Raw genomic sequence first — 127,216 nt, forward strand, 5'->3', positions numbered from 1 at the left:
AGGTCAAGGGGGAATGCTTTGAAGCTGAGGGAGAGCAGGGTTAGGCTGGGTATTAGGAAGAAGTTCTTCAGTAGCGTGGTGGTGAGGCTCTGGAATAGGCTGCCCAGGGAGGCTGTGGATGTCTCCGTCCTGGGGGTGTTCAAGGCCAGGCTGGATGAGGCTTTGAGCAGCAGAGTCTAGCTGAGAGGTGTCCCTGCCCATGGTGGGGAGGTAGGAGTAGAAGATCTTCTAAGGTCCCTTCCAACCTAAGCCATTCTATGATTCTCTTAACACACAGGCACTTGTGACCACACATACTCATTGGGTTGCTACCAGCTGGAAAATCAGTGCATAGAGCAGAACTTTGACCTTTCTCCTTCAAAATCAGACAGAATGACTCATCTGAAAGACATAAAGGAGAACCCTCATTAAAGTGACACATGGCAAAAAGAACCAGATTTACTTGTGCAAAGATATGCTTTGCCAACTGGCCCATGAAGGACAAAGACCTCTATTTACTTAGCCAGCAAGATGGCCCCTGTACTCAGCACTGGTTAGGCCACACCTTGAGTCCTGTGTCCAATTCTGGGCCCCACAGTTTAAGAAGGACATTGAGAGACTTGAATGTGTCCAGAGAAGGGCAACAAGGCTGGGGAGAGGCCTTGAGCACAGCCCTGTGAGGAGAGGCTGAGGGAGCTGGGGTTGCTTAGCCTGGAGAAGAGGAGGCTCAGGGGAGACCTTCTTGCTCTCTGCAACTACCTGAAGGGAGGTTGTAGCTAGGGGGGGTTGGTCTCTTCTCCCAGGCAACCAGCACCAGAACAAGAGGACACAGTCTCAAGCTGTGCCAGGGGTGGTTTAGGCTGGAGGTGAGGAGAAAGTTCTTCCCAGAGAGAGTTGTTAGCCATTGGAATGTGCTGCCCAGGGAGGTGGTGGAGTCCCCATCCCTGGAGGTGTTCAAGAGGGGATTGGATGTGGCACTTGGAGCCATGGTTTACTGTCTTGATGTGTTAGGTATTAGGGAAGGGAAGGGAAGGGAAGGGAAGGGAAGGGAAGGGAAGGGAAGGGAAGGGAAGGGAAGGGAAGGGAAGGGAAGGGAAGGGAAGGGAAGGGAAGGGAAGGGAAGGGAAGGGAAGGGAAGGGAAGGGAAGGGAAGGGAAGGGAAGGGAAGGGAAGGGAAGGGAAGGGAAGGGAAGGGAAGGGAAGGGAAGGGAAGGGAAGGGAAGGGAAGGGAAGGGAAGGGAAGGGAAGGGAAGGGAAGGGAAGGGAAGGGAAGGGAAGGGAGGTTGAATTAACCAGGTTGGAAAACACCTTTGAGATCATTGAGTCCAACCTATCATCCAACACCATCTAAGCAATTAAACCATGGCACCAAGTGCCTCATCCAGTCTCTTCCTAAACACTTCCCGTAGGTCAGACTTGATGATCTCTGAGGTCTTTTCCAACCTGGAGAATCTGTGAATTTTAACTTGGGACATTAAATTAGTCAGAATAGTCTAATGTGTTATTCCAGCAGTGGTTGGAGTGCTCACTTGGGTTTGGAATCCATTGTTACCAAAGCACTGTACAAGCAGACCAGGCTGCTGTTTTATCCTAGCCACAGGAACAACAACAACACCCAGTGAGTTTCACACCAAGTAAATCAAAGCCCAATCAAAGCAGCTATTTCTTCACATAATATGAAAGTCACTACTGTATTTAGGACAAGCACAAGTCGTATGTTCCTCTTAAGTCCTACTTAATCCCTGCTTTGAGGATTTAAAGGACATTCAAGTGATTCATAAACCCTGTGCATGTTCTCGGCACAAGAATGGTTTTCACCTACCATAGAGTCAGCTGAGCCATGGGAAACGGCAGTGGGGCACATCAGGGGAGCAATGCTGCCGTGCTCAAGGTCTGATTGATGAGCGAGCCTCATGGCTCACGGTGTGTACTGATTCTCCAGGGAGTTCTGGAAGTAACACATGTCTCTTACTGGCATCATTACATACCTGGCTGGGAAAATTAGTCAAGGAGAAGCTTTTACCAAAGCATCAGGCACAAGAGAGGAATAAAAGCAGCAGGTGTCTTCCGAGAGCCCACATGGAGAACTGTGTCCAGCTCTGGAGCCTCTATTTCAGGAAGGATCTGGAGGTGCTGGAATGTGCCCAGAGAAGGACCACGAGGATGATCAGAGGGCTGCAGCTCCTCTTCTGTGAGGACAGACTGAGAGAGTTGGGGCTGTTCAGTCTGGAGAAGAGAAGGCTCCAAGAAGATACTATTGTGGCCTTCCAGTATGTGAAAGGGGCTACAAGAAAGCTGTGGAGGGACTTCTAGGCTGTCAGGGAGTGATAGGACTGGGAGGAATGGAACAAAACCAGAAATGGGTATCACAGTATAAACAAGGTTGGAAGAGACCTCAAGGATCATCGAGTCCAACCTGTCACCTCAGATCTCATGACTAGACCATGGCACCAAGTGCCACGTCCAGTCCCCTCTTGAACACCTCCAGGGATGGTGACTCCACCACCTCCCTGGGCAGCACATTCCAGTGACGAATGACTCTCTCAGTGAAGAACTTTCTCCTCACCTCGAGTCTAAACCTCCCCTGGCACAGCTTGAGACTGTGTCCTCTTTTTCTGGTGTTGGTTGCCTGGGAGAAGAGACCAACCCCTTCCTGGATACAACCTCCCTTCAGGGAGTTGTAGACAGCAAGGTCACCCCTGAGCCTTCTCTTCTCCAGGCTAAGCAACCCCAGCTCCCTCAGCCTCTCCTCACAGGGCTGTGCTCAAGGCCTCTCCCCAGCCTCATTGCCCTTCTCTGGACATATTCAAGTGTCTTGGGTAGATTCAGATTGGATGTTAGGAAGAAGTTCTTCCCCATGAGAGTGGTGCGACACTGGCACAGGTTGCCCAGGGAGGTGGTGGAAGCCTCATCCCTGGAGGTTTTGAAGGCCAGGCTGGCTGTGGCTGTGAGCAACCTGCTGTAGTGTGAGGTGTCCCTGCCCATGGCAGGGGGGTTGGAACTGGCTGATCCTTGAGGTCCTTTCCAATCCTCACAATTCTGTGATTCTGTGATTCACTGAGCTGATGCAGCAGGACAATCTTTGTCTTTGGGTTTTTTTGTGGGGTTTTTTTGTGTTTTGGTCAGGGGTTTTTTGGCCTTTTGTTGCTGTTGTTTGCTTAGGTTTTGTTGGTCTTGTTTTTTATTACAAAAAGAATAAATGTTTGAATAGAGGAAATCAGGAGGTGAGCCCAAGTTTAGTGAGAGTGCCTCAGTCTTGCTGCTTTTGAAGGTAACAACAACACTGTGAACCATGGCTCCTGCATAAAATAATAACAAGAGTAATAGTAATAATAGTAGTAATAATAATAAAGAATTAAGGTGAATTTCTTTTGCTTGGTTTGCTGGTTTAGGCATTATTGTGCTAATCTGCTATTGTTCTTCCTGCATATCTTGGAACAGCAGTGTGCCCTTGTGGCCAAGGACAATGAGATCCTGGAGTGCATCAAGAAGGATGTGTCCAGCAGACCAAGAGAGGTTCTCCTCACAGTATCACAGTTTCACCAAGGTTGGAAGGGACCTCAAAGATTATCAAGTCCAACCTGTCACCACAGACCTCATGACTAGACCATGGCACCAAGTGCCACGTCCAGTCCCCTCTTGAACACCTCCAGGGATGGTGACTCCACCACCTCCCTGGGCAGCACATTCCAGTGATGAATTCCTCCACCTCTACTCTGCCCTAGTGAGAACTCTTCTGGAACACTGCATCCAGTTCTGTGCTCACCAGTTCAAGAAGACAGGGATCTACTTGAGAGAGTCCAGTGGAGGGCTATAAGGATGATGAAGGGACTGGAGCACTGCCCTATGAAGAAAAGCTGAGAGCCCTGGGGCTGTTTAGTCTGGAGAGGAGAAGACTAAGAGGGGGTTTAATCAATGTCTATAACTATCTGAGGACTGAGGGTCAGGAAGGAAGTGACAGGAACAGCCTCTGCTCACTTGTGCCCTGGGATAGGCCAAGGGGCAATGGATGGAAACTACAGCACACCTCAACATGAGGAAGAATTTCTTCATTGTGAGGCTCCCAGAGCACTGGAAGACGCTCCCCAGGGAGGCTGTGGAGTCTCCTCTAGAGACTTTCCAGCCCTGTCTGGATGTGTTCCTGTGCATCCTGTGCTGGATTCTATGGTCCTGCTCTGGCAGGGGGGGTGGACTGGATGATATTCAGAGGTCCCTTCCAAGCCCTAACATCTTGTGAGCCTGTGAGTAATGTTTTTTTCCCCAGGTCCTTTGGCAGTGGCCCTTGCATCTATCACAGCAGAGTTTTTCAGTGTGCAGCAGAAAGGAGATTATTCTGATCTATAACTCCTTCTAATGACACTCCTTAAGATATTGTCTCAACTTATAAAGGAGAAATTATGCTTCTGGCTTTTACTTCTCCTTGTGTCTGAGCCACTTTCATGCAGAAGAATCTTTCAATACACACCACAAACACCACCCCCCAACACTCGCTAGGGCCTTGAGCTCTCAGAGTGTCGTAAGGGGACTGATACCTTCATTTCTCCTTTCTTAAAATGCAATAGCAACAACAAAAAAAGAGGAGAATAGACCAGAAGAATGTACAACTGACTTGAAAATTGCATCCTGGTTTTGCTAAGAGCTTAACAGGCAGAGGAACAGAGACTCAAATGCCTAGAGAGATGCAGAGAAAAACTGGCAACAGAAGAACATCAGAAACAAAGTCTGGGCAGAGCAAAGTGTTCCTTTTTTATTGGTCCACAGAATAAACCCCAAAGTGAGTGAAGAAGTGCATGGTCTCAGAGATATTCAAACCCTTTGAGAGATGCAGAGAAAAAATGGTAATGGAAAAAACCAACTCTGGGAAGAACTAAGTGCTGGGTTCTACACTTTGGCCACAACCACCCCAGGCAGGGCTACAGGCTGGGGTCAGAGTGGCTGGAGAGCAGCCAGGTAGAGAGGGTCCTGGGGGTACTGGTTGAGAGTAGGCTGAACATGAGCCTGCAGTGTGCCCAGGTGGCCAAGAAAGCCAATGGCATCCTGGCCTGCATCAGGAAGAGTGTGGCCAGCAGGAGCAGGGAGGTCATTCTGCCCTGTGCTCAGCACTGGTTAGGCCACACCTTGAGTCCTGTGTCCAGTTCTGGGCCCCTCAGTTTAGGAAAGATGTTGAGATGCTGGAAGGTGTCCAGAGAAGGGCAACAAAGCTGGGGAGGGGTTTGGAGCACAGCCCTATGAGGAGAGGCTGAGGGAGCTGGGGTTGCTTAGCCTGGGGAAGAGGAGGCTCAGGGGAGACCTTCTTGCTCTCTGCAACTCCCTGAAGGGACGCTGTAGCCAGGTGGGGGTTGGTCTCTTCTCCCAGGCAACCAGCACCAGAACAAGAGGACACAGTCTCAGGCTGCACCAGGGGCGGTTTAGGCTGGAGGTTAGGAAGTTCTTCCCAGCAAGAGAGATTGGCCATTGGAATGTGCTGCCCAGGGAGGTGGTGGAGTCACCATCCCTGGAGGTGTTTAGGAAGAGACTGGCTGGGGTGCTTGGTGCCATGGTTTAGTTGATTAGATGGTGTTGGGTGACAGGTTGGACTTGATGATCTCAAAGGTCTTTTCCAACTTGGTTAATTCTATTCTATTCTATTCTAGTCTAGTGTGGCCGGTTGACGTTGCCCCCTTAAGAAAGGGAATATGGTGGACGGAAATTGGTAAACGGAAGGAATAGTCTAAACTAATTTCATTGGACGAGTGGGAGGAAGCACCTTATGAAGTGGGAGTGAAGTGGACATTTCCAGCACTTCTCAGTCAGTCTTGCTTCCGCCTCTTCTTCAGGCAACAGCTTTCTGTCCTGGGCTTTCTGCCAAGGCTCCGGCCTTGAGAGAAAAACAGATAACAGGCCTGTATTAACTCTTTTCCAATTAACACAAACTGCTTCTAACATTTTTTTTTCTTTCCTCTCTTTTCTCTCTCTTCCTATCCCACTCTGGGGAAAGGGGGGAGAGAGGGGAGAGTGGAGGTGGGGAACCCCCTCTGTCCAGAGGGGGGTCACTCTCATTTCTGTGTTACTCTGTTGTATATCTTTGTATATATTGTAGATATTGTAAATTTGTAAATAATCCCCTGCAAACCCTACATCGCTTTGTAAATATAGCTCCACTGCTTTGCTAATTCAGCTTGCGAGTTTTTTTTCCTTTCCCGTCAATTTTTTTTTTTTCCTTTTACTTTACAAGGGGGAAGGGAGGAGGCTTCTCGGCCTTACCTTCCATCCCACCACATTTTTTTTTATTGGCGCCCAACGTGGGGCAGATAATTAGTTTAATTTATTATTTGATTGATTTAGTGTTTTCTAGCTGAATTAGCAAACATGAAGGTATTGTGGTTTGTGGAGCGATTATTCTTTTCAATTTTTGGGGCTCTGGTTTATAGGTATTGTTTGGGTTTGATTCTGGATTACCTGGGTAAATATTTGGTGCGGACAATTTATATGTGGGTTATGTATAAAGTTAAATTATGGTATGGAAAATGTATTAATTTATTATGGCCAGTGAGATACAGGAATGTTACCTCCACCACTCTCCCAATTGAGATAAAGGGTTTTAAGATTCCGCCTGAGGAGACAGTAACTTTAGGTGAGGCCTGGGATCCAAAGGTGATTTATTTCATATGTATAATCCTGCTCTCAGTGATAATTAACGTGTATCTGCTGGTTTCTTTGCGGCGAGAGAGAAAGGTGTCCAGAGCTTGTTTTGTTATTAAAACTAGATCAAAAAGAAAACGCCGTGGCTCTCGATCAGTCCCAGAGTCATCTAGTGACGAGGACTGTGGAGAACCCGTGTCAGTCAAAAAGAAGGCTAAAAAGTTAATTGGTAAAGCAGCTCTAAATGACTTTGCTGATTCTAGCAAGCAGCCAAGGGCATCGGCTGGTATCAACATGGCACCTACTCCTTCTCCCACTCCTTCTCCTTCTTCTTCTTCTCCATCGGCCATTAACGGAGCAACGTCACTTCCACCCACTCCCTCAGTGGGACCGGAAGTCACTGCCCCAGCAGCTGATTTATCTCAGGACCTGTCAGCTTCCATTAAGGTGGCTGTAAATTCAAACACAGCTCCAGTTAAGGTGGCTCCTTTAAAGACTAGAGCTGCAAAGGCCCAAGATGGAGAAGAAGAGGTGGAGACTGATCCTGGTGAGGGGCCCTCTACTCTAAAAGATCCTGCTCAGGAGGAAGAGAAGGTTTGTTTTAAAGATCTAGCTAACCTAGTGAGATCAAAGCAGGATAGAGATGAAGCTAGGAAGGCAGCTGGCAAAGGTGGTTCTCAGCTTAAAGAGATCCTTAGGAGAATGACAGCAGGATTTTATGGACAAAGAATTCAGGGAGATGAAGATGAAGATGATATTACGGACTGTTCTTCTCCACGGGAGGAATTGCGAAATGTCCGTAAAGATTTCACCAGGGCAGATAAGGAGCCAGTTCTAGCTTGGCTTAGTAGGTGTTATGATACAGGTGCTTCAGCTCTAACAGTTGGAGACAAGTCAGCAGCTCAGTTAGGAACTCTCTCAAGGGACAATGGAATAGATAGACATCTAGGCGAAGCTCTCGGTAAGGTTAATCTGTGGATACGCCTTTTAATAGCGGTTGCCCTGAGATACCCTTCCCGAGATGATCTTCCCTGGAATCCTAAACCCTGGACTACCATAGATGAGGGAATTAAGCGCTTGAGAGAATTTGCTGTTAGAGAGCTACTCTATGGTGAACATGAAACTCTGAATCCTGATGACATTCCTGTGGGTATTGGTCTTGCTAAAAAGATCATCAAACTTGCTCCTTCTAATTATGCAAACATTCTGGCAAGCAGAATTGTGTCAAGAAGTTATGGTGGAGCTTCTCCTACGGTTGGCCAATTCAGTGATCAAATGAGACAATTGGAGGATAGCATGACACGTGGTTCTTTGGTTTCAGCCATTGAAACTTTGTCTGGAAAAATTGAGAATTGCATGAAGGATCTGAAAAATGAATTTAGAAATTCCATATCCCAATTGGCACAAAGGGATAATTTCAATTCTTCCTCCAGGTGGATACAAGTCTCATCTGTGAGGAATACACGTCCTCCAAGGAGGTCATTCCAAAACAGGTCATTCCAAAACAGGTCATTCCAAAACAGACCACCAAGGCAATCACGTAGAACTATTTGGATAACTCTGCGTGATCAGTTTGGTGAGAACATGAACCGCTGGGATGGCCAACCAACTTCTAATCTTTTCAGGAGACTGAGGGAATTGCAAAGTGGCAGAACCCGAGGTAGCAATACCAGAAGGGTAGCTGTTACTTCCACAGTTCCCCAGAACGACTCTTATGGCTCCAACAGTGGCTCCAGTTATAACACGCAAAGTTATAACCCTGCACAATATGTGCAATGCACATGTGCGCATGTTCCCCATAACTAGGGGTGCCCTGCCTCCCGCCAGGGGGAGGAGAGGGATAACAGAGATAATAGAATCTATTGGGATGTGTACATCCAGTGGCCTGGCACTTCACAATTTCGGAAGTACAGGGCCTTGGTTGACACAGGAGCTCAGTGCACCATAATACCATCAAATTATCAGGGATCAGAGTCTATAACTATTCTGGGAGTCACTGGTGGATCTCAAGAGTTAAGTAAGGTAGAGGTTAATATAAGTTTAACTGGTAAACAATGGAGGAAGCATACAGTTGTGACCGGACCTGACGCACCTTGTATTTTGGGAATTGATTTTTTGAGAGAAGGGCGTTTCAAAGACCCTAGAGGTTACAAATGGGCTTTTGGAGTAGCTTCAATAGAAATTGATGGACAAAAGTTGAAGCTATCTGCCAGACCTGAACTTTCTGATGAATCTGCAGTTGTGGGACAACATAAGATACAGGACATTAAATTGCCGGTTGCTTCTCAGACTGTGCATCACAGACAATACAGAACCAACCGTGACTCTTTGTTGCCCATTCAGAATCTGATTCGTCAGTTGGAGAGTCAGAAAGTCATCAGCAAAACTCATTCACCTTTCAACAGTCCAGTGTGGCCTGTGCGGAAGCAGAATGGAGACTGGCGTCTGACGGTTGACTACCGAGCCCTAAATGAAGTGACACCACCTATGAGTGCAGCAGTACCAGACATGATGGAACTACAGTATGAGCTGGAATCCAAAGAGGCCAAATGGTATGCTACCATAGACATTGCTAATGCATTTTTCTCTATTCCCATAGCAGAGGAATGCAGGCCTCAGTTTGCTTTCACCTGGAGAGGAATCCAGTACACTTTCAACAGGCTGCCAATGGGCTGGATCCACAGCTCAAGCATCTGTCATGCAGTGATCCACGATGCTCTGGAGAAAGGCGGTGCTCCAGAACACATCCAGTTCATCGATGATATCATCGTCTGGGGTAAAACTGCTGAGGAAGTTTTCAAGAAAGGTAACAAAATCATTGACATTCTTCTGAATGCAGGTTTTGCCATCAAGCGAGACAAAGTGAAAGGACCTACCACAGAGATTCAGTTTCTGGGAGTGCGGTGGCAGGATGGACGCCGACACATTCCAGTGGATGTGGTAAATAGAGTCTCTACCATGGCAAGTCCCACCAACAAGCAAGAGACCCTACGTTTCTTGGGGATAGTGGGATTTTGGAGACTGCACATTCCTGGATACAGTCAGATTGTGAAACCTCTGTATGATGTAACTCGAAAGAGAAACCATTTCCACTGGGGACCCGAACAACAAGCAGCCTTTGACCAGATAAAGCAAGAAGTGATTCAAGCAATGGGTCTGGGACCTGTCCGAGATGGTCCAGACATTAAGAACATTTTGTACACGGCTGCAAGTGACAATGGTCCAACCTGGTGCTTGTGGCAAAAAGCTCCAGGTGAGACACGTGGACGACCTCTTGGTTTCTGGAGTCGAGGTTACAGAGGTTCAGAGGCTAATTATACTCCAACAGAGAAAGAAATTTTAGCTGCCTATGAAGGAGTAAAAGCATCTTCTGAAGTGATTGGAACTGAATCACAACTTCTTCTAGCTCCCAGATTACCAGTTTTGAATTGGATGTTCAAAGGCAAAGGCTCCACACCACATCATGCCACAGACTCAACCTGGTCTAAGTGGATGGCTCTGATAACACAGAGAGCTCGAATGGGAAATCTTGAAAGACCTGGTCTAGTGGAGGTGATCTCAAGTTGGCCTGAAGGTATCAACTGTGCTAAACCTCCAGAGGAGAAAGTGACTCGTGCTGAGGAAGCTCCTCCTTACAATGACCTTTCTGATGATGAAAAGAAATATGCTTTGTTCACAGACGGTTCCTGTCGTCTTGTTGGAAACAAGCGAAGGTGGAAGTCTGCAGTGTGGAGTCCAACACGCCGAGTTGCAGAGGCGAAAGATGGAGAAGGAGAATCCAGTCAATTCGCAGAGGTAAAAGCTGTCCAGCTAGCTCTCGACGTGGCTGAACGTGAGAGATGGCCAAAGCTTTATCTCTACACCGACTCATGGATGGTAGCCAATGCTCTATGGGGTTGGCTAAAGAACTGGAAAAAGAGTGGTTGGCAGAGAAAAGGAAAACCCATTTGGGCAGCCAACCTGTGGCAGGACATTGCTGATCGAATCGAGAGAATTCCAGTGAAAGTGAGACACATCGATGCTCACATTCCTAAGAGCAAAGCTACTGAGGAACAACAACACAACCATCAGGCAGATCTAGCTGCAAGAGTTTCTCAAGCAGACATGGACTCTAATCTTGATCTCGACTGGAAACACCGAGGTGAGATATTCTTAGCTCGGTGGGCTCACGATTCATCAGGACATCAAGGCAGAGATGCAACATACCAATGGGCTCGTGACAGATCCATAGACATTTCCATGGATGCTATCACACAAGTCATCCATGACTGTGACATTTGTGCTGCTATTAAGCAGGCAAAACGACTTAAGCCCTTGTGGTATGGTGACAGATGGTCCAAGTACAAGTATGGTGAAGCTTGGCAGATTGACTACATCACTCTACCACGTTCTCGTTCTGGTAAGCAATACGTGCTTACTATGGTAGAGGCAAACACTGGGTGGTTGGAAACTTATCCAGTTCCACATGCAACTGCACGCAACACCATTCTTGGTCTGGAGAGACAGATCCTGTGGAGACATGGAACTCCGGAGAGGATCGAGTCAGACAACGGAACTCATTTCAAGAACAACCTTGTAAAGAACTGGGCAAAAGAGCACGGTATTGAGTGGATATTCCACATTCCCTACTATGCACCAGCTTCAGGGAAGATTGAACGCTACAACGGTTTGTTGAAGACCACTCTCAAAGCCATGGGAGGTGGATCTTTGAAAAACTGGGAAAAACATTTAGCACAAGCAACCTGGCTGGTAAATAGTAGAGGTTCAGTGAACCGAGCTGGACCTGCACATTCAGATCTGCTACGGAAAGTAGAAGGTGATAGAGTTCCTGTTGTTAGAGAAAAGAATCTGTTAGGTAAAACTGTTTGGGTATTTTCACCCTCAGGAGAGGCTAAGCCTGTCCGAGGGGTGGTTTCAGCTGAAGGTCCGGGTCACACTTATTGGGTAATGCAAGAGAATGGTGAAATTCAGTGTATTCCACAAAGAAATTTAACTTTAGCTGAAAGAGGTTAACTTTGAACTGTTGTACAGCTACATCGCGTCCAAAGGAAGAATCAACGAAGACATCTACGGTGCACGAACCCCGAGATCCCTGAGAGCCCTGAGTCAACTAAGAGACCCTGAGATTTCCCTGTTTCCCTTTTCTTCGCTTCATCGGTGAAGAAATGAACTGTTTTCCATTTTTCTCATTTTCTGATTTTCTTGGACTTTTGAATCATCTTCATCTGAGCATAGCCGGAATGGACTATGAACTTTACTCACGAACTGTAAATATCGTTTTGGATTGGATGGACAGTATGAACAGCCAATGAAATTGTTTAGAAGGGGTGGATTGTGGCCGGTTGACGTTGCCCCCTTAAGAAAGGGAATATGGTGGACGGAAATTGGTAAACGGAAGGAATAGTCTAAACTAATTTCATTGGACGAGTGGGAGGAAGCACCTTATGAAGTGGGAGTGAAGTGGACATTTCCAGCACTTCTCAGTCAGTCTTGCTTCCGCCTCTTCTTCAGGCAACAGCTTTCTGTCCTGGGCTTTCTGCCAAGGCCTCGGCCTCGAAAACCAGATAACAGGCCTGTATACTAACTCCCTTCCAATTAACACAAACTGCTTCTAACTTTTTTTTCCTCTCTTCTCTTTCTCTTTCTATCCCATTCTGGGGAAAGGGGGGGAGAGAGGGGAGAGCGGAGGTGGGGGACCCCTCTCTGCCGAGGGGGGCACTCTCATTTCTGTGTTACTCTGTTGTATATCTTTGTATATATTGTAGATATTGTAAATTTGTAAATAATCCCCTGCAAACCCTACATCGCTTTGTAAATATAGCTCCACTGCTTTGCTAATTCAGCTTGCGAGTTTTTTTTTCCTTTCCCTTCAATTTTTTTTCCCTTTTACTTTACAAAGGGGGAAGGGAGGAGGCTTCTCGGCCTTACCTTCCATCCCACCACATCTAGTCTAGTCTAGTCTAGTCTAGTCTATGTTTTTACTTTGTATGTGGAGCTTTTCATGCAGCCCAAAGTAGATCGGTTGGATGTGATGATCTTGAAGGTCTCTTCCAAACTGGTCTGGTCTATTCTATTCTATTCTATTCTATTCTATTCTATTCTATTCTATTCTATTCTACTCTATTCTACTTTATTCACAATCTTTTACTTCCTCTTTTTTTTCTTTTTTTTTGATCTCAAAAAAAAAATAAATCCCAGAGTGGGTGAAGAAGTCCATGGTCTCAGAGATATTCAAACCCTTTGGGAGATGCAGAGGAAAAATTGGTAGTGGAAGAATATCAGAAACCAACTCTGGGCAGAAAAAGCTTTGAATTTTTTAATCATTTTTTTTCTTTTCTTTTTTTGATCCCCAGAAAAAAATAATCTCAAAGTGGGGGAAGAAAGGCATGGTCTCAGAGTCTCTGCTCTTCTGCTAAGGACAAAGGGTGGTCCTTGAAAAGATGGAGCAATGGCAAAGTGTCTGACAGCATGAAGTGCTCGATGCTGAAATCTAGATAGAATCATAGAATTGTCAGGGTTGGAAGGGACCTCAAGGATCAGCCAGTTCCAACCCCCCTGCCATGGGCAGGGACACTTCACACTACAGCAGGTAGCTCACAGCCACATCCAGCCTGGATAAAATTGTAGCTGCTTGATGGTAGTCCTAAACCCCTGGTTCCCACTTCTAGCCCTCAGCAACTTGGTCCAGACACTTTTCTTTCCCTTCCCATCTTTCATCTAATATTGTCTATGCAGACTGCAGTGTCTCTGGGAAAAGAGTTTACTGCATGTCCATGCCATATCTGAGGCAGTTGTCCCTGGTCCTATGCCAGTAGAAGAATAAAAGAACATTCATCCTGACACTCAGCAACACAGCTGGAAAGCTGGAGGGCAGCTCAGAGCACCATTTGTTCCTGTTGCAGCTTGACCTCTAGCTCTATCCAACTATGATCACTTAAGGAAAGGAAACAACACTTTCCCAGATCTTTATTCTTTGCTACTTTCCCTACTGTGGTGTTCTCTTTTGTTACTGGATAGCTCTCCAGCTGTGGCAGAAACTCCCAGCACTCTGTCCCTGCTGAGAGGAAATCTTCCTCCCCTGCCTGTAGAGGTGTTCTTAAAGCAATTATTAAGCAAAGGCATCTCCCGTGCCATCAGGCATATTGCATTTAGAATCACAGAATGATCCTGGATGGAAAGGACCTCCAAAGGTCATCCAGTCCAACCTCTCCACACTCAGCAGGGACATCTCCAGCTAGATCAAGCTGCCTGGGGCCTCATGGAGCCTCACCTTGAATATCTCCAGGGAAGGAGCCTCAACCACCTTCCTGGGCAACTTGTTCCAGTGTTCCACCACTCTCATGGTAAAGAACTTGTTTCTAACATCCAATCTAAATCTGCCCTTCTCTAGTTTGAAGCCATTGCTCCTTGTCCTGTCACTGCAGGCCTTTGTAAACAGTCTCTCCCCATCCTTCTTGTACACCATTCAGGTACTGGCAGGTTGCTATTAGGTCTCTCTGGATCCTCCTTCTCTCCAGGCTGAACACCCCCAGCTCCCTCAGCCTGTCCTCATAGCAGAGCTGCTCCAACCCCCTGATCATTTTCATGGCCCTCCTCTGGACTCTCTCCATCAGCTCCATGCCCTTCCTATACTGAGGGCTCCAGACCTGGACGCAGCACTCCAGGTGAGGTCTCACCAGAGCAGAGTGGCAGAATCAGCTCTCTGGATCTGCTGGCAACACAGCTTTTGATGTAGCTCAGGATGTGATTGGCCTTCCTCTGGTTATTCGCCAAGAAATTATGATCTAAAGCCAGCAGTCCCTCTGCAGGCCTCCTTTAGAATAGAATAGAATAGAAAGAATAGAATAGAATAGAATAGAATAGAATAGAATAGAATAGAATAGAATAGAATAGAATAGAATAGAATAGACCACAGCAAACCAGACCAGGTTGGAAAAGACCTTTGAGATCATTGAGTCCAACCTATCACCCAACACCATCTCATCAACTAAACCATGGCACCAAGCACCCCATCCAGTCTCTTCCTAAACACCTCCAGTGATGGTGACTCCACCACCCCCCTGTTTCCAGTAGCAGTAGAGAAGTGGAAATGGCCCTGCATGCAGCAATGGTGAGGCAGCACCTCAAATATTGTGTTCAGATCTGGGCCCCTCACTACAAGGACACTGAGTTGTTGGAGTATGTCCAGAGCAGGGCAGCAGTATGAGGTTTAACAAGGCAAAGGGCAGGGTCCTACACTTTGGCCACAACAACCCCATGCAGTGCTACAGTCTGGGGAATGAGTGGCTGGAGAGCAGCCTGGCAGAGAGGGACCTGGCAGTGCTGGGTGACAACGGCTGAATGTGAGCCAGCAGTGTGCCCAGGGGCACAGAAGGCCAATGGCATCTTGGTTTGGATCAGGAATAGTGTGGTCAGCAGGACTAGGGATGGAATTCTGCCCTGTGCTGGGCACTGGTGAGGTCTCACCTGGAGCACGGTGTGCAGCTCTGGACTCTTCACTGCAGGAGAGATCTTGAGGTGCTGGAGCAGGTCCAGAGGAGAGCAATGAGACTGAGGAAGGGGCTGGAGGGAAAGTGATGAGGAGAGGCTGAGGGAGCTGGGAGTGTTCAGCCTGGAGAAGACTCAGGGGGGACCTCATCACTCTCTACAGCTACCTTCAGGGAAGTTGTAGTCAGGTGTGGGTCAGGCTCTTTTCCCAGGTAACTTGTGACAGGACAAGAGGGCATGGCCTGAAGCTGTGCTTGGGGAGATTTAGGTTGGATGTTAGGAAGCACTTCCTGATGGAAAGGGGAATAAGACACTGGAATGGACTGCCCAGGGAGGTGGTGGAGTTGCCAACCCTACAGGTGTTGAAGGCAAGATTGGATGTGGCACTTAGTGCCATGGTCTGGTCGATGTGGTGGTGCTAGGTCACAGGCTGGACTTGATGATCTCAGAGGTCTGTTCCAGCCTCAATAATTCTGTGAATCTATTTTTTCTGTGGTTCTGTGAAGGCTGATGAAGAGCCTGGAGAACAGAAGCCACTGAGGGAACTGGGATTGTTTAGTTTGGAGAAGAGGAAGCTGAGGGAAATCATAGAATCATAGAATTGTTAGGGTCGGAAGGCACCTCAAGGATCATCTATTTCCACCCCCTCCTACCATTAGCAGGGCCCCCTCACACTAGACCAGGTTGCTCAGAAGCTCATTGGTCTCTAGAGCTACCTAAAAGGAGGTTGTAGTGAGGTTGCTCAGAAGCTCATTGGTCTCTAGAGCTACCTAAAAGGAGGTTGTAGTGAGGTGGGGTTGGTCTCTTCTTTGTGGTGTCAAGTGACAGAAGAGGAAATGGCCTTAAGTTGCAGCAGGAGAGGATTGAATTGGATATTGTGGGAAAATCATTTACCAAAAGGGTGGTGAGGCATTGGAACAGGCTGCCCAGGGAGGCTGTGGAGTCACCATCCTTAGAAATGTTCCAAACCCATGCAGCAGTGGCACTGCAAGACACGGTTTAGTGGCCATGGTGGCGTTGGGTCGACGGTTCAACTCAATGGTCTTTCCCAACCAAAACAATTCTATGACTCTGTGATTCTGGAAGTCATTTTGGTAACAGCTCGTCCTCCAACTTGCTAAGCCATCCACAGCCATGCTGGAACAGCTTTTGTGTTGCAGCAGATGGCAATGCAGTACTGCCTGCTGCCAAGATGAGCCAGTTCACTTTTTCCATCATCTGCATCTTACTATGAAGCAGCACAAAAAGAGAAGGGGGGGTAGCAGAAGGAGGAACAAAAACACTTGGCAGATTATCTGTGGCAGATATCTCCTGTTTTGGGGCTCTCAGCAATCTCAGCACACTGATTCAAGTAACTAAGAAACAAGCAACTGAAGAAGTCTAGAGACAGCAAGCACTTGGCCCTTATTGACATGGTAGATATAATGCTAAAGAGAAACTACAGCATTCACTGAAATCAGGCAGCAGTGCAGGTTAGGGGCTGCCCTGCTGGAAAGCAGCTCCAAGGACAAAGAGCTTGGAGACCTGGTGGACAGCAAGTTCTGCATGGGACAGCAATGAGCCCTTGTGGCCAAGAGAGCCAATGGGATCCTGGGGTGCAGCAAGAAAAGTGTGGGCAGCAGGGCTGGGGAGGTTCTTCTCCCCTTCTACTCTGCCCTGCTGAGACCACACCTGCAATACTCTGACCAGTTTCGGGCTCCCCAGTTCAAGAGAGACAGAGACCTGCTGGAGAGAGTCCAATGGTGAGTCACAAGGAGGATTAGGGGACTTGAGCATCTCCCTTGTGAAGAGAGACTGAGAGCCCTGGGGCTGTTTAGTCTGGAGAAGAGAAGGCTGAGAGGGGATCTGATCAGTGTTTATCAATAGCTGAGGGGTGGGTGTCAAGTGAAGGGAGCCAAGCTCTTTTTGGTGGTGAACAGTAATAGGACAAGGAACAATGGATACCAACTTGAACACAGAAAGTTTCACCTGACCATGTAGAAAAACTTCTTTACAGTGAGGGTGCCAGAGCCCTGGAACAGGCTGCCCAGAGAGGCTGTGGAGTCTCCTTCTCTGGAGACTTCCAAAACTGGTGAAGGCTCCAGAGCTTGAGGGCTCCAGTGCTCATGTCACTCCTAAAGGATCTACAGAACGATTGTTCATGTTTCTGCTACTTGACCAGCAGTGTGCCCAGGTGGCCAAGGTGGCCAATGGCATCCTGTCCTGGATCAGGAACAGTGTGGCCAGCAGGAGCAGGGAGGTCATTCTGCCCCTGGACTCAGCACTGGTTAGGCCACACCTTGAGTCCTGTGTCCAGTTCTGGGCTCCTCAGTTTAGGAAAGATGTTGAGTTACTGGAAGGTGTCCAGAGAAGGGCAACAAAGCTGGGGAGGGGTTTGGAGCACAGCCCTGTGAGGAGAGGCTGAGGGAGCTGGGGTTGCTTAGCCTGCAGAAGAGGAGGCTCAGGGGAGACCTCATTGCTCTCTACAACTCCCTGAAGGGAGGTTGTAGGCAGGTGGGGTTTGGTCTCTTCTCCCAGGCAACCAGCACCAGAACAAGAAGACACAGTCTCAGGTTGTGCCAGGGGAGGTTTAGGCTGGAGGTGAGGAAGAAGTTCTTCCCAGCAAGAGAGATTGGCCATTGGAATGTGCTGCCCAGGGAGGTGGTGGAGTCACCATCACTGGAGGTGTTTAGGAAGAGACTGGCTGAGGCACTTGGTGCCATGGTTTAGTTGATGAGACGGTGTTGGGTGATAGGTTGGACTTGATGATTTCAAAGGTCTTTTCCAACCTGGTTAATTCTATTGTATTCTACTCTGAAGCACCATAGAGTGTTCAGCCCCTGTTTGTGGGTTGGTTTGTAAGCCTGTTCACTACCACAGCCACTGAGTATCTTTAGAAGTATTTGTCTTTATAAAGATACATTTCAGCATCTCCCACTGTGGCAGGCACAGCCACTTCCAGAGCAGACCATGGCAGCTGTTTAGCAGCATGCCACACTGCTGTGCATCACTTCAGGCTACAAAGGTTTAGCAGATTCCCATATCTAATTGCCATTGCAAGATGAAAGCTTAGATACTTAGGCCATAATTAACCACGTTGAATTTGAGCGGTAAGCTAAGGTTAATGGGCCTACAACACTTGAGGAAAGTGTAATTGATCTCTCAGAGCATAAGTGATTAGGATATCAGTTTGTGTCACTGCAAAGATAGCGCTATCCACACCACAGTCTCCATAACAGTGCACACAGTGCAGCAGTTCAGTACCAGCCTAATGAAATGAATGTGCTTCATACCACATTTTCCAGCACCTTGCAAGCATAGGCATTGACTGGCTCCATGAACTGTTGTGTTTGTCCCAACCAGATGGGCTGCTCAAACAGGCACTCATTCAGCTCTCAATAAGCCCTTCCTTTCTTCCATGGTCAGGCAATTGCTACTCTCCTCATTTCACAGGATTGCAGTGCCACAGTATATTAGAGGTGGGAAGGGACCTCCAGAGGTCACCGAGTCCAGCCCAGCCTACCAAAGGAGGATCACCCAGGGCACTCTGCACAGGATTGCATCCAGGCAGGTCTGGAAAGTCTCCAGAGAAGGAGACTCCACAACCTCTCTGGGCAGCCTGCTCCAGGGCTCTGTCACCCTCACTGGAAAGAAGTTTCTCTGGGGTGAAATCTTCTATGTTCAAGTTTGAACTTATTGTTTCTTGTCTTATTGCTGTGCACCACCCAAAAGAGCTTGGACCCCTCCCCTTGACACCCACCCCTCAGCTATTGATAGACATTGATCAGATCCCCTCTCAGCCTTCTCTTCTCCAGGCTAAACAGCCCTAGGGCTCTCAGTCTCTCTTCACAAGGGAGATGCTCAAGTCCCCTAATCCTCCTTGTGACTCATCATTGGACTCTCTCCAGCTGGTCTCTGTCTCTCTCAAACAGGGGAGCCCAAAACTAGGCAGTGTTGCAGGTGGGGTCTGAGCAGGGCAGAGCAGAGGGGGAGAAGAATCTTCCTATCCCTCCTGCCCACACTTTTCTTGATGCAGCCTAGGATCCCATTGGCTCTCTTGGCCTCAAGGTGTGGTGGGTTGAAGTCCCCCATTCCTCCCCCCAATATTAACTTTTTCCAGACTAATTCAGTTAGAAGCAATGGAAGCTTTATTTACAAGCAAAAACTACACTCTACAGTGGAATGCAATGGATATATGTCAAATACACAGGATTTACAGTATGACAGATATTTACAATTAGCAAGCAACACAAATTCCCCTGGTCAAACAGACTGCCACCCAAGGGCACGTTGCTGTCCCATGGAGAACTGAACCATTTCATTGGTTATGACATTAAGCAAAGAAACTTTGAGAGCTAAGTGTGAGACAAAGCTCCAGTGTGTTGCCTAAACCAGGAGGCATTAGCCTGGTGCTGCATCCAAGATGGTAAAGTCTGAGGCACAGAGGATATGGCAAACAGATGAGAGTGGTGAAGCCCTGGAGTGGGTTGTGCAGGGAGGTGGTTGAGGCCCTGTCCCTGGAGGTGTTTAAGTCCAGGCTGGCTGAGGCTCTGGCCAGCCTGATCTAGTGTGGGGTGTCCCTGCCCATGGCAGGGGGGTTGGAACTGGACAGTCCTTGAGGTCCCTTCCAACCCTGACTGATATTATGATCTCTATGTTAACATGGACTTGCACTTATGAGCATACCCTAAAACCACAAAGGTGGTAAGTTGTCTGAGGAAGGGAACTAAAGACAGCTCAGATGAACTCCAGAGTAGAATTCCAGCACAAACTAGTCCATCCCTGGAAATATGAGGGGGGAAAAACCCCACCAAATGTTTGTTTTGTTAGCAGATTCACCTGAGTAAACCTGACAGTAACTGTGCTTCCAGAACACTGCAGAGTTTTGGGGAAGAACTGTTCAGCTGAAAATCTTTTCTTCTCAACATATCTGAGGGCTGGGGGTCAGGAAGGAAGGGACAGGCTCTGCTCACTTGCACCCTGTGACAGGACAAGGAGCAATGGATGTAAGCTGCAGCACAGGAGGCTCCACCTCAACACGAGGGAGAACTCCTTTACTGTAAGGCTCACAGCCACTGGAACAGGCTGCCCAGAGAGGTTGTGGAGTCACCTTCTCTGGAGACTTTCAAGGCCCATCTGGATGGGTTCCTCAGTGACCTGAGCTGGATTGCATGGTCCTGCTCTGGCAGGAGGTTGGACTTCAGGATCTCTTTGGGTCCCTTCCAAACCCTGACAGCCTGTGAACAAAACAAAACCAATACAAAACAAAGCAAAACCAAACAATGCAAATATTTATGGGAGCATGGAAAGCTTTCCCATTTCTTCATAGGTCCATTTCACAGAATCATAGAATCAATACAGTTGGAAAAGACCTCAAAGATTCACCAAGTCCAACCTATCACCCAGCACCTACTAAACCATGGCACCAACTGCCACATCCAATCCCCTCTTGAACACCTCCAGGGACAGTGACTCCACCACCTCCCTGGGCAGCACATCCCAATGGCCAATTACTCTTTCTGGGAAGAGCTTTCTCCTCACCTCCAGCCTAAACCTCCCCTGGTGCAGCTTGAGACTGTGTCCTCTTGTTCTGGTGCTGGGTGCCTGGGAGAAGAGACCAACCCCCACCTGGCTACAACCTCCCTTCAGGTAGTTGTAGAGAGCAAGGTCTCCCCTGAGCCTCCTCTTGTTCAATTCATTTCCTCAGCTACTCCATCACACAAGCTGATTATTCCAAAGCAACCAAGGCTCTTTGGTAATCACATGGCCTTTCTTAATATGGATGTGTGCCTGAATTTCCTTCTCAACAATTAGCTGTGTTGCTCTTTGAGCTTTTCATAAAGTCACAGAATTGTTATGGTGGGAAGGGACCTGAAGGATCATCCAGTTGCAACCCCTCTGCCATGGGCAGGAACACCTCACACTGGATCAGGTTGCTCAGAGCCACATCCAGCCTGGCCTTAAAAACTTCCACTGCCAAACAGAAATAGATCTTATGTGACTCCAAGTGGATTGTTAGCAAAGAGCGGATTAGGTAGGAAACAGATGTTGGGGTGGAGAAAAAGATGTAGCTCCTGCTTGTGTTTTTAATCAGAACAAGTGGCTGCCCCCAACCTGAGAAACACTGCAGGCAGCCAACGGGAACCTACCAAAGGCTGAATCTGTATCTCAACTGCTGCTGCTGTAGCTTTGACAAGATTACTGATTCTGCCCAAAGGACAACCTCAAAATGCCTTCTTTTGAACCACTCAACACCTGCCTGACACTTTCTCAGATCCCAACAGTGAAGAGTGGACAACTCAACCTCTAGAACCATAAAATCAACCAGGTTGGAAAAGACCTCAGAGATCATCAAGGCCAACCTGTCACCCAACACCTCATGACTACTAAACCATGGCACCAAGTGCCACATCCAATCCCCTCTTGAACACCTCCAGGGATGGGGACTCCACCACCTCCCTGGGCAGCACATTCCAATGGCTAACAACTCTCTCTGGGAAGAACTTTCTCCTCACCTCAAAACTAAACCTCCCCTGGCACAGCTTGAGACTGTGTCCTCTTGTTCTGGTGCTGGTTGCCTGGGAGAAGAGACCAACCCCCACCTGGCTACAACCTCCCTTCAGGGAGTTGTAGAGAGCCGTACCCAAAGAGTGGCTGTCAATGGCTCCATGTCCCAGGGGAGGCCAGTGACAAGCAGAGTCCCTCAGGGATCAGTCCTGGGACCTGTCTTGTTCAACATCTTTGTCAGTGCCATGGACAGTGGCATTGAGTGCACCCTCAGCAAGTTTGCTGATGACACCAAGCTGTGTGGTGCAGCAGACAGGCTGGAGGGAAGGGAGGCCATCCAGAGGGACCTTGACAGGCTGGAGAGGTGGGCACAAGCCAACCTCATGAAGTTCAATAAGAGCAAGTGCAGGGTCCTGCATCTGGGTCGAGGCAATCCCAGGCACAAATCCAGGCTGGGCAGTGACTGGCTGGAGGATAGCCCTGAGGAGAGAGACTTGGGGGTGCTGGTGGACAAAAAGCTCAACATGAGCTCTCAGTGTGCACTTGCAGCCCGCAAAGCCAATCAGATCCTGGGCTGCATCAGGAGAAGTGTGGCTAGCAGGTCGAGGGAGGTGATCCTCCCCCTCTACTCAGCCCTGGTGAGACCCCACCTGGAGTACTGTGTCCAGTTCTGGAGCCCCTATTACAAGAGGGATGTGGAGGTGCTGGAAGGTGTCCAGAGAAGGGCCACGAGGATGATCAGAGGGCTGGAGCTGCTCTGCTATGAGGGCAGACTGAAGGAGTTGAGGCTGTTCAGTCTGGAGAAGAGAAGGCTCGGAGGTGACCTAATGGTGGCCTTCCAGTATTTGAAGGGGGCCACAAGAAGGCTGGGGAGGGACTTCTCAGGATCTCAGGTAGTGATAGGACTAGGGGGAATGGAATGAAGCTGGAGGTGGGGAGATTCAGGCTAGATGTGAGGAGGAAGTTCTTCACCATGAGAGTGGTGAGACCCTGGAATGGGTTGTCCAGGGAGGTGGTCAAGGCCCCGTCCCTGGAGGTGTTTAAGCCCAGGCTGGATGAGGCTCTGGCCAGCCTGATCTAGTGTGGGGTGTCCCTGCCCATGGCAGGGGGGTTGGAACTAGATGATCCTTGTGGTCCCTTCCAACCCTAAATGAAACTATGAAAACTATGAAACTATAAGGTCTCCCCTGAGCCTCCTGTTCTTCAGACTAAACCACCCCCAGCTCCCTCAGCCTCTCCTCACAGGGCTGTGCTCCAGACCCCTCCCCAGCCTCATTGTCCTTCTCTGGACACTTTCAAGAGTCTCAATGACCTTCTTAATTTAAAGGGGCTCAAACTGGAGAGAGTAGTCAAGGTGTGGCCTAACCAGTGCTGAGTCTAGAGGACTAAAACTTGCACTCTGATGTCATAAACCCCACTGAAGTCAGTTCAGCACATCAGCCAGAGCCTAACACTGAGGCCTACTTCATTGATAGGTTTAAACCTGGAAGCAATCCCATTTGACTCTGTTCCTCCTCTTTCCTCCATAAAAGATCTTATTTTGGACAAACAAAAGCATTTCCTGGCTGTTTAGGGCTTTGCTCATTCTTCTCTAGAGAAAAGAAGGCTCTGAGAAGACCTTCTTGTGGTCCTCCAGTACCTGAAGGGGGCTACAGGAAGCTGGGGAGGGACTTTTTAGGGTGTCAGGGAGTGCTAGGACTGGGGGGAATGGAGAAAAACTGGAAATGGGTAGATTCAGATTGGATGTGAGGAAGAAGTTCTTCACCATTAGGGTGGTGAGACACTGGCACAGGTTGCCCAGGGAGTGGTGGAAGCTCCTGCTCCAGCACCACCGTTTTTGCACCCATCCCAGAGCCAGGGGCAAGGCCTTCACCAGTCAAGACACCACACAGAGGAGCTGATACCCAATAAGTGGACCCAGCCAGCACCAGTGGATGATATTGGAGAGGTCATCAACAATGTCCCTAGCTAACCGGGGGGCCAGCAGGCCCCCCGGCCTTTGTTGTCACCACCACCACCCAGTGTGCACCAGGGGCACTCACCTGTGATGAGAGGAGGATCCTCAGCCCAGATGGGCTCAGCTTAGGGCTGCTGCCCCTCCTGGAGGCGATTAAATAGGGGAGTGGGTGGGGAGGGCAAAACAGCCTCACCTGGGGTGGGAGGAGACTCCAACAGAGCCCAGGTGCTGTGGGATTTGAGGGGAAAAAGGGGGGAAATGGGGTGGAAAAGGGTCAGATATGGAGGGAAAGGGGAGGGGGTGGTGAAAGAAGGGGATTTAAATAACTTCTATTTTCCATGAACCTTTCCTAATGCAGAACTGCAGCTGATGGTTTGCTTTGCCTCCATGCAGCAAGAACAAACCCGTCAATAGTTCATCAAATCAAGCACAGCAGTGCCTGACACAATGAAATCCTTCCATAACTGTCATTCTGTTTGGTGGGACAATCTGTGCTTTTCAGATCAAAACAACACATTTTAGCAATAATAAAAAGGTTCTCCAAGAGTGAACTTCCTCCCTGGATACCAGCAGACAACTCCAAATGCTTACAGCCCATCCCAGGAGGAAGAGCTGAGGTTGCATTAGCATGAACCTTGCTGCCTCACTCTGGTCTCCAACCTGGTGCAGTGTGGGTTCCATGGATGGACCTTTAAGTGCTTAAAGAACTGGCTTGATGGCTGCACCCAAAGGGTGGCTGTCAATGGTTCCATGTCCCAATGGAGGCCAGTGACAAGTGGATCCCTCAGGGATCAGTCCTGGGACCTGTCTTGTTTAACATCTTTGTTGGCAACATGGACACTGGCATTGAGTGCACCCTCAGCAAGTTTGCTGATGACACCAAGCTGTGTGGTGCAGCAGACAGCTGGAAGGAAGGGATCCATCCAGAGGGACCTGGACAGGCTGGAGAGGTGAGCCCATGACAACTTCATGAGGCTCAACAAGACCAAGTGCAAGGTCCTGCATCTGGGTCAGGGCAATCCCAAGCACTGATATAGGCTGGACAGGGACTGGCTTGAGAGCAGCCCTGAAGAAAAGGACCTGGGGGTGCTGGTGGATGAGAAGCTCAACAGGAGCCAGCAGTGTGCACTTGCAGCACAGCCAATCTCCTCCTGGTCATCCCATCAAGAGAAGCAGAGCCAGCAGGGCCAGGGAGGTGATTCTCCCCCTCTACTCCGCTCTCGTGAGACCCCACCTGGAGTAGTGCATCCAGTTCTGGGGCCCCTAGTACAGGAAGGGCCTGGAGGTGCTGGAGGGTGTCCAGAGAAGGGCCATGAGGATGAGCAGAGGGCTGGAGCTGCTCTCCTGTGAGGACAGACTGAGGAAGAGTTGGGGCTGTTCAGTCTGGAGAAGAGAAGGCTCCAAGGAGACCTAATTGTGGCCTTCCAGTATCTGAAGGGGGCTACAAGAATGCTGAGGAGGGACTTTTGAGGGTGTCAGGGAATGATAGGACTGGGGGGAATGGAACAAAATCCAGAAATGGGTCGATTCAGCTTGGATGTTAGGAAGAGTTTCTCCATGAGGGTGGTGAGACACTGGCACAGGTTGCCCAAGGAGGTGGTGGAAGCCTCATCCCTGAAGGTTTTTGCAGCCAGGCTGGATGTGACTCTGAGCAACCTGCTGTAGTGTGAGGTGTCCCTGCCCATGGCAGGGGGTTGGAACTGGCTGATCCTTGAGGTGCCTTCCAACCCTAACAATTCTGTGATTCTATCATTCTACATAGCAGCACAGCAACAGGGAAAGTTTCAGGATGGTATTGTGCCAGTTTAGGAGCAGTTTCACACAACTTCCACCCCAGGTATGTCAGCACAGATTGTGCTGGGCTGGGAAAATCTCTTTAATATGTTTTCCACTGTTTTCCCAACACCACTTGAAATTTCACTGAGGCAACATTTGGGTTCTTTTTACAGTTCATTTCTCTGCTACAAATACTTTTAACAGGCAGTCAAGCAGCACAAGACCACATATGGACACCTCTGCTCTTTACAGCAACAAGCAAAACTCCCTTGTTTTTCATCAGTGCTGCAACCACACCAAATGGCACGGCCCTATCTGTCTGAACAGATCAGCACAAGCTCAGTGTTCACAGTAGTGTGCTCATGGTTTGGGTTTTTCTTCATCAGTCAGCCATCCATTAGAAAGGGTACAGCTGGGTTTGATATTCCCTCTGGAACAACCTATAAGGACCACAAAGATGATCCAAGGGCTGGAACATCTCTGCTATGAGGATAGGCAGAGGGAGCTGGGGTTGTTCAGATTAGAGAAGAGAAGACTCTGAGGGAATCGTATAGCTGCCTTCCAATGCCTTACAGGAATACTGGAGAGGGACTTTTCATGAGGGTGTCTAGAGATAGGACAAGGAGGGATGGTTTGAAGTAGGTTTAGACTGGATCTGAGGAAGAAGTTCTTCAGTGTCCAGTTCTGGGCACCTCAGTTTAGGAAAGATGTTGAGTTGCTGGAAGGTGTCCAGAGAAGGGCAACAAAGCTGGGGAGGGGTCTGGAGCACAGCCCTGTGAGGAGAGGCTGAGGGAGCTGGGGTTGCTTAGCCTGCAGAAGAGGAGGCTCAGGGGAGACCTCATTGCTCTCTACAACTCCCTGAAGGGAGGTTGTAGTCAGGTGGGGGTTGGTCTCTTCTCCCAGCAACCAGCACCAGAACAAGAGGACACAGTCTCAGGCTGTGCCAGGGGAGGTTTAGGCTGGATGTTAGGAAAAAGTGTCAAGTGTCTCAATGTCCTTCTTAAATTGAGGGGCCCAGAACTGGACACAGGACTCAAGGTGTGGCCTAAACAGTGCTGAGTACAGGGCAGAATGACCTCCCTGCTCCTGCTGGCCACACTGTTCCTGATGCCGGCCAGGATGCCATTGGCCTTCTTGGCCACCTGGGCACACTGCTGGCTGATGTTCAGCCTACTATCAACCACTACCCACAAGTCCCTTCCTGCCTGGCTGCTCTCCAGCCACTCTAACTCCAGCCTGTAGCACTGCATGGGGTTGCTGTGGCCAATGTGTAGAACCCTGCACTTGCTGTCACCCCAAGCGTGAGGCAGCAAGCCTGGAAATCCAAGGCTTTTCACATGGTCACAGTCTCTAGTGTCAAACCCTGCCAAAATTCACTTAGCCCTTGAAATCAGACAAGACCAAGCTTATGAAATGTGGGAAGCTCCTCCAGCGTTCATTCAGCAGCAATTTACTGTAATGCCAGTAATGAGTTCCTCCTGTGAGGCACTTGCACATCTCAAATACTATTTCCTGAGGCTCTCATGTCATTAGTTTCCAGTGTTTAGAGGCTACTGGAGCTCTTGAATTTGCGGGGTGTAAAGGATTTTGAGGTCCCACTGCATCTACTGCAGTGCATGTCAGGCATGCACAGCCTGCAGGTCCTCCTCAGAGGGCGTTGTGGCGGCCAGTCACCAGTGGAGTCCCCCAGGGATCAGTGCTGGGCCCCGTCCCCTTTAACATCTTCATTGATGATCTGGATGAGGGCATTGAGTCAGTCATCAGCAAGTTTGCAGATGACACCAAGTTAGGGGCAGATGTTAGTCAGTTAGAGGGTAGAAAGGCTCTGCAGAGGGACCTCGACCGACTGGACAGATGGGCAGAGTCCAACAGGATGGCATTCAACAAGTCCAAGTGCCGAGTGCTGCACTTTGGCTACGGCAACCCCATGCAGAGCTACAGGCTGGGGTCGGAGTGGCTGAGAGCTGCCAAACAGAGAGGGACCTGGGGGTGCTGATTGACAGCCACCTGAACATGAGCCAGCAGTGTGCCCAGGTGGCCAGGAGGACCAATTGGCATCCTGGCCTGCATTAGGAATAGTGTGGCCAGCAGGAGCAGGGAAGTCATTGTGCCCCTGTACTCTGCATTGGTTAGGCCACACCTTGAGTCCTGTGTCCAGTTCTGGGCACCTCAGTTTAAGAAGGACATTGAGACACTTGAATGTGTCCAGAGAAGGGCAACAAGGCTGGGGAGAGGCCTTGAGCACAGCCCTGTGAGGAGAGGCTGAGGGAGCTGGGGTTGTTTAGCCTGGAGAAGAGGAGGCTCAGGGGTGACCTCATTGCTCTCTACAACTCCCTGAAGGGAGGTTGTAGCCGGGTGGGGGTTGGTCTCTTCTCCCAGGCAACCAGCACCAGAACAAGGGGACACAGTCTCAAGCTGCACCAGAGGAGGTTTAGACTCGAGGTGAGGAGAAAGTTCTTCACTGAGAGAGTCATTGGTCATTGGAATGTGCTGCCCAGGAAGGTGGTGGAGTCACCATCCCTGGAGGTGCTCAAGAGGGGATTGGATGTGGCACTTGGTGCCATGGTTTAGTCATGAGGTCTGTGGTGACAGGTTGGACTCGATGATCTTTGAGGTCTCTTCGAACCTTGGTGATTCTATGAGACTGTGGGTTGAAAACTGCCCCCAGAATTAAATTGCCAGCCCAGCCCAGCTGGAAGAAAATGAAGCTGCTTTCACAAGGGGAACTACAATCTACAATGGAATGCAACAAGTATGTGTGCAATATACAGGACTGACAATATTCACAGGTATTTACAATGAATAAACAGCACAAGAACCTCCCTGGCCTAAAGCACATGCTGATGATCATGTAAACACTGTGTGATAGATTTGTTACAGTTTTTCCCCAGAATTCCTGCCTTTCTGAACCACGTTTTCAGTTGTTGAAGATGATAATTTTTTCTCTTGGAAAGAATTGTTATTTTATTTATCAATGTTATTTTATTTTGTTTCTTGCAAACCCAAGAAATGTTGTGCCTACATCTCATCTTGTGCAGTTTTGTCTTTTATAGCCTAGAATATTTGGAATCACAGAATTGTCAGGGTTGGAAGGGACCTGAAGGATCAGCCAGTTCCAACCCCCCTGCCATGGGCAGGGACACCTCACACTACAGCAGGTTGCTCAAAGCCACATCCAGCCTGGCCTTAAAAACCCCCAGGGATGAGGCTTCCACCAACCTCCCTGGGCAACCTGTGCCAGTCTCTCACCACCCTCATGGGGAAGAACTTCTTCCTAACATCCAGTCTGAATCGACCCATTTCTGGATTTTGTTCCATTCCCCCCAGTCTTATCACTCCCTGACACCCTCAAAAGTCCCTCCCCAGCTTTCTTGTAGCCCCCTTCAGATACTGGAAGGCCACAATTAGGTCTCCTCAGAGCCTTCTCTTCTCCAGACTGACCAGCCCCAACTCTCTCAGTCTGTCCTCATAGGAGAGCAGCTCCAGCCCTCTGCTCATCCTCCTGGCCCTTCTCTGGACACCTTCCAGCACCTCCAGATCCCTCTTGTCATAGGGGCTCCAGAACTGGAGGCAGTACTCCAGGTGGGGTCTCAGCAGAGCTGAGTGGAGGGGGAGGATCACCTCCCTTGCCCTGCTGGCCACACTTCTCCTGATGCAGCCCAGGATCTGATTGGCTTTGTGGGCTGCAAGTGCACACTGAGAGCTCCTGTTGAGCTTCTCCTCCCCCAGCACCCCCAAGTCTCTCTCCTCAGGGCTGCTTTCCAGCCAGTCCCTGCCCAGCCTGTAAAAATGGGATGTGTGTGCATCTTGCCTATCATGTGAAACACGTCCAAATATTAGACACAACAGCCTGCACCTGATTTCTCTATAAGCACACAGCATCTGTGGCAGAAGTGGGAAATGATCTTGGCTTGATCTGATCACCTCAGGAAGAGAGGCCAAAACTGGGATCCCCTAGCTGTTGTAAAATAATTTCCCATTATTTAAACTAAATAAATAAATGAATAAATAAAACCCAAATTGAAGTTCTCCAAGTCTTAGTAATTCCTGGCTTTCATGGAGACTGGAGAACTCACAACTTCATTTCACACAGTCACAGCATCACCGTACATTAGAGGTTGGAAGCAACCTCCAGAGATTATGGAGTCCAACCCCCCTGCCAGAGCAGGATCACCCAGGGTAGTCCGCACAGGAATGCATCCAGGTGGAGATGGAAAGTCTCCAGGGAAGGAGACTCCACAACCTCTCTGGGCAGCCTGCTCCAGGGCTCTGTCACCCTCACTATAAAGAACTTTCTCCTCATTGTGAGGTGAAATCTTCTATGTTCAAGTTCATATCCACTGTTCCTTGTCTTATTACTGTGCACCACTGAGAAGAGCTTGGCCCCCTCCACTTGACACCCACCCCTCAGCTATTGATAGACATTGATCAGATCCCCTCTCAGCCTTCTCTTCTCCAGACTAAACAGCCCCAGGGCTCTCAGTGTCTCTTCACAGGGGAGATGCTCAAGCCCCCTAATCATCCTCGTGGCTCTCCCTTGGACTCTGTCCAGCAGGTCTCTGTCTCTCTTGAACTGGGGAGCCCAAAACTGGACAGAGTATTGCAGGTGTGGCCTCAGCAGGGCAGAGTAGAGGGGGAGAAGAATCTCCCTAGCCCTGCTGGCCACACTTTTCTTGCTGCACCCCAGGATCCCAATGTCTCCCTTGGCCACAAGGGCACATTGCTGTCCCATGCAGATCTTGCTGTCCACCAGCACTCCAACATCTTTCTCTGTGGAGCTCCATTCCAGCAGGGCAGCCCCTAACCTGTCCTGACGCCTGCTGTTATTCCTCCCCAATTGTACGTTTTGCTGTCTCACATGGACACTATGCCAAACAAATGAAAGTAATTAGCCTCCTTTTTAGTCATGTTCACTTGGAGGCTGAGCTCCAGCACCTACCTACTCACAAGCCCTTGTCAGCATGTGACTCTTCACCTTCTTTTTTTCCCTTGCACCCTGCCATTTTCAGCCTTTCATTAAGCTCTGCCTCTATGGCTGCTGCCTTTTGTTTGCCCAAGAACATACAGGACTGCAAGCCTCGATAAGGGGATTTAACCTTCAGCCTGAATATCAGGCCTCATATGATTCAGGCACACAGCTAAGCTCTGCAAGATAAGGGGCTAATTAATTGAATTGCCAAGTGACAAGAGTGAACTCCCACTCGAGTTGCTCTGAATCAGCTGTTTATTTATTTCTTTATTTACCCTTTTGGTTGGACACCAGGAAGGAATAGAATGGAATGGAATGGAATGGAATGGAATGGAATGGAATGGAATGGAATAGAATAGAATAGAATAGAATAGAATAGAATAGAATAGAATAGAATAGAATAGAATAGAATAGAATAGAATAAACCAGGTTGGAAGAGACCTTCAAGATCATCGCGTCCAACCTATCACCCAACACCACCCAATCAACTAACCCATGTAACCAAGCACCCTGTCAAGTCTCCTCCTGAACACCTCCAGTGACGGCGACTCCACCACCTCCCCGGGCAGCCCATTCCAATGGGCACTCACTCTCTCTGTGTAAAACTTCCTCCTGACCTCCAGCCTGAACTTCCCCTGGCGCAGCCTGAGACTGTGTCCTCTTGTTCTGGTGCTGGCTGCCTGGGAGAAGAGACCAACCTCTGCCTGTTTACAACCTCCCTTCAGGTAGTTGTAGAGAGCAATAAGGTCACCCCTGAGTCTCCTCCTCTCCAGGCTAAGCAGCCCCAGCTCCCTCAGTCTCTCCTCATAGGGCTTGTGTTCCAAGCCCCTCACTAACTTCGTTGCCCTTCTCTGGACTCGCTCCAGCAAGTCAACCTCCTTCCTAAACTGAGGGGCCCAGAACTGGACACAGTACTCGAGGTGTGGCCTAACCAGTGCAGTGTACAGGGGCAGAATGACCTCCCTGCTCCTGCTGGCCACACTGTTCTTAATGCAGGCCAGGATGCCATTGGCCCTCTTGGCTGCCTGGGCACACTGCAGGCTCATGTTCATCCTACCATCAACCAGCACCCCCAGGTCCCTTTCTGCCTGGCTGCTCTCCAGCCACTCTGACCCCAGCCTGTAGCACTGCATGGGGTTGTTGTGGCCAATGTGCAGAACCCGGCACTTGGATGTGTTAAATCTCATGCCGTTGGACTCTGCCCATCTGTCCAGCCTGTCGAGGTCTCTCTGCAGAGCCTCTCTACCCTCTAGCAGATCAACACCTGCCCCCAGCTTGGTGTCATCAGCAAATTTACTGATGATAGACTCAATGCCCTCATCCAGATCATCAATAAAGATGTTAAAGAGGATGGGGCCCAGCACTGATCCCTGGGGGACTCCGCTACTGACTGGCTGCCAGCTGGATGTGACACCATTCACCACCACTCTCTGGGCTCGGCCATCCAGCCAGTTCCTAACCCAGCTCAGAGTGCTGCTGTCCAAGCCATGGGCTGACAGCTTGGCCAGGAGTTTGCTATGGGGGACGGTGTCAAAGGCCTTGCTGAGGTCCAGGTAGACTACATCCACAGGCCTCCCCACATCCACCAGGCGAGTCACCTGATCATAGAAGGAGATCAGGTTGGTCAGGCAGGACCTGCCCTTCCTAAATCCATGTTGGCTGAGCCTGATCCCTTGGCCATCCTGTAAGTGTTGTGTTATTGCACTCAGGATGACCTGTTCCATGATCTTGCCTGGCACTGAGGTCAGGCTGACAGGCCTGCAATTCCCTGGCTCATCCAACCGGCCCTTCTTATGGATGGGCACCACGTTGGCCAGCTTCCAGTCCTCTGGGACCTCGCCAGTGAGCCAGGACTGCTGAAAAATGATGGAGAGTGGCTTGGCCAGCTCCTCTGACAGCTCCCTCAGCACCCTAGGATGGATCCCATCTGGTCCCATGGACTTGTGGGGATCCAGGCGGCTGAGCAGATCACCAACTACCCCATTTTGGAACAGTGGAAAACTATGCTGCTCCCTGGCTCCTTCTGCCAGCTCTGCAGGCCAGCTGTCTGGAAGACATTCTGTCCTGCTGGTAAAAATTGAGGCAAAGAAGGTGTTAAGTATCTCTGCCTTTTCCTCATCCCTTATCACAACGTTCCCCTCCGTGTCCACCAAGGAGTGGAGGTTGTCTCTGCCCTTCCTCTTGCTATTAATGTATTTATAGAAGGACTTTTTGTTGTCCTTCACAGCAGAGGCCAGACTCTAAGAACCTCCTAGAATGGAATGGAATGGAATGGAATGGAATATAATGGAATTAACCAGGTTGGAAGAGACCTTGGAGATCATCAAGTCCAACCTAGCACCCAACACCATCTAATCAACTAAACCATGGCACCAAGCACCCCATCCAGTCTCTTCCTAAACACCTCCAGTGATGGTGACTCCACCACCTCCCTGGGCAGCCCATTCCCAATGCCAATCTCTCTTTCTATGAAGAACTTCTTCCTAACATCCAGCCTAAACTTCCCCTCAAGATGCAGCTTGAGACTGTGTCCTCTTGTTCTGGTGCTGGGTGCCTGGGAGAAGAGACCAACCCCCACCTGGCTGCAACCTCCCTTCAGGCCTGCAGTGATAAGATAAGGGACAATGGCTTCAAACTAGAGAAGAACAGATTTAGATTGGATATGAGGAACAAGTTCTTCACTATGAGGGTGGTGGAACACTGGAAGAGGTTGCCCAGGGAGGTCATTGGAGCCCCATCCCTGGAGAGATTCAAGGGGAGGCTCAACAGGGCTCTGGGCAACCTGATCTGGTTTAGCATGTCCCTGCTGACTGTGAAGGGGTTGGACTTGATGGCCTTTGGAGGTCCCTTCCAATCCAGACCATTCTATGGTTCTGAGCTGGTTTTCTCCAGTAGGGGAACCTGTGCTCTCCCCCTGTCCAAGCCCTGTCCTGGTCTGGGAAGGACTGAACACACACACACGTGTGCCACGTTTCTCTGGGAGATGGAGCAGCACTTAAGGTTCTGAGCAGCAATTTGGTACAAGGCTCTGTGGTGAGATACAGGACAGGGAGAAGTTAGTCATGAGCAGAGATGAAGACTAATCTTGCATTAGTCACGCACATAATAAGAGCTGGGAAATGATGACATGTGAGGCTCATGTTAAACCCACTTAGGCTTAATTTTCTGCACTGAATAGAAATTGTTCTAAGGAACAACTCATTCCTACAGAACAGTTCTTCACATAATGCCACTAGCATCCCTGTCACCTTGATTTAGGCCATTTAAATGTCAGGAAGACAAGTTAAAGCTGCCTAAGGGCAGCTTTGTCCTATGCACTGAAAATCTTGTCCTATCTGAGAGTGAATCTTATGAATTTTTTAACAAATATATGAAGGGTGGATGGCAAGAAGAAGGGGACAGCCTCCTTTCAGTGGTGCCCTGTGATAGGATGAGGGCCAATGGACACAAACTGGAGCACAAGAAGTTCCACCTCAACAGGAGGAAAAACCTCTACTGTAAGGGAGCTGGAGCCCTGGGACAGGCTGCCCAGAGAGGTTGTGGAGTCTCCTTCTCCAGAGACTTTCAAAACCTGCTTGGAGGTGCTCCTGTGTAGCCTGCCCTAGGTGATTCTGCTTTGGCAGAGGTGCTGGGCTGGATCTCCATAGGTCCTTTCCAATGCCTACTATTCTATGATTCTCTCATATTCTGGTTTTCTGCAGTGCCTCATGAAAAGGTCTGACTTTCTCATGCAGGGACAGATGTACCAGGAGCTGGGGACAGAGGCTAGAAATGGTGCTTCCTCTTTCTCTCCCCAGTGTTCCTACCCAGTGCAGTTTGTATTGCAATGCAGAGAATTGAGATGTAATGTGACTAGACACCTGATGTAGTGTGAGGTGTCCCTGCCCATGGCAGGGGGGTTGGAACTGGATGACCTTTGAGGTCCCTTCCAACCCTAACACTTCTATGATTCTAGATGCATCTCTGCCTCTGCTGCATCCAGGCTGCCATGGGCAAATCCTCTCCTTTCATAACTTCCATTCCTAAATCCTTTGATTCTTCAGAGATGTGTTTTTATGACCCAACACAACTGATCAGCCATGGATGACAGCCTCTGCTCTGTCCTGGTGAGACCTCACCTGGAGTATTGCATCCAGTTCTGGGCTCCCCAGTTCAAGAGGGACAGGGATCTACTTGAGAGTGTCCAACAGAGGGCTGCAAGGATGATGAAGGGACTGGAGCACTGCCTGATGAGGAAAGACTGAGAGAGCTGGGGCTGTTTAGTCTGGAGAGCAGAAGACTGAGAGGGGATATAATAAATGTCTGTAAATATCTGAGGGCTGGATGTCAAGAAGAAAGGGACAGCCTCTGCTCACTTGCTCCCTGTGATAGGACAAGGGGCAATGGATGCAAACTACAGCACAGGATGTTCCACCTCAACATGAGGAGGAACTTCTTGACTGTGAGGGTGACAGAGCACTGGAACAGAGAGGTTGTGGAGTCTCCTTCTCTAGAGACTTTCAAGCCCCATCTGGATGTGTTCCTGTGTGACCTGTGCTAGATTCTATGGTCCTGCTCTGGCAGGGGTGGGTGTTGGACTCAATGATCTTCGAAGGTCCCTTCCAACCCCTGACATCCTGTGAGCCAGAGAGGGAGCACAAGCCAAGTCTTCCACAAGAACACACAGTGCTCACCTGAAGCATATGTCCTGAAGCATATCTGGAAGCCAGAAGACCCACAATTTCTACCATCAGACAGAATTACTAGAAGCTGAACACAAACACACACACACACACACACAAACACTCTAAATCCACGCTGATCTGGCAAGCTCTGTCACGGGGAGGCTGGATTTTGAAGGGCACAGAACTCCTGGGGGAAGGGAAGAGTTGGCGTGTTGATTTCTGAGCAGGCAAGTTCACGGGGGAAAAAAAAACCCTGGAATGAATTTTTCTGTTGGCAAAGAGTGGGTGTAGATCCTGACAGTCTTGAAACCTCAGAGGTAGAAGTTTCAAATGTTAGCAGACGATTAGCAGCATAAAAAACTAATGTGCCGAAAGCATCGCTGTTGAATTAATTGTTGCCACCCCTCCCCCCCCAACAGCTTGCAGAGGAGGTTTAGATTGGATATTAGGAACAGCATCTTTAGCATGAGGGTGGTGGAGCACTGGAACAGCTTGCCCAGGGAGGTGGTTGGGGCCCAATCCCAGGAGATATTCAAAGGGAGGCTCAAGAGGGCTCTGGGCAGCCTGACCTAGAAGCAGAGAATCATGGAATCATAGAATCAACCAGGCTGGAAAAGACTTCAGAGATTGGGTGGTGGAGTCACCATCACTAGAGGTGTTTAGGAGGAGACTGGATGAGGCACTTGGTGCATTGGTTTAGTTGATGAGGTGGTGTTGGGTGATAGGTTGGACTTGATGATCTCAAAGGTCTTTTCCAACCTGGTTAATTCTATCCTATCCTACCCTATCCTATCCTATCCTATCCTATCCTATCCTATCCTATCCTATCCTATCCTATCCTATCCTATCCTATCCTATCCTATCCTACCCTATCCTGTCCTATCCTGTCCTGTCCTGTCCTGTCCTGTCCTGTCCTGTCCTGTCCTATCCTAATCATCAAGTACAACTTATTAGCTAATACCTAACACCTCAGGACAACTAAACCATGGCTTCAAGTGCCACCTCCAATCCCTTTTTGAACATCTCCAGGGACAGTGACTTCACCATCTCCCTGGGCAGCACATTCCAATGGCCAATAACTCTCTCTGGGAAGAACTTTCTCCTCATCTCAAGTTTAAACTTCCTGTGGTGCAGCCTGAGACTGTGTCCTCTTGTTCTGGTTCTGGTTGCCTGGCAGAAGAGACCAACCCCCACCTGGCTACAACCCAGAACTGGGCACAGGACTCAAGGTGTGGCCTAACCAGTGCAGTGTGTACAGGAGCAGAATGACCTCCCTGCTCCTGCTGGCCACACTGCTCCTGATGCAGGCCAGGATGCCATTGGCCTTCTTGGCCACCTGGGCACACTGCTGGCTCATCTAGTTGAGGATTCCCCTGCTGACTGCAGAGGGGTTTGGTCTGGATGACCTTTGGAGGTGCCTTCCAACCCAGACCATTCTATGCTTCAGCAGAGGCTCTGAACTACCTGACACATGGTCTTCCAATCTTCACCTGCAGGGATCTGTGGTCTGCACACCCCTAGACCATGTGCTTTCTGCCTGCTGAGGGTATGAGTCTGTCCCATCTGCAGAATTTCAGAGCAGGCACTCAAAAGACACTTTTGAAGTTCAAAGCTCCGTGGACAGTTAAAAAGTATCCTATAAACCAACTGCAGTCAGGTCCTGGGAGAGCCATTCCCATTTCAGCAGCTTTCTTTAAAGGTAATGCACTGCCTGAGACTCAAAGGAAATATCTTTTACTCACTCTTCTGGAAAGTGAACTTCTGAAGCACTGTTACAGCATCTTTGTTGTGGTTTTTTTTCTTTCCTAATGACCTTGTGCATTTGTCCTTCAAGAACCACAAGAGCTTCGTGGCTGAGGAGAAGAAAAAAAGAAGATGTTCAGAATACAGAAATACAGAATACAGAATTAACCAGGGTGGAGATAGAGTAGAGTAGAGTAGAGTAGAGTAGAGTAGAGTAGAGTAGAGTAGAGTAGAGTAGAGTAGAGTAGAGTAGAGTGGAATGGAATGGAATGGAATGGAATGGAATGGAATGGAATGGAATGGAATGGAATGGAATGGAATGGAATAGAATTTACCAGGTTGGAAAAGACCTTTGAGGTCATCAAGCCCAACCTATCACCCAACACCATCTAATCAACTAAACCATGGCACCAAGCACCCCATCCAGTCTCTTCCTAAACACCTCCAGTGATGGTGACTCCACCACATAACAAGTAGCTTTGTTTCTCAACATCTGAATTAGGCAGGGAACTTCAGCCTGTCTGGTCTCTCTCACGCATGAGCCAAGCCCCATCCAAAGAGTACTTCCTAGCCCAGGGCAGGGTTTTCACAGTTTTGCCAGCTAGGGTGTCTCTATCTAACCTGCATAAATACTTAAACACTTGCTGAGAGAGGCAGTGAGGCTGGGGAGGGGTCTGGAGCACAGCCCTGTGAGGAGAGGCTGAGGGAGCTGGGGTTGCTTAGCCTGGAGAAGAGGAGGCTCAGGGGAGACCTTCTTGCTGTCTACAACTCCCTGAAGGGAGGTTGTAGCCAGGTGGGGGTTGGTCTCTTCTCCCAGGAAATAAGCACCAGAACAAGAGGACACAATCTCAAGCTGTGCCAGGGGAAGTTTAGTTTCGAGGTGAGGAGAAAGTTCTTCCCAGAGAGAGTTGTTAGCCTTTGGAATGTGCTGCCCAGGGAAGTGGTGGAGTCATCATCCCTGGAGGTGTTCAAGAGGGGATTGGATGTGGCACTTGGTGCCATGGTTTAGTAGTCCTGAGGTGTTGGGTGACAGGTTGGCCTTGATGATCTCTGAGGTCTTTTCCAGCCCTATTGATTCCATGATTCTGTATCCACGAAGCAGCCAAGCAGCAGCATGGCTCTCAATGGGTTTGTTCAGCCCCAGCACTGGCCCTGCTGAGGGGAACAACAGAACTGGCTGTGGTAGTTTTAAGGACTTTTGTCGAGGGGGGTAAGGTGGAGGCAAGGAGGGAGAAGCTTGTATCTTCCCCTGGTCTTTGGCCAGGGGGTCCTTGTGCTGTTTATTAATTGCAAGTATCTGTTAATATTGTCAATCCTGTGCATTTTGTGCATATTCATTGCCTTTCATTGGAGATTGCAGTTTTGGCTTGTAAATACAGCTTTCCTTTGCTTCCAGTTGAGCTGGTCTGACAAAGTTAATGTTGGGGAGGATGAAATTTCAACCCACCCCTTACTAGGGCATGCCCTGTGCTGCTGCACAAGGTGTGGGTTTCATCCCCAGTGCCTTTCCTAGGGAAGAGCTCCATTTGCTGCCAGGTTTTTGTTACTTTCTGCCATCTTCCATGAAATTCCTTTCACCCTAAGTGTCCTCTTCATCCCTGGTGTATCCTTCACTAGTATCTCCTCTCACTGATGTCTTTTACTCGCCTGTCTCTTCCTCCTAGTCAATTTGCATACCTAGTGGCCTTGGCAGAGCCCAGGAGTATCTCACTTTATATATGACAGACACACAGCTGCAGTCAGACAGAAGCCATAGATGAAACACTGGTTGCCTTTAGACAGAGGCGAAAAATTTTGCTTCCTCTTTCATCCAAGTAACTTCTTCAGCTAAAGAGCTTTAATCCCCTGCTTCAATTCACTGCCTTTATTACAGCTCAGAACCTCTGCCCTCACTTGAAGGGGTCAGGGAGCCAGAATCCTACTTGGAAGATGAGGTCACTGCAAGCAAAGCTGGAAATGTAACGCAGTCACAGACACAACTGAGCTGACTCTTACCTATTTTACTTCTCAAGTGTGGTAGCTTCAGGCTATGCCTGGAAAATTTCCCACAGATCTTGACCAGAAAGTAGCAGAATCTAAGTGACTCACTATTGGATGTGAAAAGGAAAAGAGTGATAAGGTCTAACTTCCTTCCTTTGTCCTGCATGTACAAGGCAGGTAGGGAAGCAAGCAGGGAGGGGGAGGCTATTAGCAGCCCCCTGGTTTGTCCAGGGGGGTTACTGTGCTGTTCATATATAGTACATGCATGTAATGCTTGTATATTTTGTACATATTCATTGCATTTCATTTCTAGATTGTAGTCTTGCTTGTACAACACAGCTTCATTTGCTTCCAGCTGAGCTGGTCTGGCAATTTTGTACTGGGGGGAATTTTCAACCCACCACATCAGGATATGCCTAGCCTGTGTTTAGCCATTCTGTCTGCAGCCACAGCTCTAACCCTGAAAGTGCTCTTTCCTTCCATGAACTCCAGGAGACACAAGCTGAGATCTGATGCCTTCCTCAAGAAAGGATGGCATTTCTGTTCCCTGCAGCAGGCTTAAGCAGAGGACAGCTAGCTCGTGTTTGTGCTTGCTGTTCATTCAGCTGGTGGGCCAGGATGCAGCAAGTCCCAGTTTGCATTGCTGGTTAAGGAGTGCTCAGCAAAAGGCTTGCCCTTAGAAAATGAGACTGTGACAGAAAGAAACCTTGCATTCCATTAAATCTCTGGGGAAACAGAGCTCTTGGCTCCAGGAGGAAAACCCTGCTAAAAGGGAGGTGTAAGAGCACATCTTCCTAGACTAACCACATCCAGAATACCCAGAATGAACCAGGTTGGAAAAGACCTTTGAGATCACCAAGTCCAACCTATCACCCAACACCATCTCATCAACTAAACCATGGCACCAAGTGCCTCATCCAGTCTCTTCTTAAACACCTCCAGGGATGGTGACTCCACCACCTCCCTGCGCAGCACATTCCAATGGCCAATTACAGAATAGAATACAGAATGAACCAGGTTGGAAAAGACCTATGATCATCAAGTTCAACTTACAACCCAACACCATCTAATCAACTAAACCATGGCATCAAGTAGCCCATCCAGACTCTTCTTAAACACCTCCAGTGATGGTGACTCCACCACATAACAAGTGGCTTTGTTTCTCAACATCTGAATTAGGCAGGGAACTTCAGCCTGAGTCTTGTCTCTCTCATGCATGAGCCAAGCCCCATCCAAAGAGTACTTCCTAGCCCAGGGCAGGGTTTTCACAGTTTTCCCTGCTAGAGTGTCTCTATCTAACCTGCATAAATACTTAAACACTTGCTGAGAGAGGAGAGTGTTTTGCAAGAGATTGATTTGACAGTGCTGTCGTTTAGGCGTTCACACAGGATGTGGGAAACTGAGGTTCAGATCCCTGCCTCAATGAAGTCTTAATTATTTATGGAAAGTGGAGCAGCTGCAGGAGGAAGGAGTGAGAGACAGTAATGGTTCTGGGCCCAGGCCACTTAACAGAGTATGCTGGAGAAGGAAGAGGAAGACCCCATCCCCAGGTATCATAGAATCATAGCATTGTTAGGGTTGGAAGGGACCTCAAGGATCATCCAGTTCCAACCCCCCTGTCATGGGCAGGGACACCCCACACTGCAGCAGGTTGCTCAGAGCCACATCCAGCCTGGCCTTACAAACCTCCAGGCATGAGGCTTCCACCACCTCCCTGGGAAACCTGTGCCAATCTCTCACCATCCTCATGGGGAAGAACTTCTTCCTAACATCCAATCTGAATCTATCCATTTCTACTTTTATCCACTCCCCCCAGTCCTATCACTCCCTGACACACTAAAAAGTCCTTCCCCAGCTTTCTTGTGGCCCCCTTCAGATACTGGAAGGCCACAATGAGGTCTCCTTGAAGTCTTCTCTTCTCCAGACTGAACAGCCCCAACTCCTTCAGTCTGTCTCCACAGGAAAGGAGCTCCAGCCCTCTGATCATCCTCATGGCCCTTCTCTGGACACCTTCCAGCACCTCCAGATCCTTCCTGTACTAGGCGCTCCAGAACTGGACACAGTACTTCAGGTAAGGTCTCACCAGAGTGGAGCAGAGGGGGAGAATCACCTCCCTTGCCCTGCTGTCCACACTTCTCTGGATGCAGCCCAGGATGGGATTGGCTTTCTGGGCTGCAAGTGCTCACTGCTGGCTCATGTTGAGCTTCTCATCCACCAGCACCCCCAAGGCCTTTTTTCCAAGGCTCCTCTCAAGAGATCCACATTCCTGTGACTGTCCCAACCACTGCTGCCTCACACAATGTGGGACTTCAGAGGAAATCTTCAGCTCTTGCTTCTATCCCATTGAAAAGGTTTTGAAACCTCTGTGTGGCACAAATTACTCCAGCGCTGCCATTTCTCAACATGTCAGACCCCCCTTTTTCTTTTTCAGTGTTAATATTCTTTTAATTCTTACACTGCAAGAAAGATTTAAAAGATCCCTGCCTTCCCTGTGACCTGTCAAGGAAGAAGTCTGAATAAGTTGCTGTATTTTCAGCTTGAGTTCCAGTGTTTACTGATCTGGGTTCCTGAGTGCTATTAAGGCTGGGGGGGGGGGGGGCAAGGGGGAAATAGTTTGGCCGGGCTTGAAATCAGGCTTGCAGGACCAATTTCTGTAGACTAACACTCCCAAGATAGAATAGAACAGAACAGAACAGAACAGAACAGAACAGAACAGAACAGAACAGAACAGAACAGAACAGAACAGAACGGAACAAAATAGAACAGAACAGAACAGAACAGAACAGAATAGAATAGAATATTCTATTGACCAGGTTGGAAAAGACCTTCAAGATCATTGTGTCCAACCTATCACCCAACACCACCCAACCAACTAAACCATGGCACCAAGCACCCCATCAAGTCTCCTCCTGGACACCTCCAGTGATGGTGACTCCACCACCTCCCCGAGCAGCCCATTCCAATGGGCAATCACTCTCTCTGTGTAAAACTTCCTCCTGACCTCCAGCCTAAACCTCCCCTGGCACAGCCTGAGACTGTGTCCTCTTGTTCTGGTATGTCTTGTTCTGGTGATGAATTTTCTAATGCATTTAAGGATCACAAAAGGAAGTTGTGAAAGTAAAATACCCACTAGGAAGAAGCTTGAATGTGTGCTCTCATATCTCACCACAGAGATGCAAACTTACTACCTATGGGCACTATTCACAGAGTCCAGGAGCTCAGTGTGCAACAAGGAGGAGTGGAGCATTGAGCAATGAGGCTCAGGGGAGACCTTCTTGCTCTCTCCAACTCCCTGAAGGGAGGTTGTAGCCAGGTGGGGGTTGGTCTCTTCTCCCAGGCAGCCAGCACCAGAACAAGAGGACACAGTCTCAAGCTGTGCCAGGGGAGGTTTAGGTTGGATGTTAGGAAGAAATTCTTCCCAGCAAGAGAGATTGGCCATTGGAATGTGCTGCCCAGGGAGGTGGTGGAGTCACCATCCCTGGAGGTGTTTAGGAAGAGACTGGCTGGGGTGCTTGGTGCCATGGTTTAGTTGATGAGATGGTATTGGGTGATAGGTTGGACTCAATGATCTCTGAGGTCTTTTCCAGCCCAGTTAATTCTATTCTATTCTAACAGACACAGCCTTTTGGTCAAGTCCAGAAGGTCGGGGACCTTGTTTGTCATTTTCACTCAATTGAGAGAAGCTCTAGCTTGTGTGAAAGGATAAGAAATGCCCTGTGTTTGTCTTTTGTGAAAGGTCTTTTAGAAACAGACAGCAAAGGAGGTAGAATTTGATGCACAATCCATCACCCTGACCATTGCAGGAAATAAAGCTCTGCTTGAGAGCTCATCGACCACAGGAGCTCATGGCCCTGATTGACTGCTGAGGTGTCCTAATGTTGTGTTAATGTAACTCCATTGATTTCTGTGGATTTACAGTAGTCTTACACTGGAGCAACACGATAACAAACATAGAACTCACTTTGCTGAAGGAACTGTGGGTCAGAAAGCTTACCTGGGCTCTGCAGTTTTACCAGCAGGCCTAGTCAAAGCCACTCCTTCTCCATGCAGTCCTTGACATGACTACTAAACCATGGCACCAAGTGCCACATCCAATCCCCTCTTGAACACCTCCAGGGAGGGTTACTCCACCACCTCCCTGGGCAGCACATTCCAAAGGCTAACAACTCTTTCTGGGAAGAACTTTCTCTTCACCTCCAGCCTAAACCTCCCCTGGCACAGCTTGAGACTGTGTCCTCTTGTTCTGGGGCTGGTTGCCTGGGAGAAGAGACCAACCCCCACCTGTCTACAACCTCCCTTCAGGTAGTTGTAGATAATGATCTACAGCAATAATGATCTTTGAGGTCTCTTCCAACCTTACTGATTCCATGATTCTATGGGCTCAGTGTTGGGACCACTTCTGTTTAACATCTTCATTGATGGCCTTGATGAAGACACAGAGTGTGTCATCAGGAAGTTCACAGATGACACCAAGTTAGGTGGCAGTGTTGATCTGCATGAGGGTAGGGAGGCTCTACAGAGGGACTTGGATAGATTGGATCCACAGCCAACATTAACAGGATGAGCTTCAACACGGCCAAATGCCAGGTCCTGCACTTGGGTGGCAACAACCACAAGCAATGTTATAAGCTTGGGGCTGCTTTGGCAGGGGGGTTGGACTCAATGATCTCTGGAGGTCCCTTCCAAACCCTAACATTCCGTGATTCTGTGATTCTGTGATTCAGTGTGGCTGGAAAGCTCTCTGGCAGAAAGGAACCTGGGGGTTCTAATGGGTAAACAACTGAATATGAGCCAGCAGTGTGCCCTGGTGGCCAAGAAAGCCAATGGCAACCTGGCTGGCATTAGAAATGCTGTGTTCAGCAGGAGTAGGGAGGGGATTGTCCCCTTGTACTCAGCTCTGCTGAGGCCACACCTTGAGTATTGTGTCCAGTTTTGGGCACCTAAATACAAGAGAGTAGTGGAGGTGCTGGAGCCAGGGCAGAGGAGGGCAAGGAAGCTGGGGAAGGGCCTGGAGAATAAATCTGATGAAGAGCAACTGAAGGAGCTGGGGATGGTTAGTTTGGCAAAGAGGAGGCTGAGGGGAGACCTCATTGCTCTCTACAGCTACCTGAAAGGGCATTGTGGAGAGGCTGCTGCTGGTCTCTTCTCCCAGGTAATTAGTGATAGAACAAGAGGGAATGGCCTCAAGGTAGGTTTAGACTGGACATTAGGACAAATTTTCCCAGTAAGAGTGGTCAGGCTTTGGAATGTGCTGCCCAGGGATTTGGTTGAGTCCCCAAGCCTGGATGTGTTTGAAGGTGCTTTGCATGTGGTGCTTGGGGCTATGGTTCAGGGGTGAATTACTGCTGGTAGGGTTTTAAGGAGAAAATAAAAAAAAAGAAGAAAGGAAAATCAGCTCCCCAAATCCCCCTTAAACAGGGTCAGTGAAGGAACATTTGTAAATGCCTGGTCCAACACTCAGCATGTCTGTCACCAGGAAGGACACTCTGTGTGACAATGTTTGCCTGTATTTTTCCAGTTGGTTTGTAACAGCCCTGGAGCGCAGTGGAAGCTGGCTGAAATTCTTGCACTGCCAATTATTTCTCTGTTGGCTTGGTTTGGTTTTGTTTATGTACCAAACACAAAGGTTCTCCTCTGGGCTTCTTGTTCTCTGGATGCAGAGGAGAAAACATTAACCCCTTGACAGCTGCTATACTTGCTAATCATTAATCTGCTTAAAAGACATCAGAGTGAAGGAAAGGCTGAGATGCAGAATCATAGAATGGTCTGGGTTGAAAGGAACCTCCAAAGGTCATTTAGTCCAACCCCCTCTGCAGTCAGCAGAGGCATCCTCAGCTAGATCAGGCTGCCCAGAGTCCTGTCAAGTCTCACCTTGAATATCTCCAGGGAGGGGACCCCAACCACCTCCCTGGGTAACCTTTTCCAGTGTTCCACCACCCTCATGCTAAAGAACCTATTCCTAGCATCCAATCTAAAGCTCCTCTTCTCTTGTTTGAAGTCATAGAATCAGAGAATCAGAGAATCAATAAGGTTGGAAGAGACCTCAAAGACCATCAAGTCCAACCTGTCACCCAACACCTCATGACTACTAAACCATGGCACCAAGTGCCACATCCAATCCCCTCTTGAACACCTCCAGGGATGGTGACTCCACCACCTCCCTGGGCAGCACTTCCCAATGGCTAACAACTCTCTCTGGGAAGAACTTTCTCCTCACCTCGAGCCCAAATTTCCCCTGGCACAGCTTGAGACTGTGTCCTCTTGTTCTGGTGCTGGTTGCCTGCCATTGCCCTTTGTCCTATCACTCCAGGCCATTGCAAACAATCTCTCTCCATCCTTCTTTTAGACCCCCTTCAGGTACTGGATGGCCACTATTGGGTCTCCTGGTAGCCTTCCCTTCTCCAGGCTGAACACCCCCAGCTCCCTCAGCCTGTCTTCATAGCAGAGGAAAACAGACAGAGAACCTCTGTGAGTGGAAAGATGTAGTCACAACACCTTTGCCAAGCAAAGTTTGGAAAGCAGAGTTCAGTGTGAAGCAGCAAAACACACAGCCATGAATTTGCCCATATGACTGAGAATAAGAGGATGTCCTCAGCTGGAAGAGCATAGTCATGAAATTTCTGTCAGAGGAGCTCAGTGGAATGAAGAAGTGGGCAGAGGACAAAGACTCTTTCAGTTCTGGCAACACAAGCAGAAAAATTTCCAGCGAGGCCAACCCCTGGCACTGCTGGCAAGGGGATATCTGGCAGTCTGGAATTGTGCTGCTTGCTCAGTATGTTCTCAAATCCTGACAAAACCCAGAGGTAGCTGATTCCCAAAGGAAATTGAATTGCCCTGATTTCTCTAGCTTGCCCTGAAGTCTGATTCTCAAATGGAAGGAAAACACATCCAGCTGGTTCTTTGCTCCATATCCTTTTTCCAGAAGCCTACTTGTGTCTGGCTCTGGCATCTGAGACCTGCAGTGATTAATTTCCACCAGACCTTCTGTCGGGATGGTGCTTGTCAAAACAAAGCCACGAATTCAGCCACTAACAAACAAGCTCACAACACCCAGTTGTGCTGCAGAGGCAGTCAAAAGTCAGAGCACAAGACAGGGGGCAGAGGATTCAGCAAGGGACTGCAGAGGTCAAACAGTCTAACTCTACCAGAGGCAAGCTTTACTTAGGTTCCTATCCTAGCTCCCAGTTAATCTTAGGGCCTGTTGGAAAGGAGCTTGTCCCTTTGCCTTTCATCCAAGGAGTTCATAGAATCATAGAATTGACAGGGTTGGAAGGTATCCCAAGGATCATCCAGGGCCAACTCCCCTGCCATGGGCAGGGACACCTCACACTACAGCAGGTTGCTCACAGCCACAGCCAGCCTGGCCTTAAAAACCTCCAGGGATAAGGCTGCCACCACCTCCCTGGGCAACCTGTGCCAGGGTCTCACCACCCTCATGGGGAAAAATTCCTTCCTAACATCCAATCTGAATCTACCCATTTCTATTTTTGTTCCATTCCCCCCAGTCCTATCACTCCCTGACACCCTCAAAAGTCCCTCCCCAGCTGTCTTGTAGCCCCCTTCAGATACTGGAAGGCCACAATTAGGTCTCCTAGGAGCCTTCCCTTCAACAAACTGAATAGCTCCAGCTCCCTCAGTCTGTCCTCACAGGAGAGGAGCTCCAGCCCTCTGCTCATCCTTGTGGCCCACGTGTGCCTGTGGAATATTTAGGACCAGCAGAAGAAGATGTATTAGTCCTTTAATGCATAGAAGACCTCTTGGTGCACTCCCAAACAATTTTTGGTCTGCCAAACCACGAAGAGGAAGTAAATAACACAGAGAGGCTTCCCGTTGCAAGCACCCTCTGCAGAGTGTATAAGCCTAGAACAGCAGAGTGTTTTCAGTCCCTGGCAGACAAATGTGATCCCCTCCACCAAGCTAGGCCCATTGTTTGCTGCTTTCCTGGAGGGAGCTCCAGCATTGTCAGCCACTTACATCAGCCCCCTCAAATCTATACCTTCAAGTCCCACTGCAAAATTTGGCAGATGGTAAGATGGAAGGTTGTCACCTCCAAAGTAATGTGAACCCCATAGCTGTGGTTTTTGAGGGCCGTGGCAAGACTAGGAACATGGGGAATCCCTGTGGAACTACTCACATCCTCATTTCTCAGGCTGAAAGGGAGGAGCTGATTAGAATCATAGAATTGTTAGGGTTGGAAAGGACCTCAAGGATCAGCCAGTTCCAACCCCCCTGCCATGGGCAGGGACACCTCACACTACAGCAGGTCACTCACAGACACATCCAGCCTGGCCTTAAAAACCCCCAGGGATGAGGCTTCCACCACCTCCCTGGGCAACCTGTGCCAGTGTCTCACCACCCTCATGGGGAAGAACTTCTTCCTAACATCCAAGCTGAATCTCCCCATTTCTAGTTTTGCTCCTTCCCCCCCAGTCCTATCACTCCCTGACACCCTCAAAAGTCCCTCCCCTGCATTCTTGTAGCCCCCTTCAGATACTGGAAGGTCACTAGAAGGTTTCCTTGGAGCCTTCTCTTCTCCAGACTGAACAGCCCCAACTCTCTCAGCCTGTCCTCATAGCAGAGCAGCTCCAAGCCTCTGATCATCCTCATGGTCCTTCTCTGGACACCTTGCGGCACCATCAGATCCTTCCTGTAAAAGGGGCTCCAGAATTGGATGCAGTCAATCTCAGGCTGAGCTTCCCATATCTTATTTCACCCAGGGAGTCAGGAGATGGCCTGGCATGAGCCTCAGGGTAGGGGGAGCAGAAGGATTAGGGATAAGAGGCTTTCAGTGTGGGTGTAGGAAGCACAAGTGCTGCACAGCCAGGAATCTATTGCTGACAGCTAGCACGGCAGGCCTGGCACCCTCATCACCCTGCCTTTAATTATCTCACTACCAGGAGACGTTCTACAAAAGCTCTTTCACAACTCCTGCAAATGTGTAACAGTAAACAAACTCCCACCAGTGTAAGAAACCTCGAGCAGGTTTTGTTAAGCTGAGGAGAAGTGCAAACCAGATTGTGCTGTCTCAAAGGTCCACTTTATGCACAGCGGGAAGCTGTGAGCACCAGGACTTGGTGACCTACTCCCGCCTTGGAACAGAGACTGCGGCAGACTGGAGAGATGGCCAAAGGGGAACCTGATGAGGTTCAGCAAGGATGAGTACAGAGCCCTGCATCTGAGGAGGACTAATGAACTGCACCAGTACAAGACCAAGTGCAGGGTCCTGCATCTGGGTGGAGGCAATCCCAGGCACAAATCCAGGCTGGGCAGTGACTGGCTGGAAAGCAGCCCTGAGGAGAGAGACTTGGGGGTGCTGGGGGAGAAGAAGCTCAACAGGAGCTTGTAGCCCTCTTCAGATACTGGAAGGCCACAATTAGGTCTCCTCAGAGCCTTCTCCTCTCCAGACTGAACAGCCCCAACTCCTTCAGTCTGTCCTCATAGGAGAGAGCTCCAGCCCTCTGATCATCCTCGTTGCCCTTCTCTGGACACATTCCAGCACCTTCAGATCCTTCCTGTAATAGTGGCTCCAGAACTGGACATAGTACTCCAGGTGCAGTGCTGTCACTCCCACAAGTGGCATTTGTACTGTCAGTGAAGGGCTTGTAGGCTCTCCTAATGAGCTTCTCAGACCTGCAGTGACAGGATGAGGGGCAATGTCTTCAAACTAGGGAAGGGCAGATTTAGATTGGATATCAGGAAGAAGTTCTTCACTATGAGGGTGGTGGAACACTGGAAGAGGTTGCCCAGGGAGGTGGTTGAGGCTCCTTCCCTGGAGATAATCAAGGTGAGGCTCAAAGAGGCCCTGGGCAGCCTGATCTAGTTGGGGATGTCCCTGCTGACTGCGAGGGGGTTGGACTGGATGACGTTTGGAGGTCCCTTCTGGATTGGACCATTCTCTGATTCTATGAAAGAGTTGAAGAAGAAACACTCTTTACAGCATTTAAGGGGAGTGAGGAACACTGGAGCTGTGGCATTGTTTCAGGACTTGAAAAGCAGGTGTCAGGGAAAAAGGAGAGAGCAATTATTCCAGTCAGACATGGAGTGCTGAATAATTATCTATTTTCTCAAGGATTAAGAGGAATTACTAAAAACAAGTGAGAAATGGTGAAGAGCAAAGACTTCTTTGGCAGGCCCAAATCCACAAAAGAGCAGAGACATTAATGGATGAGTCATGAGGAGAGGAAAAGGATCTGGAAAGTCCCATCTGGGCAAAGGCTAAGCCTGAGGTACTTCAGACAGCTACAACTGGATAATCTAACAGACATCCACCAACATGTCATAGAATCATAGAATCAATATGGTTGGAAAAGACCTCAAAGATCATCAAGTCCAACCTGTCACCCAACACCTCATGACTACTAAACCATGGCACCAAGTGCCACATCCAATCCCCTCTTGAACACCTCCAGGGATGGTGACTCCACCACCTCCCTGGGTAGCACATTCCAATGGTTAACAACTCTCTCTGGGAAGAACTTTCTCCTCACCTTAGACCTAAACTTCCCCTGGTGCAGCTTGAGACTGTGTCCTCTTGTTCTGGGGCTGGTTGCCTGGGAGAAGATGGGCAGAGTCCAAGGGCAGGAGATTGAACACTTCTAAGTGCCAAGTTCCATACATTGCACACAGCAACCCCATGCAGTGTACAGGCTGGGGTCAGAGTGGCTGAAGAGCAGCCAGGGACCTGGGGGTGCTGGTTGACAGCAGCTGAATGTGAGCCAGCAGTGTGCCCAGGTGGCCAAGAAGGCCACTGGCATCCTGGCCTGCATCAGGAACAGTGTGGCCAGCAGGAGCAGGGAAGTCATTCTGCCCCTGTACACTGCACTGGTTAGGCCACACCTTGAGTCCTGTGTCCAGTTCTGGGCCCCTCAGTTTAGGAAAGATGTTGAGCTGCTGGAAGGTGTCCAGAGAAGGGCAACAAAGCTGGGGAGGGGTCTGGAGCACAGCCCTGTGAGGAGAGGCTGAGGGAGCTGGGGTTGCTTAGCCTGGAGAAGAGGAGGCTCAGGGGAGACCTTCTTGCTCTCTACAAACACCTGAAGGGAGGTTGTAGCCAGGTGGGGATTGGTCTCTTCTCCCAGGCACCCAGCACCGGAACAAGAGGACACAGTTCAAGCTGTGCCAGGGGAGGTTTAGGCTGGATGTTAGGAAGAAATTCTTCCCATCAAGAGAGATTGGCCATTGGGATGTGCTGCCCAGGGAGGTGGTGGAGTCACCATCACTGGAGGTGTTTAGGAAGAGACTGGATGGGGTGCTTGGTGCCATGGTTTGGTTGATGAGATGGTGTTGGATGATAGCTTGGACTTGATGATCTCTGAGGTCTTTTCCAATCTGGTTAATTCTGTATTCTGTATTTGCAACCCACACTGGCACTGAAGGCCTGAAAAAAAACCCAAATGAGCAGCTTCTGGTCTTCCTCTGCTGTCTCAGTCTTTTCCATCCTGTAGCTCAGGCTTTATTCTGAAATCTCTAGAGGATCATGTCAGCCTTTGCTAGAAAAAAAATGCAAATTTAGCACATTACCTGCTGAAGATATCTCCACCAAACAATTACAGTCATCAGTTTTTGTAGCTGCAGAGGGGGATGAGCCACGGTGAATATGGCACCTGGCTGTGATTAGGTCCTTGGAGGCTGTAGTGTTTAACTGAGCCCTGGAACTGATGGCCTTGCCATCATCAGTAGCACAATTTAATCCTCCAGTGATTGCATACTTGACTACAACAACTGACTATGACTCACTGCTGCCTTAACTACCTTCCAGACCAGCAGGAGTCTGAGACATTACACAGAATCACAGACTGTTAGGGGTTGGAAGGGACCTAGAAAGCTTAGCCAGTCCAACTCCCCTGCCAGAGCAGGATCACCTAGAGCAGGTCACACAGGAACACATCCAGGCAGGCTTTGAATGTCTCCACAGCCTATCTGGGCAGCCCCTTCTCTGTCACATTCACAGTGAAAAGTTCACATGGAACCTCCTCTGCTCCAGCTTGCCCTTGTTGCCCTTTGTTCTATCATTGGATGTCACTGAGCAGAGCCTGGCTCCATCCTCCCAACACTGCCCTGCACATCTTTTCCAGCACGAATGAGGTCACACTTTAGGCTCTTCTGCTCCAATTTAAAGAGCCCCAGCTCCCTCAGCCTGTCCTCAGCAGGGAGATGTTCCACTGCAGCATTGTGGCTCTGATTTGGACTCTTTCAAGCAGTTCCCTGAGGTTCTTCCTGAACTGAGGGGCCCAGGACTGAGCACAGTATTCCAGATGTGGCCTCATCAGGGCAGAGTAGAAGGGCAGGAGTACCTCTTTCGACCTACTAACCACAGCCCTTCTGATACACCCCAGGATGCCCTTGGCCTTCTTGGCCACAAGGACACATTGCTGGCTCACAGGCATCCTGTTGTTCACCAGGACTTCCAGGTCCTTTTCCCCAGAGCTATTCTCCAGCAGCTCATGCCCCAACCTCTACTGGTCCATGAGGTTCTTCTTCCCCACATAAAAGACTTATGCTTGTGCTTGTTGTATTTCATTAAACCTCTCCCTGCCCAACTCTCCAACAGCAAATTGGAAGCAGAGTAGACTATGAATTCTGTTTATCTGATCTATGCAAGCTAGCAAAACTAGGGTTTTAAATAGCAATTTATTGATAAACACCTCATGGAGGCCCTTGTGACTGTGGTGTCTTTATTCAGACAAAAGAAGTCAAGACAATGACTTAACTCAGGCATTGGAACAGGCTGCCCAGGGAGGTGGTGGAGTCCTCAAGCCTGGCTGTGTTTCAAGGTGGTTTGGATGTGGCGCTTGGGGCTATGGTTTAGGGGTGAACCTTGTAGAGCAGGGTTCTGGATTGGCCTTGGTGATCCTGAGAGTCTTTTCCAACCTGAATGTTTCTGCGCAGACAGTTAAGACAACCTGACAGAAGAGGGGGCACAGACAAGTTTCTTTCACACTCTTTTTGCAAAGCAATGTAGAAGCCTGAATGAACACCGAGATCACCGCTGCTGTACACGCTGCAGCCACTGTCCAAGGTCCTGCTCTTAGAATCATGGCGTTCATAGGGTTGGAAGGGACCTCAAGGGTCATCTAGTTCCAACCCCCCTGCCATGGGCAGGGACACCTCACACTAGAGGTTGGTGCAACACCTCTTGGTTTCATGCTTGCCCTCTAAAAAGCAATTTGATTTGCTGTACCTCCCTTTCTCCAGTGGGAAATGGCCACCTCGATGCTATAAACAAAGGACCCTCTGTGCCTGGAAAGACCGTGGAGCAGCTGTGGCTCTGGGTAACCTGATCTAGTGTGAGGAGATTTAGACTGGCTGTTAGGAAGAAATTCTTCCCCATGAGGGTGGTGAGAGACTGGCACAGGTTGCCCAGGGAGGTGGTGGAAGCCTCATGCCTGGAGGTTTTGAAGGCCAGGCTGGATGTGGCTGTGAGCAACCTGCTGTAGTGTGAGGTGTCCCTGCCCATGGCAGGGGGGTTGGAACTGGATGATCACAGAACTATAGAATCAATAAGGTTGGAAAAGACCTCAAAGATCATCAAGTCCAAGCTGTCACCCAACACCTCATGACCATTAAACCATGGCACCAAGTGCCACATCCAATCCCCTCTTGAACACCTCCAGGGATGGTGACTCCACCACCTCCCTGGGCAGCACATTCCAATGGCTAACATCTCTCTCTGTGATGAACTTTCTCCTCACCTCCAGCCTAAACTTTCCCTGGCACAGCTTGAGACTGTGTCCTCTTGTTCTGGTGCTGGTTGCCTGGGAGAAGAGACCACCTCCCACCTGGCTACAACCTCCCTTCAGGTAGTTGTAGAGAGCAAGAAGGTCTCCCCTGAGCCTCCTCTTCTCCAGGCTAAGCAACCCCAGCTCCCTCAGCCTCTCCTCACAGGGCTGTGCTCAAGGCCTCTCCCCAGCCTCCCTCTGGACAGGTTCAAGAGTCTCAATGTCCTTCTTAAACTGCGGTCCCTTCCAAACTCAATTCTGTGAGTCTGTGACACGATGTGAATGCAGCTAATCCTCTCTTATCTAATTCTGCTTACATGGCAGACTCGTGTGGGTCAGGCAGGCCTTCTGTTTTCCCACACACTTCTGGAATGCTGCTTTGCAGGGGTGGGGACGTGGGCTTGCAGTTATGGTGCTGTTGACTCGAATCTGTCCCAAAGAAGACAGCATGATTTGTACAGAGCTCTGAAAAGAGTCCTTGTCAGGCTTGTTACCATCTGGGTGGAGAGTCAGATGGAACACTAACCAGAATAAGGAAATGTTATGAGAATGAAGCATAAATTACTAGTTTCAGGACAAGGGGGCTGGCTGTGTAAGCTGAAAAGCCCACTGATCACAGGCTCATGGGATGTTAGGGGCTGGAAGGGAGCTTCGAAGGGCATTGAGTCCAACCCTCCCTGACAGAGCAGGATCATAGAATCCAGCACAGGTCACACAGGAACACATCCAGACAGGACTGGGAAGTCTCCAGAGAAGGAGACTCCACAACCTCTCTGGGCAGCCTGCTCCAGTGCTCTGTCACCCTTACGATAAAGAACTGTAAGGACAGTAAGGAACTTCCTGTGCTGTAGTGTCCATCTGTTGCCCCTTGGCCTATCACAGAGCACAAGTGAGCAGAGCCTGTGCCTTCCTTCCTGACACCCAGCCCTCAGATATTTATAGACATTTATTAGACCCTTTCTAAGTCATCTTCTCTCCAGATTAAAACCCCAGGGCTCTCAGCCTCTCCTCATCAGGCAGTGCTGCAGTCCCTTCATCATCCTGGTAGCCCTCTGTTGGACTCTCTCCAGCAGATCCCTGTCCCTCTTGAACTGGGGAGATCATAACTGGATGCAATATTCCAGATGGGGCCCCACTAGGACAGAGTAGAGGGGGAGGAGAACCTCCCTCAGTCCATTGGATACTCTTCTTAATGCAGCCCAGGATCTTATTGGCCTTCTTGTCCACAAGGGCACATTGCTGTCCCAAGGAGAACTTCTTGTCCATAAGGACTCCCAGGTCCTTCTCCACAGGGCTGCTCTCTAGCAGCTCACCTCCTAACCTGTACTCGTGCAGTTTATTATTCCTTCCCAGGTGATGCTATGCAAGGAGATAGCTGGGTGTTCCACTCCCTGGCCAAGGTGAAGACAGGTAGAAAGGTGGACACCTCCTTATGTGAAACTAAATCCCAGGTAAAACTGATATCTGCTTAGATTTGATTCCAATCATGGATCTCAGATTAGGTTCATCAAAGTTCCTGGACATAAGCCAAGTATTGCATAAAATGACTGCTCAGATTTCCATGGGTTCCAAGTTACATTTAGAGTAAGCCTAGGCTCTAGGGCTGTCTGTGCTTGCAGAAAGGAAGGTTATGAACTCAGATGGTTTTAATCAGGAACCAGTTCAAACTAAGAGCTAGGAAAATGCTTACAAGGTAGGGAAGTGCAGGATTTTCCTCTGCCTTGCCACAGATTTTCCATCTATGTCCAAGCCCCTGTTGGAATGCACTGCCTCTTAGGGAGAAAGAATACAGAATCAACCAGGTTGGAAAAGACCTTTGAGATCATCCAGTCCAACCTATCACCTAACACCATCTAAGCAACTAAACCATGGCACCAAGTGCCTCATCCAGGCTCTTCTTAAACACCTCCAGTGATGGTGACTCCACCACCTCCCTGAGCAGCACATTCCAATGGCCAATCTCTCTTTCTGGGGAGAACTTCTTCCTTACATCCAGCCTAAACCTCCCCTGGCACAGCTTGAGACTGTATCCTCTTGTTCTGGTGTAAGTTTGCAGATGACACCAAGCTGGGGACAGGAGTTGATATGTTAGAGGGTAGAAGGGCTCTGCAGAGGGACTTGAACAGGCTGGACAGATGGGCAGAGTCCAAGGGCAGGAGGTAGAACACATCCAAGTGCCAGGTTCTACATACTGGCCACAGCAACCCCAGGCAGTGCTACAGGCTGGGGTCAGAGTGGCTGAGAGCAGCCAGGCAGAGAGGGACCTGGGGGTACTGGTTGATAGTAGGCTGGACATGAGCCAGCAGTGCCCAGGGGGCCAAGGAGGGCAATGGCATCCTGGCCTGCATCAGGAACAGTGTGGCCAGCAGCAGCAGGGAGGTCATTCTGCCCTGGACTCAGCACTGGTTAGGTCACACCTTGAGTCCTGTGTCCAGTTCTGGGTCCCTCAGGTTAGGAAAGATGTTGAGTTGCTGGAAGGTGTCCAGAGAAGGGCAACAAAGCTGGGGAGGGGTCTGGAGCACAGCCCTGTGAGGAGAGGCTGAGAACCTAAAGTCTCCCCTCGTGACCACAGCAGTCTGACTGTCCTCAGTATTTGATATCTGCCTCTGGGGCAGCTTTAGGCTATGCCTTCAAAATTTTCTCACAGATCTTGCACAGAAAGTAGTAAACTGTAAATAAATCACTCTTGGGTGTAAAAAGGATAACAAAGATCATTCTGAACAGTCCCCTTGGAGCGATATCTACCATAAGATCTAGCTCTCAGAACAGTTTGTCTCTCCTCTCACTTCTTGGCTCTGGGAGAGAGATGCTAACTCGCTTCTGCTTGACCTTGGCTGCATTGTTTTGGTATTAACTTCTTTGCTTCTGTCTCTTCTCCCTTTTGTACAAGAGGGCAAGGGGGAGGCAGGGAAGCAGAAGCCAGTAGTTGTTGACCAGGGGGGTTCCTGTGCTGTTTGTCAATTGTAAGTATCTGTAAACATTGCAAAGATTGTGTATGTTCATTGCATCCCCTTGTAGATTGTAGTTCTGCTTGTAAATGCAGCTTTCATTTGCTTCCAACTGGGCTGGGCTGGCAAAGCTAATGGTGGGGGAGGGGAATTTTCAACCCACCACAGCCTCCTGGAAACAGCTGATAAAGCAGCAGGCCTTGCTAGGCAGAACCTCTCACCATACAGGGACCTCTCATGTGTCGTTTGTGAGGGTAGCAGCACTGCTGTGTAATGCAGTCTGCAAGAGGCTGTGCCCTGCAGAGCTCAGTTTATCCACTAAGACCAACACCAGCCAGCCAGTCTTTCATCCTCAGCTAGCATCCCTTTGCCCTGCAGCCTGACAACCCAAGCAATCCAGGGGCTTTTCTCCCAAGCCCCCAAAGACAGGGCTGCCGATAATTGGTGCAACGCTGCTCCAGTTTCTTTCTCGTTGCTGTTTTCTCTAGGGGCTGCTCCCTATATGTGCATTTGCTTTAGCACACACAAAAAAATAGGATCAGGTGTAAATTTCCCACCTTCTTTAAGGCCTTTCCATGCCTTTCAACGTTTCTCTGGCCTTTCTGCACTTCCCTAGCTATTACTTTTGCCAGAACCCCTCCTCCTTCAACTCCGCACTGTTTCCCCTTGTCTCCTGGCTCCCTTTCTCAATCAGTTTGTGTTTGGCTTTTCTAATTAATCTCCCTGCACTGTTGAAGGGCTAATAAAGAAAAAGAAATCAGAGCAGGGGCACAGGATTGGATGGGGCTCACACATGGCTTGAAAGCTCCCAACCTTGCCGAGGCAGATTTAAGAGGCGCTAGGTGCAGGCTCTGCTCTGTGTGCAAACCTTGACTCAGCACATATGCAAACAGGCTCCCAAAATAGGCTGCGCTTTCCCAACTCACATGTGATGCATGTGCCTTATTTCTGTGCTCTGCCTTCCAAAAATAGCATCCCCCACAGGATTGGTTGCTCTAAATCCCTGAGCATTGAGCTGCACGGGTTTGGGGTTGGCTTTTTCCCTCTCAATGCAGGCATCGAAGCGTGGGGGGCTCCACAGCCCTCCTCACAGAGGGAATTGGCTCGTGGACACCTCCCCCTCTATTCACAAAAAGCAACCAAAATGAGGCTTATGCCACCTCTCCTGTGCAGTTACTTAACACCCCTGTGGCAACTGCACAAACTCCTCACGTGGAGAGGTGACATTAGGTGTCTGCTGAAAGGTATTTTTAGCTTCCTGCCGTGCTCTCAGGCAGCTGGAAGCAAAGAGGTAAGCCATTAGCTAGAGAAGCTCACCAATTCCCCTGAAAGAGCAGCAAGGGCTCTGCAGAGCAGCAAAACACAAACTGCAGGCTGGAGAAGCAAAGGCTGCTTGCACGCACACCCAAACAAAGAGCTGGGCTGGAAACTGAATCATGGAATCACAGAATTGTCAGGGTTGGAAGGGACCTCAAGGATCAGCCAGTTCCAACCCCCCTGCCATGGGCAGGGACACCTCACACTACAGCAAGTTGCCCACAGCCACATCCAGCCTGCCCTTAAAAACCTCCAGGGATGAGGCTTCCACCACCTCCCTGGGCAACCTGTGCCAGTCTCTCACCACCCTCATGGGGAAGAACTTCTTCCTAACATCCAGTCTGAATCTATCCATTTCTAGTTTTGTTCCATTCCCCCTAGTCCTATCACTCCCAGACACCCTAAAAAGTCCCTCCCCAGCTTTCTTGTAGCCCCCTTCAGGTACTGGGAGGCCACAATTAGGTCTCCTCAGACCTTCTCTTCTCCAGTCTGAACAGCCCCGACTCCCTCAGTCTGTCCTCATAGCAGAGCAGCTCCAGCCTTCTCATCATCCTCATGGCCCTTCTCTGGACACCTTCCAGCACCTCCAGGCCCTTCCTGTACTAGGGGCTCCAGAACTGGACACGGTACTCCAGGTGGGGTCTCACCAGAGCAGAGTAGAGGGAGAGAATCACCTCCCTCTCCCTGCTGGCTCTGCTTCTTTTGATGCAGCCCAGGATGGGCTGCAAGTGCACACTGGTGGCTCCTGTTAAGCTTCTCATCCACCAGCACCCCCAAGTCCTTGAATGAAAGACTTCTCCTCCTGTGTTTCAAGGGATCAAGTGAATTTCTGGGTTAAGTGCAGACGTCTGCCAAAGACAGACTAGAAACCAGGGCTGAATGGGCAGAGCACTGATCTAGTCCCAGGGATTATTTCTGTGTGGGATAAAGCAACTATGGAGGGGGGGGGGGGGGGGGGGGGGGGTAAGGGCACCAGCTGTGCGAGTGCTGCTTCCTAAGGATAGCCCTAAATCCACACTCCAGTGCTAGCATGCCTGCATGGTGCAGCAGGAGATTGCCCAGCTCCAGATCAAGGGATGCCTCACAGGTTTCCACTCGTGTTTCAGATGGATCTTTGATAACCCCCCACTGCAACACACATACAAGAGTAGTGCATAGGAAGAGTCTGTCTGGACTCTGTGTAGTGACACTGCACATTTAGGAGGGCTATGAAGTTATCTTGGGGTTGAGCACCTCTGCTATGAGGACAGGCTGAGGGAGCTGGGGCTGCTCATCCTGGGGAAGAGAAGGCACCAGGGAGATGTAAGAGCAGCCTTCCAGTACCTGAAGGGGGCTACAAGTAGGCTGCAGAGGGACTGTTTACAAAGGCCTGCAGTGGCAGGATGAGGGGCAATGGCTTCAAACTAAAGAAGAGCAGATTTAGATTGGATGTTAGGAACAAGCTCTTCACCATGAGGGTAGTGGATCACTGGAGCAGATTGCCCGGGGAGGTGGTTTTGGGCACCATCCCTGGAGATATTCAAGGTGAGGCTCAACAGGGCTCTGGGCAACCTGATCTAGTTGAGGATGCCCCTGCTGACTGCAGAGGAGGTTGGACTGGATGAGCTTTGGAGGTCCCTTCCAACCCAGACCATTCTGTGATTCTATGAAATTGTTTTTTAAGACTCCTGGTGATAATGGCACAGCCACATGGCAAAAGCATAGAGTCAGTATGCTCACTTGAATGCACCTCAAAGTCCAGAGATGGGCAGCAAAGCTCGTGCAGGGGTATGGAGCAGAAGCCCTGTGAGGAGAGGCTGAGGGAGCTGGGGTTGCTTAGCCTGGAGAAGAGGAGGCTCAGGGGGGACCTTATTGCTGTTTAGAACTACCTGAAGGGAGGTTGTAGCCAGGTGGGGGTTGGTCTCTTCTCCCAGGCACCCAGCAGCAGAACAAGAGGACACAGTCTCAAGCTGTGCCAGGGGAAGTTTAGGCTGGAGGTGAGGAGAAAGCTCTTCCCAGAAAGAGTAATTGGCCATTGGAATGTGCTGCCCAGGGAGGTGGTGGGCTTGACATCCCTGAAGGTGTGTAAGAAAAGCCTGGATGAGGCATGTAGTACTGTGGTCTAGATGATTAGATAGCGTTGAGTAATAGGTTGGACTTGGTGATCTTGGAGGTCTCTTCCAACCTGGTGGACTCTCTGATTCAAAGTGTATGAGATTAACTCCATACCATCAGGCCTTGTGTCAGAGCAGGTGCTACCCTTCCTGCAACTGCATGACCAACTGCCATGTGTGCTATCAATAGCTGAGCAGGAACATGATAAAGATCCATACCTTATATCAGACCCAGCTGGTCTTGCTGGATCACCCAGTGCTGCAGGGCTCCCCTGTCAGCAGTCATTAATCCTGCAACCACAGCCTGAGGTGAAAAGGACAAAGAGAGGTGATGGATGAGTCATATCACTTAGCAGATATGGTCTTGAGTAGCTGAAGTGATAAGGACAAATCCAAAGCTCACTTCATTATCTAGGCCTGCCTCCCAGCTGGCAATAACACTGGTAAGTCCTCCAAGTCTGAGGAAAGGAATTCAGCTCCCCTGAAAAACCAGCCTGGGCCAACCTCTCTGCAGGCCAACACTGCAAGGTGCAAAGCACTTACTGACAGCCACACCACACCTCCCTTTCCCTTATCTAAATAGCCTACTGCTTCCTCTACTTCACTTATCAAGAGCTGCTTTATGCTTCCTGGCTCTAACAGCTTTACCCCCCAGTACACCAGCATACAAGTAAGCTGGCATGACTCAGAGCTGGTACCAGTGGTGAGGTGGTTTGGTTTGGTTTGGTTTGGTTTTTTCCATGTAGCAGGAATGTTTAAAGATAAAAATTAATGCAGTTGCTCTAGGAGCAAAGAAAGAAGTCAGGGAGCTGGCAGCTCAACCGCTGCTGCCTGCTGAGTCATCGTCACGGGCTCTGACCAAGGGTCCCTCACATCTGCTTCAGTACATAGTGGAGACGTGCAGCTCTTACAAACAAACACTTCAGGGGATGTTTCTTGAGGGCTTCCAGTTTGTTTTCTGCTCAGCCATCTTCACTGTAACACTAACATCTATTCTCCTCCCCCCCAAGCAAATACAGAGTGTATTCTTCCCTTCCCTCTTATCCCAACCCTTTGACTTCCAACAGACATTGAGCCAACTACAAACCACAGCTTCACAGAATCACAGAGTGTTAGGGGCTGGAAGGGCCTTTGAAAGATCATCCAGTCCAACCCCCCTGCCAGAGCAGGATCACCTAGAGCAGATCACACAGGAACACATCCAGGCGGGTTTTTAATATCTCCAGAGAGGGAGATTCCACAACCCCCCTGGGCAGCCTGCTCCAGGGTTCTGTCACACTCACAGGGAAATAATTCTTCCTCCTGTTTCCATGGAACTTCCTATACCTCAGCTGCCACCCACTGCCCCTTGTGCTGTCATTGGGCATCACCCAGCAGAGCCTGGCTCCAGCCTCTTGGCACTCTTTACATCTTTATAATCATCACCCTTTACATCACCCTTTACATCTTTAAAAATATGAATGAGGTCAGCCCTCAGTCTCCTCTTCTCCAAGCTAAGGAGCCTCAGCTCCCTCAGTCTCGCCTCATTAGGAAGATGTTCCACTCCCTTCATCATCTTGGTGGCTCTGTGCTGGACTCTTTCAAGCAGTTCCCTGAGGTCCTTCTTGAACTGAGGGTCCCAGAACTGGACACAAGATTCCAGATGTGACCTCAGCAGGGCAGAGTAGAGAGGGAGGAGAACCTCTCTCAACCCACTGACCACAGCCCTTCTAACACAACCCAGAAGAACTTCAGAACAGCAGTGCTACAAACTGCTGATAACCAGCTTGCAGTGAAGGCGCCAAAGTGACCTAGGACTGCTGACTGGGCATGGGTCACAAAGGGCTGTCTAAAAAGATACCCAAGACAGAGGCTCTGCACCACTTCATCCCTATTCCCTTATGCACAGAGCAGGTTCATCCATTCATGAAACACCTCCACTGTTCAGCAAGTGCAGATGGAGCCAGCAGCCCCACTGAGCTGGCACATACTGTGAGGTAAAGCTGCACAGAAGAGTTGGTGTGTGACAGACAGTCTGTCTCTTCCCCTCCATGGCCACCATGTAGTGCTGGGATGCTAGTGTGCAGATGTAGGTGGGTATGTAAGCATGCTCCTGCTTCCCATTCCCTCCAAGGAAAGACAGCCTGGGTTCTGCAGAGCTCTGAATAATTCACTGATAACCTCACAACCATCTGCTACAGCACTTGTACCTTCAAACCCAGCCAACCAGCTCAGCTGCCAAGAGCATCAACAACAACAACAAAAATGATGGCTTCTCAGAGGTCAGGGTATGGTACAAAGGGCTGCAGCCAAAATATCTTAAAGCCAGGCAGTTTTTGTCCTGAGGGCTTCCCAGTGATCACCCTTTGCCCAGCAGGGTTATGAGAAGAGTGTAAGGCATCTGAATGAAATACAAACCTAGGCAAAACCTCCTCTGGTTTGGTTACAAACCCAAGACTTAGGGTGAAGGTTCAGAGAAGCTTACAGGTCTCCTGGTAAACCTGAGATGGGCCTTGGATGAACTGAAACTGAGCACTGAGCAATTTAGACCAGCAAGGTCAGTTCTGAGCTAGGAGGCAACAAATGAAGGGGCAGGTTCAAACAAGAGGACATGACTCTCCAGATGGGAGCTCTAAACTGAGAGTCTCCTTGCTTCAGGATCTTGTGGATCGGAATTGTTTACAAGCAGGCAGCTGGACAAATTCTTGGAAGAGAAATCCTTTGGAGCTTTGTAATTGAAATGAATAGCAGCAGCTTGTGGAGCTCTTCGATGCTTCATGGGTCAGGGAAAGTAGTTCACAGCAAGGACTGTGAGAATAGAATAGAATAGAATAGAATAGAATAGAATAGAATAGAATAGAATAGAATAGAATAGAATAGAACAGAACAGAACAGAACAGAACAGGTTGGAAAAGACCTTTGAGATCACCAAGTCCAACCTATCACCCAACACCATCTCATCAACTAAACCATGGCACTAAGTGCCCCATCCAGTCTCTGCCTAAACACCTCCAGTGATGGAGACTCCACCACCTCCCTGGGCAGCACATTCCAATGGCCAATCTCTCTTGCTGGGAAGAACTTCTTCCTAACCTCCAGCCTAAACCTCCTCTGGCACAGCTTGAGACTGTGTCCTCTTGTTCTGGTGCTGGTTGCCTGGGAGAAGAGACCAACCCCCACCTGGCTACAACCTCCTTTCAGGTAGTTGTAGAGAGCAAGAAGGTCTCCCCTGAGCCTCCTCTTCTCCAGGCTAAGCAACCCCAGCTCCCTCAGCCTCCCCTCACAGGGCTGTGCTCCAGACCCCTCCCCAGCTTTGTTGCCCTTCTCTGGACACCTTCCAGCAACTCAGCATCTTTCCTAAACTATAAATAACAGAGCCATTCTTGTGTACTTTGCACATTTTCCTTGCCCAGGATCCATAGTGCATACTGGAGTTCAAAGGGGCAGAAGGATTCATGTTCTTCAATTTTACCAAAAGAAGGAAACTTTGATTTAGAAATGTCACAGAATCACAGAATTGTCAGGGTTGGAAGGGGCCTCAAGGATCAGCCAGTTCCAACCCCCCTGCCATGGGCAGGGACACCTCACACTAGGTAGGTTGCTTAGAGCCACATCCAGCCTGGACTTAACTATCTCCTGGGATTGGGCCCCAACCACCTCTCTGGGCAACCTGTGCCAGTGTCTCACCACCCTCATGGGGAAGAACTTCTTCCTAACATCCAATCTGAATCTCCCCATTTCAAGTTTTCTCATGTCCTTGTGATTCTGGAGAAGGGTGACTCACTACCTCCCATGGAGACATTCCTCCCAGGCTCCCATGGTATTCTTGCAAGAAACTAATGGAGCAGGTGCTGTGCAAGTGTTTGTGGCCTGTAAACTCAGTGCTCAAAGGCACAACTGAACCATTACAGTTCAAGGAGTGACACCACGTGAACTGAAGAACAGGAAATGTCCTCTTGGGCAATGTTGTCTGCAGCAAGCAGTACAGAAGAGACATTAGGACAAATTTGTGGCCAAGAGAGTGAATGGGATCCTGAGATGCATCAAAAAAGTGTGTCCAGCAGGTCTGGGAAGATTCTTCTCCCCCTCTACTCTGCCCTGCTGAGACCACACCTGCAATACTCTGTCCAGTTTGGGGCTCTTTGCTTCCAGTTCAAGAGAGACAGAGAGCTGCTGAGAGAATCCAAAGGAAAGCCATGAGGATGATTAGGGGACTTGAGCATCTCCCCTGTGAAGAGAGACTGAGAGCCCTGGGGCTGTTTAGTCTGGAGAAGAGAAGGCTGAGAGGGGATATGATCAATGTCTATCAATAGCTGAGGGGTGGGTGTCAAGTGGAGGCGGCCAAGCTCTTTTTTGGTGGTGCACAGGAATAAAGCAAGGAACAATGGATACAAACTTGAACAGAGGAGGTTTCACCTGAACGTGAGGAAAAAGTTCTTTACAGTAAAGGTGACAAAGCCCTGGAGCAGGCTGCCCAGAGAGGCTGTGGAGTCTCCTTCTCTGGAGACTTTCCAACCCGACCTGGATGCATTCCTGTGCAGACTACCCTGGGTGATGTTGCTTTGGCAGGGGGGTTGGACTGGATGATCTCTGGTGGTCCCTTTCCAACCTCTAATATTCAATGATAGACATTGTCTCTCACATTTGGGGGGGAATCAGAGCATGGAATGGGCAAACACCACCTCAAACTGATGCGTGGTGGCTTATGACCTGATGTGTGGTGGATAATGGCCTGATGTGTGGTGGATAATGACCTGATGTGTGGTAGCTTATGGCCTGATGTGTGGTGGATAATGACCTGATGTGTGGTGGCTTATGACCTGATGTGTGGTAGCTTATGGCCTGATGTGTGGTGGATAATGACCTGATGTGTGGTGGCTTATGACCTGATGTGTGGTGGCTTATGGCCTGATGTGAGGTGGATAATGACCTGATGTGTGGTGGCTTATGGCTGATGTGTGGTAGCTTATGGCCTGATGTGTGGTGGATAATGACCTGATGTGTGGTGGCTTATGGCTGATGTGTGGTGGATAATGACCTGATGTGTGGTGGATAATGACCTGATGTGTGGTAGCTTATGGCCTGATGTGTGGTGGATAATGACCTGATGTGTGGTGGATAATGACCTGATGTCTGGTGGATAATGACCTGATGTGTGGTAGCTTATGGCTGATGTGTGGTGGATAATGACCTGATGTGTGGTGGCTTATGGCCTGATGTGTGGTGGATAATGACCTGATGTGTGGTGGATAATGACCTGATGTGTGGTGGCTTATGACCTGATGTGTGGTGGATAATGACCTGATGTGTGGTAGCTTATGGCTGATGTGTGGTGGATAATGACCTGATGTGTGGTGGATAATGACCTGATGTGTGGTAGCTTACGAGCTGATGTGTGGTAGCTTATGGCCTGATGTGTGGTGGATAATGACCTGATGTGTGGTGGATAATGACCTGATGTGTGGTAGCTTATGGCCTGATGTGTGGTGGATAATGACCTGATGTGTGGTGGATAATGACCTGATGTGTGGTAGCTTATGGCCTGATGTGTGGTGGATAATGACCTGATGTGTGCTGGATAATGACCTGATGTGTGCTGGATAATGACCTGATGTGTGGTAGCTTATGACCTGATGTGTGGTGGATAATGACCTGATGTGTGCTGGATAATGACCTGATGTGTGGTAGCTTATGGCCTGATGTGTGGTGGATAATGACCTGATGTGTGGTAGCTTATGGCCTGATGTGTGCTGGATAATGACCTGATGTGTGGTAGCTTATGGCCTGATGTGTGGTAGCTTATGGCCTGATGTGTGGTGGATAATGACCTGATGTGTGGTAGCTTATGGCCTGATGTGTGGTGGATAATGACCTGATGTGTGGTAGCTTATGGCCTGATGTGTGGTGGATAATGACCTGATGTGTGGTAGCTTATGGCCTGATGTGTGGTGGATAATGACCTGATGTGTGGTGGATAATGACCTGATGTGTGGTGGCTTATGGCCTGATGTGTGGTGGATAATGACCTGATGTGTGGTAGCTTATGGCCTGATGTGTGGTGGATAATGACCTGATGTGTGGTAGCTTATGGCCTGATGTGTGGTGGATAATGACCTGATGTGTGGTGGATAATGACCTGATGTGTGGTAGCTTATGGCCTGATGTGTGGTGGATAATGACCTGATGTGTGGTAGCTTATGGCCTGATGTGTGGTGGATAATGACCTGATGTGTGGTGGATAATGACCTGATGTGTGGTGGATAATGACCTGATGTGTGGTAGCTTATGGCTGATGTGTGGTGGATAATGACCTGATGTGTGCTGGATAATGACCTGATGTGTGGTGGCTTATGGCCTGATGTGTGGTGGATAATGACCTGATGTGTGGTAGCTTATGGCCTGATGTGTGGTGGATAATGACCTGATGTGTGGTAGCTTATGGCCTGATGTGTGGTGGCTTATGACCTGATGTGTGGTGGATAATGACCTGATGTGTGGTAGCTTATGGCCTGATGTGTGGTGGATAATGACCTGATGTGTGGTGGATAATGACCTGATGTGTGGTGGCTTATGGCCTGATGTGTGGTGGATAATGACCTGATGTGTGGTAGCTTATGGCCTGATGTGTGGTGGATAATGACCTGATGTGTGGTGGATAATGACCTGATGTGTGGTAGCTTATGGCCTGATGTGTGGTGGATAATGACCTGATGTGTGCTGGATAATGACCTGATGTGTGGTAGCTTATGGCCTGATGTGTGGTGGCTTATGACCTGATGTGTGGTGGATAATGACCTGATGTGTGGTGGATAATGACCTGATGTGTGGTGGATAATGACCTGATGTGTGCTGGATAATGACCTCATGTGTGGTAGCTTATGGCCTGATGTGTGGTGGATAATGACCTGATGTGTGGTAGCTTATGGCCTGATGTGTGCTGGATAATGACCTGATGTGTGGTAGCTTATGGCCTGATGTGTGGTGCATAATGGCCTGATGTGTGGTGGATAATGACCTGATGTGTGGTAGCTTATGGCCTGATGTGTGGTGGATAATGACCTGATGTGTGGTAGCTTATGGCTGATGTGTGGTGGATAATGGCCTGATGTGTGGTGGCTTATGGCCTGATGTGTGGTGGATAATGACCTGATGTGTGGTAGCTTATGGCCTGATGTGTGGTGGATAATGACCTGATGTGTGGTAGCTTATGGCCTGATGTGTGCTGGATAATGACCTGATGTGTGGTAGCTTATGGCTGATGTGTGGTGGATAATGACCTGATGTGTGGTAGCTTATGGCCTGATGTGTGGTGGATAATGACCTGATGTGTGGTGGATAATGACCTGATGTGTGGTGGATAATGACCTGATGTGTGGTGGCTTATGACCTGATGTGTGGTGGATAATGACCTGATGTGTGGTAGCTTATGGCCTGATGTGTGGTGGCTTATGACCTGATGTGTGGTGGATAATGACCTGATGTGTGGTGGATAATGACCTGATGTGTGGTAGCTTATGGCTGATGTGTGCTGGATAATGACCTGATGTGTGGTGGCTTATGGCCTGATGTGTGCTGGATAATGACCTGATGTGTGGTAGCTTATGGCCTGATGTGTGGTGGATAATGACCTGATGTGTGGTAGCTTATGGCCTGATGTGTGGTGGATAATGGCCTGATGTGTGGTGGATAATGACCTGATGTGTGGTAGCTTATGGCTGATGTGTGGTGGATAATGACCTGATGTGTGGTAGCTTATGGCCTGATGTGTGGTGGATAATGACCTGATGTGTGGTGGATAATGACCTGATGTGTGGTGGATAATGACCTGATGTGTGGTAGCTTATGGCTGATGTGTGCTGGATAATGACCTGATGTGTGGTAGCTTATGGCCTGATGTGTGGTGGATAATGACCTGATGTGTGGTGGATAATGACCTGATGTGTGGTGGATAATGACCTGATGTGTGGTAGCTTATGGCCTGATGTGTGGTGGCTTATGACCTGATGTGTGGTGGATAATGACCTGATGTGTGGTAGCTTATGGCTGATGTGTGCTGGATAATGACCTGATGTGTGGTGGCTTATGGCCTGATGTGTGCTGGATAATGACCTGATGTGTGGTAGCTTATGGCCTGATGTGTGGTGGATAATGACCTGATGTGTGGTAGCTTATGGCCTGATGTGTGGTGGATAATGGCCTGATGTGTGGTGGATAATGACCTGATGTGTGGTAGCTTATGGCTGATGTGTGGTGGATAATGACCTGATGTGTGGTAGCTTATGGCCTGATGTGTGGTGGATAATGACCTGATGTGTGGTGGATAATGACCTGATGTGTGGTGGATAATGACCTGATGTGTGGTAGCTTATGGCCTGATGTGTGGTGGATAATGACCTGATGTGTGGTGGATAATGACCTGATGTGTGGTGGATAATGACCTGATGTGTGGTAGCTTATGGCTGATGTGTGCTGGATAATGACCTGATGTGTGGTAGCTTATGGCCTGATGTGTGGTAGCTTATGGCTGATGTGTGGTGGCTTATGGCCTGATGTGTGGTGGATAATGACCTGATGTGTGCTGGATAATGGCCTGATGTGTGGTGGATAATGACCTGATGTGTGGTGGCTTATGGTCTGATGTGTGGTGGATAATGACCTGATGTGTGGTGGCTTATGGCCTGATGTGTGGTAGCTTATGGCTGATGTGTGGTGGCTTATGACCTGATGTGTGGTAGCTTATGACCTGATGTGTGGTGGATAATGACCTGATGTGTGGTAGCTTATGGCTGATGAGTGGTGGATAATGACCTGATGTGTGGTGGCTTATGACCTGATATGTGGTGGATAATGACCTGATGTGTGGTAGCTTATGACCTGATGTGTGGTGGATAATGACCTGATGTGTGGTGGCTTATGGCCTGATGTGTGGTGGATAATGACCTGATGTGTGGTAGCTTATGGCCTGATGTGTGGTGGATAATGACCTGATGTGAGGTGGCTTATGAAGCCACCATCACTCACTGGGAAATCTGAGGCCAGCTTCTCTTGCAGACAAACGTTCCCCCACATCAACTAGTCTGACTGACATTAGTGGAGCAGTGCCAACTTACACCAGCAGTACATCTGCTCCCACATCTTTACATAACTGTTCCTTACTTTTACCCCTCCCTTTCTCCCCTCCCCACCCTCCTTTTTATTTTTCTTTCCTTTATATTTTTCTTCCCTCTCCCCACAGGTGAAAAGCAGCAGTGATAATCCCAGATTCATTTGAGAAATGCCACCAAAACTTCATCATAGTATCATGAATAGCAACTGAGTTTTGCTACTGGTGATATCTTAAGCCTTTTCTAAGGCTTAGAATCATAGAATCAATAAGGTTGCAAAAGACCTCAGAGATCATCAAGTTCAACCTATCACCCAGCACCTCATGACAACTAAACCATGGCTTAAAGTGGCATATCCAAGCCCTTTTTGAACACCTCCAGGGATGGTGACTCCACCACCTCCCTGGGAAGCACATTCCAATGGCCAGTCTCTCTGTCTGGGAAGAATTTCTCCCTAACATTCAGCCTAAACCTCTCCTGGCACAGCTTGAGACTGTGTCCTCTTGTTCTGGTGCTGAGTGCCTGAGAGAGGAGACCAACCCCCACCTGGCTACAACCTCTCTTCAGGTAGTTGCAGAGACCAATAAGGTCTCCTCTGAGCCTCCTCTTCTCCAGGCTAAGCAACCCCAGCTCCCTCAGCCTCTCCTCACAGGGCTGTGCTCCAAACCCCTCCCCAGCTTTGTTGCCCTTCTCTGGACACCTTCCAGCAACTCAACATCTTTCCTAACCTGAGTGATCCGGAACTGGACACAGGACTCAAGGTGTGGCCTAACCAGTGCAGTGTACAGGGGCAGAATGACCTCCCTGCTCCTGCTGGCCGCACTATTTCTGGTACAGACCAGGATGCCATTGGCCTTCTTAGCCACCTGGGCACACTGCTGGCTCACATTCAGCTACTGCCAACCAGCACCCCCAGGTCCCTCTCTGCCTGGCTGCTCTCCAGCCACTCTGACCCCAGCCTGTAGCACTGCTTGTGGTGATTGTGACCAAATTGCAGCACCCGGCACTTGGATTTGTGGAATGTCATCATGGTGGACTCTGTCCATCTGTCCAGCCTGTCAAGGTCCCTCTGCAAAGCCCTTCTACCCTCTAACAGATGCACACCTGCTCCCAGCTTGGTGTTACCTGCAAATTTACTAGCGGGGACTCAATTCCTTTGTCCAGTCTTCCATATTTTGTTTTTGGAGCTGGGCTCTTTAGAATGGAATGGAATGGGATGGAATGGAATGGAATGGAACAGAATAGAATAGAATAGAATAGAATAGAATAGAATAGAATAGAATAGAATAGAATAGAATAGAATAGAATAGAATAGACCAGACCAGACCAGGATGGAAGAGACGTTTGAGGTCACGGTGTCCAACCTATCACCCAACACCATCTAATCAACTAAACCATGGCACCAAGCACCCCAGCCAGTCTCCTCCTAAACACCTCCAGTAATGGTGACTCCACCACCTCCCCGGGCAGCACATTCCAATGGCCAATCTCTTTTGCTGGGAAGAACTTCTTCCTAACATCCAGACTAAGCCTCCCTTGGCACAGCTTAAGACTGTGTCCTCTTGTTCTGGGGCTGGTTGTCTGGGAGAAGAGACCAATCCCCACCTGGCTACAACCTCCTTTCAGGGAGTTGTAGACAGCAAGAAGGTCTCCCCTGAGCCTCCTCTTCTCCAGGCTAAGCAATCCCAGCCCCCTCAGCCTCTCCTCGCAGGGCTGTGCTCCAGACCCCTCCCCAGCCTCGCTGCCCTTCTCTTTAACTCATCCCATATACAAAAAGGAAAAAAAAAAATAAATAAAAGGGTAAAAAAAAAAAGGGAAGGAAAAAAAAAAGAAAAAGGAGCTTTACAAAACCATGAAACATGCTGCAAGTCTTGGGCCAGAGCTGATTTAGTCACTCCAGCTGATCTAATAATGTACAGATCAGGTTCATGCAGCAGTGAGCAATTTGGCGGTCAGACCAACGCTGTTCCAGAAAAAGGGGAAAGTCCTGAGGCAAGCTGAAGGCTGCCCTGTGGAACTGAAGCCCTGCACAGTGGGGCTGCCTCTGCAGCAGTGTTTGTCACCAGCAGCAGTGATCTTTCTGCTGCCCCCACCCAAGGTCCACTGCAAGTGCTGGCTGTGTTTACTCCGGGCACCGCATTGCCCCCACCCCGGAGAAGAATGACAATGGTTTGGCAAGCCTGGGAAGGGCTTTAAAAATAGCTTGTGGAGCCCCCAGAGAAACATGGCAAGCTCTAAAAATAGGACCAGAGCTGTGGGAGGGGGAAAAATAAACCAAAAAAATAGAAGAAAGAAAGGAAAAAAAAAAAAGGGGGGGGGTGGGGTTGGGAATTGCTTTCCTGCTGCTAAAGCTCAGGGTCAGCTACAAAACCTGGAGTTCCTTCAAGGACACACAATGAATTCGCTGCAGGGCTCTGCAGTGAATGAAAAAAGTGTCCCCTCTGATTCCCTGTTGTGCTTCACTGGTCCCTCAATGAAGGGAAAAAAGAGAGAAAAGGCAGAATTTTAACAGAACTGTTGGGGATTCCCTCCCTTCCCATCCCTGCCCTTGGATGAAAGCATCTCACAGAGGTGGCAAGGATGTGGCTTGGCTTCTCCACAGTTCTCTCCCTCCACACACATATACACAGAGCCCTGCCTCAGTTCTCCAGTGCCAATGCTCCCTCACACCAAAAAGAGATTGTATGAGCATGTCCTTGCTGCCCTGGCACAGAGAGAGAGACCTCAAGAGGCTGAGAACATCACTGGAATAACCCAAATAGTTCTAAGCAAGCGTCCCAGATTCTCGGTTGCTTGTGCTGCAGGAAGCTGGGCACCCCATTTGCAATCTGCAGAGCCAAGCATCAGGGATAAGGCAGGAGATTTCTGCAGGATCTTTTAGCCCTCCCTTCTGGCCTGCTACGGTGGTGATTTTGAGCAGCATTCTGTCATACTCAGGAAATAAACCTGGAGCCCTCCAGTGGCCAAAGCCACGCTGGAAACCTTGCTGGAGGCTAACCAGAGAGAGTCTTCCAAGTTAGCTGACCTAATTTACCTTGGCATGGGCCAAGAAATGGTATGGAAAGGGCTGGACAGCTGAAGCCAGTGAGATATACCAGGGCAGGAAGCAGTCAGAGAAGACAGATGTGCAGACTGTGTGCAGTCCTGGCACATCTGTCAAATCTGTGATTTGCCCACAGATTACCCCTGGCCACATTTTATCCTCATCACTAGCTGATAAGACATGAATGGAGAGAGGAAGTGATTTTAAACAGCCATGGGCACTTGTTAGAAATAACCCTGATGCATCTCTTACTTAGAATTTATGGGGTTGCTGTGGCCGATGTGCAGAACCTGGCACTTGGATGTGTTCAATCTCATGTCCTTGGACTCTGCCCATCTGTCCAGCCTGGCAAGGTCCCTCTGCCCTCTAACAGGTCAAGACCATTCTGCAGAGCTTCCAGCCACAAGAATGATATGCCCAGCAAGGACAGTAGACCGGCACGCTTGGACACCAGACCTTCAAGAACATGCTGGGCCTTCTCTCATGAGCCTTGGAAGACAAGCTGAATGCAGAGACACAAAAAATAAACATAAGATTTATAGATTCATAGAATCTGACAGTCTCACAGTCTCACTAAGGTTGGAAGAGACCTCGAGGATCATCCAGTCCAACCTGTCACCACAGACCTCATGACTAGACCATGGCACCAAGTGCCACATCCAATCCCCTCTTGAACACCTCCAGGGTTGGAAGGGACCACAAGGATCATCCAGTTCCAACCCCCCTGCCATGGGCAGGGACACCCCACACTACATCAGGCTGGACAGAGCCTCATCCAGTCTGGGCTTAAACACCTCCAGGCATGGGGCCTCAACCACCTCCCTGGACAACCCATTCCAGGGTCTCACCACTCTCATGGGGAAGAACTTCCTCCTCACCTCCAGCCTGAATCTCCCCACCTCCAGCTTCATTCCATTCCCCCTAGTCCTATCACTACCTGAGATCCTGAGCAGTCCCTCCCCAGCCTTCCTGTAGCCCCCTTCAGATACTGGAAGGCCACAATGAGGTCACCTGGGAGCCTTCTCTTCTCCAGACTGAACAACCCCAACTCCTTCAGTCTGTCCTCATAGGAGAGGTGCTCCAGCCCTCTGCTCATCCTCCTGGCCCTTCTCTGGACACCTTCTAGCACCTCCAGATCCCTCTTGTACTAGGGGCTCCAGAACTGGAGGCAGTACTCCAGGTGTGGTCTCAGCAGAGCGGAGTAGAGGTGGGGAAAAAATTGAAGGGGAGAGCGTGCACACAGTCCCCACTACCACCAACCTGGGGAAAGGGCAGGGGTCTGCCCAGCCGGAGCGCAAAGGATGAGCCTCGCCCTGGGAAAACCACCTGCCTGATCATGGTGTCTCCCCTGCCAGCTAAGTATATGAGCTGACTTATTGCCCAGAAACCTCACTAGACTTTAAAAGAAAAAATGTTTTTTAAGCAAGGGCAAAACATCAGAAAACCCTAGTGAAATGCAGTTCTACTGAGTCACGAAGCCTGGCATGGCTCCTACCTCTCTACTCTGTCCAGGTGAGGCCATACCTGGAAGGTTATGTCCAGTTCTGTGCCCCTCAGTTCAAGAAGGACCTTGGGGAACTGCTTGAAATACTCCAGCACAGAGCCACCTGCCCTAGGTAGTCCTGGTCTGGCAGAGGGGTTGGACTTAAATGATCTTTTTGAGGTCCCTTCCAGCCCCTAACATTCTGTGATTCCGTAAAATGCCAAAGGATAAAGAGGTTAGTAAGGCTGTCCATTATTTCTCTCCCACCAGATGTCTCAGTCCTCAGTTATTTTCCTGATGCATCAACAACCAACTGTTAATGTTAGGTGCTTTCCAAAAGCCCACAGTGCTAAGGACTCTAGAAACAGTGAGGAAAAGAAAGAGGGTTTTCCTCCTCCGTTTCCATAGGCACAAATGGCATTATGTGTCCAGCAGATCAAGGGAGGTTCTCCTCCCCCTCTACTCTGCCCTAGTGAGGCCCCACCTGCAATACTGCAGCCAGGTCTGGGCTCCCCAGGTCAAGAGGGACAGGGATCTGATGGAGAGAGTCCAATGGGGGGCTACAAGGATGCTGAAGGGACTGGAGCACTGCCTGATGAGGAAAGACCCTGAGGGACCTGGGGCTGTTCAGTCTGGAGAGGAGAAGACTGAGAGGGATCTAATCAGTGTCTATAAATATCTGAGGGCTGGGAGTCAGGAAGGGACAGCCTCTGCTCACTTGTGCCCTGGGATAGGACAAGGGGCAATGGATAGAAACTACAGCACAGGAGGTTCCACCTCAGCATGAGGAAGAACTTCTTTGCTGTAAGGGTCACAGAGCCCTGGAGCAGGCTGCCCAGAGAGGCTGTGGAGTCTCCTTCTCTGGAGAATTTCTAGACCCATATGGATGCATTCCTCTGTGACCTGTGCTAGATTCTATGCTCTGGCAGAGGGGTTGGACTCAATGATCTTTGGAGGTCCCTTCCAACCCCTACCATCCTGTGATCCTGTGACAGCTATCCCTTCCACCCAGAAAGGGCTAACTTACCACAGAGACCCTAAGACAAGGTGTGTGGGGGGGAAGGTGTTAGAAAAGATCTTTCAGTCTGCCACACTCAGCAGAATGAAAGGGAGTCTGCATTTGGAAGAACTCAAGGAAGCATTTGGCCCAGCTTAAGACAAAAGGAGAAGTTCCAACAGGTGAGGAAGAAAATAAAACTATGGAAGACATTTTGAAGGTGACAGAGAGGCACTGCTGGAAAAGTTTCCTGTGGGTGAAAAAGCACCATAATTGGTACTGGTTCAGATGTGCTATATCCTGCTTTGAGAGCAAGAAGGCAGCAAGGAGAAAGGAACATCATTTAACCAAGAGAGCAATTAAAGTGTCTCTGAATACCTTAAAATAAACTGGCTCGCTGCAAAGTGGAGTTACTCCTGTTCTACAGGGCAACAGCTACTACAACCTGAGACAATAAATCAGTGTTTCAGAAGGAACAGCTTGTTCACCACGCAGGGAGCCAAAGTCATCCACTTTAATGACTGTACTGCACCAGATCCAGAGACTTCTGGCTGTGTTATTCAGTGTTGATCTCCAGCCCTTGGATGAGTCCTCGTGTCAGCAGCATGCAAATAACAGTCAGGTAAGGAAGGATGATGACAGTGAGAAGCAGGCAGAGCAATCACTCAGGAAATCCAGGTCTTCAGGACCAAGGGAAAAGCAGCATCTGCCTGACCTTGGCTGGGAAGGATGGTCACATAAATCATAGAATCATCATAGAATTGTCAGGGTTGGAAGGGATCTCAAGCATCATCAAGTTCCAACCCCCCTGCCATGGGCAGGGACACCTCACACTGCAGCAGGTTGCTCACAGCCACAGCCAGCCTGGCTGCAAACACCTCCAGGGATGAGGCTTCCACCACCTCCCTGGGCAACCTGTGCCAGTGTCTCACCACCCTCATGGGGAACAACTTCTTCCTAACATCCAATCTCAATGTACCTACTTCTAGTTTTGTTCCACTCCCCCTGGTCCTATCACTCCCTGACACCCTCAAAAGTCCCTCCCCAGCTTTCTTGTAGCCCCCTTCAGATACTGGAAGGCCACAATTAGGTCTCCTTGGAGCCTTCTCTTCTCCACACTGAAGAGTCCCAACTCCCTCAGTCTGTCCTTATAGGAGAGGAGCTCCAACCCTCTGCTCATCCTCGTGGCTCTTATTATCCATCCCAGTTGTGGCAGTTTTAGGCTGTGCCTAGGCAAGTTTCCCACCCATTGAGTAGAAAAGTGGTAGGAAAATAATGATAAGGTCTAAATAGTCCCAGTGGTCTGATTACTAACATAAGGGTAGTTGTAGCTGCTGCTGCTGCTGGCTTGCTGACCTTGGCTGGGTTACTTTGCTGTGGTTAAGTACTAACAAGCTACTCTTTGCTCTTCTCTCTCTCTTACCATGTACAGGGGGAAGGGAGCAGGGAGGGGGAAGCTGTGGGTAGCCTCCTGGTTTTGTCCAGGGAGGTTCTTGTGCTGTTTATATATTGTACATATATGTAAATATGGTAGGGTAGAATAGGATAGGATAGGATAGGATAGGATAGGATAGGATAGGATAGGATAGGATAGGATAGGATAGGATAGAAAATAAAAGAATAGAATAGAATAGAATAGAATAGAATAGAATAGAATAGAATAGAATAGAATAGAATAGAATAGAATAGAATAGAATAGAATAGAATAGAATAGAATAGAATAGGATAGGATAGGATAGGATAGGATAGGATAGGATAGGAGTAAAGGGGAAGAATCCCTTCTCTTGCCCTGCTGGCCACACTCCTCTGGCTGCAGCCCAGCATCACAATAGGATCACCAAGATCTCAATGCTGTCTCACAGCAACCAGCCACTTTCTGACACTGAGAAAGCTTCAGCATTTAGATACAGGGAGCTCATCAGCTCAGTTTGCTGTCATTCACTGCTTCAATCTGCATGCTTCTAGTCACTGAACTCCTACTGTAACCTGAAGGAAAGATTTTCTAGATGTGCCTAAATGTCTCTTTCCTCCAAATCCATTCCCTCTTCCTAGCAACTGATTTCCAAGGAAGCTGATGTTCAGGAGTTGCTTCTTACAAGCTGGCAACAGTTTGGGTATCCTCTAGTGGCACCAAAGAGAAATTCAGTCACTAAAACCTGACTCTCTAGTAGAATCATAGAATCAATAAGGTTGGGAAAGACCTCAAAGATCATCAAGTCCAACCTGTCACCCAACACCTCATGACTACTAAACCATGGCATCAAGTGCCACATCCAATCCCTTTTTGAATACCTCCAGTGATGGTGACTCCACCACCTCCCTGGGCAGCACATTCCAAGGGCCAATCTCTCCTTCTGTGAAGCACTTCTTTCCAAGATCAAGCCTAAACTTCCCCTGGCACAGCTTGAGACTGTGTCCTCTTGTTCTGGTGCTGGTTGCCTGGGAGAAGACACCAATTCCCAACTGGCTACAACCTCCCTTCAGGTAGTTTAAAAACTGCCCAGACAGAACATTTGCACCAGTAGACTAGACTGGAATGGAATGGAATGGAATGGAATGGAATGGAATGGAATGGAATGGAATGGAATGGAACAGAATGGAATGGAATAGAATAGAATAGAATAGAATAGAATAGAATAGAATAGAATAGAATAGAATAGAATAGAATAGAATAGAATAGAATAGAATAGAATAGAATCAACCAGGTTGGAAAAGACCTCAGACATCGGGTGGTGGAGTCACCATCACTGGAGGTGTTTAGGAAGAGACTGGCTGGGGTGCTTGGTGCCATGGTTTAGTTGATGAGATGGTGTTGGGTGATAAGTTAGACTTGGTGATTTCTGAATCCTTTCCCAACCTGGTTAATTCTAGTCTAGTCTAGTCTTGTCTAGTCTCCTGGTGCAAATGTTCTGTCTGGGCAGCTTTTAAACAGCTGTGCCCCATAAAGGCAGGCTCTGTACACACTGCCTAATGCATGAAAGGCAGCAAATTAAAAAGCAAGCACTAAAAAATGGTGAGAGGGGATAAAAAAAAAAAACCCTAGAGAGTGTCCTAGAGGCAGATTCTGGAGGGGTAAGTACTTACAAGTCTGATAAAACGTTGCAGAAGAAAAGGGGTTATAAAAACCCCCACGAATTAGATATTCAGGGATTCTAGCGTTCTCCAGCTCATCTCCGAAGCATCTTGCGCCCTCTTCTGGAGTGCTCTGCTAGTTCCACACAAACCCAGGTGGAGCGAAAGGGGATGGAAAAGGATCAGATCTGGGAAATAAGTGAGGAAGTTCACGGGCTAGAATGTGATAAAAGGATTTACACAGGAAGCAACAAGCAGCAGCTGATGTTAGGCCACATCCTGAGTACTGTTTCCAGCTCTGGGCTCCTCAGTTTACAAAGGACATTGAGACACTTGAATGTGTCCAGAGAAGGGCAACAAAGCTGGGGAGAGGCCTTGGGCACAGCCCTGCGAGGAGAGGCTGAGGGAGCTGGGGTTGCTTAGCCTGGAGAAGAGGAGGCTCAGGGGAGACCTTCTTGCTCTCTCCAACTCACTGAAGGGAGGTTGTAGCCAGGTGGGGGTTGGTCTCTTCTCCCAGGCAACCAGCACCAGAACAAGAGGACACAGTCTCAAACTGTGCCAGGGGAGGTTTAGGCTGGAGGTGAGGAGAAAGTTCTTCCCAGCAAGAGAGACTGGCCATTGGAATGTGCTGCCCAGGGAGGTGGTGGAGTCACCATCCCTGGAGGTGTTCAAAGAAGGATTTGATGTGGCACTTGGAGCCATGGCTTAGTTGTCAGGAGGTATTAGGTGATAGGCTGGACTTGATGATTTCTGAGGTCTTTTCCAACCTGGTTGATTCTATGTGGGTTAGGTCTCTAGAGGAGAAGGGATGGATAAATGCATTTGGGGCTAACTTAGTTCATTCCACAGTAGAGTTAAGACAGTGGGCTCCAAAATCTGGGTGCCACAGTGAAGCAGGTGAGCTGGAGGGGAGGTTTAGAATTGCAGATTCACTACAAACTTGAGCAGGAGTCTCTGGCATCAGTTAGAATGCGTAACTTGGATCCAGTGATTTGTCACAGAATCAGAGGATGTTATGGGTTGGAAGGGACCTCTGGAGATCAGTGAGTCCAACCCCCCTGCCAGAGCATAGAATCTAGCACAGGTCACACAGGAATGCATCCATATGGGTCTAGAAATTCTCCAGAGAAGGAGACTCCACAGCCTCTCTGGGCAGCCTGCTCCAGTGCTCTGCGACCATTACAGGAAAAAAGTTTCTCCTCATGTTGAGGTGGAACTTCCTGTGCTGTAGTTTATATCCATTGCTCCTTGTCCTATCCCAGGGCACAAGTGAGCAGAGGCTGTCCCTTCCTTCCTGACACCCAGCCCTCAGATATTTATAGACATTGATCAGAACCCCTCTCAGTCTTCTCTCCAGACTAAACAGCCCCAGGTCCCTCAGGGTCTTTCCTCATCAGGCAGTGTTCCAGTCCCTTTATCATCAACATTCATTCTGTGCATCTGCACCACAGGTTCTGGCACAGTTAATCAATAGGAGAGATGCTACTCTGCCTTTGATTTCATTTCTCCACACTGTATTCTCCACTGGGACTCCGAATTCACATCGAGGAAAATCATTATAAAGGGACAATTACCATAGCAAATAGAAGTGCTGTACTCAAAAATTAATGCATTTATACTCCTCACTGCTGCCTTTTATTTTTTCCTGCTGTGTCTTTGATACCTGTGGTATCCATCAATGAAGTTATGATCTCATATTCAGTAAGGTCTTTATGGCAGATCACAGAATCATAGAATTGTTAGGGTTGGAAGGGACCTCAAGGATCATCCAGGGCCAAACCCCCTGCCATGGGCAGGGACACCTCACACTACAGCAGGTTGCTCACAGCCACATCCAGCCTGGCCTTACAAACCTCCAGGGATGAGGCTTCCACCACCTCCCTGGGCAACCTGTGCCAGTGTCTCACCACTCTCATGGGGAAGAACTTCTTCCTAACATCTAACCTAAATCTCCCCTCCTCTAGCTTGGATCCATTCCCCCTAGTGCTATCATTTTCAAACACCCTAAAAAGTCTCTCACCAGAAGGTCTTTGCATAACTGACAGGGAGCAGAAAAGCCCAAATGGTGCCATGGTTGAGTTAAGTGGTGTTGGGTGATAGGTTGGACTCGATGATATCAAAGGTCTCTCCCATACCTGGTCTATTCTATTCTATTCTATTCTATTCTATTCTATTCTATTCTATTCTATTCTAGTCTAGTCTAGTCTAGTCTAGTCTAGTCTAGTCTACTCTAGTCTACTCCATTCCATTCCATTCCATTCCATTCCATTCCATTCCATTCCATTCCATTCCATTCCATTCCATTCCATTCCAAATACTCAGTGTCAAGCTGAAAGAACACAAATGGTGTTTGTAAATCCTTGCTGACTTCATTCAGTACACCAACAACCACTCTATCTGGGGAGGGAAACAGGGTCTAGTGTTTTCCTGGACTGTTAGAATCATAGAATTGTTAGGGTTGGAAGGGGCCTCAAGGATTATCCAGTTCAACCCCCCCTGCCATGGGCAGGGACACCTCACACTACAGCAGGTTGCTCACAGCCACATCCAGCCTGGCCTTACAAACCTCCAGGGATGAGGCTTCCACCACCTCCCTGGGCAACCTGTGCCAGTCTCTCACCACCCTCATGGGGAAGAACTTCTTCCTAACATCCAATCTGAATCTTCCCATTTCTAGTTTTTCTCCATTCCCCCTTAGTCCTATCACTCCCTGACACCCTAAAAAGTCCCTCCCCAGCTTTCTTGTATCCCACTTCAGATCCTGGAATGCCACAATTAGGTCTCCTTGGAGCCTTCTCTTCTCCAGACTGAACAGCCCCAACTCTCTCAGTCTGTCCTCACAGCAGAGCAGCTCCAGCCTTCTCATCATCCTCATGGCCCTTCTCTGGACACCTTACAGCACACCCAGATCCTTCCTGTAATAGGGGCTGCAGAACTGGATGCAGTAAATCTCAGACTGAGCTTCCCATATCTTCCTTCTAACCCCCTTCAGATACTGGAAGGCCACAATAAGGTCTCCTTGGAGCCTTCTCTTCTGTAGACTGAACAATCCCAACCCTCTCAGTCTGTGCTTACAGGAGAGGAGCCTCACTGATGGACAAATTCCATATACATTGACTTACCTTTGTGGCTGCCAAATGAAGGAGCAAGCAATAGATGCAAGGAGATCATCACTGAGCATTTCCAAATGGGGTGAGCTTGATGGAGCAAGCTAGCTGTCCTGGGGGAGAGCAAGACTTAAGAGAGGTTGTTGGGTGTTTTTTGCTTAGGTTTCTATGGTAGTTTTAGGCTATGCCTAGAAAAATTTCCACAGATCTTGAACAGTAAGTGATAGAACGTAAATAATTCACTCTTGGATGTAAAAAGGGAAATAATAAGGTCCAGATAATCCCACGGGACAGACAACCAACAAAGTAAGGGTGTTTAAACTATCTTTCTCTCTTTTCAACTCCTCTGCTGTAGCAGACACCAGCTCTGGCTGCTGCTGGCTTTGCTGACCTTGCCTTATTGCTTTGTGGTGGCTAAGTACTAACAAGAGACTCTCCTCTTTCTTCTCTTTTACCTTGTGTACAGGGGAGAGGGAAGGGAGCAGGGAGGGGGAAGCTGCTGGTAACTGCCTGGTTTTGTCCAGGAGGGGTTTCTTGTGCTGTTAATGAATTGTACATACATGTAAATATTGGATATTTGGTACATACTCACTGCATTCCATGATTTAGATTGGAGTTGTGCTTGTCAAATACAGCTTCATTTGCTTCCCAACTGAGCTGCTCTGGCAATTTTATGTTGGGGGCGAATTTCAGCCCATGAGGTTGAACTGAAGAAGTTCTTGCACTGCATGTGCATCATGCATGTGCCTCTTAACAACCCTCACTGTCACTGAAGGCTTGGGGGGGAGGGTAGGGGGAAATTCCAACCCACCAGTTTCCAACAAGACCCAGAACCTGGGAGATGGCAAACAGCACCTCAGAGGCAGGTATAGGTTGGATGGATTTAGGTTTGAGGTGAGGAGAAAGTTCTTCACAGAGAGAATAGAATAGAATAGAATAGAATAGAATAGAATAGAATAGAATAGAATAGAATAGAATAGAATAGAATAGAATAGAATAGAATAGAATAGAACAGAACAACAGAACAGAACAGGTTGGAAGAGACCTTTGAGATCATCAAGTCCAACCTATCACCCAGCACCATCTAATCAACTAAACCATGGCACCAAGCACCCCAGCCAGTCTCTTCATAAACACCTCCAGTGATGGCGACTCCACCACCTCCCTGGGCAGCACATTCCAATAGGCAATCACTCTCTCTATGAAGAATTATTTCCTAACATCCAGTCTAAACCTCCCCTGGTGCAGCTTGAGACTGTGTCCTCTTGTTCTGGTGCTGGTTGCCTGGGAAAAGAGGCCAACCCCCACCTGGCTGCAACCTCCATTCAGGTAGCTGTAGACAGCAATAAGGTCTCCCCTGAGCCTCCTCTTCTCCAGGCTAAGCAACCCCAGCTCCCTCAGCCTCTCCTCACAGGGCTGTGCTCAAGGCTTCTCCCCAGCTTTGTTGCCCTTCTCTGGACACCTTCCAGCAAGACCATTGGAATGTGCTGCCCAGGGAGGTGGTGGAGTCCCCATCCCCGGAGGTGTTCAAGAAGGGGTTGGGCACGGCACTTGGTGCCATGGTTTAGTAGTCATGAGGTGTTGGGTGACAGGTTGGACTTGATGACCTCTGAGGTCTTTTCCAACCTTATTGATGCTATGATTCTGCAAGTGGCTCTGAACCATCCCAAGGAAGCTGCATAGCTCTAGTAAGCCCACACCAACTATTTCCTATGAAGGCAGAGCCCCGAAGTGCAACCAGTCTCAGATGTAGTAAAAAATACCAACAAACCCCAAACACATCACACTTTAAAAAATATTGGCTTTATTCATGTCTAGCCTATTAATAGAACAGTGGATCACACTGGTAGGAACAATCACAAATACCTAGTTACATGGGTTAATCAGCTTCTGGCCTGGGCAACACTTGGTTTGAGCCCAAATAGGTTATCATTATTGTGGCATCACCAATACAGACAATGATTGGCTGTTCAAAACCTCAGCTGAGTCCAATCTCCTTGGCCAACTTTCAGGCCAAATACCCTCTTTTCTCCCACTGCCTGTGGGATTCTCTAGAAAATACTTGTATTCAGAGTCTGAAGCCACCCAACAGGCCTGGAGCAAGTGATCCAGCCAAAAAATTCTGTTCCCCACACACTTCATTTGAAAGGCTTCAGGTTTTCAGTGCAACAAACAAAAGAGAAACCTCTCCCATCCACCATTTCTCAGAGATGTTGCACCAGAGCTGTACAAATCAGCCTCACTCTGATAAGGCATCTAGAATTACTTCTCTTACTATGTGATCTGGCCTGCAAATCCCAATTGCCCTCCTTAAAACAAAGCACGGGAGCAAGGTTTCACAGCAAAAGGCAAAGAGGTCCTGTAACTACCATCCCTGCTGTTTGTACTGACACACAGCATGGTCTGAAGTCTTTCATCTGCATGCTCCACGTCTCTGGGGTACCCACAGACATCTGCAGCCTCTTTGTACCTTCCTAAAGCCAGCCTGCACTTAGGCTGACTCTGAAGGCCTCTTGAAAGAAAGGTGCATGGCAGCTCTGGTTACTAATTGCAAACCACCTGGCCTTGCCACACAAATCAGAATACAGAGTGACTCAGAGAAGTCCCAGACCTCAAGATGCCCTGCACTGAGACACAGAGTAGGTCTCTATGTTGCTTGCACCTCTCTGTGCTTAGGCCCTATCTGGGGTTAAACCCTAGCAGTTACTCTACCACCCAGGGACCCCTCTGCAGCAGAGAAGGGGGAATCAGGCAAAGGAGAGAAAACCCACAGCCTGAAATGAAAACAGATCTAGGGAAACAAGGTGGTGGAGTCACCTTCCCTGAAGGTGTTCCAAAAAAGCATTGGATGTGGCACTTGGAGCCATGGTTTAGTTGTCCTGAGGTGTCAGCTGTTAGTTAATAGGTTGGACTTGATGATCTCTGAGGTCTTTTCCAACCTGGTTGATTGTAGGTGTGTTATAGCCAAACTCATACCAATGTCAATGCCAAGTTCAGAAACTTAACACTGAGCTCAGCAGCACTGCAGCAGTCACAACACCCAGAAAGGCAGAGAAAGGAGCAGGATGAAGAGACGCCCAAACAGAAGCCTCCCCTCTTCCCAGCAGACTTTCTCCTTCATACTGAGTGTGATGGTCATGGTCTGGGACACATCTGTAGCCAAGATGGCTGACTCAGAACTGCTAATGGCCTGCAGCCCATGGCTGGCCTGGGATTCTGTCCTAGTGGATCCAGGACAGCACCCAAACAATGAACATGAAGTGCATGTTGCCTCCTGGGAGCTGCAGGCTCACATCCACACTCAGGACTACTTAGCAGACCTGGGCCAAAAACATCTTTGGAGCTGGCACCCCAGGGTTTCTTTAAGCCCAGTCCTATAAGCCAGTTTGAGTCACAGCTCACCAGCCAGCACTCCCAGCCTGTTACAGCTGCTGAGGGCTGCCAAATTAGGGGGAGCTGCCTTCTGCCTCCTTTCCCTCACGTGCGGACCGTGGGCACTGCAGGCAGGCTAAAAGCAGCTCATGAACATGCACAGGGGGTTACTGATAAAGGGTCCTAAGTAACTTGAATGTCCAGCATCCATAAGAGCACCTTCTGAAAATCCCAGTTGTCATGCTCAGGGTATCCTTTACTCCGCTCTTCCCCCAGTTGTCATGCTCAGGGTATGAATACAGAATTAACCAGGTTGGAAAAGACCCTTGAGATCATCAAGTCCAACCAAGTTTTTCAGCAAAAGGCTTGCCCTGGAAAATGAGACTGTGACAGAAAGAAACCTTTTACTCCATTAAATCTCTGGGGAAACAGAGCTCTTGGCTCCAGGAGGAAAATCCTGCTAAAAAGGGAGGTGTGAGAGCACATCTTCCTAGACTCACTAACCACATCCAGAATACACAGAATTAACCAGGTTGGAAAGGACCTTTGAGATCATCAAGTCCAACCTAGCACCCAACACCATCTCATCAACTAAACCATGGCACCAAGTGCCTCATCCTTTACTCCACTCTTCCTCTCAGTATCTCCCCCTCCCAGAATCATTTTTGGGTTTACCCCCCCTCCTATGCAAAGAGCTGGCAGCACACTGAGCGTGGATCCACCTTTGGTTAGGGACATTTGACTGCAGGAATGACCTTTGCTGCTGCCAAAGGGATGGCATTCCAGGCCAGAGTGTCCCCCTCTGCCCATCACTTTTCAGTGCCAATCAGCTTCAGCACAGCACAACACAACATGGGCTGGTGGAGCTTGGAAAACAGCTGAGGTTTTCTTTTGGATCACAATGGGAGAAGGCTTCAGAGCATCTTCTGGGAATGCTACATACAATTATATTACATTTTTCAGAGCTGTCTAGATATTGTGCCTTCTAAATCACATGAAAAGACTACAAACAGGGCTACTACACAGTGAAACTCTCTACAGCCACTGAGATTAAGTCACTACCTTCTTTAGAGCAGGCAATGGACTCAACGTGTTCACAACAAGAACTGACTACACATACTTTTAAAGCAAGACACTTCACAGGTAAAGGAGAAACACTTCTGGTCTGGGCCCATTTCTTAGTTAACCATATTATTATGCACAAAGACTACTTGCAGAGCTGTGAAACATCTGCTATTGATCTGACTTCTCAAAACACAGGTTTTAAACAGGACAGTAGTCCAAGACCAAAAGCCAGGCAGAGAAATGGGAAAGACTTTGGCCACTGGCTCACTTCTCTAGAGAAAGCTGTTTGCTCTTCTAAGGGTTGGCCTTCAGTGTTTGCCTGGACTGGCTTCCCCACTTGAAACAAACAAACAAACAGGTTTAAAATTAAAGCTACTGGAACAACAGAGTCTTTTGGAGATGCCCTGTGCCCACTCTCAGCTTCCCACAGGACTCGGTGCTTGTCTGTGGCTTTCAATGAACAGCTCATAAATTGCTGCTCTTTAGCCACTGGGAATGGAATCCTGCTTTATTTAGCTCTCCCAGAAATGAGAAACACTTGAATCTTCTAGGGGATTCTTCTTGCCTCCTGCCTCCAAGCCCTGCTCACATCTAGCTTCGATTTCCAGGAACTAAGAGTGCTAGCTCCTTTCAAAACAACAGCTGCGAGCAAACTGCAAAGGAAAACAGTTCCCTGTCCATGAATGTGGCATTCCCTGCACACAGGGCAAAACTTCACCAGCTCTACAGTCAGAAGATGTCAACAATCCCTCTGGCAGCATCCTGACACGACAGCCTTACAGCATCCAGGATCCAGCCTAGCAAGGAAAAACAGACAGAGTGTTAGGTGCTAAGAAAAATAACAAGCCCAAGACAAATGTGCTGTTTTGCATGGGGCACAGGTAAGACCACGTCAGCAGAAGGCTTCATTTCTGAATGGGAATGTTTGAAGGGACAGAACTGGAGAGGTCTTTTCAGGATAACTGCAGCTGTCCACAACATTAAGCACTGCACTTCTTTGCTCACCCTGATGCCAGGTGGGATTCATCGTCACTGGAGGTAGCATAAAATCATAGAACCATAGAATCAATAAGGTTGAAAAATACCTCAAAGATCATCAAGTCCAACCTGTCACCCAACACCTCATGACTACTAAACCATGGCACCCCTCTTGAAAACCTCCAGGGATGGGGACTCCACCACCTCCCTGGGCAGCACATTCCAATGGCTAACAACTCTCTCTGTGAAGAAATTTCTCCTCACCTTGAGCCTAAACTTCCCCTGGTGCAGCTTGAGACTGTGTCCTCTTGTTGTGGTGCTGGTTGCCTGGTAGAAGATGGGCAGAGTCCAAGGGCAGGAGATTTAACACATCTAAGTGCTGGGTTCTACACATTGGCCACAACAACCCCATGCAGTGCTACAGGCTGGGGTCAGAGTGGCTGAGAGCAGCCAGGCAGAGAGGGACCTGGGAGTGCTGATTGATAGTAGGCTGAACATGAGCCTACTATGCTACATGAGACTGTGTCCCCTTGTTCTGGTGCTGGTTGCCTGGGAGAAGAGACCAACCCCCACCTGGCTACACCTTCCCTTCAGGTAGTTGTAGACAGCAATAAAATCCTTCTTAGTACCATAGTATCAGTCAGGGTTGGAAGGCACCACAAGGATCATCTATGCCATCTATGCCATGGGCAGGGACACTCCACACTAGATCAGGCTGGCCAGAGCCAAACCTATTCTATTCCACTGTGTTTTCCTACCCAAGGAAGAATCACAGTGGGGGGCTGTTGGCCTGATTCTGCTCTTAGTTTTTATGCTGATGTGGATAATCCTCAAAGCCAGTAGAGATCTTTCACTGCTATCTAGGAACTTCTTTTATCCATAATGTGCATTATGGATGGTGCTGGTCTCTTCTCACAGGTAATTAATGATAGAACAAGAGGGAATGACCTCAAGCTACAACTGAGGAGGTTTAGACTCGACAGTAAGAAACATTTTTTCAGGGCAAGAGTGGTCAGGCATTGGAATGTGCTGCCCAGGGAGGTGGTGGAGTCCCCAAGCCTGGCTGTGTTTGCAGGTGGTTTGGATGTGGTGCTTGGGGCTATGGTTCAGGGGTGACCCTTGTAGAGTAGGGTTCTGGGTTGGCCTTGGTAGTCCTGAGGGTCTTTTCCAACCTGAATGTTTCTGGGATTCTGTGATTAGTAGTCCAAGAAATGCTTAGAAATAGTAATACTTCCTCATAGGTTGCTTCCCTGATCTACAAGGAGAAAATTCCTGCTTCTCATCATTTGTGGACTTATTTGCTACTGCTTCTTAGCAGCCAACAAGACTCCTCTTTCCCTGCCATTACTGCATGATTAAGGCATGTCATGCCATCTGCCTGTCCAAGTGAGGATTATGCAAAGCATCCACTGAATAGCAAGTGACTAAAAAGAGACACAACATAATTGCTCAACACTGAAAATACTGTGGGGGGAAAAAAACAAACAAACAAACAAGCCAACCTAAAGAGTATGGCCACAGGACAGCAAAACTGTCACTTGAAATCTTTCTAATTAGCAAGGGATTAGCTACTACAATGCAGCAGTGAAGGGCTGGTATGAAACCAGAGGCCAGATCCAGATCTATAATGGTGTTTGAAAGCACCATTTAAATAATGATTACTATGACTCACACAGAGAAAGCAATAGGCAGAGGCTTCCACTGGGCCAGCAGAACACAGAGGGACTGAAGAGGATTTTTCTATGCCTATAATTCTGTAAATGCAAAAGTAATAAAGTGCCTAAGAGAAACACACATGAGGTAAAGCAACTGCTGAAGCATGAGAAATGAAACACTAAAGTGCTCCTTGTCAGCCTATGCCTTGCTCAGATATTGCTTTCTTGTTTTCAAACACTATGTCAGTATAAAGTGCAAAACTATATCAAGAATCTGGAATGGAATGGAATGGAATGGAATGGAATGGAATGGAATGGAATGGAATGGAATGGAATGGAATAGAATAGAATAGAATAGAATAGAATAGAATAGAATAGAATAGAATAGAATAGAATAGAATAGAATAGAATAGACCAGACCAGACCAGGTTGGAAGAGACCTTTGAGATCATCGTTTACAACCTATCACCCAACACCATCTAATCAATTAAACCATGGCACCAAGCACCCCAGCCAGTCTCTTCCTGAACACTCCCAATGACGGTGACTCCACCACCTCCCTGGGCAGCACATTCCAATAGGCAATCACGCTCTCTATGAAGAATTATTTCCTAACATCCAGTCTAAACCTCCCCTGGTGCAGCTTGAGACTGTGTCATCTTAGGTGGGCAATGACATTGGATGCTCAGCTTGACACTCTTAAAAGGGCTGAACTTGAGAATGCAGGTCCTGTACAGGCATCCAGAAACCTGCTGTCAGATTTGGAAGGGACCTCAAGGATCACCTAGTTCCATCCCCCCTGCCATGGGCAGGGACACCTCACACTACAGCAGGTTGCTCACAGCCACATCCAGCCTGGCCTTACAAACCCCCAGGGATGAGGCTTCCACCACCTCCCTGGGCAACCTGTGCCAGTGTCTCACCACCCTCATGGGGAACAACTCCTTTCTAACATCCAACCTGAATCTACCCATTTCTAGATTGTTCCCACTCCACTTAGTCCTATCACTCCCTGACACCCTAAAAAGTCCCTCCCCAACACCCTCAAAGTCCCTCCTCAGCTTTCCTGTAGCCCCCTTCAGATACTGGAAGGCCACAATTAGGTCTCCTTGGAGCCTTCTCTTCTCCAGACTGAACAGCCCCAACTCTCTCAGTCTGTCCTCATAGGAAAGGAGCTCCAGGCCTCTGATCATCCTCGCGGCCCTTCTGTGCTCTCCTCTATTGCATCTGCCTCCCAGGAGAGTTCCAAAGCTCCAGGCATTAGCAGTTTGGCCACCAGGTGCTCCCAGAGCTGCCTGTTACTATGGTCTTTGCAAAGTGTTCCAATTTCAAGATCCACTGGCAGAATGACAAACAAGACAGATCCACAACGTTGCTGATGGAGAAACTCACCCAAGGAGGAAGGAAGGGGAAAAGAGAAAGAGGTCTCATTCCCTGCTTCAAGGAGTGGTCTGGAGCTGTATTTCCACTCCTTCATCATTAACCCTATGTCCCACAAAGCCTCATCTGCAAGCAAAACATCCTACTGCAGCCCTGAATCAGCCTTCTCTGTGACATGGGGACTCTCCTAGCAATGTGGGTCCTGCAACCCTGCACAAAAAGGAGGCTCAGGGGAGACCTTATTGCTGTCTACAACTACCTGAAGGAGGTTGCAGCTAGGTGGGACCTGATCTGTTCTCCCAGGCAACCAGCAACAGAGCAAGAGGGCACAGTCTCAAGCTGTACAGGGGGAAGTTTAGGCTTAGCAGGGCTGTTAACTAAATTTAGTTTTGTCCAGGACTTTGAACACAGAATCATAGAATCGTCCAGGTTGGAAAAGACCTGAGAGATCATCAAGTCCAACACCTCCTAACACCTCCTGACAACTAAACCACGGCACCAAGTGCCACGTCCAATCCCCTCTTGAACACCTCCAGGGATGGTGACTCCACCACCTCCCTGGGCAGCACATCCCAATGGCTAACAACTCTTTCTGGGAAGGACTTTCTCCTCACCTCCAGCCTAAACCTCCCCTGCCACAGGTTGAGGCTGTGTCCACTGGTAGCAAAGGAAATTGTTTGGCTTGGCCATTGGAATGTGCTGTCCCGGGAGGTGATGGAGTCACTGTCCCTGGAAGTGTTTAAAACAAGACTGGATGAGGCACTCGGGGCCATGGTTTAGTTGCTTGGTAATAGATTGGACTCTATGAGCTCAAGAGGTCTTTTCCAAGCTGGTTCATTCTGGGATACTTCAAATGCCAAAGCAGATGACTCTTCCCGTGCTAACAGAGCCTCCCGTGGCCAAGCTCACCTCTGCCAGAAGCTGCCAACAGCCTTCTGCAGGGCGGGACACACTCGGGAGCGTTGCCGTTCCCTGTGCCAGTGCCTCCGTGGCCCACAGGATGGCACTGTCCCACCCCACAAACTCCTCGCCGGCTTTTGCTGGCGTTTCCCGGCAGCAGCAGTCACTAGAAGGCAGCTTTCCCACATCACAGCTTTTCCCTTTGGATGTTCAGCCTTTCTGGAATTCAGCATGCTTCTAGGGATCCTCCCATGCCAGCATCCCAACTGCTCCTCTGTGGCTTTGCTCAGAAAGATCACCACCTGCTTTCTGTGGGCATTCTGCTTCGATAAACAACAGCAAGCTGACACAGAATCACAGAAAACATCCGGTTGGAAGAGACTTCCAGGATCATTCAGTCCAACCCTCCACCCAGCACTGAAGGGTCAGCACGAAACCATGGCCCTAAGCACCAGGTCCACACACTGCTTGAACACCCCCAGGGATGGTGACTGCACCACTGCCCTGGGCAGAGCATTCCAGTCTTTGAGAACCCTCTCTGTGAAGAAATATTTCCTAACATCAAGCCTGAGCCTCCCCTGGTGCAGCTTGGAAGCATTTCCTCTGGTCCTGTTGCTTGACACCAAGGAGAAGAGGCTGCCCCCTCCTCGCTCCACCCTCCCTTCAGGTAGTTGTAGAGTGATGAGGTATCCCCTCAGCCTCCTCTTAACCCCAAAGGGGTGAGCCTAGTAGCTACACAGCACCCTCCAGAACAACTGCTGCTTTCTGCTGCTGAGAAACTGTGTTTGGGTAGCTTAAAATTCATTAACAGCTACTGCTTACAACAAGCTCCTCAATTTAATAAGGACATTGAGACACTTGAATGTGTCCAGAGAAGGGCAACAAGGCTGGGGAGAGGTTTGGAGCAATGCACTGTGAGGAGAGGCTGAGGGAGCTGGGGTTGCTTAGCCTGGAGAAGAGGAGGCTCAGGGGAGACCTTCTTGCTCTCTACAACTACCTGAAGGGAGGTTGTAGCCAGGAGGGGGTTGGTCTCTTCTCCCAGGCAACCAGCACCAGAACAAGAGGACACAGTCTCAAGCTGCACCAGGGGAGGTCTAGGTTCAAGGTGAGGAGAAAGTTCGTCCCAGAAAGAGTAATTGGCCATTGGAATGTGCTGCCCAGGGAGGTGGTGGAGTCCAACCTATCATCCAACACCAATGCCCCATCCAGTCCCTTCCTAAACACCTCCAGTGATGGTGACTCCACCACACTATTCCTCATCCAGGCCAGGAGGCCTTCTTGGCCACCTGGGCACACTGCTGGCTCCTGTTCAGCTTACTATCGACCAGTACCCCCAGGTCCCTAGAAGGTCTCCCCAGAGCCTTCTCTAGTCTCTAGATCTAGATTCTTTCAGCCTGTCTTTCATAGGAGAGGCGCTCTTTGATCATCTTCGTGGCCCTCCTCTGGCTCCACTCCACCAGATCCATGCCCTTCTTGCGCTGATGATCTTCAAGTCTTTTCCAACCACAATGATCCTAAGATGCTCAGGAATGCTAACAATGCCCCTGAAGCAAGTAAAGAGGGTCAGCACTCCATTTACCCTGTTCCCAGCTGAGAAAGAAATGATGCTCTTTGTGGAGGTTAGAACCATGTGAAACCAGAAACAGGCTTACAGAGAGCAACCAGCTGCCCCAGCTGCACGAAGCCCAACTTCCCAGCCTTGACTCACACCATCTGCTTGCAATTCTCTGTAGGAAAAAAAGTGTCATTTCCCTCAGCTGCAGAAAAATGAGTTTGCCAATCAGGCCATTTGTTGTTCCTATAGGTTCTTATTACTGAGAAACACCAAACTGCACACTGAGGAGAGATTTTATTTCCCCTCTACACTTAGAGAAACATGAAATGCCCAGATCCAGACCCAGAATGTGCCTGTGAGCATCTGCTAGAGAGCAGCCCCCTGGACAAGGACCTGGGAGTCCTGGTGGATAACAAGTTCACCATGGGACAGCAATGTGCCCTGGTGGCCAAGAAGGCCAATGGGATCCTGGGGTGCACTGAGAAGAGTCTGCTGCCCTCTACGCTGCCCTAGTGAGGCCCCACCTGCAATACTGCAGCCAGTTCTGAGCTCCCCAGGTCAAGAGGGACAGGGATCTACTTGAGAGAGTCTAACAGAGGGCTACAAGGGTGATTGAAGGGACTAGAGCACTGTCTGATGAGGAGAGGCTGAGAGCCCTGGGGCTGTTTAGTGTGGAGAGGAGAAGACTGAGAGGGGATCTAATCAATGTCTATCAATATCTGAGGGCTGGGGGTCAGGAAGGAAGGGACAGCCTCTGCTCACTTCTGCCCTGTGATAGGACAGGGGGCAAAGGATATAAACTACAGCACAGGAGGTTCCACCTCAACATGAGGAGGAACTTCTTCACTGTGAGGGTCCCAGAGCACTGGAACAGGCTGTCCAGAGAGGTTGTGGAGCCTCCTTTGCTGCAGACTTTCCAACCCCATCTGGATGTGTTCCTGTGTGGCCTGTGCTGGATTCTGTGGTCCTGCTCTGGCAGGGACTTGAGGTCCCTTCCAACCCCTAGCATCCTGTGATCAGTCTGTCCACAGACTGCTAGGGCTCTCTGGAAAATCTGACAGGCACAATTCCAAAACATTCGAAGGAGAACTTGAGCTGTGCCTCAAGACACTGAATATTCAAGATCCCAGGTCTGATTTCCTAACCATATGGAAAAGTGGCCAGCTGAAAAACCAAAAGCCTCCTGAAGCACCCTGTACTACCTCAGAGGGAGACCTTCTTGCTATCTACAACTCCCTGAAGGGAGGTTGTAGCCAGGAGGGGATTGGTCTCTTCTCCCAGGCAACCAGCACCAGAACAAGAGGACACAGTCTCAAGCTGTGCCAGGGGAGTTGAGGCTGGATGTTAGGAAGAAATTCTTCACAGAAAGAGAGATTGGCCATTGGAATGTGCTGCCCAGGGAGGTGGTGGAGTCACCATCACTGGAAGTGTTTAGGAAGAGACTGGATGGGGTGCTTGGTGCCATGGTTTAGTTGATTAGATTGTGTTGGGTGATAGGTTGGACTCCATGATCTCAGAGGTCTTTTCCAACCTGGTTAATTCTATTCTATTCTATTCTATTCTATTCTATTCTATTCTATTCTATTCTATTCTATTCTATTCTATTCTATTCTATTCTATTCTATTCCATCCCATCCCATCCCATCCCATCCCATCCCATCCCATTCCATTCCATTCCATTCCACAATGTGCTGATGGGTGAATCCCAGAGGATAATTTGGCTCTTGCCTGAAACCAACTCTCTGAACCCATTGAGGGTGTTAAAATGTTTTGTCCGTCAAGAAAGCTCTTAATGCATCTCTTAGGGCACAAAGACATGACAGTGGGCCCTCTCCAGAAACGTGACTCAGGCCCCTCAATACTCTACCAGACAGGAGGGAATTTGCAGGAGGATTCATCTGGGCCTTTCTGCATATGCTTGCTTCTGAATCACTGATACATGACTATACATAAACCCCCAGGAGCTGTTCTATGTATCCTCAGATTCCCCTGAAAGACCATAAAGCAACAAAAACTAGCAAAGCAATTAGGAGGATTAGTTCTTAACAATGCCAGTGAAGATCTGTTAAAAAAGAGTATCTTGCCAGATTTACAGTGCAGATATTCAGGGTGAGGCTCCAGGAGGCCCTGGGCAGCCTGATCTGTTTGAGGATGTCCTTGCTGATTGTGGGGAGGTCTGACTGGATGACCTTTAGAGGTTCCTTCCAACCTGGACCATTCTGTGATTCTATGATTCTTGAGATTCAACAAGACCAAGTGCAAGGTCCTGCATCTGGGTCAGGGCAATCCCAAGCACTGATACAGGCTGGGCATGGACTGGCTTGAGAGCAGCCCTGAAGAAAAGGACTTGGGGATGCTGGGGGAGGAGAAGCTCAACAGGAGCTCTCAGTGTGCACTTGCAGCCCAGAAAGCCAATTCTAACCTTGGCTGTATCAAGAGAAGTGTGGCCAGCAGGGCAAGGGAGGTGATTCTCCCCCTCTGCTCCACTCTGGTGAGACCCCACCTGGAGTACTGTGTCCAGTTCTGGAGCCCCTAGTACAGGAAGGATCTGGAGGTGCTGGAAGGTGTCCAGAGAAGGGCCAGGAGGATGAGCAGAGGGCTGGAGCTGCTCTGCTATGAGGACAGACTGAGGGAGTTGGGACTGTTCAGTGTGGAGAAGAGAAGGCTCTGAGGAGACCTTATTGTGTCCTTCCAGTATCTGAAGGGGGCTACAAGAAAGCTGGGGAGGGAATTTTGAGGGTGTCAGGGAGTGATAGGACTGGGGGGAATGGAACAAAACTAGAAATGGTTAGATTCAGCTTAGATGTTAGGAAGAAGTTCTTCCCCATGAGGGTGGTGAGACACTGGCACAGGTTGCCCAGGGAGGTGGTAGAAGCCTCATCCCTGGGGGTTTTTAAGTCCAGGCTGGATGTGGCTCTGAACAACCTGATGTAGTGTGAGGTGTCCCTGCCCATGGCAGAGGGGTTGGAACTGGCTGATCCTTGAGGTGCCTTCCAACCCTGACAATTCTGTGATTCTATGGTCTGACTGCCCAGCTCCAATGAGCTGCCAGCCTCCATATCAGAGCCATGCTTGGAGGAGCGCTAATACAAATCCAGGAGAGAGATGGTGAAGCCCTCCCATCTCCAACGTATTTTCTCCTGCTGCTTTAATACTTTGGCTCCTGAGAGCAATTCAAGGGGTGGAAAAAGCTAAGAAAAACAAAAAAAAAAAAGCAAACAACCTGCATAAATTTACTCCTTCTGGACTTGCTGTGAAAAATGGATGTCAGCCACTTATCTCCATAGCACATCCAATGGGCTTTCAATTTACCTTGAAGGAAGCCAGCTCTGGGCTTTGTCAGATAGAAATATGTTGTAGGCCTTTAATTAAGAGGCAGCCTGCAAGGCAGCAGAGTGACAAGGAAGGGGCTTGCACTGAATATTTTGTGTCTGAGCCTGAAAGGCAGAAATCAGAGCAGCATGGCCAAAGCATTGGACCAAAGCCAACAGGGAGCCAGGTAGCAGCAGGATGAGTTACCGCTTGGCTATTTCACAAGCCTCATGCACAGGGCCAAACGTTTTTGCTGTGCCTGATCCCCACTGTCCATATGTCAGGTGCAACTGTGATGAGAGCAATAAAACACAGTGTCCTTAGGGACCAGAGGTGTGTCCCACCATGCCTGCCATTCTTTGGTATTACAGAATACAGAATTAAACCAGGTAGGAAAAGACCTTTGAGATCACCGAGTCCAGCCTATCACCCAACACCATCTCATCAGCTAAACCATGGCACCAAGTGCCTCATCCAGGCTCTTCCTAAACACTTCCACCTTTTTATTCCACCACTTTTTAAACACCTCCCTGGGCAGCCCATTCCAATGGCCAATCTCTCCTTTTGGGAAAAACTTCTTTCTAAGATCAAGCCTAAACCTCTCCTGGCACAGATTGAGACTGTATTAGGTAAGGGCAAGAAACCTGGGGAAGGGTTTGGAGCACAGCCCTATGAGGAGAGGCTGAGGGAGCTGGGGTTGCTTAGCCTGCAGAAGAGGAGGCTCAGGGGAGACCTTGCTCTCTACAACTCCCTGAACGGAGGTTGTAGCCAGGTGGGGGTTGGTCTCTTCTCCCAGGCAACCAGCACCAGAACAAGAGGACACAGTCTCATGCTGTGCCAGGGGAGGTTTAGGCTGGATGTTAGGAAGAAGTTCTTCCCAGAAAGAGAGATTGGCCATTGGAATGTGCTGCCCAGGGAGGTGGTGGAGTCACCATCACTGGAGGTGATGGGGTGGATGGGGTGCTTGGTGCCATGGTTTAGTTGATTAGATGGTGTTGGGTGATAGCTTGGACTTGATGATCTCTGAGGTCTTTTCCAATCTGGTTAATTCTATTCTATTCTATTCTATTCTATTCTATTCTATTCTATTCTATTCTATTCTATTCTATTCTATTCTATTCCATTCCATTCCATTCCATTCCATTCCATTCCATTCCATTCCATTCCATTCCATCCCATTCCCTTCAAGCCCTTCTAAACAGTCTCTCCCCAGCCTTCCTGTAGGTCCCCTTCAGATATTGAAATGTAGCTCTAAGGTCCTCCCAGAGCCTTCACGTCTCTAGGATAAGCAGCCCCAATTCTTTCAACCTGCCTTCACAGGAGAGGTGCTCCAGCCCCCTGATGATCTTCACAGCCCTCCTCTGGAGCTGCTTCAGGAGGTCCATGCCTCTCTTGTGTTGGGGACTCCAGAGCAGGATGCGATACTCCAGGTGAGGTCTCACCAGAGGAAAGTGGCAGAATCACCTCTCCATCTCTGCCCACACTTCTTTTGATGCAGCCCAGGCTGCCATTGGCCTTCTGGGTTGCAAGTGCACACTGCTGGCTCTTGTCCAGCTTCTCATTCCCAGCACCCCCAAGTCTTTTTCTGCAGGGCTGCTGTCAACTTCATCATCCCCCAGCTGGTATAGATATCAAGGGTTGCCCCAACTTATGTGCAGGACCTTACACTTCCTCTTCATGAACCTAACTAATAAGAAAACCCCTCACAGAATCACAGAATCACCAAGGTTGGAAGAGACCTCAAAGATCATCAAGTCCAACCTGTCACCACAGACCTCATGACTAAACAATGGCACCAAGTGCCACATCCAATCCCCTCTTGAACACCTCCAGGGGTGGTGACTCCACCACCTCCCACCACCTTTTGATGCAACTCACTAATAGAAGCAGAAATGCCAGGGCCAGAAGTACCAGTGGGTGAGCTTTTTCTTCTTCCTGCTGCATAGGTTACATGATTGGGGGATGGAGGATGGAGAGAAAAGCTGCATCAGCCTCCAAAACCCATTGCAGCTATAGCACAGCTGCAGCTGGCTCGATCAATAGGTATTCAGACATGTTCTATGGAAATGTTGATTAATGGTTACTGTGCAAAAGAAGAGCTCACTACTCATCATCTCTGAAATCCACTCAGCTAAGTGCTGATGGCAGTTCACAAACCTGGGCAGTTTCTTCTCTCAAGAGCCAACAAAGGGTGAGGTACAGCAAGCTGCACATAGCACCTTCTATTTCCAATCTTCCCAATGCACCCAGAAAAATCATCACTGATCATGCGGGGTGGTTTGGTGTTGGGGGTTTTCCCCTTCTTTCTTTCTCCTATTACATAATCTATGAGTAAAAAGATCCTAAGAGGTTAGCTGCTGATTGAAAACAGCTCAGAATTCATTACAACAGGCTCTAACAAGTCAGGCTTGCACTGGAAAAACACTCACACAGAATCACACAACTGTCAGGGTTGGAAGGGACCTCAAGGATCAGTCAGGACTTTAAGAGGTCCTATTATGATGACAGGCTGAGAGAGTTGGGGTTGTTCAGTTTGGGGAAGAGAAGGCTCTGAGGAGACCTTCTTGTGGCCTTCCAGTATCTGAAAGAGTCTGCAAGAAAGCTGGAGAGGGACTTCTTAGGGTTTCAGAGAGTGATAGGACTAGGGGGAGTGGATCTAAGCTAGAGGAGGGAAGATTCAGCTTGGATGTTAGGAAGAAGTTCTTCCCCATGAGGGTGGTGAGACACTGGCACAGGTTGCCCAGGGAGGTGGTGGAAGCCTCATCCCTGGGTGTTCTTAAGGCCAGGCTGGATGTCATTCTCAGCAACCTGATCTAGTCCCTGCCCATGGCAGGGGGGTTAGTACTAGTTCACAGAATCACAGAATTTGAGGGGCTGGAAGGGACCTCAAGAGATCATCCAGTTCAACCCCACTGCAAGAGCAGGATCACCTTTGAGTTGCAGAGAGGTTCCATCATTCTTTGCAACTATCTCAAGGGCGGCTGAAGCAAGGAAGGGGCAGCCTCTTCTCCTTGGTGGCAAGTGACAGAACCAGAGGAAATGGTTTGGAGCTGTGCCAGGGGAGGTTCAGGAGGAGCTTCTTCACAGTGAGAATCTGGAGAAGAGGAGGCTCAGGGGAGACCTTATTGCTCTCTACAACTACCTGAAGGGAGATTGTAGCCATGTGGGGATTGGACTCCTCTCCCAGGCACCCAGCACCAGAACAAGAGGACACAGTCTCAAGCTGCACCAGGGGAGGTTTAGGCTGGATGTTAGGAAGAAATTCTATACAGAAAGAGTGATTGGCCACTGGAATGTGCTGACCAGGGAGGTGGTGGAGTCTTCATCATTGGAGGTGTTTAGGAGGAGACTGGATGGTGTGCTTGGTACCATGGTTTAGTTGATTAGATGGTGTTGGGTGATAGGTTATATGCGATGATCTCAAAGGTCTCTTCCAACCCAGCCTATTCTATTCTATTCTATTCTATTCTATTCTATTCTATTCTATTCTATTCTATTCTATTCTATTCTATTCTATTCTATTCTATTCTAAAGCTACAGCTTTGATGCTGCTGCTTAGGTTGCTTCATTGCTACCTTCCATACTCTCAGCTCTGCTGCTGCTGTTTAAACAATACAAGGCCCTAATCACAGCATCACACAGAAGAGTCCGGGTTGGAAAGGACCTCCAAAGGTCATCTAATCCAGCCCCCAGTCCTCAAGGAACTCCTTTAAGAACCTCTCTCCTGTCTCACAGCGCATACTCATTCTGTTCTTGACTGACTCTGTTTCTTGTCTTCACCTTCACCTTCCTCACCTTAAGTGGTATTTTTCCATGCAGCATGCTAAAGACTTTTAAATGAAGCTTTCAGTCCAGTTTCAGAGAAGGCATGACTGAGATCAGCAGTGTTAGAGCTTGAAAGAAGTAGCCCAATCTGTTTAAACTTAGGATGCCCTGAAAATGGGGATTCTGAAACCAGCAGATGTATAGCCAACCTGCTAGGGCTGCACCATTTTTCACACAGCCATAAGAGCAAAAAAGACTGTAGGAGGAGTAGAGTTTGTCTCCATGTCTACCTCTGCTAGCCAAGGTCTTATGAAGGCTGAATTTACTTTTAAATAGATTTTGCTATGAAACACCAATTATTGGAATAAATGGTGATGGACAGAATGCAGAATTAACCAGGCTGGAGAAGAGCTTTGAGATCACCGAGTCCAACCCACCACCCAGCACCATCTCATCAACTAAACCATGGCACCAAGCACCCCATCCAGTCTCTTCCTAAACACCTCCAGTGATGGTGACTCCACCACCTCCCTGGGCAGCACATTCCAATGGCCAATCTCTCTTCCTGGGAAGAAATTCTTCCTAACATCCAACCTCAACCTCCCCTGGCACAGCTTGAGACTGTGTCCTCTTGTTCTGGTGCTGGTTGCTTGGGAGAAGAGACCAACCCCCACCTGGCTACAACCTCCTTGTTATTACACTCCCAAAGACTTGCTATTCCATTTTGCTAGCTTGAAAGCTACTCTATCTCCTTGGAAAACCTATCCAAGCAAGAGGAAGTTGATGGAAATTAAAATGGGATAGTGGTCATGAAGGCAGGTTTAGGCTGGATGTTAGGAAGAAGTTCTTCCCAGAAAGAGAGATTGGCCATTGGAATGTGCTGCCCAGGGAGGTGGTGGAGTCACCATCCCTGGAGGTGTTTAGGAGGAGACTGGATGGGGTGCTTGGTGCCATGGTTTAGTTGATTAGATGGTGTTGGGTGATAGGTTGGACTCGATGATCTCAAAGCTCTTTTCCAACCTGGTCTATTCTATTCTATTCTATTCTATTCTATTCTATTCTATTCTATTTCTATGAATCTAGGACCAGCAACTGCTCCACTCAGCATAGAGATCCTGGTGACAGCACACACCTCACACCAGCCTGACTTCTGTTCCAGCCAGGCACGTGAGTGTGATGTCAAGGACACAAAAGAGCTGAGCATGGCACAGCAGACAGATGCTTACCCTCCCCTTATGGTATGGTAATGGTGCACCTTCCTGAGAGCACTGTAGCAGCTAAGCTAAGCAAGCCTGTGGTCCAGTTCTGCTTTCACTGGGGATAAATTTGGAGTCACTTCACTGACGTCAGTGGAGTTATTCCAGAATGGCACCAGTGCAAAAGAGGGCAGCATCTGCTTCCTGAAAGTGGATGCCATCAAGCTAATCAAAACCAACAGATGCACCAAGGAGCAGCAAGAGGAGACAGTAATGCTCCACTTTCCTTGTAACATACCCTTTCATTTCTCTCCAGAGAATGGAGGAGAATGAACCAATTTGTGCTTCTGATGGTGTAAAATTCTATAAAGCCTTTTAGGTGCATGGACCCAATGTGGATCTACAATGCCTAAAGAGATCTGTTCTAGACAGCTGCACTTAAAACCCTCCTCTTTAGGCCTGGGTTTTCTCTTGCAACATACTGGGTATGCATTGCAAGGTTGCATTGCAAGGTTGCATTGCAAGGTTGCATTGCAAGGCTACTGGAGTGATTTCTGTGAGAAGCTTCCCCCATGTCATAGAATCATACAATCTTGAATTGTCAGGGTTGGAAGGGACCTCAAGGATCAGCCAGTTCCAAACCCCCTGCTGTGAGCAGGGACACCTCACACTACAGCAGGTTGCTCACAGCCACATCCAGCCTGGCCTTAAAAACCTCCAGGGATGAGGCATCGACCACCTACCTGGGCAACCTGTGCCAGTGTCTCACCACCCACATGGGGAAGAACTTCTTCCTAACATCCAATCTCAATCTACCCACTTCTATTTTTTTTTCCATTCCCCCTGTCACTCTCTGACACCCTAAAAAGTCATGGGCTGCCAAGGGAGGTGGTGGAGTCACCATCCCTGGAGGTGTTTAGGAAGAGACGGGATGGGGTGCTGGGTGCCATGGTTTAGTTGATTAAATGGTGTTGGATGATAGCTTGGACTTGATGATCTCAAAGGTCTCTTCCAACCTGGTTAATTCTATTCTATTCTATTCTATTCTATTCTATGCTATTCTATGCTATGCTATGCTATGCTATGCTATGCTATGCTATGCTATGCTATGCTATGCTATTCTGTTCCGTTCCATTCCATTCCATTCCATTCTATTCCATTCCATTTTATGGGAAACCTTCATCTTCATTCAAAACATCACTGAAAGTTCATTAAGTCCTTCTTTAGCTTCAATTTCCCTGAGGGAATATTAAGTTATTCAAGCAGTGGTATAAAGCTTTGGAAAACCCTTTGTCAAAACATGCTATAAACCACAAATGTTTCAGTTTAATTACCCAATAAACTGACAGTTTTAATTGGTACTGTTGACCTCAGAATAGGTGACTCCACCACCTCCCTGGGCAGCACATTCCAATGGCTAACAACTTTCTCTGTGAAGAACTTTCTCCCCACCTCCAGCCTAAGCATCTCCTGGCGCAGCTTGAGACTGTATCCTCTTGTTCTGGTGCTGGCTGCCTGGGAGAAGAGACCAACCCCCACCTGGCTACAACCTCCCTTCAGGTAGTTGTAGAGAACAAGAAGGTCTCCCCTGAGTCTCCTCTTTTCCAGGCTAAGCAACCCCAGCTCCCTCAGCCTCTCCTCACAGGGCTGCGCTCCAAACCCCTCCCCAGCTTTGTTGCCCCTCTCTGGACACCTTCCAGCAACTCAACATCTTTCCTAAACTGAGGAGCCCAGAACTGGACACAGTACTGAGGACTAAGCCTTTGCATTCTGCAAGCACCTGCTGCCCTCCTTAACTTTATGTGCAAAGCAGATGAGTTCAAGGCAGGAATTTGACTGTGACCCTTCTGATATTATGGCTACAAATGTCTTCAGAAGAGGATTGGTTTGAGTGTGAGCTCCAAAGAGCAAAGACAAAGAGCTCAGACTGTGCTTCTGGTGACAGCAAATGTTACAGGGCTGCAGCTGAGGGCAGAAGCTTTCAGTCTTAAGCTTCTCTATGAATTTGTCTGCACATTGCCACCCCTGGGAAATAAATCAAATCAAATAAAATAAAATCATAGAATCACAGAATCAATAAGGTTGGAAAAGACCTCAAAGATCATCGAGTCCAACCTGTCACCCAACACCTCCTCACTACTAGACCATGGCACCAAGTGCCACATCCAATCCCTTTTTGAGCACCTCCAGGGACAGTGACTCCACCACCTCCCTGGGCAGCACATTCCAATGGCTAACAACTCTCTCTGGGAAGAACTTTCACCAAATATAAATCTATCCAATAGAAAATAAACAAAACAAAACAAATTAAAATTAAACAAACTAATAATAAGCTAAAATAATATAATAGATAACATAAAATAATACCATAACAAGGAGGGAAGGGAGGGGAAGGGGAAGGGAAGGGGAAGGGGAAGGGGAAGGGGAAGGGGAAGGGAGGGAAGGGAAGGGGAAGGGAAGGGAAGGGGAAGGGGAAGGGGAGGGGGAAGGGGAGGGGGGAAGGGGAAGGGGGAGGGGGAAGGGGAAGGGGAAGGGGAAAGGGGAAGGGAAGGGGAAGGGGAAGGGGAGGGTGAGGGGAAGGGGAAGGGGAAGGGAAGGGGAAGGGGAAGGGGAAGGGGAAGGGGAAGGGGAAGGGGAAGGGGAAGGGGAAGGGGAAGGGGAAGGGGAAGGGGAAGGGGAAGGGGAAGGGGAAGGGGGAGGGGTGGGGAGGGGAAGGGGAAGGGGAAGGGGAAGGGGAAGGGGAAGGGGAAGGGGAAGGGGAAGGGGAAGGGGAGGGGAGGGGAGGGGAGGGGAAGGGAAGGGGGGGAAGGGGGAGGGGAGGGGAGGGGAGGGGAGGGGAGGGAAGGGAAGGGAAGGGAAGGGAAGGGAAGGGAAGGGAAGGGAAGGGAAGGGAAGGGAAGGGAAGGGAAGGGAAGGGAAGGGAAGGGAAGGGAAGGGAAGGGAAGGGAAGGGAAGGGAAGGGAAGGGAAGGGAAGGGAAGGGAAGGGAAGGGAAGGGAAGGGAAGGGAAGGGAAGGGAAGGGAAGGGAAGGGAAGGGAAGGGAAGGGAAGGGAAGGGAAGGGAAGGGAAGGGAAGGGAAGGGAAGGGAAGGGAAGGGAAGGGAAGGGAAGGGAAGGGAAGGAAGGAGGGAAGGGAAGGGAAGGGAAGGGAAGGGAAGGGAAGGGGAAATAAAATAAAAATGAAAGTAAAAATAAAAACATGCTGCTCTTATTTTTGTTAATATAAAGAGAAGGTTAACTTTGCTGAGTTGGGGCTGACTTACTTGGAATCAGTTCAGATGAGAGTTTTTTGGGAAAGCTGTGGTCAACTCCTGTTGTAACCTGCAGGTCTTTCCCTGGTGAGGAAACAGGACCTCAAGAAAAGAGGAAACAGAAATAAGCACTTTAACGAATAGCACAGAAGATTGAAGCTGAAGCCTGGTATCAACCAAGGTAGTTGCATGAAATGGGGTTTTGCCAGCTTGAATCAGCAGATGGGGAGGATCTGGCTCACACTACCTTTTTGTAGCTGACAAGTATCTTTCTTTCTTCACCTCGAATCAGATTCTCCCTTTAGGCTGCAAATCTTAATTAGGAAATTCTTCCTCATTAATTGCAAGAAACTCTTTCAGTTGTTAATAAAATTCACAGAAGAAAAAGAAGCCTTACCTACTTCTGCTATGGCAGCAGGCACAGGAGCTGTCTGTTCCTTTGCTCTTAGAGTTGATGCTGATCTTTCCATCGCTTCAGTCCTTACCCTGCCTCTTGCTGCCCTGAATTTCCCTTTTCCTCATCTTCTTTGTCTCCATATGGACCTCTGCACACCTGAACGAGGAGGCCTAAGAGAGAACACCAAGCCTGGTCCCCTTCACCTCCTCAGCTGCTGTAGCAGTGAATTTTGATCCATGAGAGCTGGATCAAAAGCAACAGGGCCAAACCAGAAAATTGCTCAGAAATCCCCAATTGCTACAAGAGCAGAAGAGGAATTTCATCTTGGAGGTAAATGCAGGACTCCACTGGTAACGTAGCCTCTGAAATACTGCAGAACAGCTCTTCAAGCCTTTCATGCTTACAGTCTCTTAGATGATTGATGAATTGCTGATTAAAAAAACAAAAAAAGGAGAAAAAAATAGTGTGTCCTCAGCAGAAATCTTCCTTTCTTTCCTCCCCTACATCCATCAAGATGATTTCTGCCCTCTCCTGCTCTGCTGCAAAACATCCTGCGGGACCATTTTCCAGGGAACTGGCTGTCACAGGAAAACCCAAGGGCTCAGGAAAGAGCAACAGTCACTTCTGCAGCAAAACTGGGGGTGGTTTGGTTTTCATGTGAAGCTTTGGCTGGTAGTCCTTGTCCCCAGGCACCCAAATGACACTTACATTCACAGAACAGTTGCCCCTCAGCTGCTTGACTGTGGCTGCTCAGATTGTCCTTCACACACTCCCCATCTCTGTGTGCAAGGATAAAACATGTTCCTGTCTCCTGGTTTGCACTCTCTTGCTTTCAAGTGATAGCAAATGTTGCCCCTCAGCTGCTTGACTGTGGCTGCTCAGATTGTCCTTCACACACTCCCCATCTCTCTGTGTGCAAGGATAAAACATGTTCCTGTCTCCTGGTTTGCACTCTCTTGCTTTCAAGTGATAGCAAATGTTGCCCCTCAGCTGCTTGACTGTGGCTGCTCAGATTGTCCTTCACACGCTCCCCATCTCTGTGTGCAAGGATAAAACATGTTCCTGTCTCCTGGTTTGCACTCTCTTGCTTTCAAATGATGGCAAATGTTGCCCCTCAGCTGCTTGACTGTGGCTGCTCAGATTGTCCTTCACACACTCCCCATCTCTGTGTGCAAGGATAAAACATGTTCCTGTCTCCTGGTTTGTACTCTCTTGCTTTCAAATGATGGCAAATGTTGCCCCTCAGCTGCTTGACTGTGGCTGCTCAGATTGTCCTTCACACACTCCCCATCTCTGTGTGCAAGGATAAAACATGTTCCTGTCTCCTGGTTTGCACTCTCTTGCTTTCAAATGATGGCAAATGTTGCCCCTCAGCTGCTTGACTGTGGCTGCTCAGATTGTCCTTCACACGCTCCCCATCTCTCTGTGTGCAAGGATAAAACATGTTCCTGTCTCCTGGTTTGCACTCTCTTGCTTTCAAGTGATAGCAAATGTTGCCCCTCAGCTGCTTGACTGTGGCTGCAAAGATTGTCCTTCACACGCTCCCCATCTCTGTGTGCAAGGACACAGAGATAAAACATGTTCCTGTCTCCTGGTTTGCACTCTCTTGCTTTCAAATGATGGCAAATGTTGCCCCTCAGCTGCTTGACTGTGGCTGCAAAGATTGTCCTTCACACGCTCCCCATCTCTGTGTGCAAGGATAAAACATGTTCCTGTCTCCTGGTTTGCACTCTCTTGCTTTCAAATGATGGCAAATGTTGCCCCTCAGCTGCTTGACTGTGGCTGCTCAAATTGTCCTTCACACGCTCCCCATCTCTGTGTGCAAGGATAAAACATGTTCCTGTCTCCTGGTTTGCACTCTCTTGCTTTCAAATGATGGCAAATGTTGCCCCTCAGCTGCTTGACTGTGGCTGCTCAGATTGTCCTTCACACGCTCCCCATCTCTGTGTGCAAGGACACAGAGATAAAACATGTTCCTGTCTCCTGGTTTGCACTCTCTTGCTTTCAAGTGATGGCAAATGTTGCCCCTCAGCTGCTTGACTGTGGCTGCAAAGATTGTCCTTCACACACTCCCCATCTCTGTGTGCAAGGATAAAACATGTTCCTGTCTCCTGGTTTGCACTCTCTTGCTTTCAAGTGATGGCAAATGTTGCCCCTCAGCTGCTTGACTGTGGCTGCTCAGATTGTCCTTCACACGCTCCCCATCTCTGTGTGCAAGGACACAGAGATAAAACATGTTCCTGTCTCCTGGTTTGTACTCTCTTGCTTTCAAATGATGGTTAACTGTTTGCCTGGAGCTGGGCAGGACAGTTGTACGTGACATAAGGTGATGGAATTACCTTCAGGAAGCTGTAAAGGTAAGGTACTAATAGCTAGGAAGTGAAAATATTCAACGAGTGCTTTTGCTTGTAGCCCAAGTCACCGACTAGAGAGGAACAGTCTGGGAGGTTGTTATGGAAACAAGTCCCTGGAGGCACCTACTTTGCTTCACAAGGATGTGCTCTGCCTTCAAAAGGAAACAGCCAGAGAGATTTGTATTTTTGACCATCCAGGAGCGAGAGCTAAATGCTGAGAATTTGAGGTAAGATTTCAGGAAGCACCTCAGGGATTGGGTGACACCAGGCCTTTTCTAAGGTCAACAGCATGGGTGCCACTATGTCACTTCAGACACTTGGGAAAAAAAAAAACTAAAACCTGAAGGCTCCTGAAAGAAAAAGTCAAATTTCAAAAGTTCAATAGTATGCAGTGGGACTTCACTGCCTTGATTTTTAAGGAGATGCTCAGAGAACCATAGAATCATAGAATTGTTAGGGTTGGAAGAGACATCAAGGATCATCTAGTTCCAACCCCCCTGCCATGGGCAGGGACACCTCACACTACAGCAGGTTGCTCACAGCCACATCCAGCCTGGCCTTACAAACCTCCAGGGATGAGGCTTCCACCACCTCCCTGGGCAACCTGTGCCAGTGTCTCACCACCCTCATGGGGAAGAACTTCCTAACATCCAATCTCAATCTACCCATTTCTAGCTTTTTTCCATTCCTCCTAGTCCTATCCTGACACCCTAAAAAGTCCCTCCCCAGCTTTAAGAACTTACAGGCTTAAACACAAATCCCTAGGTTACAACTTCCAAGCTTCTGGTGGATCTCAAAGGTCTCTTCTAACCTGGTTAATTCTATTCTATTCTAGTCTAGTCTTTCTGTTCTATTCTATTCTATTCTATTCTATTCTATTCTATTCCTGTTTTCCACATTTTCCTTTGCACTTTCTAGTCACAGCTGGAAAAAGGTGGCTGGCAAAAACTGCACAAAGCTGTTTGCAGCAAGGTTCCTCCACACCAGTGCTCTGTATACACACGTGCATGTGTCCACGTGTCCGGGCGCAAGCAACACCCCAGCCAGAAGCTCACAGCTGAGTTTCACCTGAGAGCAGGGTATCTCTTTTAAAAGAACATCTCTTTACAAGACAAGCTGGGCCACCAATATTTTGTCTCACATATGTGCCAGAGACTCCATGCCCAGCTGGTCTGCTAGCGCTGGTTGGGAGAACAACCTGTTCTGAGCGGGGAGGGCTCCTGCCTGGAGGGGGCAATGGGGTCAGGCCCAAGGGATGAAACAAGCAGAGGAATTTTCTGACGTAGGCTCAGTGTGCCTCATGCTGCCTCCTGAACTTGTGCTTAACCTGAGGTTTTTTATATCTTGCTTTGGGGGAACTTTGATCAGCTGATACAGTCAGGCACAAAATAACCCCAAACATGGGCATTCTGCTAGGAGACAGCAGCAGCCTTCCAACACCCCTCTCACACAGCAGGTTCTCTTGCTAGTTTCTAGTGCATCTGCTAGAGCAACACAGCATTTGAGAGAGTCAGAAAAGATTTCATGCTAGGGCCCCTGGAACACAACTGAGAACAGCAGCAGCTTTTTACTGAAGTAACTCAACAGCCAAGACAACTTTATGCACAAAATCGACAGAGATGCCACATGCTGGTCCTTCCTCGGCCCCTCTTACTCACCAGGGTTTCTGACTCAGTGACTGGTGACATGCTTCAAGGGATGCAATGTAGCTCCCAAGGCTCAGACAACCACAGGCATTTGCCACAGTCCCAATGAAGCAAAGAGGAATTAGGCACCTATGCAATCAGGGAAACTCCTCAGCTAACAGAGCCCTCACCCCGCCAGACTTGTATCTCCCAGGCTGACCTGCAGTTAACTGAGACAAGTGGCATTTTGCTCCTCTTATCAGCAAAAGGGAAAGCAGAGATTTTAGTCTAATGGCTGTGCACTGAACCCAAGAGAGAACCCTGCACATTAAAAACCTTTGAGAAGACAACAGGACTCTGGAGAGCTGCAGCAGTTAGGATTTACACAAACAACTTCTCCTGTACGACAAGGGCCCAGATGGGGAGAGGCCACAATAAAAGCACTGTAGGCAGGGAGCCAGATCTCAAGACAACTGAAAAAACAAACAGAGCAACAAAGATGCAAACAGATCCTGCCTCACAACCAGTCCTGTAGTCAGTTCTGACTATAGTAAGGTCGATGCCTTTACCATTCTTAGCTTTATGGTTCCAAATAATGGAAGAAGGCATAATCTACACACATAGATAAAACATATTCAATCTATTTTTGCATCTTGATATTATGCCTGGTTTATGTGTTACATGCAACATGTAGTGCCTTCTAACATGCATATCATACAGCATGGTGCAAGGTATTAATGGCTGCTTTCATACACACAGGTGAAGGCAGAAACCACGCTTGGATTTGAAACAGGAAAGGCCTTTTCCTTGCAGGAACAGAATCTGAAAGCATCCATTTGCTCCTCGTCACAGACTGGCAGCATTTGGAGACATGTTTAAAGTTAGATGTAAGGCAGAGCTGATTTAAAAATAATAATAATAATAATAATAAATTATCTGGGAAGCAAAATGGGCATCTCAAGCTGCAAATATTTCTGGTCCCTGGGAAAACCCAGCACTGCAGGCCAAACTATGCAATTTGCCTTGCTAGCATAAACTGCTCTCAGAAAGCCTAGAGCACACAAAAGACATTGCTGTGCTGCCTGTCTCATGCAAAACCACACTGCTGTCTCTTCTACCCACGAAACACCAAGAACTGGCTAGACCAGTGATACAGCAAAAGCATCTCTTCAAGGCTGTTTCTCCTCGCATTTGGAAGGCCTGGGGCACGCTGTTGGATTTGTGCAGATGGCTGAGGGGAGCTTGTACCTGTTCCAGTCTGAGCTTCAAACGCTGACACGCTTAACCCGGGGCATGCTGTTGGATTTGTGCAGATGGCTTAGGGAAGCTGGTACCTGTTCCAGTCTAAACTTCCAAGGCTGACACGCTTACCCTGGGGCAATTTATGCCTGTGACCTGCTAAATCAGTGCAGTTTTACAGACAGCACCAAGTGCAGCTGTCTGTGGTCAGGGCTTTTCAGCAACGTCAACAAAATACCAGCAACAAAACTTCCCTCAGCTATGAGAAATGCTTCAGCACAAACACAGTGGTGCTCACGTGCCTGAATACAGAACTGGGTATCTGAAGCATAAAGAACATCTCCTGAAATGCTACTGTGTGGACACAAGCTGAAGAGAAAACAGAAAGAATTTACTCCAACGTGCCTTGCATCAGAAGGCACTTACCACTCTGAAGAGTAAGCTGGTACTATGAAAGCCAGTTAACATCAGGGCACTGGCACAAATAAGGCTGAAATAAGCTCAAAGCACAGAGAATCTTCATCAAGCCTGTTGCTTTCTACAAGCCTGGGTTTGGTAAATGGTATGTAGTTCACAAGCAGCAAAGAGCTTTCAGAACTATGCACCTCCTCTGAAACACAAACCAAGAGGATCTTCAGCATGCCAAAGGCTGCAAAGAAGGCAGGCATCTGCTTGCCGACTTTCCCCTACAGCTGCAGAACTGACTGAGATGCTGGCTCCAGCGTTTCCATTATTCAAAGGCAATGGCATGGCAGGCGCGACTGATCACAGAGCCAAGGGCACTGCGCTGGCACAGGAACTGAGGGCACAGCTTGAGCCAGATGTTTGTAGCCCCTTTAACTGTTTACCCCCTGCTGAATCCTTCAGCTGAAGTAGCGGCGAGGGCTTCTCTGCCGGCGGAGTAGCAAGGCTAGGTTTGAGAGCAAACATCGGCTTGAAGCAGTCTTCAAAAACGGACAAAGAAATTCACGGGGATGACAGCTAGCACTCCACGGAACAAAGCAAGAACATTTCCGGCTGCACACGGCAATGAGGAACAGCAAATCGAGCCAGAAGAGCCCATTATCACAATCATCCTGTTTACGGTGTCACAATTCACAGTCTGGCATCTAAATGCTGAATAGATCCAGCTGCTAGAAGGAAGACGGCTGCGCAGCAGCTGGCAGCTCTGTGCCTGGACCCAGGGTAACAAAACTGATCACACCTCCGTCAGCATTTTCTTCTCTTTATAGCCTTGGTTGTTGGGAGGAATGAAATTGGAGTATTTCATGGACTCCAGGTCTTCTGCTTCCAGGAATTCAGATTTGCTAAGGGATTGGTTGCTGTCCCCCTTCTTGGGCTCAGAGAAGGGTGACTGCTGCTGGCCACAGGTGACGTGGGTGTACTGGCACTGCTCTTCGTGGTCAGTCTCTCGGTGGTAGAAGTAGTTGAAGTTGGACACGATGACAGGGACAGGCAGGGCGATGGTGAGCACACCTGCGATGGCACACAGGGAACCCACAATCTTGCCACCAATTGTCATGGGATACATGTCCCCGTAGCCCACAGTGGTCATGGACACCACTGCCCACCAAAAGGCATCAGGGATGCTAGTGAACAGGGAGTCGGGGTCATCAGTCTCTGCAAAGTAGACAGCACTGGAGAAGAGGATCACCCCAATGAAGAGGAAGAAGATGAGAAGGCCCAGCTCCCTCATGCTGGCCTGGAGAGTCTTCCCCAAGATCTGCAGCCCCTTGGAGTGCCTGGAGAGCTTGAAGATCCTGAAGACTCTGACCAAGCGGATGACTCTGAGGATGGCCAGGGACATGGCTTGCTGCTGGCCCCCATTGTTGCTGCTGCTGCCAGGCTGCTGCTTCTGCTGCTGCTGCTGGGCCAGCTCGGTGCCCAGGGTGATGAAGTAGGGGATGATGGCCACAATGTCAATGATGTTCATGATGTTGCGCGAGAACTCGGGCTTGCTGGGGCAGGCGAAGAAGCGGACGAGGAGCTCAAAGGAGAACCAGATGATGCATAAGGTCTCTATGAGGAAGAAAGGGTCGGTGAAGAAGGGGCCGGCGCCGGCGGCGGGGTGCAGGGGCGGTGGAGTCCCACTCGGCGGCGGTGGCGGTGGCAGCAGCAGCGCCTCGTCGCTCAACGGCGCCGCCTCCCCGAAGTCGGGCTGGGTGCCCTTGGGCTCCTGTCGAAACTCGGGCAGGGTCTCCAGGCAGAAGATGACGATGGAGATGAGGATGACCAGCACGGAGACAATGGCGATGGCCCGGGCTGGCCCGGAGCTCTCAGGGTACTCAAAGAGCAGCCAGACCTGGCGCTGGAAGTGGTGCTGGGGCAGGGGCTTCTCTTCTTCTGGAATGAAACCCTCGTCCTCCCGGAAGGTCTCGATGGCCTCTTGGCCCAATTGGTAGAAGCGAATCTCCTCCAGGAAGATGTCGAGGGGCACATGGACCGGCCGGCGGAGCCGCCCCCCGGACTGGTAGTAGTAGAGGATGGCGTCGAAGCTGGGCCGGTTGCGGTCGAAGAAGTACTCGTTGCGGAGCGGGTCGAAGTAGCGGACTCGGCGACTGGGGTCGCCCAGCAGCGTGTCGGGGAAAATGGAGAGGGTCCGCAGCTGCGTCTCGAACCGCAGCCCGGAGATGTTGATCACCAGCCGCTCACTGCTGCAGCAGCTGCCGCCGCTCCGCTCCTCACCCGCCGCCTCCGCCTCCGTCTCGCCGCCGCCCGCCCGCGGGGCCGCCAGCGCCAGCGGCTCCTCCGCCCGCATCCTGCCGGCTCTGTCCTGCCGCCGCCGCCGTAGCCTTTGGTCCCCTCGCCTTCAGAGCACACCGCCGCCGCCACCCGCCGCCATCCGCCCGCAGCCCTGCTGCCACCGCCGCCCGCCCCGCGCCCCGCCTGTTGCGCCCCGGTGCGGCCGCGCTCGCCCAGTGGCGGCTCCGCGGGACTCCTGGCTCCGACTCCTCCGTGCTCTGCCCGGCGCCGGGGCTCCGCGCCGCTGCACGGCGCGCCCGGCTCTGCCCTCCCCGCCGCGTACACACACACACGGGAGGGGGGGAGAACGGGGAGGAGAGGGAGGGGGACGAGCACACGCACACACACACGGTTCCACGGAGGGAGGGAGACGGGGGGGGGCCGACGCAGACACACGCGCCCCTGAGCAGAGGCGCACACGGACACGGACAGACAGAGAGACATAGGCAGATAGAGGCAGCGCCCCCACGGACGCGCTCAGATGCAGGCAGCTGCCCGCTCCCACACAGCGAGACACATGCACGCACCCGCGGACGTGCACGGGGGCTAGAGCTCGCCCCCCGCCCGCAGCAGCCCCAGCTCAGGGTCGTCGGGCTTTTTGGGAGAGGTACCCCCCGAGAAGATCCCGCTGCGAGCTGCAACTCTCCGGCCAGCAGCTTCGCGACAGCTTGCCCAAGGGGTGGCACCGCCCCGGCCCTTCTTTTCTGCCACCCTTCCAGGATGAAAACTTGCCCCTGCCCCTTCTTCAGTCAAAACCCTGACGGGGACTGTCACACGCCGCCGGCTCCGGTCAGTGCTCGGAGCTCAGCAGTGGAACCCGGGAGACCTCGGTGTTGTTCCTGTCCCTGCCGCAGGCTTGTAGTTGACCTTGAGCGAGTCGCTCCATGCCTGTGGCTCGCGGACCTCCATTTATAAATGTCATTGCCATGGATGCAAGCACGGCAGTGGCATCGGACCATCCACACATGGAGACAACCCTGTCACACGGTGAACAGTGCAGCTGGGGATGGGTGCAGGTAAATGCAGTTTCTCTCCTCTCATTTGCGGTGGATAGAGCTTGCCCCTTCTTCCAGGTACTAACCCGGTGAGCTTGCTCATTTTTGTGTCAGCACTTAGGCTCCCTGAGAGCCAAAGCTGTATTTCACGGGCAGGCTACCAGTTCTTTTGGCTTTAGAAACCTGTGGCTTGCTACAGCTGTGTCATTCTTGGCATCTGGAAGCACAGAGAAACCCACGACAGTGTACTTCCTGCCTCTGGAAATGGGGCTAACAGGTGAAGCTGCTTCCACCCTTTCCAGGACAAAAGTCTTTCATTGCCTTGAAAGCCTTTTGTCAGCACTAAATATTATTAACCAGGCTTTTATCATCATGGCATTCAATGCCTCCTGCTGGCTGGGAGCCATATGCTTAGCCTACACTCTATCTTAGCAGCACAGACCTAGAAGAAAACATTCCCCTCTTCACCCCTCCTCCTGATTCCTCTCTAACTAGCTGGAAATATTCAGATACTTCAGGCTCCGGACATTTTGACCGGCTGCCTGTGGCTGCCTCGTTTGGCTGTGTCCTCAGGAAGGAGGTGAATGTGATTTAAATGTCCCTTAATGCTTTCTTTCCTCTCTCACTCATTAGCGCTGAAGATGGCTGGTGCAACACGAAGAAGCCCTTTTGGTTTGGTTGTTTTCTCATTTGTGTGAAGATGGCTGTCACACAGGGAGGCACATTTTTCTTCATCTTATACATTATTAGGGCATGGCAAGCAGATGAAAAATACTTGGTGGGGGGGGTGGGAATACACCTTTTAACAATAAATAAATAAATAATGGCAGCAGTGTTTAGCTTTGCTATAGTCAAAGGCTTCTTGCTGACATTCCATTATTCTCCCCCCCCCCCCCCCAATTATTATGATGAATTATTCATTGAGGGGACTATTTCAAACGTAATGATGATTTATTCATTCACATGGCTAGCTGTTGAGGAAAAAAGAAAACACAACAAACCACCTTTTGGGAGGGATGGAAAAGCTCCTGAGGTTTGTAAGAGGATCCAGGGTATGCCTGCACTGCAATCACGGCTGTGACAGAGCTCATCTTGTACTGGCTTTAAAGGAGGAAGCCTCGAGCAGCGTTAGTAGAGACGGTGTGGAGCTCCACAGTGGTTTGCAGGACGATTTTCCCAGCCCACGCAAACATTTTGTGCTGCCACAGCTCTGCTCTTCACGCCACCTGAGCTATGACTGAGGTGCCTCCACGCAGGCTGCCGTCCCACCCCACCATGTCGGTGCTCTCTGCTTACCTCCTACCACACACAGTCCATCTCTGAGTGGGCACCACCTGTGCTTGCTGCTGAAAGCCCTTCAGAAGTCGCTGCATTTCCTTCTGTGCTGCACCTCAGGCTCAGCACTAAACCCATGAGCCTTTGCAACCTGCAGCTAAACTCTTTTTAGCTCACAGCCTGTTCCCAACCTGATCCACGCCACGCTGCCTGTAGAGCCGCGCCCCTCACTTCTATATTAAGAGGCGATGCCAGCTGCCACCATTCAGCCTCCGTGTGGATCTTGCTTGGCCAGCATCTTGCAGCAGCACACGGTTTTCAAAGCTGGAGAGCAACGGCAAGGATGATCCAGGCATCTCAAGAGAGAGAGACGAGAGGTGAATCCCAAAGCAGCCCTCCAGAAAGCCACACAGCAGTACCATAACACTCTGAGTGATTTGGCTTCTAGGTCTGAAACCAGCTCCACAAGGTTAATGCTACCTAAAGGTGCCAATAAGCTTCTCTTTGAGAGAGTGATGGAGGCCCTTTCCCTGGAGATGTTTAAGGTGAGGCTCAACGAGGCCCTGGGCAGCCTGATCTAGTTGGGGATGTCCCTCCTGACTGCAGGGAAGTCACACTGGATGACCTTTGGAGGTCCCTCTGGCCTGGACTGTTTGATGATTCTGTATGTTCACATCCTCCAAGCTCAGGGAATAGAATAGAATAGAATAGAATAGAATAGAATAGAATAGAATAGAATAGAATAGAATAGAATAGAATAGAATAGAATAGAATAGGAATAGACTAGACTAGACTAGAATAGGACTAGACTAGACTAGACTAGACTAGACTAGAATAGAATAGAATAGAATTAACCAGGTTGGAAAAGACCCTTGAGATCATCAAGTCCAAAATATCATCCAACACCATCTAATCAACTAAGCCATGTTTTGCTTATATTACATTCAGCCATATCCAAAGAAGAGACCCTGAGAAAAAGAAACGATCCTTCATATCTGCAGCAACTTTAATGGGCTGTGGATCCCTGAACTCATGCATCAACATCTCAACATGCCACCTAGGAGGTACAACATAGCCTCCCACAGGCTTGAGGTCCTGAGGCAGAATTCTTCTTCCAGCAGCCAAAATGTTCCACATGTTGAAGCAATCTCAGTGGTCTAAAAAAAGATCCACAACCAGGGAGAGCAGAAAAATGTAACAGCTGGCAAAGCATCTCCATTTGAGATGACCATTTGCATTTATGCACAGCACCAATTACAGCCAACTTCATACCACTCCACTTGCTCAGAGTCATAAATCCACAAATGAGAGTGCTAAACAGGAGAGTGGAGCAGAATCAGCTGGTGACCTGAAGCTGGTAGACACATCACTCAGAAACAGAAGGTCTGGAGACCTTATTGCTGTCTACAACTACCTGAAGGGAGGTTGTAGCCAAGTGGGAGTTGGTCTCTTCTCCCAGGCAAACAGCACCAGAACAAGAGGACACAGACTCAAGCTATGCCAGGGGAGGTTTAGGTTGGATGTTAGGAAGAAGTTCTTCATTGAAAGAGAGATTGGCCATTGGAATGTGCTGCCCAGGGAGGTGGTGGAATCACCATCACTGGAGGTGTTTAGGAAGAGACTGGCTGGGGTGCTTGGTGCCATGGTTTAGTTGATGAGGTGGTGTTGGGTGATAGGTTGGACTCAGTGATCTCAAAAGTCTCTTACAACCTGGTTAATTCAATTCTATTCTATTCTATTCCTGCTTTGTAGTCTTACCAGAAACCAGGAACAAACTTGTTTATTACCATCCTCTCAGGCATCAGAGCAACCAGGTGATCTGATATCAAATGTTAATAGCCAAATTCATAGAATAATAGAATAATAGAATCATAGAATCAATAAGGTTAGAAAAGACCTCAGAGATCATCAAGCCAAACCTGTCACCCAAGACCTCATGACTACTAAACCATGGCTTCAAGTGCCACATCCAGTCCCTCTTCACCCTAGTCTGAGTGAAGGTGAGGGTCTGAAATATGTCTCTCTTCTTCTGGCTGGATGCTAGACACACCCATGGTAGGAAAGAGGACTTCCCTGAATACAGGAAGTGAAACATTGGCTTTTGTGTTCACTTCACATTATAAGAGGCAAGAAAATATACAAAGACTTCTCAATTGTGCCCCTGAAGGCCTTGAAGCATCAAATGGAAATGGGATGAGTAGGGTTCAGGTGTCTAACAATACCATGTACCATCACTCTGCAGTGTCCATGGAACGGAATGGAATGGAATAGAAAGAATGGGATAGGATAGGATAGGATAGGATAGGATAGGATAGGATAGGATAGGATAGGATAGGATAGGATAGGATAGGATAGGAGAATAGAATAGAATAGAATAGAATAGAATAGAATAGAATAGAATAGAATAGAATAGAATAGAATAGAATAGAATTAACCAGGTTGGAAAAGACCTCAGGGATCATCAAGTCCAACCTATCACCCAACACCATCTCATTAACTAAACCATGGCACCAAGCACCCCATCCAGTCTCTTCATAAACACCTCCAGGGATGGTGACTCCACCACCTCCCTGGGCAGCACATTCCAGTGGCTAACAACTCTCTCTGGGAAGAACTTTCTCCTCACCTCCAGCCTAAACCTCCCCTGGCACAGCTTGACACTGTGTCCTCTTGTTCTGGTGCTGGTTGCCTGGGAGAAGAGACCAACCCCCACCTGGCTACGACCTCCCTTCAGGTAGTCGTAGAGAGCAAGAAGGTCTCCCGTGAGTCTCCTCTTCTCTAGGCTAAGCAACCCCAGCTCCCTCAGCCTCTCCTCACAGGGCTGTGCTCCAGACCCCTCCCCAGCTTTGTTGCCCTTCTCTGGACACCTTCCAGCAACTCAACATCTTTCCTAACCTGAGGAGCCCAGAACTGGACACAGGACTCAAGGTGTGGCCTAAGCAGTGCTGAGTCCAGGGGCAGAATGACCTCCCTTTTCATCATGGGATTAAAAGCATCCTGGCCTGCCAGATGGTCACAAATTTAGGCTCACAACACAACCCTGTCCTGTGTTTGCCCATGAATGAGTAGGTCAGAAGATAATAGCATTCTGCAGACCCATCACCAGAAAAAGGAAGAAGGATATTGCAGTTTATTTGCTAGGCAGCTTAGAATTACTGAGGCATAGAAACACTGCATCTAACTTCAGGTTCTGCAGTGCCAGACACAACTACTTTTAGATGTCTGTCCACCCTTCATCTGGATTTTGTCATCTTTGGGTTCTATTCAAGACTTTTTGCTCCATCATTCAATTTCCATTCAATTTTCATCCCTTAATTGATTTCTATCCTACAGTCCCTGAGCTGGTCCAAATGTTTATTCTGTCATCCTGTGCCTTGGCTCCTGCCTATGTTACATCTTCCATGTTCTCAGCTTCTATCCTCTCCCAACCCTTTCAGGTTCACTGTTTTAGCCTTCCTCATATGCCATCCCCTTCTGCTCCTAATCCTTCTCTATCAAGTTTGGCTCAGTTCCCCACATCCCTAGTTCCAAGCCCCCTACCATGGGCAGGGACACCTCACACTGCAGCAGGTTACTCAGAGCCACATCCAGCCTGGCCTTACAAACCTCCAGGCTTTCACCACCTCCCTGGGCAACCTGTGCCAGTGTCTCACCACCCTCATGGGGAAGAGCTTCTTCCTAACATCCAGCCTGAATCTACCCCTTTCTAGTTTTGCTCCATTCCCCCCAGTCCTATCACTCCCTGACACCCTAAAAAGTCCCTCCCCAGCTTTCTTGCAGCCTCTTTCAGATACTGGAAGGCCACAATTAGGTCTCCTTGGAGCCTTCTCTTCTCCAGACTGAACAACCCCAACTCCCTCAGTCTGTCCTCATAGCAGAGGAGCTCCAGCCTTCTGATCATCCTCGTGGCCCTTCTCTAGACATGTTCCAGCACCTCCAGATCCTTCCTGTAATAGAGACTCCAGAACTGGATGCAGTACACCAGGTACTCACACCAAAGCAGAGTAGAGGGGGAGAATCACCTCCCTTGCCCTGCTGGCTCTGCTTCTCTTGATGCAGCCCAGGATGGGATTGGCTTTCTGGGCTGCAAGTGCTCACTGCTGGCTCATGTTGAGCTTCTCATCCCCAAGCACCCCCAAGTCCTTTTCTTCAGGGCTGCTCTCAAGCCAGTCCCTGACCAGCCTGTATCAGTGCTTGGGATTACCCTGACCCAGATGCAGGACCTGGTGTTACTGCCAGGACAGCAAGCAAGTCTTTAAAATTCTCTTGTGGCATTTGGGACCTCTGCCTTTGTGTGCAAGGGATACATGCAACTCTCTTTGTTCTTCCAAAGGCATGGTGAGGACAATTATTTTAGCCCAGGTACACAAAGCCCTTGCTGGGAGTCCTGGCTAAGATCAGATTGCATATGCTGCCAGTGGCACCTCTAATGCTTTTTAGCTGGTGGTGTTTGCAGCAGAAAAGAGAGATTTAAAAAGTTAGAGTAGACTTGTGTTTACATGAGTGCCCAGAAAGCCAATCCCATCCTGGGCTGCATCAAGAGAAGCAGAGCCAAAAGGTCAAGGGAGGTGATTCTCCCCCTCTGCTCCACTCTGGTGAGACCCCACCTGGAGTACTGCCTCCAGTTCTGGAGTCCCTAGTACAGGAAGGATCTGGAGGTGCTGGAAGGTGTCCAGAGAAGGGCCATGAGGATGAGCAGAGGGCTGGAGCTCCTCTCCTGTGAGGACAGACTGAGAGAGTTGGGGCTCTTCAGTCTGGAGAAAAGAAGGCTGCCAGGAAACCTTACTTTGGCCTTCCAGTATCTGAAGGGGGCTACAAGAAAGCTGGGGAGGGATTTTTTAGGGTCTCAGGGAGTCATAGGACTGGGGGGAATGGAACAAAACTAGAAATGGGTAGATTCAGGTTGGATGTTAGGAAGAAGTTCTTCCCCATGAGGGTGGTGAGAGCCTGGCACAGGTTGCCCAGGGAGGTGGTGGAAGCCTCATCCCTGGAGGTGTTTGCAGCCAGGCTGGCTGTGGCTGTGAGCAACCTGCTGTAGTGTGAGGTGTCCCTGTCCATGGCAGAGGGGTTGGAACTGGATGATCCTTGAGGTCCCTTCCAACCCTAACAGTTCTCTGATTCTGTGACTGGAGGTTTGAGAGTGCTGTACCATACAAAACTACAACACTCTCACTTGCTCATTGTGAAGCTAATTTTAACAGAGTGAGAACAGGTAGCTGTGTATGCTGGAGAAGAGAAATAAGTGACATTACCTTTTAAGAGATCATGTAACTTCCTTCTAAGTGGACCAGATAACAATCCAGCTCAATGCCTTGTACTCAATAGAAGGGCACATGGAAGGAGAAAGAATCTGTTACATTAAGGTAATCCAATCAAGGACCTTTCTCTGCTAAGGTGATAATAACAGGGGAGAGAGAAAGAAAGACACAGAGGAACAAATCTGATAGCTGAGAGGTAGTGGATGCAAGGACAAACAGCAAAAGCCTACCACTGCTATTAAGAAACTCCAGGCCATTAAGAAACTCCAGGCAGAGTATTGGAGAGGGCCAGCCTGGGGTTTGTAATGATGGATGAGAAAGGCTTGGGTTTTTTTTGCTTAGCCTGGAGAAGAGAAGACTCCAGAGCGACCTTAGAGCTGCTTTCCAGTAGCTGAAGGGATCCTACAGGAAGGCTGCAGAGAGACTTTTCATCAGGGTGTCTAGAGACAGGCCAAGGGGGAATGGTTTGAAGCTGAGGGAGAGCAGGGTGAGACTGGATCTTAGGAAGAAGTTCTTCAGTACAAGGGTGGTGAGACTCTGGAACAGGCTGCCCAGGGAGGCTGTGGCTTCCTTCTCCCTGGGGGTGTTGAAGGCCAGGTTGGATGAAGCCTTGAGCAGCTGAGTGCAGTTTGGAGATGTCCCTGTCCATGTTGGGGAGGTTGTAGTAGATGATCTCTGAGGTCTCTTCCAGCGGGAGCCATTCTAGGATTCTAGGAACAGAAGGAGCTGGGATATTTGAGGGGGACATGTGGGACTGTGCAAAACTTGTTTAGGAAAATCTGGAGAAATAGAAACAGGCAGAGAGGAGAGGGTATGAGAAGGTGTGGGCCCTGTGCCAGCAGTTGCTGATGTCATGGCAGGACTCGTCTGACCCAGCCCTGCCCTTCATCACTGCAGCCTGTTGTGGTTTATCACTAAATCCTTCCTTCACTGTCATTCCTGCCCCTTGTCTAATCACACAGAATCACAGAATCAGCCAGGTTGGAAGAGACCTCCAAGATCATCAAGACCAACTGATCACCCAACCCTATCTGATCAAATAGACCATGGCACTGAGTGCTTCATCCAGTCTCTTCCTAAACACCTCCACGGATGGTGACTCCACCACCTCCCTGGGCAGCACATTCCAATGGCCAATCTCTCTTTCTATGAAGAACTTCTTCCTAACCTCCAGCCTAAACCTCCCCTGGCACAGCCTGAGACTGTGTCCTCTTTTTCTGGTGCTGGTTGCCTGGGAGAAGAGACCAACCCTCACCTGGCTACAACCTCTCTTCAGGGAGTTGTAGACAGCAATGAGGTCTCCCCTGAGCCTCCTCTTCTCCAGGCTAAGCAACCCCAGCTCCCTCAGCCTCTCCTCACAGGGCTGTGCTCCAAGCCCCTCCCCAGCTTTGTTGCCCTTCTCTGGACATGTTCAAGCAACTCAGTGTTGAAGGGACAGGGTTCCAGCAACCATGAGCACCTTCTTAGAGGATGTGGTGCTGGCTCTAGGGTCAGAAAGGGAGTACCAGCACCCTGGGTGGTCTTACCTCACCCTCATGTGGGTGAGAGTCTCAGCCCATTCCCTGGATTTGGATCAGTTTCTGTGTGCCTGGGTACAGATGATGGGGGAACAAAGTGAGTGGGGGGCTCAGAGCAAGCAGCTGCAGCAGGGCTGCATGCCACAGCTCATGTCCTGAGTGTTGGAGGGAGAGTGCTTGTGTCTCCCCCAGCCTGAAGTGTGTGGGCTGTGCATGTGCAACTTCCTAGTAAGCTCCAAGCTGCACCAAGCCAGTAAGTAGGAGGTCCTAGATCTGGTATCAGGTGGATGTGGGAGGTCTATGTTTGTATTTGTAGGGATCCTGTATGTGTGGGATACTTATGAGTGTGTGAGTGTGGCTGCTTGCTAGTAGTCACTGAGAATAGAATAGAATTGACCAGGTTGGAAAAGACCTCAGAGATCAGCGAGTCCAACCTATCACCCAACACCAGCTGATCAGCCAAACCATGGCACCAAGCACCCCATCCAGTCTCTTCCTAAACACCTCCAGTGATGTGGGCAGCACATTCCAATGGCCAGTCTCTCTTTCTGTGAAGAATTTCTTCCTAACCTCCAGCCTAAACCTCCCCTGGCACAGCTTGAGACTGTGTCCTCTTGTTCTGGGGCTGGTTGCCTGGGAGAAAAGACCAACTACCTCCCTTCAGGTAGTTGTAGTCAGCAAGGTCTTCCCTGAGTCTCCTCTTCTCCAGGCTAAGCAACCCCAGCTCCCTCAGCCTCTCCTCACAGGGCTGTGCTCCAGACCCCTCCCCAGCTTTGTTGCCCTTCTCTGGACACCTTCCAGCAACTCAACATCTTTCCTAAACTGAGGGGCCCAGAACTGGACACAGGACTCATAGTGTGGCCTCACCAGTGCTGTGTACAGGGCAGAATGACCTCCCTGCTCCTGCTGGCCACACTGTTCCTGATCCAGGCCAGGATGCCATTGGCCTTCTTGGCCCCCTGGGCACACTGCTGGCTCATGTTCAGCCTCCTATCAACCAGTACCCCCCAGGTCCCTCTCTGCCTGGCTGCTCTCAGCCACTCTGACCCCAGCCTTTAGCACTGCATGGGGTTGTTGTGGCCAATGTGTAGGACCTGGCATTTAGATGTGTTCAATCTCATGCCCTTGGACTCTGCCCATCTGTCCAGCCTGTCAAGGTCCCTCTGCAGAGCTCTCCCACCCTCTAACAGATCAACTCCTGCCCCCAGCTTGCTGTCATCTGCAAACTTACTGATGATGGACTCAATGCCCTCATCCAGAGCATCAATAAAGATATTGAACAGGATGGGACTCAGCACTGATCCCTGAGGGACATCACTAGTGACTGACTGTCCAGCCTATCTATCTGTCATCCCTCCTGCACAGTCCAAAGCAGCAAGATCTAGTTCTTGGTTAGGCTGTCCAGCCCCTCCCACTTGTCAGGGAGACAACCTGCTCTGCTCAGTGCAAAGAAATCCCCAGAGCTTTTTGGTAGTAAACCCCTGAGGAGTCTCTGAGGAAATAGATGCTGAAGGAATGCACTGAGCAAAAATTCCTCCAAGGACAGCAATAAGCTCACCGTGACATCGGGACAGCCTCCCTGCCAAATGTTCCAGCTCTGCTCAAATAAAGCAGGGAAGCTTTGCAGCACAAGGAGTGTAATAATTTTTGACAGGCAAGGCAAAAACATTTTCCACCAGGCTCTGTTTCAGAGGCAGCCAAATAAGCTTTTTTTGCTTTTTCCTCCCCCCTTTTCTTTGCTTTAGCAGAAGCTTTCCAAATAAAAACCACCCAAAACAGCCAAGCAAGTTAGCCCTGAGGTAGACAACCAACATGATTGGAACAGGCTCAAGATCAACAAGAAATCCTCCAGCTGCAGCAGAGAGGGCTTTACCAAACTCTTTAAGATAACAGCAGTATGATCACTGTGCTTAGTGACAGTACTTTGGGACTCTTTTTACTGAGTATGGACCAAATAGTCTCTGAACTCTATTAAAATAGGATAGGATAGGATAGGATAGGATAGGATAGGATAGGATAGGATAGGATAGGATAGGATAGGATAGGATAGGATAGGATAGGATAGGATAGGATTAACCAGGTTGGAAAACACCTTCGAGGTCATCGAGTCCTACCTATCACCCAACACCATCTAAGCAACTAAACCATGGCACCAAGTGCCTCATCCAGTCTCCTCCTAAACACCTCCAGTGATGGTGACTCCACCACCTCCCTGGGCAGCACATCCCAATGGCCAATCACTCTCTCTGTGAAGAATTTCTTCCTAATCTCCAGCCTAAACCTCCCCTGGCACAGCTTGAGACTGTGTCCTCTTGTTCTGGTGCTGGTTGCCTGAGAGAAGAGACCAACCCCCACCTGGCTACAACCTCCCTTCAGGGAGTTGTAGAGAGCAAGAAGGTCTCCCCTGAGCCTCCTCTTCTCCAGGCTAAGCAACCCCAGCTCCCTCAGCCTCTCCTCACAGGGCTGTGCTCCAAACCCCTCCCCAGCTTTGTTGCCCTTCTCTGGACACCTTCCAGCAACTCAACATCCTTTCTGAACTGTGGGGCCCAGAACTGGACACAGGGCTCAAGGTGTGGCCTAAGCAGTGCTGAGTGCAGGGGCAGAATGACTTCTCTGCTATTAAAACCCAGCAGAGGGATTTGATGTACTAAATCCAGTACACAGGCTAATGCTGCTCACACAGTGTTCCCATCTTATTTTCTATAAAGAATAGAAACATACAATCACAGAATTGTCAGGGTTGGAAGGGACCTCAAGCATCAGCCAGTTCCAACCCCGCTGCCATGGGCAGGGACACCTCACACTACAGCAGGTTGCTCACAGCCACATCCAGCCTGGCCTTGAAAACCTCCAGGGATGAGGCTTCCACCACCTCCCTGGGCAACCTGTGCCAGGCTCTCACCACCCTCATGGGGAAGAACTTCTTCCTGACATCCAATCTCAGTCTACCCATTTCTAGTTTTTTTTTCCATCCCCCCCCAGTCCTATCACTCCCTGACATCCTAAAAAGTCCCTCCCCAGCTTTCTTGTAGGCCCCTTCTGATACACCAAGGCCACAAGAAGGTCTTCTCAAAGACCTTGGACCATGGAGCTGTTGTGACCTCATTGCTGGGTTGTTTGGTTTTGCGTGGCTTTTTTTTTACATTAGTTGTTTCCAGCAAAGTTGGACCTCAAGCCTCTGAGAGCACCAAACCTCAGAGCAGTGTGTTGGAGTGAAACATCATCCACAAGAGAGGAAGAAGGAATTAGAGAGCACTTAAGCCAGCTGGACATATGTTGGTCTGTGGGGGTCAGTCAGGAAGCTTTTTGTGGCGCTGATGGAGCCTGCCAATGCCATTCAGAGGCCAGTTTTTATCGTCCTTAAAAGTCCTGCTGACCAGGGATAGGTTCCTGTTGTCTGAAAGGCAAATACAAAGCCTCACTTTCCAGAAGGAGGATTCAGGCAGCTGCAGGCCAGTCAGCCTTACTGCCACTCCTGTGAAGATTACAGAGCTTGAAGCCTCATGAAGGATCAATCATAGAATCATAGAGTCAATAAGGTTGGAAAAGACCTCAAAGATCATCAAGTCCAACCTGTCACCCCACACCTCATGACTACTAAACCATGGCACCAAGTGCCACATCCAATCCCCTCTTGAACACCTCCAGGGATGGGGACTCCACCACCTCCCTGGGCAGCACATTCCAACAGCTAACAACTCTCTCTGTGAAGAACTTTCCCCTCACCTTACGTCTAAACCTCCCCTGGCACAGCTTGAGACTGTGTCCTCTTGTTCTGGTGCTGATTGCCTGAGAGAAGAGACCAACCCCCACCTGGCTACAACCTCCCTTCAGGGAGTTGGAGAGAGCAAGAAGGTCTCCCCTGAGCCTCCTCTTCTCCAGGCTAAGCAACCCCAGCTCCCTCAGCCTTTCCTCACAGGGCTGTGCTCCAGACCCCTCCCCAGCTTTGTTGCCCTTCTCTGGACACCTTCCAGCACCTCAACATCTTTCCTAAACTGAGGGGCCCAGAACTGGACACAGGATTCAAGGTGTGCCCTAACCAGTGCTGAGTACAGGGCAGAATGGCTAGAATGGCTTTAGGTTGGAAGGGACCTTAGAGATCACCTACTCCAACCTCCCCACCATAGACAGGGACACCTCTCAATTAGACTCTGCTGGCTCAAGGCCTCATCTAACCTGGTCTTGAACACTCCCAGTGAGGAGGGATCCTTCCCTCTTCCAGAGTCTCACCATTCTCATCCTGAAGAGAACCTAGCAGGATTTTATCAAAGACAAATCGTGTCTGACCAACTTGGGCCAACACTTTTATGACCTAGTTGAGGATGCCCCTGCTTATGCAGAGGGGGTTGGACTAGATGACCTTCAGAGCTCCCTTCCAACCCAGACCATTCTGTGACTGCTTATGCAGAGGGGGTTGGACTAGATGACCTTCAGAGCTCCCTTCCAACCCAGACCATTCTGTGACTGCTTATGCAGAGGGGGTTGGACTAGATGACCTTCAGAGCTCCCTTTCTATCCAGACCATTCTATGACTGCTTATGCAGAGGGGGTTGGACCAGATGACCTTCAGAGCTCCCTTTCTATCCAGACCATTCTATGACTGCTTATGCAGAGGGGGTTGGACTAGATGCCCATCAGAGCTCCCTTTCTATCCAGACCATTCTGTGACTGCTTATGCAGAGGGGGTTGGACCAGATGACCTTCAGAGCTCCCTTTCTATCCAGACCATTCTACGACTGCTTATGCAGAGGGGGTTGGACTAGATGCCCATCAGAGGTCCCTTCCAACCCAGACCATTCTATGATTCTATGATGAAAAATCCACTTCTCTGGAGGAGGAGAGTTTGTCTATAGGAAACAACAGTCACTACCCTTTCCTCACGAGATGTGGCACCAACTCTGCTACAACTTAGTGGATCCTGAAGAATGTGTTAAACAGCAATGGAAATAGAAAGCTATGCTGCAGATGTCTGACACAAGTCCTCCAATTTTAGGGTTTTTCAAGATTTGGAGCTTGGCAGAATCAGATTTTGGTTTACTGTTAGATGCAGTTTAAAGCCTTGGTGTTAATCTGGGAAGCAGCTCTAGGATAGCTTTGTTCTAAAGCTTCCTAGAGAGAAAGGGGTTCCAAGGAATGGGTATATTCTCCAAGCTCCATCTGCTTCTCGCAGAGCATGTCTACAGCACTGATATCTAGGTATCTAACTGGGCTGTGATCCACCTCAGACATTTAGCAAAGGCTCTGCACAACAGGAAGAGGATAAGGATCAGCAAGAGCAAAGGATAAAAAAGAGATGTCCGCTAGTCCTGGTGTCACACTACAGATGTGTAATTTTGGCACCTAACACCAAATTAAACCAAGCATTTGAGCTCTGTGCACAGCTCAAAGCAATGAATCACACACTTTCCATGACATCTCTGCTATTAGAGCTGTCTTAGCCACTTATATCCAGCAGTTTCCTAGTGGCTGCCAAACCAAGCCTCAGTTCATGTGAGGAGCAAATGGAATCATAGGATCATAGAATTGTCAGGGTTGGAAGGGACGTCAAGCATCATCCAGTACCAACCCCCCTGCCATGGGCAGGGACACCTCACACTACAGCAGGTTGCTCACAGCCACATCCAGCCTGGACTTAAAAACCCTCCAGGGATGAGGCTTCCACCACCTCCCTGGGCAACCTGTGCCAGGCTCTCACCACCCTCATGGGGAAGAACTTCTTCCTAACATCCAATCTGAATCTACTCACTTCTATTTTTTTTTCCATTCTCCCCAGTCCTGTCACTCCCTGACACCCTCAAAAGTCCCTCCCCAGCTTTCTTGTAGCCCCCTTCAGATGGTGGAAGGCCACAAATTAGGTCTCCTGGGAGCCTTCTCTTCTCCAGACTGAACAACCCCAACTCTCTCAGTCTGTCCTCACAGGAGAGGAGCTCCAGGCCCTCTGATCATTCTCATAGCCCTTCTCTGGACACGTTCAGCACCTTCAGATCCTTCCTGTAATAGAGGCTCCAGAACTGGACACAGTACTCCAGGTGGGGTCTCACCAGAGTGGAGCAGAGAGGGAGAATCACCTCCCTTGCTCTGCTGGCTCTGCTTCTCTTGATGCAGCCCAGGATGGGATTGGCTTTCTGGGCTGCATGGCTGCTGGCTCATGTTGAGCTTCTCATCCACCAACACTCGCAAGGCCTTTTCTTCAGAGCTGCTCTTCTGAGTTTAATGAGATATATATGCAGTTAACCAGGTCAAGATTGGCTGTGAAGATGTCAACACCCAATGGAGTATGATTGTAATGTAGAAATATAGAATAGAATAGAATAGAATAGAATGGAATGGAATGGAATGGAATGGAATGGAATGGAATGGAATGGAATGGAATGGAATAGTACAGAACAGAATTAACCAGGTTGGAAAAGACCTTTGAGATCATCAAGTCCAACCTATCACCCAACACCATCTAATAATCCACTAAACCATGGCACCAAGTGGCTCATCCAGTCTCTAGGTTCCTAAACACCTCCAGTGATGGTGACTCCACCACCTCCCTGGGCAGCACATTCCAATGGGCAATCTCTCTTTCTGGGAAGAACTTGTTCCTAACATCCAGCCTAAACCTCCCCTAGTGCAGCTTACACAAGTCTGCCACTCATGAGAAGCCTTATATAGTGACTTAGGTTAATGTTCTAGGGAGAGGCATGGGAGCTACTTTCCTTGGCTGGTGGAATCCCTCTAACCTCTTTGGGATCACTCAGAGGGAAGCCAGGATGTCAGTGTTCATGGAGCTAGGTTCTAACTGTGCTGAGGGTTTTTCTCATAAGTAGTCTTGTAAAATGTGTGGATGGAAAGCTGCAACTCTGAGAGGGATCTGAGGGGTTCAGGTTGAAAGCTGATTAAATATGAGTGAGCAGTGTGGCCAGGTGGCCGAGAAAGTCATTGGCATCCTGGCCTGGATTAGAAACACTGTGGCCATCAGGGTCAGGGAGATAATCATTCCCCTGTGCTGACCTCAAGTGTTGTGTTCTGTTCTGGGCCCCTCACTACAGGAAGAACATTGAGGTGATGGAGCATGTCCAGAGAAGGGCAATGAGGCTGGAGAAGGGCCTGGAGCACCTGGGCTGTGAGGAGAGGCTGAGGGAGCTGGAGTTGTGAAAGCTGAAGAGGCAGCGCCTGAGGGGAGACCTCATTGCTCTGTACAACTACCTGAAGCGGGGGTGGAGTGGGGAGGTGGTAGCCTCTTCTCCTTGGTGTCGAGCAACAGGACCAGAGGAAATGGTTCCAAGCTGTGCCAGGGGAGGTTCAAGCTAGAGGCCAGGAAATATCTCTTCACTGAAAGGGTTCTCAAACATTGGAATGCTCTGCCCCAGGGCAGTGCTGGAGTCACCGTCCCTGGAAGTGTGTGGACCTGGTGCTTAGGGACATGGTTTAGTGTTGAGCCTTCAGTGCTGGGTTGAAGGTCGGGCTGGGTGATCCTGGAGGCCTCTTCCAGCTGGATGTTTTCTGTGATTCTGTGAAAATGCCATTCCAGAGGAGGGGATGTGCCCATAAAGGTGTCAGAGCTTAACAACAGTGGTGTTATCCTTAGTGATAGTGTTGATGCTCACTGCTTTGGAAGACAAGGTGAAAAGAAAACCCCAAACTAATAAAAAGAACTGGGCAAGCATTTTCTTACAGCCTCTCTTCTCTCTCCCAAGATGAAGAGATTTTCATTCTATTTTAACCCTAATAACCAGAACTATAAAAAGTCTTTTTCCTCTCAAAATACCCTAACATCATCTTAATGCCATGTAATGAAGAGGCTGTGGTTAAATAATGCAATCCTTTTTGCCCCAGTTCTGGTATTATTATTTTTCTTTCTGGTGCTCATCTGAGGCA

The 127,216-nt window shown here is 49.2% G+C and overlaps 1 protein-coding gene and 1 pseudogene across 3 annotated transcripts; both read right to left on the minus strand.

The window, feature by feature from the left end:
- Positions 1-72,096: 72,096 nt before the first annotated feature.
- Positions 72,097-72,224, minus strand: LOC137452507 (U1 spliceosomal RNA; annotated as a pseudogene).
- A 9,084-nt stretch (positions 72,225-81,308) lies between these two features.
- Positions 81,309-110,321, minus strand: LOC137452478 (potassium voltage-gated channel subfamily A member 6-like). Of its 3 annotated transcripts, none has more exons than XM_068160918.1 (3): positions 102,346-110,321; positions 101,961-102,032; positions 81,309-84,754 (listed from the first exon to the last, which is right to left on the minus strand). In XM_068160918.1, exon 1 carries the CDS (start codon positions 110,319-110,321, stop codon positions 108,762-108,764), a length of 1,560 nt encoding a protein of 519 aa, XP_068017019.1. In that variant the 3' UTR covers positions 81,309-84,754; positions 101,961-102,032; positions 102,346-108,761. The 3 variants fall into 3 exon arrangements, with proteins under 3 accessions (XP_068017019.1, XP_068017017.1, XP_068017018.1); XM_068160916.1 differs by having other exon boundaries at positions 101,961-102,050; XM_068160917.1 differs by lacking the exon at positions 81,309-84,754 and adding an exon at positions 89,193-89,213 and having other exon boundaries at positions 101,961-102,050.
- Between the last annotated feature and the right edge of the window lie 16,895 nt (positions 110,322-127,216).

The sequence above is a fragment of the Melanerpes formicivorus genome, unplaced genomic scaffold (assembly GCF_026170545.1).
Source record: "Melanerpes formicivorus ecotype bairdi unplaced genomic scaffold, bMelFor1.0.p_v2 SCAF_54, whole genome shotgun sequence".
Classification (NCBI taxonomy): domain Eukaryota; kingdom Metazoa; phylum Chordata; class Aves; order Piciformes; family Picidae; genus Melanerpes; species Melanerpes formicivorus.

Coding starts and splice junctions, on each gene's coding strand:
- LOC137452478 (XM_068160918.1), bottom strand. CDS start 110,321: ATGCGGGCGGAGGAGCCGCTGGCGCTGGCGGCCCCGCGGGCGGGCGGC.